The sequence below is a fragment of the Ammospiza caudacuta genome, chromosome 4 (assembly GCF_027887145.1).
Source record: "Ammospiza caudacuta isolate bAmmCau1 chromosome 4, bAmmCau1.pri, whole genome shotgun sequence".
Lineage (NCBI taxonomy): Eukaryota > Metazoa > Chordata > Aves > Passeriformes > Passerellidae > Ammospiza > Ammospiza caudacuta.
This window is the reverse complement of record NC_080596.1, coordinates 64,477,583-64,621,761: the sequence shown is the minus strand read 5'-3', so window position 1 is coordinate 64,621,761 and position 144,179 is coordinate 64,477,583. Positions and strand designations below refer to the sequence as shown.

Below are 144,179 nucleotides of genomic sequence, written 5' to 3'. Positions count from 1 at the left end.
TTTTGTGATAATAGAAAAAAAAAGGAGCAGGGCATGCATTTTTCAAAAATTGATGCTTGAATTATTAAATGCATCTCTATTCCCATGTGCAGTGACAGTCAAGTAGAAAATGGAAGCTGTCTATAATTTAATCATAGCACATATGTTGAAGTGAGGGGGAGAACGACCATCCTATAATGCATCGAACTCCGACTTTATTGATCGATCAGTCAGTTTAAGTAATAGTGTTAATGAACTTCATGCATATTCCAAAATACAGCTTTATGATAGGCTAACAGAGAAAACTCTAACCACTCCTTTTGTTTTACAATACCGTTGATTGTTTACATCAAACAAAATCAGTGTTCTCACTGTGATACGAACGGTTCTCAAAACTTCCATAACTGTTCCCAGGGTGCCATCTTTTCCCAGAGAGGATGTTACCTTTGTTATGGGAAGACTGCCTGAGAACTTTATTGTTTATGCAAGGATGCCTGAGAGAGACTAATTGTTTATAGAAGTCAGGCTGGAAACTGCTTTGAAACTGCTTCACAGCTACCTGTTACTTTTCTCTCAGCTGCATGGCTTCGTGGCCTTTTTCTTTAAGCCATGCTTGAACTAAACTCCCGACACACATACAATAATAATTAGTTGTCATTAGGACCCTGATTTTCACTGTGATGTACAAGCAGAGAAATGCCGAATTCACAGAAGTGAGGTGTTGTGTGACTTGCAGTGTAGGATTGAGTAATTTTTTGTGCAAAGCTGCATTTTTATTTATTTCTAGTGTTTATTTCTGGTCATGTTATGTCACTCTAAACTTTTAATTGCTCACAGCGAATACATGACACTAACTGGTATTATAATTTAAAGAATCCATAGCTTAAAAAATAATCAATTTTTAAAGCAAATCATAATAGTGGGCATATTCTAGGAAAGGGATCAGATACCCTGTTCTTATTTCTATGTGATTCCTGTTTAAATTGTGTGTTCGTGCTACTATTTTGCAATTAAATGCCTGAGTCCCAGCTCTCTAATGATAGAAATTTGTTGATTACTACAGATCTTTAAACAGCACTCAGGCACATACTGAAACAGATTGATAATGCCAACTGGATACAAAGTGGGAGTGTTAAATTCTGCTGCCAGTTTCAGATGCTTTGAAACACTTTGGGAGTAGAGTTCTGGTGGCCCCAGAATGAAGACTATGCTGAGCACTGTAACATAACAAAACGTCCCTGTCTCCACCAACCTACTCCAATGCAGAAAAAGAGTCATGTTGACCAGATCAATACTCAAGTGACACAGGGTAAAGGTCATAAACACAATGATATGAAGATATGAAAAATTCAAAGTCTAATTATCACATCTATGCTACTGTGGACTGACAGGAAAGATGTCCATAGCCTGTTGAAGGACAAGTGAAAGTCTGCTTGGGGCACTGTGTGGATGCAGTCTGAACAATGCCAGAAATAGCTTTAAACATATATAGCTTGTACTGAACATGTGGTGCTGCTAATGACTACATTTTGTGTACATGTTTTGCATGTCAATAAATTAATTAACCATTTTAAAGGCACATGGTGAAAATGATAGCCTACAGGGTTTTGTTTAAGGAACTGATTAGACATCTATCAAAGAGAGGTGTAAGCTTGATTTGACCTGCTGGACAGCAGAAACTGATGCTGGTGATGATTAAGCAGCAGAGCTCTCAGTGCTTTTCAGTGGCTATACAGCCTTAATTAAGAAATCCAGGGGGTGAACCAGGAGCTGCTTCAGTCAGTCTTTGTGGCTGGGCAAGGTGGAGCAAATCTGGTTCCTATGAAAGTTAGGATTCAAGGCAGACACTAGGATAGTGAGAGGTACCCTCTGGGAGAGCCCATGAGCCCTGTAGCACCTTGCAGGTCAGGGTACTCACCCATCCTTCATCAAACACATGGAATTTCTATAAGAAAAACTTTAATATTCTATATTGCATGTTGGGGCGGGGGGGGTTGGAGCCTTTATTTTTCACAGTTTTACAATGAATAGAGTGCTCAAACCTATACATTGCAAATAGCCACTAGCTCCCAAAGAAATTAAGAGGCACTACTTCTCAGGCTAGCAGAGTTTTCCCTCTCAGTTGAAGAATCCTATTCAGGACTATCTGAAAAACATGAAAAAACCCTGTCAGATTCAATAGTGCAACCCACCATTAACATACAAATCACAACACACTGCTTGCACAGGGACTTAATTGCTGACAATCTCACAGCCAATTTTGCCACAAGTTGCAAATTTTCATTACAAAAGGATTTTGTAAGGCCTTAGCTCTCAAACTGATGCTATGACATGAGACTTGCAGCTTTCAAGTAATCTAAATAAGGATTTCAGTGTCATAGCTGCAAGCATATTTCTGAATGCATGACTTGTCCACACCTTGTGTGTTTATAAACCAAAATGCAGACCAGTTATCTGCAGCTCTGCCTACCCTAGTGCCAGTGTCATACACCTGAACACCTTTCCCTGCCCCTTATTAGATAAAACTTCGGTCTGAATTCTTAATAGCGCCTTGATCCAGCCCTAAAATAATGAATTCCTTACTGTTCAGACTAAGCCCACCAAGTCCAGTGTCTAGAAGGAACCAGAACATTCCACTCAATTCTGCTACAAGACAGGATTTTGTCCCCAGTAAAGAAAAATTATTCCATACCTAGTCTTTTTTTATTAAATTGATTTTCCACAGTATTCACCTACTGAATTATACATTTAAGTCATGCTAGCCTACATTTTTTTTAAAGTTATAATTTTTTAAATTCACTTTCTTTCCTCTATTATACTTACAAGGGCCATTTAATGCTTTTGGTAATGTAGAACTTTTGAACTACCTTTAGTAACAGCATAGTTAAAACTTGTAGGCAAAACTTGAGCTCTGCACCACCCCAGGCTTTCTCTGCTTGTGAAGGAATATTACTAGGCAAAAGACAAACTTGCAAGCATTTCACTTCTGAAAAAAGCCAAAAATTTCAGGTTATGGCATCAAGAAAATGCCCCTTCTCTTTCATGTAAAAATTTTGTTTTACACCTGCCATAGAGTACTAAGTGTAGCCTGATTCTGTTTCACCATGATATATTGCCAGTTTCTGAGCACAGCAAAAGCAGTTCTATATTTAAAAGATTCTATGCAAATTCCATCTGCTAATGGCACTCATTTTTATGTTCAAAAGTGGTGTACTGCTTTATGTAGATGTTTAATTTCTATTTCTAGTTACTAAATGTATATTTAGCATTGGATGGCACTTGTCTAAATTTTAGATGGTATATTTAGTCTGTACACCTGTAAAGGTTCTTAAGAAGAATAATGTATGGCAAACTATTCACAGAAAATGTTACTTCATGGTAATCAGCACATTATGAAAACACATAAGTCATTGCCTAAATTCCTAGCCTGCCTCTATTTGGTCCTTAAAGGTAACATCTTCTCAAATAGAATTAGAATTATAGCTTTCTTTTTACCTATTTCAAGCAAATGGGGTGTTCTGAAAGCAGATTAAGGGAAACATGCTTTCCAAAGTTTGGGATAAGACTTTTGCTCATAACCTGTGTGCATGTAAACACTTTAAGCCAGGCACAAAAATAAATACATATGTACAGACCACTCTGCACATGAAAAGATAGTTTTCTCGATGGTCACTGAAAACTGAACACTGTGTGATAAATTCAGCAGAACAGCCCTCCAGAGAGCCCCAGAGTGGCAGCAACAGAAGACAACATCTGTGAATCCAACATGCTAAACTCCAACAGAGCACTAACACAATATTTAAGGGCATTTCTTCTCACTGTTCACTGTAGGAAAGGAATAATTCCTTTCATACCCTTAATCTGACACCTAAAGTGTTTCAAACTCATAAAAGGGTTGAGTCCCTAGTTCAGTAACACACATCATCTTGATTTAGCTGAGATGTTCCCTGTGTGGGGCATTTTCACTGAAACTCTCACCCTGCACAGATATTGCCAAATCACATCTTTTCAGCCTTGCAGACCTAGCTCAGTACCAGTTCTATGCTTCATTTCTAAAAAGTTTGGCCCAGGAGGAAAAGTCTGGCTGTTGTTTTTTTCATAGAAAAAGAGGATAGAAGAAAAGTTGTCACTGTTGTCACTACTACATTCCATAATAAACACCTCACTTCTTGGCTTCCAGTTGCCTGTAGTAAGACTTCACAGCACCTTGAATAGTCAATGACCTCTCAGAGAACTTTTGTTACTCTGTAAACATTGAAACAGAAAAGCTATTATAGTAATTCCAAGTTCATGCTTATGTTAAATATCCTCACACCCTTCTGAAGCACAATGTTTTCTCCAGAACTGTGTTCAGAGCAGGGAAGAGTACTTGGATATCCAGTATGAACATCTGATACCTTATAATCTATATTTTCTCTAAACTAAAAATCAACACCTTAAACATATGGCAATTCAAAGTCAAAATGTTGATAGATATTTGGAATACTGATAAATCCTTTTCCTCAGAGATGTGGAATGCACTAATGCAAAATAACAGCTTTGACACTTCATGGAACACACATCTTTTTCATCCTGACTAAAAGGCAATAGGTAGAGCAAACAGAACAAATACTAGAAGCTTAGAAAACTAAGAGAATATTCAGAAAAAAAAATCAAGTTCCAGAGCTGGTTGACTGTACTTTATTTTCAGGAACCCAGCTTGAAATCAACCAAGTCTTTTTTGATTTTTGGGAAGCCCCAGACTCCCTTTCCAAAGACAAGCCCTGCAGGACAGGGCAGATGGGGACTTCCTTGCCCATTCAAGTTCCTTTGAAAAGTATTGGCCAAAGTTGGTTTGAGTTTTCTCAGCTCTTCAGCTAAGCTGACAAGTTGTCAGTTGCTCTTCTGAAGGAATACATTGTAGGATGATTTGAGATTGACTTTTCCTGAAAGCCAAATCAGGGTCCAGCAATGAATTGTATAAAGCTGTTAATGTAGAGCTTCTATAACTAGTGTATAACTATTCACTTGTATAACATGTAGAACAGTTACATCATCCTATTTTGCATCCACCTTTTTGTATTCCATGCAATTAAAGAGAGTGGCATGAAAAGACCATCAAATAGGTACAGGACAAGTAATAATAAAAGGTTTTATGACCATGATTCTGGGAAGAGTGTGTTCCTCACAAAGAAGTTATGCAACTCATTCTTAGAAGTGACAATAAAATCTTTATTCCTCTCCTTTCTCACCCTTTCTCATCAACACACAGAGGCACAAATTTTTATGCTATCTGTTGGAAAAACACACTTTATTACATATTCAGATTTGGAGCCTGTTTGTCATTCACCTAGTTTATTCACAATTCTTTATCTGTGTGAGCCTTTTGACGACTTCATAAACGTATATAAATATATGCAAATTACTTCTTTATCCTACCCTTTTTTTTAGGTATCAGAAAAAACAGTTTTAAAATATTTTTAGGTCAGATCTGGAAAGATTCACTGCTAAGTCATGCTGTTCTAAACATACTGTCTTGTAAAAGAGCATAACTGGAAACTTGTGGATTATTATTTCAAACTACTAGGATTCCAGTCTCTCCCAAAATTTTTAAAGCATTTGCAATAAACCTCCCAGTTAGACAGTCATCAGTCATATAATCAAAACAAGCATTTTTAGAGATAATCTTTTTAATCTATTTTGAAGCCTTGCATTTCACAACAGAGAGCACAGGATGATCTAGTAAGGCAGAACATAAACAGCAAACGGTTCTGCAGAATTTGTGTGGATTCCTTGGGTCAGAGCAGACAAGCAGATTTCTGTCACATTCTATCTTCCTCTGGAATAATGAACCATGGTTTCTCTCTTTCACAAAGAACTTCAGCTTTACAGGCTAAGTGCTTTTTTCTTTCTCTCCCGACCAACCCTGCCCCAAGAGGAAATAAAAGTCACAAAATTTAAAGGGAGTTTCTTGATCAGAAAAATAACAAAACCAAAACTGACAGGATGCTTCCAAACATTTCCATGGAGCTTATTACAATAGCAGGTACATATTAACAAAATCCAAAAGAGGATTAGATATTGAGGGATAGTGCTTCTGACATATATCAATTAAAGATACTCCAAGGCATTTGACTAAAGATCCAGGCAAAAAACTAAACTTTTGAGTCAAACCACTTCCTCTGTATAAAAAGTTAGGATGGCATTTAATGTATGGAGGAAAAAAATTACTGCAGCTGCTTGTTAGAGTTTTTGGAACTGTGTTCTTCAGTCTATGCTACCTGTCACAGGCTATTAGCAAAGTCTGGCTTTGTTTGGGTTTGATCCAAAGTGGGTTTGATCCACCATGTTAATTCCAGTATATACATTCTGTTGTTCATTACATTGATAAAATACTATCATTTCACCAGTGAAAAATACAAAAGTGCTATCTAGTGCTACAAATTAACAAAACTGGAAAAAAGCTGAAACAGGATTTTTTTAGTTACACTGTTAGATTACGTGTGGTACTGCTGAATTCCTCTGAGGTAACTCATTGAGACAAAGACTTTGCCTCCTATAAAGTCTGAAAGGCATAGGTGCCGCCTTCGGTAAATATTAATAATGGCTGCAGAGTGAGTGTCACAAGCAAAGGGCACTCAGTCACACAGAGCCAGCCCAACAAAGCCCGCCCATCAACAGAGACTATTGCTTTTTCTCAAAGCTACATTTAAGATTGTAAATGTGAGGAATATTTCTGTACATTCCACAACAACTTAAAGACTGCAGTTACTCCTACATTGCTATTTTTGCATTTTGATTTAAATTTTTTTTTCAGCGTTTGGGAAAGATTTGGTATGCTTCAGAGCACTTGCAGTGAGTGCCCCAACCCAAAGTACATGACTATCTGCTCTAACCACACTAAAAATACTCTTTGAACATAAACTGTTTCAACAGGGAATCATTTAATCTCTTTCAAAAATCAAAAATAAGGAAATAAATACATAATGTAACTTTTCAATCACTGTAAAAGACAGCACCCAAAATTCTGCTAGCAATCTGACAGTCCAAGCAGGTGCCCAGCAGAGATCCTTTGTGCCTTGCTTCCCTGGATAATGAGTACACAGGCTCAGGAATAGAACACAAATCGGCCAGGAACCACGCAGGATCCTTTCCACTTTTTTGCTGCTCTGTCACTTTAAAATATCTCATAAGCATACACTGTCTCAAAAGGCAGCTTGAAAGAGACAGAAATTGCCGTGTGTGTGCACTCTCCTTTTGAATCCAGGGCAGATCAATGATTATTTATTCTGAGCAAAGCGAGTGATGTTTTTTTCAAATTCTAGCAGAGAAATCTCCCACTGCTGAACCTGGCAGGGCAGGTCACACAGAGCTGGGAGTGGGCACAGGACTGGAGCATGTTAGAAACTGGCTGCCTTGGTCACCAAGGGAGTACAATTACTTAATGACAGCAATTTACCCGTTTTACAGTTTGCAGTGCCAAGGAAATACCACTTGTGACAGTGGAAACAAATCAAGCCTGAACTGGTAATTCAGCGCAGCAAACATGAGCTACTTCTTCTAACACTGAAAATCATGGAATTTATTTCACTGCTTGAATAAAGTTGTAGATACCCAGTCCTAAATAGATTTGTTGGCAAGTCTGGGACACCAGTCCCTTCAAATAACCAGAAGTTATGGATTATTGTTATATTGCTTCTAGCAGTTATTAACTTGATGCTGAATTTTTTCTAATGATTATTCCCTGTGTGCTACTCATCTTCCAACTGTGAGAGATATTCATTTGTGCTGTTTTCCTAAGCAACAGCTAATTCCCTGCTGAAAGATCATGCATAAGCAAGGGGCTATCGAACATGGCTGAAGTCTTTCAGTGCAAAAGAGAGGACATTAAGAAAGAAAAGGGTAATTGAAACCACTCAAGGCTAGATTAATATCTTCACCTTTCCACATTAAATGAGTGCCTTTCAATTTTGTATAATCATCTGTTGTAATAGGAGTTCAGAAACAGGAAAAATATTACTCTTTTATATTTAAAATCACTTAAGGAGAAGAGACAGGAAGGGATTTGGTTTAACAGGTAACGAACTCACAACAATCAGCAGGAATAACGTCACTGGTGCACAGGAGGGGAAATCCCAGCTATATGTATTTTCCCCTGTTTATGTACAGCTTTGATGATTTCTCTTAGTAAAATGAAACAAATGAACATCAAAATGTGAAAGAATCAGCAATTAAACTAGGGGGTTGATTTTTGACTAAAAAATTAATTAGCCCAAAACCTAATATTGAAAGGTTTTTACAGTTGGATAACTTTCAGACCAAAAAACACTAGAAATCTATCACTGCTTTCTGACCTACTTTCCATGGCCATGGCTAATTCGATCTTCTTGCCTTTCATATCTCTGTCTCTGCCAACAGACAGATGAGCAGTGGAAGAACAGAAGAGGCAGCTTGGGTTAAGAGGACAGATCAAGACAAATCATTACAAGCAAGAGAGTGGAAGTTTTCAGAGAGCTACTCCCAAAATAAGCAGACAATTATTCTTATTAGGATGAAGTCAAAAGATGTTATTATCACAAATATAATATGTCTCAGAAATCACCAAAAAGAGTTCATGTAAATGATCTGTGCCAGGATAATGCCATGCCTGAAATGATTATACCACTTATATTTCAAATCTAAATGCTAAAAGAAGTTAAACAAGGAAATTGAATAATAGTAGATCTGTTAAAGACAAAAAAAGAAACATCAGAATTTAGAGGGCAAACTGAGTACTTCAGACATTTGCTACAAGAATTATTGTTATTTTTGTTTGAGAACTATGTATCTGCCTTAAAACATAAACAATTATAGGATGTGAAACCATCTTATAAACCCAGAAATCATACTTTTTGTTTCAATTCAACTACTTCACTTGGCCTGAACAACATAAAAGAATGCTTTTCAAGCTAATTGAATTTTGCTCTTTCTCCCTAAGAAACTTTTCATATGTCCCAATTTCTATTCTGAGTCCTCCCACATTAATTGTACTCTGATTTTCTGAGTAAATTAGGTTTAGGTAACAGTACTGTCAATTGACGTCTGTACTCCAGATCTTCTGATAGCTTTTCATCCCATGACTACATTAAAATACAAATTTAAAGATATTAGTTTCTACAAATGTGTCTGCTAATTGAGAGCTGTTTGAAGAAAGCAGACTAAATTGCATGTCCCCATTTAAAGCAAGACTGTGTAACTCCAGCAGTTTCCTGTTTTACAGGCAGTGTATACATGGACTAAGCCAGCCTCTGTGTGAGCTGCTACGTGCCCAGCCAAACATGGAAGTGATTTAGGAGTCAGAAGAAAAACAGGGGGGAGAGGACTGGAGTAATAGCACATCAGCATGTTCTGTGAGATGAGAAAGAGAGAATTAAGACACTGATAGGTTGAAAGCTTGTTTCCACTAGTACCATCCCTGTGGTTCCTTCTCCCCCTCAAATTTTTCAGTATAGCTCCCAAAATGAACTAGTAATTATTTGCTCACTCAAAATTAAATGTTAATAAACTGGTGGTAAAAGCTGCATGAAAGAGATTGGGTAGGTAAACTTCAGATTTTAGGAAGGTTCAAAGAGAGATACCTGACACCAGTAACAAGTCCTTGATTCTGAGGATCTGCATTGTCTGACCTTGGCTCAACTGTAAAACAGGCCACCATCCACACTGATCCATGTCTACAGTTCCTAAAGGCAACCATCATGCCTTTTTGTGCTTTCCACTAGGATTAAGTGCCTTTTTGAGATGAACAGTTCATTCATCATTGAAAACTGTATCTGGACTGAAAGAGACATTAAAGTGGCAGGAGTGTCGAGTCTCCCAAAGAACAAGCAGCTGTCTTCCCAGTCCCATGTTGTGTATACACTGCTGTAATCCTATTTTAAAGAATGCATTGATTTTTTTCAGCCTTAAAGAGCTAACTGGATTTTGTGGCTTCAGTTATGATCACAGAAACATACAGGGCAAGTTTCAATCAACAGTCCAAAACTTTACTCTCTTATGCTGTTTTCTAGGAGAGCTGTGTGCTCCTCACCACCATGAAATTACAGCATCTGTATTTTCATTTTTATAATTTCACTGAATTTAATTTTTACTTGTTTGTTCTTGCCTTCAAATTTCCCTTTCAGAAAGCCATTAATATTGGAAATTAAAAATCTTTCCAAAATGCCATTCTCTCATTTGTTATATTGCTTTTAAAATCCCCTAGGGGAAAAAAAAATTCCAAACAAGTGAACAAAATCACCTCAAAAAATGTGAATAAATCAGTAGAAGAAAAAATTACTAATTTCAATGAAATTATTTTTTTCCATTTGGAAAACACTATGATGATGATGAATTTTCTGCCAATTCCAGATGATGAAAAATAAGGTAAAAATACAGAGGTTGTGCAGCTCCACGGTTAAGGCTGTATGATCCACTACACCTTCAGCTAGACTAAATATGCTAGGCTTCACAATTTCACAATTTGAAAATAGTAATTCTTCAAAAAATGACAGAGCCAGACATATGATTTTTGTGTTTAATCAATAACTTTAAAAGACAGATGCTGTATTCTGCAGTGTTCTGGCCACACAGAGAACAGGAACAGAGAACAGGCAAGTGATTTCACTGCAACTTTCAGTTTCAGGGCTGCTAATGAAGAGTATTTCTTTCAAGAGCTGGAGCCATTCTTTGTGCATAACATTGCTGTAGATTTTCTCTGTAATAGACATTTTGTCAGAAAATATAGTACCTGGAAATACTTTTGGGTAACAGTAAAATAATTGCCAGGAAGTGAACACTTTACTATAAATGTTTTAATGCTTTTAAAAACTATTTCTTTATACCATAGAAGATTAATATACCTAAAGAGATAGTAATGTACCAATCATTTAGACAATGAAACTTCCCAAGGCACCTAGTAAATCTAATGTGATATTTGCTTTTTTTTTTTTAACCTGAACTATGAGGTAAATGTATGTGGGATGTTAATAAAATATTACATAGCCTAATGACTGTAATTTTATCTATGTTGAGTAACCAGCTCATACTGAAAGGGGGTTAGTTACTGTGAGCACAGTTGTTCATATGGATTTGCAGAATAGCAGCCTGCAACATGGTGCTTTTAGAAAAGCAGGTTCAAATAGAGAAGAATATGAAACACATATAAAAGAAAGTTCACCTTTGAAAAAGTAGTCTTTCATAGTATTTTTTAAACCAAAGAGGATTTTGTTTTTGCTGTTATTCAGAAACAATGATTATTTTATCGTTTTCTGCTTCCATCCTTTTTTTTAAACCTTTGAAGCCATACTTTTGTAAGAAATGGAAAAAATTTCTTCCCCCAGGATAAGAGAAAGAAATTTGTCATGTAAATCTACATGGTTCAAGCTCAAAAATTTATGATATTTATTTACTTATTTACTTGTAATATTTTGCCTTCTTATATGGACTAAAAATATTGTCAGAGGACCTTTTTAAACAACAGAATTTTTTCATATACTGTGATATTGCTTCAATGGTCTTCTGAAAAGTGTTTTAGAACTTCTTTTATAGTTTAAAATGACACATGCTTTTTATAAGAATGTAATGGAATAATTTGATACAAAATTCTATAGATCTCTACTGAAAGGAATTATGAACCTTCAAAGGTCAGCTATGTGACTGAAAAAAGTTCCCTAGAAATGAGTGTAATCTTTGTCTAGATTGTCTTTTTCAAGGAAATCACAGTTTGGTAATTTCTACTTATTAAATTGTTTTCTCTAACTCTCTTGTTTACAGGTACGCTGCAATGTTCATCCTGTCATAGCAAAGGAGAAAAAATAGACCTGTTTGAAAGGAGCTTCTGGCATCATTGCAAAGTGAACTGAAAGTGTGTCAAGCCATGGAAGAACATAGTTTCTTATTCCTCAAGTACCCAGACTTTAGATCCCCAGGATATCAGGGTCTCTCTCATGGCACTAAGCTGGACTTCTCTGAGAACAGGAATCACCCGTCAGATGAGTATGAGATGCACAGTTATTCAACAGCAACCAAATGAGGAAAGATTTCAATGTCTTCCCTTCAGTATGACTCAAAACTACACAGAAGAGTAGAGGAGCTTTTGCAGCTTTTTTCCCCAGAAGTAGTAACACAGGTTAACACTCAATTCCTAATCAGTTGACCCAAAATTCTTCCTTTTGAAGATCTACTAGCAATAAGTAGTGTTCAAAGGCTGTGTAATAAGCCAGATATCAGCTTCAACAACCTGACCAAAGAATAACATGAAAATAGAGCCAGAAACAAGATAACACATCTCAACACAAAATGCAAGCATTGTAAGGGCTGAGTAATTACTGACCACCACATGATGCCAGATACAGAAAAGAAACTCAGCAACAAATGGACCATCCAGAACCACAGATAAAACTCTGGACATGTAAAGAAAACCCAAAGAAGTGCAAAATACTGCTTAAGTTTTAAATTCAAGCAATGAGATCTTAAAAAAACCAAACCAAACCAAACAAACAAAAAACCACCAAAAAAAACCCACTAAAAAAACCCAAGAAAACCCCACTCTACTCAGAGTAACTCTTCCTCTTTTTCCTAGATGCCTTTGAGGCATTCAGTGCACTCAGCTCTGTTACAGAAATCTGAGGATTATTTCATGTCAAAAAATGTCTGGAAGGAACTGGAGAGTAGTAATTTTAAAAGAGTGCTAAATGCTGACTTTCCAGTGCTCAAGTCAATGCAGCAATAATTCATTCTGTCTGAACTGTTGCAATTATGAGTATAACACAATGCTTTATGTCATGATTCTCCAATTAGTTTATTTCAGTATAAATCCACACTACTGCTCAGGGGGTTGGGCTTGTCTTCCCCTTTCCTCTTTCCTCTCCCCTCTCTGGTGCTAGCACTAGCACTCAGGAAAACACATGGTGCAGCAAACAGATCTCACATCCATGAAAATTACAGTTAGGGGTTTTGGTTTTTTAGTTTTAGGGGGATTTTTTTAGGTTTTTTTAACCAGATCATTGCCATATATAATTCACCTTGGAATTTGATGTTCAGTTCTGCTCAAGGGAAGGGGCAAGAAAAAATAGCTACAACTCTGCTGACTGCTGTTGGATTCCCAGGTCATGGGAAAACCCTAAAAATGGGGCAAACAGACTGTTGCCTACTGTAGCCTTGCATAGGAGCAATGACAGTGATTCCTCAGTTATCTCTCACAATATCTTTTTCTGCCTGGCAATTCATGTATTTTTCTGTTATTTAAGCAATACAGCTGCTTATAATAATAGTTATTTGAGCATCATTAACTAATGAGCATAATTGCCTATTGTCATCTTTATTAAATCCCTCCTTTTCCTTTGTCTTTGAATAGTTATGCTTTTTTCAGTACTTCTTTCCTGTAAGTTGAATAGGATGAGTTTATTTCCATAGTGTCTGCTAGCATAGGATGCTGCTTTAATAATTATGGATTAAATCCCTGTACAAATTAAATCAAAGTCAAGTCTCTTATTGAATTGCCGCTTCAATTAACCCATTGCCTTCAAATGCAGGAACTCTGCTAGAAGACCTCCAAACCTCCATTTCTTTCTGTCTGGGAACCAGCATCCTTACTTGTGCTCTAACTTCCCCCAGTGCATACAGATTTTAGAGTTTCTCTGACCTGCTGTGAAGGGAGTTGTATTTTCCACCCACCCCACACACACAGATCTCCCCCAGCTGCCCTTAGACCAATTTAAAAGCACATGGAGAATTTGGCAGAGACTATTGCAGTGCAGTGAATGGAGCCACTGTAGTTCGTAAGGGCTTCATGAACAAGCCCATATTACAGTGTCATAACATAAATATAAAACTAATTAACTACATAATGAAGGGGAAACAAAAACAGTTTCTAATGCCTGGGGAGTTATAGAGCTTATAGCTGAAATACCAGCTTTAAATAAATATTTCCTTCTGGTTTTGTTAACACAGGTTGCTTTATTTTAATACACATTTATATTAAAATCAATTATAATGTATATTGGTTTTTGTGGCTATAATTTGTGTTTTCTGCCTTATGTGTCACTCACTCATTAGGTTCCTAAATAACAGAGAACACACTTAGTCAGTTGGCATTTTCCAGTGTTTTAATTGCCTGCTGTGATATAATTATTGTGACATTTTGGGATGTTTTTAACATCCTGAATTAAATATTCTGACATCCCACAGAGCACTTCATGAAAACAGTCAAACTGTATTCAAGTCATTAGGAGTCTACAGTTGTCCTTTAATATTAAAATTATTTTTGACACAAAAAATGCAGATAAAATTAAAATGCTTAACAGTTTATATCGTATGTCAGTTTTCATCTTTAAAACTTTAAAATGTTATTACCATATAATGAGCAACTGTGGAGCTCAAAATATCACCTTAATTTGTATTTTATTTTTCTTTTTTTAAAGTAGCTTTCAAAGAATATTACATAAGAAATCCTATCTACAAAGCTTAGGTTTTGGTGAATTTTCACAGCATAATATCACAAGTATTTTAAAGAATAAAATAAATCATTTCTTCTGATTCTTTTTTCATAATAGCTGTGAAATACTGTACATCTTTAAAAATTCTTTTACTTGCCACAAAATAGTTCATGACAGAACATAAAATGCTTTGACTTTCAGATTAGACTTCATTTCTGCAAACATTAATTATTTAATGGGTTAAACAATGAGAATGACATATGTACAATAAAATGTTGCGAATTAGTTTCTAACAATGCATGAGAATCCTTAAGATACATTAAAAAAACCAACAGCCATTACCCTGTCTTGGTTTTTTCAGTCTTGTTTTTGCAAACAGTTTAGAATGGTGTGTCCTGGTATGTGCCAGGACAGCATAGGAGAGGTTTTGAGCTCGACACAGCCCTTCAGTCCAGCCCCTCTGTCTCTACCAACGCTGCTACAAAAATGTGTAATCTCACCAGGGATAGAAAGGGAACTTGGGAGACTGAGGGAGGGGGTTACTGCACACTGGCTATCTCCAGATTGCACCTGGTCCCCAAACTCACATGCTGCCTTCTGCACAGCACTGTACTGAATTGTGCTACAGCCCCACTGGAAAACCAGGCATAACCTGCCCCTTAAACTGCAGAGATGAGAGAATGGTTCTAGAGACACAAATTGCACAAGTCAATGTTTTAATATACCTAAGGTTTCATTTATACTTACCTGTGATTCCCCAAAAACTCAAATGAAATCCTCAATTCATATTCTCACATTTTAAGGACAAAATAATTATTTCTTTTTATCTTAATGGCAAATTTAGCTAGTGTATGACATTAATCATTTAAATTTTGAAAGATTGCCTGCATTGTCCTGATACAGTTTTAAAAGAAATGCATATCTGTAACACTGAATTAATGTCCCACAAGTTTTGAATGTAAGTATGTATGTTTTAACTAAAAATATATTGGGCTACTGAGTAACCAAGGTCCATGCAAGATGCATGGAAAGACTTTATAGTTTGTGTGGAAATACAGTAATTGGTAGAGAACCAGAACAGAAACTATAAGTGAGGAAGCAACTGTAAACAGCACTGTACTACATTGGCATCAATTTGATAGCAACAATATAGGAAGTGAAATTCTTTCTCTTTCTTAGGCAGAATACAGAAAAAAAATCCTCTAAATCAAATCAATTATCTGCTATAAGTGATGAAGATGGCAATATTACAGAGCACAGTGTGTGCAAAATTAATGTTCATTGTAACTTTAGTGAGAACCTGCAGAGAGAGATAGTGGAGATACAACCAGGGGACAAATTTGCAGCAAGGATGTTACTTATATGTACACAATTGCCTGTTTCTTCTGAGTTATCACTTAGGTGAGTACTTATTTACTTCATATTTTTCTGAAGATTCATATTGACTTGAGTATCCCCTAGTGTACTTCCTACAATATAATTCACTGAAACAATCACAATTGGATGATCAAAATCTTCAATAACCTAACTGGCATTTATGCTGACTCACTGTCCACACATCAGGTTTCTACACAGGCTTGAGTCTTTTTCTGTTCATATCACATCTTCACTTTTTATATGTCTGTAAAACAATTTCAATGAGTTAATTACAATTCCAAATAGCAGATGTGGGGTTTAAAAGTCATAGGGTTTGCACCAACAGGGTATCTGAGCAAATATCCTGTTAACTTAAGTGAAATTTGCAAAGATATGGAACCAAGTAATTAGAGATTAATAATAATATGGTTAAAATTAGGCCCAAAAGGACTGTATTTGCATTTATAGCCAGGAGCAGATCACCACTAGTGTTATTTTAGTCTTATATTGAACCACTTTTCAATATGTTATAAGACCATGAAATTCAATGAGACCAAGTTCAAAGTCAGGGCAACCCCCAGAACAAGCACAGGCTGGCAGGAGAACAGATTGAGAACAGCCTGAGGAGGAAGACTTGGGGATGTTGGCTGATGAGAAGCTCAACATGACCCAGCAATGTCCACTCACAGCCCAGAAAGCCAACAGCATCCTGAGCTGCATCAAAAGCAGCATGGCCAGCAGAGCAAAAGTGCTGCTTAATTCCAGATACAAGACTTAGAAAAGATTTTCTAAAAGTTTAATGGGATTTTTTTATTGCAGGAATATCCAATAAATATGTCTGTGTTTATATGTTGAAAGATGCTAAAAGACCATCTCCTCACTTTGTTAGAAAATAAGCACCCATTTAACAAAAAACCTCATAGCTCTAGCCATTGAATTCATTACTTGCTCTGAGATAGTAGGGAGTTACTGTCATGTATTTACTCAACATAGTTCTTCAAAGGGTCAAAGATCAAAGTCCTGAGTAAAATAAAGCTCATTTTTCAACACCATCAGCAAGGTAATTGCTATTAATAAATTGGATCATTATCTTTACTGAAGGAATATTATATTACATGAGCATTTTAGTTCAAAGATTACTGTTCTCAAGCATGTTTCCCACTCACTGCTACCTACTATGTTACACTTCACATCATGGAACTGGTTTGGAGTCCAAAATCTGCATTCTTTTCTGATAAAAATAAGGTATAAAATATGTACCAGAAGCATGTGTAATAGTGTCCACTCCTGGCCAGACATCTAGGCCAGGGGACAGATTACTGCAAGTCCAAAGCAAACCTCAAAAAATATAAACAACACAAAAAATAAAATAATAAAATAAAAATATAAATGAACATAAGATATAATCACCAGTTCAAAACTCTACAGGTTCAATGAGGAAATTCTCTTGCTGAAATGAACATAGAGAGCACTTCTCTCGAGAACAATGTTATAGGAGTTTTGATGTTTAAAAATACAAACCATTTATACCCAAGATTTTTAAGAGCAATTATAAAAAATATGGCGAATGAAACAGATGGCAGGAAGTTTCTCTCTTTTTATGAGGTATATAATAATTTCGTGGAACACCAAGTGCTCCACTGCCAATGGTTCACCTTCTAACTCCATGGGTTTCCCAAAATACCTATGCTAAGCCAGCCTTGAGACTTAAGCTTCCAGGTTATCTCTGACAAATCCTTCTTGACAATGCATCTTCACCTCTTAAATAAACTCAACAAGGTGATCCAGACTCCACTCTTGGTTCCAACTGCAGGGATTTAAACCTCTCTCCCTCAAGAAATATCTGTAACCATGAACCTCTGGGTGATGAGAATGTGCCCTCTCTCCATACTACTGACATTGTGAAACCATGCAGAAAGGAATTCATCATAAATTGAATTGGAAAGGGAGAACTGAACTTTAACTTATTGATTGAAACATTTCTATTAAAGGCAGGAATACTCAATCAGTCTGCAGGTTGTTGTAGCTGCCATTACAGAAAGTGATTTAGGAAACACTACAACTGCATTCTCTGCAGGGCCTAATCCTCTAGTAAGTATTAGGTATGCTCTGAGACTACCTCCCAGATGAAGCTGCTTAGAGGATTTGGTAGAGAAATGGTTCCCAGATTGCTGCCAGACTAAGGCAGAAGATAGGAAAACTCCAAGCAGGACATGCACAAAACCAGGTATCTGGACACATATACACATTAAAAGGAAAAGAAGCAAAGGAAGTAGCAAACAGCTACTAATGAAGGTCTTTTGGGATCATACTTAATGCTTCATAAGCCCTTTATTTGAGCCACTGTACAATTCCTCTGATTTTGAGGTGTAGTAGTACTCTCCCTCCAAAAGAAATAGCAGTATATTGGGAAAATAGAGGAGACAAAGAGAAGGAAGCACATACTGCAAGCTGCATAAGCCATCAGGCTTTACCAAGGCAGTCTGAGCCCTGGCAGGCAGTCAGTGAACTCAGCCCAGTGCCAGGCAGCTGTGCTCACAGACCACGTCCAGCCCCTGAGCACGGGCTCAGACAGCGCTGCGCTCTCTGCGGTCAGCGGGCCTAGCACGAAACCAGGGCAGGAAAGAACTTTTGGTATGCACTTAAGGTTATAATTAGGAAAGTGGGTAAGTGGATGCTTGAAGTTAATCACCTGCTTAAGTGCTTTCCTGAATTAGAGCCATACATTGGTATAACTGATAACTATATCTTTACGTAGACTCCATTTTATAATTCTACACAGAAACAGGGAAAGAAACTACTCATGTTAAAGGAAGTGAAATGAAGCTGAGTAAATTCAATTCCTGCTTATTTTGTTAGCTTTTTTCAGTGCTGTCACACCAGTTGGAACTTAATTTAGAAATCTGTTTGATTTTTGTAACTTGAGATTGATATGTTTCTTAGCAATAACCTATTTATACAAAAACATTTCATTTCCCTTTTGCTTTTTGTTTTCCTTCATATTATAACAATTTGTACCATTTCTTACCTCTATTGCTAAACAGATACGGTTGTTAGGTTTGCAGTAATTCCAACCATAATTGTGCAGTGTATATGTTTCCTGTCCCTCACCCCAGTGAGAAGCTTTCTGAGTAAATATTTACAAGGACATAATTTCAGTGCAGTTTAATTAAAATGTTGATTTTCAAAGAACTGTAAATACATACAGTTGATATTATTAAAGCATATTTTAAAATCATAATAAATAAGAAAACATGAGCTAGAATTAGTATAATCCTAGTGCTCATTATAAACAACGGGATATTTATTTCTGAAACTGATCATTCAGCATGGATGCAATATTCTATGTTCACTGAATTCATGCAAAAACATTTCCACACCTTTGTGTCTACTAAACATTCTCCAAAATATCATAAGAAGTGGAAATAACATTGTTAATTGTTCTAAAAACCTCCCAGGTTTCCACAAATGTAGTTTGCCCTGCTCGCACCAGACCTGGGACAGATGTAGTTACAACAATTACAGCATCAGCAAGGGCACCTATTAATGCATAGTTTGATCTTTGCTCCCTAAAAATTGTTGTTCAGGTTGTTAAGTACTCACTGCTTTTCATTTCAGGGGAGAGAGCTATCCCTATGCAAAAGGATATTGCAAGTTTGCTATGACACTTTTCTGCAGAAAAAAAAGATACCACACATAACCTCAGTCTTGCACAGTTTAAACAAAGCTTTACTAAATACTTCTCTTGGAAAAAGTGACAAAAATGGTTAAAGGATGACAAAAAAAACCCAATTATTTTGCAGATATAGAGCTGAGTAATGAAATAAGAACACAAAGGGTTTTTTTTACCTGCAGTCAAGTAAGTTATGATGGAATTATTGGAAGACAGCAAGGACTTGTCCACATAAATATTTTGGCAGGACCAAGGCTTAAGTTATACAAAAAAACCCCACCCAAATTCAGTCATTAGCTCAGTTTCTCCTTTTCTTAAAGTCACCCCAAAATATGACAGATTTATAACCCCTAAAAAGAAGAACAAACTATATCTGCAACAAGTGTATATTCAGAAATATTGAGACATATTTAAAAAATAGTCTGAGAACTAATCTGTCCCCTACCTGCTAAGACCCTAGGGTCTAAAACCTTCGTTGAAGTTAATTTTTCTAACTCAGAAATTCCCCAAACTAAATACAGTCTGTACAAATGCCTCAACAAAGAAAAATTCTGTTTCCTCTATGACTTAAAATTTGAGTACTAATGTTACTGCAACTTAACCCTAAGTCTTTTACAAATTTGTTTCCTGTAGAAATTCACTGTACTCTCTTCCTCAGATGCTTTCTCACCCTCCTAAAAAGGCAGGAGTTGTCCACATCAAGTAGTAAAGAAATCACTTTATTACAATAACCCTATTATTTCACACCAACACTTTCTCCCAAGTGAATATGGTTAACTGCTCCCAGGGGAATTTCCCCCTTCTGCCTATGGACTTCACCTGAGCAGAGTGCAACACCCAGAGCTGTTCTCTCTGTAGCCAGCCATTGATTTATTAACAAAGAATACCATAGAGTAAGCTGTGTACAAAAAGTCCCATTGACTATCATAGCAGGCCTGGTTCCAGCTCTCAGCTCGGGTAATCAGGTTAGATAAAAATAGGCTTTGTGCTCTATTTTCTAATCTGAAATGCATCTCTTTTAGAAGAAAGGAAAGAAAAGGAAACAGATATTGATTGTAGCTATGTTGGTTTCATCTGGGGTAATTTTTTTCCAATGGCTGGTATGGGGCTAGGTTTTGGATTTGTTCTGAACATAGAGTTGATAATGTAGAGATGTTTTTGTCATTGGTTGCTGGCTGGGGAGAAATAACCACGAGCCCTAAATTAGGGAGTGATGAGCTTGTGTTTTGTATTTCTCAGCTCTTGTACTGGGTAATTTTTGAATATATTTTCTCTGATTTCTCTGATTCTTTTGAAGTTAGCATATTACGGGGAGGGGAGGGTATTCTGTTTTGGGTTTGCTTCATTGTTTTGTTGCTTGTTGGGTTGTTTTTTAATAATAAATCTTCTGATATTGCCTAAAAGCCCACAGTATGTGCTGGAGATAAGAGCATTAGGGGCAAGTGAGCAAATCTTCAAACAACCTTTCCTTAAACTCCAGGATCCCCACTCCTCCTCAGTGAAAGATACAAGAGGACCAGATCACTTATATTTTGAGGAAAGAAGGTTTATAATCATCATTTCTTAAGCAAGTTATACCAAAATTAAAAGAAAGCTCTCTCAAATGAAACTTCTTATGGTCCTTAGAGATTTGTACACCTTGTTCCAAAAGGATTCCCTTACAACCTCTTTCTCTGGCTACTTTTGCCTATTGCTTATACAAAGAAACTGTATTTCTTCTCAGTAGGCAGTAGGAAAAACTGTCATAATGACCCTTTTTTTTGCAAACTTTTGCTGCACTGGTAAGGCCCCACTCATCCATGTCTAATTTTTTTCATATTTATAAGAAGGAATGTGAAGGAAAAAAATATGCAAGAGTATGTTTCAACATTCCTTTCTTTTGACTTCAGCTTTCATCCTGAGCTTTGCTTGCATGGCAAGGAATTGCTACTGGATTTTGTATGTGTAATATAAAAGTGATATTTGTGTGTGTGTATACATTTTTGTTGTTTTGCTTCTGAAAGAGGAATACCTGCTTAGCTGCTGCAGGTGATCTGAATTCTGCACGGAATTGAACTGTTTCTTCACCTTTAAGGTGCTTTTGTTGTTTTCTATGTTACAAACTGGCATTTTAAGGAAGCATAGTGCTTCTGAAGGATTTAGTCCATGGCATGCTATTGCTTGGCTGATTACCTCTGTAACTAAGAGGAAATATCTTTCCAGGTGATCAAAAGGGTGACCATTTTCCCAGTTTCCCAACAATTTCCACCACTGTTTAAGTTTCTGTCTTTTGATAAACCTACTTCCTCATTTTCTCTGCTCTGGTCAGAGCACAGATGTGCTTTCCAGAGTAAATACTAGCTGTGGATGGTATAGCCAATTGCCATGTTGGATAGAACAGCTGAACATCATATACTGTATGCAGGGTCACTGTGAAGTGCAAAAGAGAAAAGCAAAATCAAATAGCTGAATAGGTGCATGGCCTGTTTGGTGACCAGCTGTATATCCATGCAAGGTCTTATCATGAGGGCCAATCTGAGTACAAGTTTCTGCTTCATTTGTTTCTCCAGCTTGCTTTTTTTCATGCCTTCCCCTTGGCTTTTGTCCTCTACTGTGTGTATATTTATCATCTCATCCTAGATATGGTTCTTGTATTACCTGTTACATAAGTAACAGCAGCATTTTATTAGCAAGCTACAAGGTTTCAGTTCTAGTGAAACAAATAAAATGTATCCCAAAAAATATATGCTGAAAAGAATGGTGATAGAAGTTGTATAAAAATATTGAACACTTAATGATGAACTCTCTTCCTATCGAGGTATCCTTGGACAACATTGATTTGTTACATGCTGTGTAAGACTGTTTATGACAACTTTGATCAGAAGTACTCAAATTTAAGAAACAATCAGGCCACAGATGGCAGTTAAGCTAGTCTTTGACTAAATTAATTGGTTTCATAATTGGGTACACATGGAGCTCTTTAAACATTAATCACAGTCCTCTTAGATATCTTTAACAAGACAAAGTATGGCTGTTCTAACCAAATGCTTTGTGAAGCTGAAAATAACCAGGAAGTGTTGGCCTAAGGAAAAAAAGCCTCAGAATTCTGTGATTGTATTTAGCTCTGCAGAGATAAGAAACAGCAAGATGAGAATTGGCGTGTTTGGTTAAATTTAAGAAACATTTTGTAACTGCACAGAGGTAGGAAACTTGTTACTGTTATCCTTTCACTGGGCACAGAATTCAAAATTACTTTGGATTTTAAAAGCTTATGCAATTTCTACAATTAGTTTTCTGTTAAATTTCTTCCACTTTCACAGACCTGTAGATACAATAGTGAAAGACTAGAGCCCACTTAAATTATCAGCAACAAATGCCATGGCTTAAGACATTCCAAGCATTCCCTTTGACTCTCCAGTCTGATGGAGTATCTCACTAGAATCTATAGTAAGGCAGCAACACCTGACTGATGAATGCTGAGAAAAAGCTGACTGTGAGAATGCATAAAAGCCTAAGAATATGAGAAATAATCTAAATAGGAAGGGCTTATTAAAGGGTATGAAAAGTACTCACTATGAAACCTTGTCAGCCAAATCTGATGAAGTGATGGTACAGCCTTGGCATGTAAAAATATTTGTGTAATATTTAAGTGGGCAATTTTAATTTTTAACAGTAAAGCTCTACAGTTAAGACAGAGTTTCTACCTTAAAGAACAAAACATTGTCAGGTCTAACACTAGCATTACAAATTCTATTGTTTCTTTAAGCCCAAGACTAGGATAAGAAGACAGGGGCCTCTTGGCTTTCCTTTGAAAGAAACTTAATACATTTCAGTGCAGAAAAGGTTGAAAATATACCTTGATTCAACCCTAAGCAGACAGGCAAGAAAAAAAAATGCAAAATGGAATGCAATAGACTAGAGAGAAGGGAGAAGGAAGAGATCTGAATTGCTGTGGCACTGGGCCCATAATTGAAGGAGAGGGATCCCAGCATTGTTTTGAAGCACTGCACACCAGCTTCTCACCAACTTGCTCTGCACTGTGGGGAGGAATTGCCAGGGAATATAGATATCTAGCTGGGAAAACATCCTTCATGGCAAATGGTGGGAAATTAAACACATTTTAAACCAGGGGAGGAAAAGGAAGAAACCCTCAAAATGTATGGGTTTTATGAGGAAGTTGCCTTGCCTAAGACAGAGAAGGAAAGGATTACTTCTCTTTGCATCTCAATCCATGAATACTTGAAATGAAAAGGTTTTTTCAAGGATGATCAAATTATGGGAAAGAACAACCGAAATATCACACTTTTTCTCATGATGATCTGCAGTAGATCACCTCTGCTGTCTACTTTTCTCAGCAGGAATCCAACAAGCTATTCAGCCTACCATGACTTCATTTTTTTATTAGCTGAGGGGATTACTTAATGTAGTCCTAAAAAGGAATACTTAATATGAATCTATACTTGTTCTGTTACTTTGTTTGAATTAGCCTAATATAAAAACAGTCTTTAAAATTAATGTGAAAATGGTAAATGGAAGAAAATAATAATGAAAAACTGATTGAGAAATAACATGAATGAAAAAAAAAAATTCCATGTTTGATTTTAAAATCTCAGTATGAAAAAAGGGAAAATAAGAGACCATCTTGATTATGTTGAATTAACTGCCTTTACAAAATAGAAATGTTATTTTCAGTACCTCTGCAGCACTACTGAGATTGACTATAACCACATAAAAAGATACTTATTGAGAACTAGAAGATAAAAATCCAAATATTTCAAGAATGCAGTTATGTGAAGAAATCTAAGGTCACAGCAAACTAAACCCCACAAGACTGATCTAGCTACTGAAAGAGTTGCATTACAGTAATAACTTTTTTTTTCACCTTATTTTGGATTTGAGAAGTCATGTTACTCCCCCTGTTTTGCTAAAAGGAGAGTGAATTCCATACACAGTATTCCTTCTTCTCTTTTTTTTCAATTCAATGAGTTTAGCCTGAAAATGAAGATAGAGAATTGGTAGGAAAAGAGGAAAAGGGGAGATCAGTGAGGGATTCAGAATATAGCTTAAACCACACACAATTCAGCGGAAAGAAAGGCCATACATAAAATTGATAGGAAGAAGCCTAAAGATGTAATAAAAATAATTGTTCTAAATCAATCCATTAATAGTTCTACTTCAAGAGGTGATAATTTTGCAAGTGATATTACAGGAAATAAACTGCCTTACCCAAGTGACTACCACTCGGGGTGGATGCTGGTTAGGTTGGTTATAAAATTGCAGCCTACTCTGGAAACTGAGCTGGAAAGATGTGCAAAGGACTGCAAAACATGAATTTCTGCATGTTATTTCTTGGCTGATTACCTCTGTAACTAAGAGGTGATCAAAAGGGTGACCATTTTCCCAGTTTCCCAACAATTTCCACCACTGTTTAAGTTTCTATCTTTTGATAAACCTACTTCCTCATTTTCTCTGCTCTGGTCAGAGCACAGATGTGCTTTCCAGAGTAAATACTAGCTGTGGATGGTATAGCCAATTGCCATGTTGGATAGAACAACATATTCTGTATGCAGGGTCACTGTGAAGTGCAAAAGAGAAAAGCAAAATCAAATAGCTGAATAGGTGCACGGCCAACATAAGATCCAAAACATGCATACACCTTCCTCATCACTGACTCACACTCCTGGGGAGATGGTAGAGACCTAGAGGTGACACCCTATGCTCTGCTTCCTGGGCAATGGCTCTCGTGGAGCAGGCAGCTTGAGAACTGGGTGTTGCTCATGCAATCCCTCATTTATATTGCAATCCTTCAGGGGGAAGGAACCACCTCCTGTGATGCTCCACATATGCTGTATCTTTTCACATGCTCTGTTGGTTCAACTTTCATACAGGGAAACCTACCCCGTGTGACATTCCATACAAAGAAGGTTTTGGGGAAAAATCTTTCTTAGCTTAAATAATAATTGAGCTGTAGTCTGCAACAGAAGTAGCAGTCCTTGTCTTACTTAGCTTTAGCAAGTTCTTAGCTACTGTAATTGTACAAGTCATTCATGAAGACATAAACAGTCCTTGGTCTTTTCAATTATAACACAAGTTTGGATTACCAGGGCATTCTCTGATGGCTGGCTCAGTATTTCATGTCCATCTCTAATATTAAGCTGCAATTAGTGATCTATTCTCTCTGGATTTAATAGCAGTATATTTTCAGCTGCAGAGTTGCTCTGGTGATGGCATACTTAAATTGCTTGGCCACAAGGGAAACTTTAGAGAGAGTGAGTGACATTACTGGGCTGTGAGGAACCTAGGATAATGTTTAAATGGAAGGAAAATCAGCCATATTTGATAGATAGTGCTATGGAGACATCACTTAGGAGTATATATCGGATTTTACCTTCCCTCCAAATTTCATTTTAATGGCCAAATAATGACACATTAAAACAGCAGCCCAATCTACAGTAATTTGTTATTTTATGGCATTTCAGGCTGACTGCTTTCACTAACACACCTTTTCTACCAGACTGGTACTGAAACAAGATATATCATCCTCAGAAGAACCCTCTGAGAATAATAAATGTTTTAAAATAGTACCAAACAAAAGTTTCTCTTCTATTTGTTTTGTGTAATATAACATCATGGAATCTTTCATATAGTTGCATATTAATATTTTATTTCACCTTACAAGCCTGCATTGTTTAAAGTCCCTTATTTTTGACCTTGCTGACCACTTTGAGGAACAGTTCCATAAAGTAACATGATTTTACTATGATCAAGTGTGCTCAGCTCACCATAAAAGTTGTGTGATTGTTTTTCTAGTTCTAAGAGTTTGTCTAAATACAATGCAGCCTCCATACATGCATTCTCTTGTGTAGCAGAACATGCATGTGATGGGACCATGGCCCCTGTAGCTCCAGATCCTTGGTCTCTAAACAATAACAATAAACCAAGACCTGAAAATAACCTATGAAAACTTCACTGTATATTCTAAAATGGTACATAATGGAGAGTTCTATTCATGTTTTAGTTACCCACATAAAACCAAGTGCATCTATTTTATAAACATTTACTGTAGAGTTTCATTATAATGTTTGCTTGCTACAAAAAAGGCAAGTTTGATATATGGAAGTGACATCTCTATTTAACTAAAATAGCTGATATAAGTAAACAGGACATGAAGAATATTGGTGTTCTTGAAAGCCTGCCTGCTTTTCACTGAGCTAATTAGATGATGTGATAAGAGCACATCCGCTCAGATACAAACTTTGTTTTTTGGTTGCCCTAAACCATACACCTAGTTAGATGCTCACAGACTTAAGAGGATTACTGCTGGACCACAAGAATCATATTCCCATTTTTTACCTTCCTATCCAAAGGACAAAGATTTTTTTAAAATGGTCATCTGCCTGAATATTCATGTTTCATGTACTTAGAATTAGGTCAATAACAGCAACAGAAATGCAGGCACTGGAATCAGCTGATGCCAATGAGAATCACAAACACAGACCCTGTAATGAGGAGACAGCAGTATTGTTAATTGTATATTCTACTGAAATACACAGTCTTTGAACACTAAATATATATCCTGAGATATACTGAATATGTGATGTGATTGGGGGGCTTTTCCTGTGCAGGGCCAGGAGCTGGACTCAATGAGCCACACGGATCCCTTCCCACTCACAACATTCTACATACCCTGAATTTTCAGGTGTAAACAGATAATTTCTTTCATCATATTTAAGATATTTGATATTAAATTATAGGCTATCCACCCATCACCATTTGTAAACTATTTTGAACTTTATATGAGCATAGAGATACAAAAGATTTAAACCTGAAATGCTTACAAATCATACTTCTTCCTGGTGATCCAAAAATCAATGAGGAGACCTGAAGTTGCCTGACTCTTCAGCTCTGTTAAAAAGCTCATTCTTCCACTTGTGTGTGAAATGGAAACTTTTCCAATTGTTCCTATTAGAGTTTGTTATTTCATTTTCCCTTCCTTTCCCTTCATTTTCATTTAGAAATGATGACAATGCAAAGAAATGTTCAGAGTTTAACTTTCAAGACTCACAGGGCCCCTAACCCAAATATCAGCAAGATCTGGATTATGAACATATTTTTGTGTATCTTCACACTGATTGAGGTTGTCATGAAAATTCCAAGTCTAAACTACTAGATTTTATTTGGGCTGTTCTGCTTGCCACCACAGACATGGAAGTGATAAATAATGGGCTGGCCCCTCTCTCACTGCATCCTTGCTGTACTGCTCTACAGCTGCTGGTAGAGCTGCCTCTGCTGAAGGAAAAACAATGATCATGTCAGTGTTTATGGTGAAATATCCTCTAGTGTCATTATTTCCACCCTTCTTTTTTCTGTTGTGGCATATCTTTCAAGTATCAATGATTATCTGCAATATTCATTCATAAAGCTATCACACAATTCATCATTTCACCCCTTGTTTTACCAAGACACTGACAATTCCAAGGTTTACTAATTGCATTCACGTGAGAGAGGAGCTCACCACTGATTGCATCTGCAGAAGGCTTGCTGCAAGGTTTTGACTGTCCAAGTTAGGTTCTTTTAATTACACTGCATCATTGTCCCCAGTTTCCATAAAGCAGCACTTATGTGACAAAGAGCCATGCAAAGTTGTCTGTAAGGAGTAAATTTCACCTTTGGGGACTAATTATAAAGAGTTTTTGGTGATGAACAATTTTGCAAATGTTTCAATAAGATAGGTAAATCTCCCCAATACATTAAAAAAAATTAATTCAAAATGTTAGATTTTAATGGGGTTGTGGTATCAAACTGTAAGCATCTTTGAGTGTTTTAATTTCTCTTTACCCCCAAATTAACATGAGATGAAACAGGAAGAACAGCAGTAGTAATTCTTGCATCTTCAAAAAAATTGTACTGGATTTTGTCTCCAGAGTAATTTCTAAGTAACTGGCACTCTGATCCCATAAAAATTAGCTAGGACAGGCAGCTAAAATTAACTAAATTGAAACTACCCCTCACTGCTTCAGCTTCTGCCCTCAATCAGCCTTGGAGTTTTAATCCAACCCTTGTTCAGAAAACTGGAAATATTTCTATAAAATCAAGTACAAATCCACATAAGAAGTAATCTCTTGGCTGGAAAGTAATTTTCATAGATAAGAAAAACCAGTACTCCTAATGTAAAAAAAACCATCCCTGAAGGTTTGATGAAGCAGGATCCTTGGCTTACCTGGTTCAGTTTTGTTTGGAACAATTAAACATCTCCAAGGGAGGGAGTGGTCCAAAGCTGGTCTCTGTAGCATATCTGATTTCTAGGCAGTATTTTCAGAAGGAGGAAGAGTTCAAAACCTAGAAAACTACAAAAATTCAGTGGGAAATGCTTTATTTGTCCTTTTCTTCTTCTCTCTGAAATCTGCCCACCAAGGTTTTCAGTTTTGTTACTTTTTCCTTTCATGCCTGGAGAAGTCTCTCAAGCAGGAGAAACCTTGAAACTGCAAGAAAAATAATGTTAATTTCACAAAATGAAAGGGGGGTGTAATTCCTTCCATATTCATTATTTAATCATAGAAACCTCAAAATAAAACTCTTCAGATGTGGGACATTTGTGTCCCTATGACACTGATTCACATCACATAAGCTCAGGGGTTCAGTTAAACACCATTCATTTAAAATTCTTCTGTGTTGAATTCCCTAAGCTCAATTACCTGCTTTACAGAAGTGACAAAGTTTATTTTTATGAAATTTCTTTACAAAAAAATTATGTGATCTGCAATCTGTTCCCAAAGTTTTGTTTGTCCCAGCAGAAGCAGAATAGAACTTCAGGGATCTCTACAAACAACCCCTGAATGTGTCCTTCACCCACAAAAAAAGAACATCTTTATGAAGCTCAGAAGAAAATATCCATCAGGTCTGCAGTAGAAGCCAATTCATCAAAGATTTGTTTTTAACCAGTCTTATGGCAAAAAAAAAAAAAATACAGGAAGGATACTATTAGTTTGAAACTTTTGCATTATCCAAATAAGGTTACATTTTACTTTGTGTGGGTTTTGTCTTCTCTGAGTTACCTTGGCTTTTGCCATTTCTTTGAGGTAGGACTGAAAAATTTTGCTGCTGTTTGGAAGGCCAGTATGAGAACCAAAGTACTTGCAATAGATCTGAGGTGAAGAAGGAGACTCCTAAGTTGCTGCTTATTTATTGCTGGTTGCCATGATGAAAAGTTAGAGGAAGCAACAGGCTGCCTGCACTTCCAGTCTTGCCATTCTCCTGATATGCTCCACTAAAATGTGGTGAGGGTGCTTCGCTCCTACATAGCGTTTCTTCTTACAGTCTACACAGATCTGTATAGGGATCAATGTGGGGAATAATTTCCTCTTATTGTTCAAAGTTGAAGCTCTTCTGCAGTTTCAACACAGTATTGCTGCTGTTAACTCCCCTCATACTCGAGAACAAAAAGAAAAATTGGTATAGATAGAGTGATTTGGTTATTTCCAGCCTTGCACCTTCAACCCATATAGGGGAGTAAGGGGAGAAGAAATGGTGCCTTGTCTTTTCTATGACCTTATTAAATCCTGTTTTCTATTACAACCTCCAAATAGGCACAGAAAATGTAATTTCTTGCTGAAGTGACACTGCTTACAAAACCTGGTATGAGAAGGAGAACATGGGGGAGGAGGAGGCTCTCAAAGAAGAACCAGGATCTGAGAAAACTGCAGATCTTGATTCTTCTGTCTAGGGAATTAAGGACTGCTAATTGCTGTCTTGCAAGACAAGGGTAGCGACTGTCACATTAGACGGGTGCGGAGGGATGTGTGTCTTGTGCTGGAGGCACAACACGGGGGTGACTGCACAGAGCAGCGCAACCGCCCATCCAAGGGGCTGTCAAGCGCTCCAAGTAATCCAATCTGACATTTGTGTGTTAACTTTCTTGCAGTTACCTTAATCTGACTTCAGTTTGTAGGTTGATAGTAAGCCTTCTCAGGCGTGCTCCCAGACACTGAACTGATTAGGTTCCTAGTTTTCACGGTAGTCTTTTCCAAATGGGTGGTGGGAGATAACGCCGTGCGACGCCAGGGAGCAAACCTCCCCGTCCGGCTCTACATGACACTAATAGCCCCATAAAAACTGGACTGAAAGCAAAGCCGTTGAAAACAGACTGCTGAACCGGGCAGCAGTTCAGAGAACTTTGAAAATCTCCCTACGGAGTGACTCTGGCGAGCTGGCTCGTAAGGCACAGCGCTGTGTGACAGCCGCGTCCGTGCGGTGCTGCCAGGGCCGGGGCGAGCTGGCGGCAGCCTCAGGGCAGGTGTGGGCGAGGGGCTGGAAGAGGCACCTGAGCCAGGAGCCCCGCTCCAAGCAGCGCCCAGGACAGACCGTGGGATGAAGGCGAGAACCGCGCCGGTTTTTGAGGTGTTCTGAGCTCGGCACTGTGAGGCGCGGGGCTGTGGGGCCGCTGGCAGGGCCGGCTGCGCTGCCCACCCGGGGAGAAACCTCGGGGGCGGTGCCGCTCCCCTCCCTCACGAACTACAGCTCCCGACGTGCCTTGCTGCCGCCTGCCCTGGCCGGGCCGGAGCAGGTGGCGCGCTGCCCTGCGGGAGCTGTAGGCCGGGGGAAATCGATGGGCAGCGGGACAGTGGCGGGCAGGGAAGGGTTTTCGGTTCTCGACCCGGTTCTCGGCCCGGCCCGCGGTCTGTGGGGGAGAACCGAGCCCCAGGCAGGGAGGGCGGCGGGGCGGGGGAACCGTGGGGAGCGGGGACGCGCGTCAGTCACCCCGCCAGGCGGCGCGCGCGCTCCCCGCGCCGGATGCTGAGGGGGAGAAGGGGGTGCGCGGGCGCGCGCTCGACGAGGCAAAGGGGGGTGGGGGGGAGGGAGAGGAGCCGGGGGAGCGCGCGCTCGTATGTAAATGAGCGGGCGTGAGGTCAGAGGCAGATGGAAAAGGGAACAGAAGGAATGGCCGCCGCGGCTCCCGCTCCTCCTGCCGCCGCCTCCCAGTGCCGGAGCCCCCGCTGCACGGCGGAGCGAAGGGGAGTCCGCCGAGAACTCGACTCCTGGCGGCACCGGCTCATGCACTGTGTGGGTAAGAGAGGGGGTGGCGGCGGCGGCGTGTCCCGGCTGCAGCGGGGGGCACCGAGGGGCGGGGGACGGGGCGGCGAGCGGGGTCTGTGAGGGGAGCGGGCAGCGGGGCGGGCGAGGCTCTCCGAGCCCAGATCTGTCGAGTGGGCGGAGGGGGGGGGAGGGGGGATGGAGGAGCAGCTCCAGCGGCTTTCCTGGAGGGTGGGAGCGGGGACGGGGTCTGTAAGGGAGAGCGAAGGTCCTAAGCCGCCTCCGGCCACCAGAGGGTGGGTGTTACGGCTTTGCCTGGGGCCGCTGGCTCCCTCCCGTCATCGCCGACCGAGAGCCTTTCTCGGCTCGGGTCCTTTTGTCTCGGCTCCTCGTCGTTCGCGCCTTGAGCGCCGGTGGCTGCCCCCCTCCTCTCCTCCTCCATCGCCAGTGCCTGGGGGGCGGAGGGGGGAAGGGAGCCCGCCTCTGTGTGTGTGTGTGTCTGTGTGTGCGTGCGCCTTTAAGAGGGAGCCGCTCCTGCACTGACGGTTGGGATTTGAAGTTTTCCCTCCCCCTGGAAGTTGTCATGGCGACGGCAGCTCTCCCCCCTCCCGCCCCCGGGGCTGCCCCGGTGGCTCTCGTGCCGGGAGGTTTCCCGGGTCACGTGACTCCCGCGCGCGTGTCCGGTTGGCGGGGGCGCGCGGGCACCGGCGGCGTTCCCGCCCGGAGGAGCCCCGGGACCGGCGCTGCTCCCGCTGCGCTCCGCCCGGGCAAGCGCAGCCTCCCCTCCCGGCCCCGTCCCTGTAAGCGCTGGCACTCGGCACGTGTGCCGCCTCGGGGCGGCGGGCGCCTCGCTTGGGGTTTTTTTTTTTGTTTATTTGTTTGTGGAAGTGGGGTGTGAACGCTGAGGCCGGGAACTGCCTGTTTGTATTGTTTCAACAGTCGCTTCCCTTCGTGGGGAAATAGAATCCTTGATCTTCAAGTAGAGCGTTAGAGTCGGTGCCGATCCTCCCCGATGGCTGAGCGGGGAAACACATTCAGTGTGGCTGGGAGGGTGAGCCGCGCTTCACTCAGGGTTTCTGCGGGCGCTTGAGACAGGAGCAGAGTAAGCAGTGAATACCTAACGAGCTGGCATACCTGTATTTACCGGCAGTTAGGACTAATCCACTGTCCGTGGGTTTTTTACGTTTTTCAGTAACCTGATAATTGCCTGTTACACGCAAGCTTCTTGATCTTGCTGTGTTGCCCCAAGAGCACTTATAAACACCTGTTATAACACCTGTATATATGTGAACATGTCTCTGTATGCTTGCAGTGGCTTTTTATTCCTCCAAGTATAGTATGGTGTTTTCTAAACACTACTACACTATAAAGCGCTTCTAATAGAAAGAATGCAGTTTAATTAGAATATAGAGGAGAGCCAGTTCATTTGCATAGATGCTGTGATAAATCCGAGGATGGATATCTCTCACAAGTGGCACTTTCTGTGGCTCTCTGTTATTTAATGGCATTTCACTTAGAAATTTAAACTGAAATCCAGAAGTCTGCTTGACAGTGGATGACTGCAGGAGTCTCCTGGTGGTAATTGTATACTGTCAGGCATGTTTGAGAAACAGTTGCGCTGCACAACCCACACTGAGAAGTGTAAAGAAAGACAAGAAGTTGAGTGAGTCCTCTACTGGGCAGATCTCCTGGGTTTAGGAAACTTCTTTCAGAGTTGCCTTTTGGGTTGGCCTTTCTCTGAGAATTGCAAAGTGCAGAGCTGTCATATAGTTACTTACATTTTACACTGAGTGCACTATGGTTGTGCTTCACATTCAGCTTTGTCTTATTTGGAATTTAAAAAGTTAAGTATATGATTTCTTTGTATGTTCATGATGAGAAATTCAGTTAAAAGAAAGGAGCCCCGAGATTAGTAGCAACTGCTAAGGAGAAAGGACATAGGTTATGGTTTAATAGTTAGTCAAGAGCTATCTCAGTTAAGAACTGTTACCTGGCAGGCCTATTGAGCAGCCCTTATCAGAGAGAGTGTAAACAAAGTGGCAAGAAAGTGAGTAGTCAGGATAATGGAGGTAGAGTATGCTTAACAGGTTTGGGCTGGGGGTTTTTGTGTGGGGTTTTTGTTCCCCTTTACTCCTTTGAAATTCTGTTGCATTAAATTCTGTAAAATAACCTCCTACAATAGCTAAAAATAACTTCTAAAGTCAAAATGGTCCATGGTTCTCACTTGCCAAAATATTCCTAAGGATTTAAAGAGTCTAACAAAGTTAGTGTTACCTGGAAGGTCTTGATGGCTGAAATGGCAGCATGGTGGAGGAGGGAGTTTGGATTTGGCACTCTTCTCAAGGATTGTATGTTTATAGTAAAATGAGAAAAACAATATGGTAAGGCAGTAGTCCCCCAGTTCTTGAACTTTTTGGATGAACAACTTTATTTTGATGTCTTGTGTCATTTACTGTATTGATACTCAATTTGATATTGGCATTTCTGTAGTATAATTAACTGAACAGCAACATCATTTAGCTGTCAAGGATTCCTCACTTACTTTCTCCATGGAAGTGAGCCAGAGATAACTCCAAGACAGTGGTTGAGGCTCACAGTGAGCACTGTTCTTGTGTACAACAGTGAGACTGAAATAATATTCAGTGGAGGGCTAGGGATAGTTAGGAACTCCTGCTTGCAGGGCTCAGTTGCTGAACTGTTCATTGATCAAAGCCTGGGAGATTGAGCAGATTTAGCTCTAAAGCCCATGCCTATGTGTAAAAGCTTGGGGTTTGCCAGCCTGATGTGTTAATTTGTGACGCCCAGAATGTGATTTAAAGCCTCACGTCAAAATGGTCAAATACTTAAAGAATTTGAAAAGCAAATCAGTGATAAAATTTCACTGACATTACTGAAAATTTGTTTGTTTGGTATCTAAACATACTTGAAGGTACAAAAGACTCCACATGGTAAATGACTGCAATATATTAAGGGAAATTTGAAATAGGTGTTCAGTACAAAATGTCTGTTCAGCTGGAAATCTTTGTGTGTTATGTTGAGCACTGACATTCCTAAGATGCTTAGACTTGTGCTTATTGGGTGTTCCTAACTCTTGCATGACTCGATCAGAGTTCAAATCTAGATGTTCTTAAAAAGCACCTGGAGATGTCAGTTCTGTTGTGTCCTTACAGCTGTATAGTGTGTGCTAACAAGTATTGCTTATTCTTGTCAGCAGTGCTCACTGGTGTGTTTTGGCTTAGGTACAGTCTTTGTGGCATAACTAACACAAAATACCCTCATTGTAAATGGTGTATTTATAGAAAAGTGCCAGAAAGCTCAGGGTTGAAATATCTGTAAAGAGTTGGCCAGAAACTGAGTTCAGTGGTGGTTTAAATTGCAAGGTATTTTATAGAGGTGAATATCACAAGGATTTAAAGGTGCTCTCTGGTGCTCCTTGATTAGAACTTTGTCATGTGAATTGATTAAGTCTATTCCATTGGATTGGGAGGCTTTGGCAGTATGGCCCGTAAGCCTAGCTTTGTGATTAGCCTTAAAAACCAGGATTTCTGCAGGTTTTTTCAAGCAGTAATTGATCCCACTGCCCCATTTCACTTAACTTCATAGGTAGAGTGCTGACAAGTACTTTGAGTTGCCATTACTGTCATGGTTAGGCACAGAGGAGAGACCAGGTGATGGCTGGGATGCAGGAAGGGTTCAGGCACAGGGTTGGGCTTTTTGCTGTGTTACCTCAGTAGCCTGTGGGTGAGGTTGGAGCAGTAATATGGGGCTTTTTAATGGAAAGTGCCAGTAATTCCAAACATGGATGTTGGAATCTTGCTAGGACCCTGCAGTGTGTTGTGAAAATACAAGAGGGTCTAAGTAAAACTTTTCATTTTCAGTGAAAGATTAAAATATTATTGCTACTTTTTCTAAAAAAAAAAACAATACATTGCTGTTTGGGGGAAGGGCAGAAGTTTTACTGTTCCTCTTCTGCAGCTCAAGGGCATGCATTTGACAGGAAATAGCCTTGGTATTGCTTTCTTATGAAAACTGAAATTTGATCAAAGTGAAAATCCATTTTTGTATGCCTGTGATATCTAGCATACAAATACTCTTTTACTCTTGTTAAATTTATCCAGCCTTTTTTCCTTCAAAACTAGGATACATTAATGCATCTAATTCTGTTTTTATAGATCTAGACTTTCAATTTTTATTTTGTTTTAGTATTTGAACTTCTGCTCCAGTTTACTATTTTTGAACAAGCTGTCTCAAAAGTGTACTTTCCAGGGAGAGGAATTCCCCCCAAACAAAAGATTTCTATCTGCTTCATTTGCTGGTGTCCCCACACTTGCACCACTCCTGCATTAAATACCTCATGTCTTTATTCCCACAATATGCAGCAGTGTTCTCTCTTTCCATGTGGGTGTAAGTACTTTGCAGCAGGATAGTGGCAGTTTTTATTTGTAATACTGCCATGGTTTTAGGTGATTTTCTGTGGTTGCCATTGTAGTAGTGGGAGAACCAGTTATTTTACTAGCATCTGTAATGTTCTTGTGTATCTGTTAATGATAGTTATGGTGGCTCAGTGCTCTGTCACCTGTCAGGCCACTAACAGATGGCATGCATGACTGCAGTATGATACCTGCTTTGAACTCTTTTGCTTCCTTGGCACTCCAGCACCTTTAAACAGCCCACAAGGCTGCTATGGCCACAGTGCCATCACCCAGTGTGATGGGCAGTATTACTGGGGTGAGGTGTTCCTGTGGATCTGTTGTGCTTTGAGCTGTGATGTGAAACCCTTGGTGTGATTCCAGCGTGAAGCAGATCAAGGAAGTAATCTCACTGTTACTGCAAATGTCAGAAGAAGAACAGGAATTAAATCTAGATCTCAATCACAGCACAGGTTCACAGGCAGTTTTGATGCTGTGAGGGAAGATGGGATCATCTAAGGGAACAGCTCAGACTAGCATTACAGAGTCAGGTGTGTAAGTGGGCACTAGCATTGAGCACTTATTGTGAACCACAGTTTAGGAATGTAATAAAGTGCCATTTTTGCATTGTCAGCAGTTCCCATGGAACTGTTACTAGGATGGAGTAATTGCAGTTCTGACTACATGTTCATGCCTCTTGGATGCTTGCATCAGCACTCATTGGACCCCTGTCTGATCTGTTTTAACTCAGTATCTGGTCAACTGGCTGTTGCAGAGTTGGGGGGGTTTACAAAAGAAAAAAAAAAAAAATTGATAGCTCCTGCTGCTAACACAAGGATAGGGATGAGCCTTTGCAACAGAAGCAGAATGGGTAATAACAAAAAGGAGCCACTGGATTGGTGTAGCTGACAGGAATGGAACACAGTCCTGAACTACCATCTCAATTTCCCCTGAACAAAACAGGTTAGCAAAAGAGGAAGAAATGGTCGGTGTGTGTATATAGGCCATTGGAAGTTGCTGCAGTGCATGTATTGAATTAACTGTCTTTAGACTGAAATAAGAGAAAACACATGGGGTTTGTTTTGTGTTGGACTACCTTTGTTTCAAATATGCAGTGTTAAATCAGCTTCTTTTCTGTATCTTGTCACAATCTGTTTCAACTCATCAGCTTTTCTCTTAGAAAGAAGTAACTGCCCATTGCTGTCAAATGTTTTTGAAGGGTTATCTTATGATTGACTCTTGAGAGAAATGTCTCTGTGGTGAAAACAGTACAAGACAAGTTAGATTAATGATACCCAGAGATGTAGTTGAAAAGACAGAGGGAAGGAGTTCTGTGTGTTCAGCTGTAGATGCAGTACTAGTTCACTGATCCCTTGAGAACCTGCAATTGGAAGGATCTGTGGAGCATAATTTTTATGAAAGATGAAACTGTTCCTGCTACATAGACTAATCCATGGATTGTGTGGCATGCATGCAGTGCTTGGTTTGAATTCTTTGCACATGGAACAGAAATGTGTTGCTGGGCATGCAGGCAGATACACATATCTGCAGTAGTGTGATAAAACCTGTGATTGTTTTTGGTGCTCCCTATGTCTAGATACTGGTATGTGGAAGCAGTTCAATTTTTAAGTGTTCCAGGAACTACTGTAATCTTTGTCAGTGTTTCTAGGCATAGCTTGAACTTTCTTATTGTATGTTCTTATATGGTAGCTGTTTACTTTTTATGTGCTGATAGAGAGCTGAGAAATTTAAACTCTGATTTTCTACTTTATAGGCACTGAGAATTTCCTAAGCTGGAGCTTGTGTAAACCAAAACCATGGAGTGCAAATAAAGTCACTGCAGCTCCCTCTCAGTTCTTCCCTTGGTTTGGCATTTAGTAACTGTGCACTCTAATGCTTGAGGTTGGTAACTTTCAGGGGATTTTTTTTGGTTGATGCATGACACAGTATTGTTGTTTTTCTTTCTGAACTCACTGTACCTACCTTCATGATTTATGTTGACTGGTGTGACCATTCATTAATTAAACAGTTCAACAAACTAGACTGTAAAACTAATCTAGCTTAACACTAACCTAGCAAACAGGAGGAGAAACGTGGCAGGAGGAAGAAGAGGGAGGAAAAGGTCAGATCTAGTTTAACTTGGATCAGTTTTCCAATCAGGTTTACAGTGTACCTGTTTTTTTCCCCGAGTTAAGTGTAAATAGCTTTAATGGGGAGAACAAGGCTTCTGATTTTTAGCTACTGTTTATTTTATCAACATTTTTGGGTGTTAGAAGAGAGTGTAAGTAGGCTGGAAAGTGTTCCTAACCAACAAGACTGTTGATGAGAGAGAATACAATACCACTAACAATAGGATCTTTCCAGTTGTTCTCCCTTTGTAGTAGAACTTGTCTGGTGTAACAGTGAACTGCCCTTCTGTTTTAAGTTAGCCTGGAAGCCTACTGTAAATGTTGTTGTTGTTGCTCTGGGTTGCTTTTCTGTTAGCTGGGTCTCCTGAACTGCCTTGCTGTGTGAGGGAAGTAATAATAGGCATGTGTTGTGCTGATCAGTTACCAGATCCGGGTGTGCTGCTGGGGAGCTCTGCTCCAGCTACCCTCAAACAGCTGGGGCTTGTGCTGCCTACAGCTAAAATGGGAAAAATTAGTGCCTCTTTTCCACCCTTGCCTGTTTTATTTTTCAGCTACATTATATGGGTGTTTTGAGTAGATGCTTACAATGGATCCCTTTTTCTTGACTATGACTCAAGTATCAGGGCTTCAAAGTAAGTTGTTGTTCTAACCTTTAAGTTCAGTGTGTTTATGTAGAGGTCAGGCAGAGCTTTATGGACTTTACTAACTTAAAATTCTTTGTCCCAGTTAGAACTACTGTCTTTTATGTTATTCTTGAACTTTGCTCTCTTCAATGTGCTTGGTGGGAACTTTGATAAGATAAGTTGGAACATTAATAGAGGTTGGAACAGAACTGAATTACTGTGGTTCACATGTATAGTATCAAACTTCTGAAAAGTAAGATTACATTCTACATGTGGCTATCATACATTAGGAAAAAAATCCACAGAGCACAAAACCAAACAAAATCAAAATCAAACACAACCTTGTTTGAGGATATAAAGTTACGTGATACATTTCTTCTTTTTCCACTGCTAATCTACCACTTAATCCTTCCACTTACTACAGGCATAAGGAAGCCAGGAAGAATTGAAGGAAGAGTAGGGAAGATGGATGGTAGTGGCTTATCTGTTTGAGCATGTGAGGGCACAGAAGGTGCATTGCAAAGAGCAGAGAACTCTGAATCTGCAGAAATGCACTGAGCTGTGGAGGCTGAATTCCTTTTTAGGGGCGTGGCCAGCAGCGTGTCACTCTGCAGATCAAAGAGCCCCGTGTCAGGCGTTTTTCTGGTTTCCTCTTCTGGCACAGTCCAGGTTCCTCTGTAGTATCTTGAGAAGCTGGATTAACCCCTTCTTAGATAAACATCCTATTGGCAAAATCCTTCTAGCATCTCAGTTACTGCTTTGTGTTTGGTTCTCAACATCCACCCAGGCTTGTATCTCCATAGCAGCAAGTGTTGTATTGCAGGAGTGTGAGTTGGGTAAATTTTTGGGTAAATGTCACTAGATGTAATTTTTTTTCCTGTTTTAATTGTTGGTTTGTTTTTTTTTTTTTGTTGGTAAATGAAAGCTCACTGAATTTTTGACCTCATTAAGTCTGTTCCTTGCTTTCACTTTTTCTATAACTTACTAGAGTTTTGATATGCAATTATGAGACATCCTAGCTTTTGTGGCACCTGGGGATTGATTACTCATGTTCAAAGTGCTGTTCAGGGGGAAAAATTACTGGTTTTCAGTGTGTTTTATTGTAAAATGTTGCTAATTTACTTTAAAAATGCTAAATTTTCAGATTTAAAGTATTTGTCTTCCTCCTTCCATGGTTCCCAGCTTCTTCAAATCATCTTAATTAAAGGCTAGTTAGTTGTACATGTGAGTAATAGTTCTCTGTCATAATTCCACTTCCATGGAATTTTATGGAATATTTAGCTTTATAAACTAGCTTTAGTGCATTTCTAGTCTGATGATCCAGTAATAGATCAGAGGGAAGTGTAATTGATCTAGGGTTGAATATGCTCCTCTTTTTCATAACTATTGTCAAAAAGCTTTGTGTATCTTATTTTAAAGTTTTATTTTCAATTTGAAAAGCACTACACCAGTTAGTAATGCCAGGTTAAAATGCTACTGCTGTAAAACTGCTGGACATCTTTAGATTGATAATGAATTAGTGTTGCTGCCATATATAATGTAGAGTGTAGAGGACTGCTTTAAAGGAGCCTCCTTATGATCACAGCTGGCAGTTTGGCTCACAGGACAGTGTGCCACAGCAAGGCCCAGCTAAATGGGAAGATCTGACTTCACTTAGGGTGGCTGTTAAGCCCCCTAATCTGAAAATGGGGGAGGATTAGCAAATGGCTACTGTTTTGTGACCTTAGTTCAGATCTAGGTCATTCTGGTGTTAGCCATTGATGGGGGGAAGAAAAATAAAATCTGAGTTTTACTGCTGCCTTAGACTGTTCTGTGTATGGGCTTGAGTGCTAGCTGTGACAAGCTGTTTCAAAAGTTTATTGTGCTATCAGCTAAATAATGCAGTGATTGTGGAGTTACCTGGGATTCTGGTACATGCTCCTTCAATTTTCTTATTCTTCCTGGACCATTTCTGTCCTTCTTCCATCCTTCAACTTTCATGAGTACTGTTTGACTAAAACAAACTTGAAAGTGGTACAGTACAATGGCTGTTGGGGAAATAAGGTTTATAAAGTCACTTCTGCCATTTTGAAAGGTGTCCCTACCCACAGCAGGGAGCTGGAACTAGAGGAGCTTTAAGGTCCCTTCCAAGCCTGTTCTATGATCCCTATTTACTTGGGAATTTTGCCCCCTGTTGTGTGTTCCTCTCTGTTGTGGCTTTTGAGCTCAGAGATCTTCCTGTGATATTTAGAGAGTTTCAAAGCTGTCCTGATTGAAGTCCTGCCACACCTCTTTCTGTTGATGCCTAAATCTTGTTCAGTTATAGCTGTCCTGTGATCTATCAGGAAGGGAGATCCTTTGGTCAGAGTAATTTCAACTGTGCAGCTCCTGTTGGGTTCTTTGCTTCATTGCAGGTATGTTCCTGCACATCATTTAATTAATTAGATGTGCAATGAAATGTCATTTGTTTGTCTTTGAGGCTTGCATCATACTCTCTGCTGATGCAATGAGTCAGAACTTCTGATGTACTTGCTTCTTTTAATTGTTGATTAAATGTATTTAGCAAGGTAAAACTTACTCTAAAGGAAATTGTCTTCTTGAGGCTAAACCATCTCCTTCAGCATTACTTGTTCTTGTCTTCCCCATTTTTTGTCAGTTCTGTGCCTATTTTACATGCACAATGCCTTGCAGGCATGACAAAGTTTTGTGTTGAGATGCCAGGGATGTTGAAATTGGTTAAACCATGGCAACACATCTGTCCTAACTCTAACTGATGTATGTGCCATAAGCACTTAGTACCAGTCTGCTCTAGTGGTGTCCAAAACCATGCACTCCTCTTCCATGTCACCCAGCCCTCCCAGCTCTCTAAGGACCTCAGGAATGGGAGGTGGCTCTTGGTTTTTGGCCTTTCTTGTTTTTCTTAGGTGCCTTACTGCAGTTTGCATTAATTCCTTACTGCTTTTTCAAAACCAGCAACAAACTTTCCCTTGAACTCATACTGGCCTCCCTTTTGAAATGCCAGATGTTATACCTTCTCAGAAAGAATTTCTTCAACAAGACCATCAGACTGGTTGAGATATATTGGAAAGTACCTTTATTTCTCATCTGCATCCTTTCTGAAGTCTACTGACTCCAGAACATGGGTTCTGCCCTAGTGAAATAGGATTTATTAAGGAAATGGTCCATTTGGAACTTGTGGTGTCAGTTCTTATCTTGAAACGTTGGAATTGCCCAGAGGGCTCTGAGCTTGGCACTGATGTGAAAAACTGCACTTCAGTACTGACCTTAGATCAGCTTTGTGCACAGCCCTCAGGAGCAATGGTAGGTGAGCCCTGTGTCCTTTGTACCTCACTTTGTCACTTGCACAGAACAGAGCTTTTTCTTAGAGCTAGAGCTTCTCCACAAAACATCAGGGTTTCACTGGAGAATTCATGTTAGAGATAAACTGCTTAGTAAGGCTTAAAATAGCAAAGGTTTTGAGCAAGTGTTCGTCTGTAGATCAGTCCTGTCTAAATGACTTTTGTCACCTCTGGCAAGAGCTCCTTGTCCCACAAACCTTCAAAGAGTGAACTGATAATTTAATGTATCATGGATTTCTTATTTAAGGGGTCAATGCTTTCTGCAGTTACACTGCAGGAGAAAAAGCTGTGAGAGAAACACACTGTAGTATGACCTGAGGAAACTTGCATGATGAATTTAGGTTGTTGAAGTCTGTGATATTCCTTGCTGCATGTGTCTCTTAATTGGTGACTAAGAATACTTGACCAGTGGTTCAGGAAGGAGTTTTGTTGGCCCAGACGTGGCTTTATAAGGCCTTTACAACAGGCTGTCACATACAGTAGTAGTTTGACAGCTGCTACTTGGTGTAACTTGAGGTAATTTCCCACTCCTTCATGTTGTCTGAGGAGATCCTGACATCTTTTCAGACTGAGGAATCGAGTCATTCACCTTGTCTGCCTCATTCAGCCACCAGCATCACAAACCACAAAGAGCCAAAACAGCCTCTTGTGCTGTTGTTTGTGAGAGCAGTTCCTTGGTAGTGATTTGGGTGGTGTGTTTGAAGAGCTGGTAGCTCTGCTTTGCTCTGTGTGGTGCTGCACTGCCTTTAACTGTCCTGGTTAAGTGGCATTCAGGGCAGTTGCAAACTGGATACTCGACAGCTTTATGCATTCAGCATCTCAAGTGGCAGTCAGGCATTTTCTCCTCTTTCATTCTCAACCTTTCTGATAAGTAATAAATGCTGTTTTGCACTTTGTGAGTGATATGAGTGATCTTGACCTATGAGACTGATTTAAGAAATTTGGTATCAGATAAGTAACTTTATAGTAAGTTTTCCTGAATGCTGGTACTGAGATTGATCTGTTTCCTGCACAAGTTTCCCTCTTGCTGGAAATGCAGACTCTGATCACACCTTTCATTTAAGAAATCCTATTAATTTATTCTTAACCTAGCAGTTCACTTGGCTTCCCTGAATGATTGCAGTTTTTCCAAATTGTTTCATTAGGAGGGAAAAGTGCTCTACTTACAGATCAGCTCACAGTACTGAAGTTTCTTGTTTTGTCTTGCTTGAGACTTGTGGGAAGCGATGGGTTATGGCTGTCTTGGTCAAAGAAACTCAGTAAACTGTGAGTGGAATAACGGACTCTGCTAAAGATTCTGCCTTTTCCATTTATCTTACAATTTATGGTTCTTATGGAGAACAAGAAGTAAACCCCAAACCAACTGATTTGAATCCTTTTTTTTTTTTTTCAGCTTGATCTTAGTGCAGAATTTGTGCTGAGTTGTTTTTTTAAGGAATAAAATAGGAACATCCACTTTTTTCCTTTTTTTTGCACAGTATACTGTGAAGAGGTATCTCTTTGTTTTTAAAGCAGACTAACAAATTTAGTAGTAAGAATTACTGTGTATGGAAATAATGAATATTTGCTTTTGCTAAGGAAAAGACAGTGCAGGAATAGAGAAGGAGCAGAGTGTTTCTAAGACAGGATAGCTGCTGTTTAAACCCACCTGCCTTGTGTAAGAGCTCGTCTGTTCCCAACCTGATTCAAGTATGCAGAATCTTGCCACTAGGTACTTGAAAATGTATCTAGTTTTCCTTTGTGGTGTTCTCCCTGCTCCCTAACTCAGGTTGGACAGTTGTTAATGTGAATTTTATAGAATCTAATCAGAAATTTAATACAAAACCATTTCAAAAACCTCCCAGTAAATTCTCATATCTAGTATGTGGTTGAATTTCAGTGCAGATGGGTTCAAGTCCCACACTTTGAAGCTTACCATTTTCTCCTTTATCTTGTGCCATTTAGTGATTGGGAGGAAGTTTATAATAAGTTTTTACAGATGCATCCTAACTACTTTAAGAAAAAAAAGCCAGACCAAAAAATAAGAACCAAAAAAACCAAACCCCAGTCACACCTGCTTAACCTTTGAATTGTGTTGAATACTAAAAGCAAATCCTAGAGACTTTTCCCTGTTCTCTTCTTACACGTGACACCTTTTATGTGATGAAAATGCCCAATGTGAAGCTAAAATTTGTGTTCGAAGTCTTTATTTCTGTATTTCTGCTTTTCTGATCTCCAGGGGGAAATGAAATTATTCAGCCTTCTTAATCAAAAGTTCAACAGCTGAAAACTTTTGTCTATTCATTTCAGCATGTTCTGCAAGTTCAGCAGCTGTTGGGTTGAATGATGCAGATTCCAGGCTGGCTGTCCATAGCTGTAAGCTGGGACACAGTGCCTACGTGCCTTGAGCAGTGACATCTTTTCTTCTATTCACTGAGCATGTTTAAGAACTGGTTTGAAATCACAGTTTAGCTAAGTTCTTTCAATCTCACAGGAGCATCAGAGGCACTTGCATTTTAAGGCTTGAGCACCAGAACATATTTTTTAGAGAAAGTAAGCATAGTTGAAAATTTTTATTTGAAGTGCAGTTTTTCAATAGCTAGAAGTTGGTTTCTTGTTAACATGTTGCTGGCTCTAAATTTTGTCTTAATTTGCAAAGCCAGATTCTGCCTGGATTTAAAAATGATGGCTATTGGAGGGGCTTGGGGGAATTGCTGGTTTATTTTTTTTAAACTAGGTATTTGTAAAAATAGGCTGTAAATTAAAGGTGAAACTACATGGTGTAAGTGTTATAAAACGCAGGAAAGTGAATTTAAGACAAATTTAAGAAATTAACCATTATTTAAAAGGTATGTTTTACTCATTTCATGCCAACATTGTGGTACTTCTAGGATTACTAGAATGTTTTTTAATGATCTGGTTTCAGCATTTGTGTTAATGATATGTTTGAAAATATATATTTTGGAGAATTCAACACTGAGATTTACAGAGTTGATAGTTCACTCACTGTGTTACAGCTTGGTAGCTTGATACAAGAGCTGTTCCTTGTGGAGCTTCAGCAGGTTAGAAAAGTGTCAATTGATTTCAGTGCAATCTAGTTGCAGGATTTCAGTCAATTTCAAACTTTCTAAATAATAGAAACTGGGAAATAGTTTCTCAATAACAAATAGTTTCTGAATAGGAGGAACATTAATTTGTTGGGAGAGATGAATGACTTTTCCAGTTGATAATTTCAAAGCTATTTGTGGGAAATAGTTTGTTTGAGTGACACAGAAATTATAATTGAAAAGAAACCTGAAAATTCCCTTGAAACTGAATCTCTTTTGAAATTCCTCTTCCTTGTAAGACTTAGTGTCAGGCAGCAGTTTCCTGGAATGCTCTGAAGGCTTGGAACTTCATTAGCTTGCAGTAGACACATGATGTAACACAGAATCCTAAGCTTCAGTTTCTCAAAAGCCTATCAGGCTAGGAATGGTCTGATTTTTTGGTTTTTTTTTTTTTTTTGGTTGGTTGGTTTTGGGGGGGGGGGGTTGGGGTTGGTCGGATTTTTTTTATTTTTTATTTTTTTTTGGCTCAGTGTACTGGGGTTTTCACAGAATCACAGAATTTTCAAGACTGGAAGAGACCTATAAGATCATCTAGTCCAGCCGATGTTCTAACTGTTCAATTGATCATGGCAGCAAGTGCCACATCCAGTCTTTTTTTAAATTCTTCAAGGGATGATGCCTCTACCACCTCACTGTGTATATGATTCCAGTTTCTGACCACTCTTTCTGTGAAGTATTTCCTTCTTACTTCTAACTTACATCTAGCTTGACGCAACTTGAGACTGTGTCCTCTTGTTCTATCCGTTGTCGCCCGGAGAAAGAGGCCGACCCCCAGCTCACTACAGCCACCCTTCAGGAAGTTGTAGATAACTTTTCCGATAACTTGTTTTTTTCGAATAGGTTTTCTTAGTGGAAAGCTGAATGTTCTTTGATTCTTACAATCCAGGAAGTGTGCAAGACCTGTTTATTTGTTAGTTGCCTCCTAGACTTTCTCCCAGATGCTGCTTGGATGTGTGGTACTGCATAGCAGTAAAACAACATTGTGACCTATTCATTGTTACAGACTCGCTGTGCACTTGACTTTTTTCTGTGGTGTAGTGAACATCTGACTAGGCCTTCAAGGAGAAGAAGAGAGTTTCTCCAACAATTCTAAACTTGTTAGGGAAAATAGTCAAACTTTTTAGTCCTCTTGTAAATCTTAAAATTATTATTAAGAAACAGACACATGCTTTAGGCACAGGATTTTCTGAAAGTGACAGTTGTTTCTATGTCTTACTCTTGGGCATTGTTCTCCTCACGTTGTAAAACACTTAAATTGATGCCAAACGAGGAAGTGGTATCTTTTACAGTCTCTTCCTCCCTCTGAATTTTCTTCATTAAGGATACAAGCTGTGAACTGATGAAATGATTGCCAGCACTGTTCTGGGTAGCAGTTGGTATCTAGGTAGCTCTGATGTAGGGTCTTGGAAAGAGAAAGGCAGGATAAGCTTCAGGCTGAACACCAATATTCACACCAATTCTATATTTAAATGTCCCAGTGCAGCAGCTGGAATTAGATTACTGTTCCAAGAGAGTTTTTAGAGAGAACAGAAATGAAGTTTTAGTAACTGTCATTTGGAGGCATTTTTCTCTCTCCCTATCCACAGAGCAGCATAGTCACTTCTGAAGTGTCTTCCTTATGCCTTTTAAATTATAAATAACACAATTCTCTCAGAATATCTGGCTGCTACATTAGAAATTAAATTTACTTTTAACCTTGGCAATGCCTGAAGGTATAGTACAAGGTGTCATGTTGGGCTCTCCTGTTTACAAGTCTGCAAGGACACATTGGCGTAGAAGATTACTTGGGAGAATGAAACTGCTTCTCTTTTTATTGAGCCTCATTTTTCTTGCTGTGATTTATAAATATCTGAACTCTAAGTTGATGCTAATTGCAGTCTTTATTTAACCTACAAAAACTTCCCCCTCCCACCCCAGTTGGCTGCCACCCTTTTCTTTAAAATTGTGAACAATTGGGGGGAGGCAGGACATTTCCTCTTTTTGTTCTGCTTCTGAGGTATGGCCAATGTCAGTCTCCTTCTTTGTATTCAACTTAATGTTTGTAACTGCTTCATGTTACAGCAAGTTCTTTTTGATGTATGTAATATTTTTCTGAAACTATATTTCATCACTGCCTCCATCCCCACAATAAAGCCCAGCACAGAGAGTTGAAAGCAAGGATTTTTATCCTAAGTGAAAAGTGAGCAGTTAGAACTGACGTGGTTCTGGGGGCTCATTTCAAGCTTTGGTCCCCCTGTCTTGCTGGCAGCAGCAGTGTCCTCAGCTGCATTAGTTCTTAGAGTCAGGATCTGCACAGAAGGAAAAGCATCATTTTAGCTATGGTTTGGAATTTGTATTGGAGTCTAAATAGAGGATTTCCTCCCTTTCATTTTGGAATCTCTGGTATGTTGGTTCCTGTTTGCTCAGGGAACTGAATCAATATGGTAAAGAAAATGAGTGTTTTAAGTTAAATGTTAGGACTTTCTATTATAAGAGAACTTTTTTAGTGCTGCAAGCAAGAAATGGATTCAAGCTAGACAGCACATTCAACAGAAGCCCCCACCCTGCTCCATTCCTATGCAGAATATGTCTTAATGTTTGAATAGAGGTATAATAATTTTTGCTTCTGTTGTCATGCTTTCTGTCTTGAATATTTTGTCTAGCAAGTTACTTTTTTTTTTGTTTTTTCTTGCCGTTTGTATAAATGGCAAAAAGGTGATTGAGTGTTTGATTACTGGTTTGTGTGTTTGTATTTTTGGAGGTTTTTTCCTCTTTTTTTATTTCAATGCTTCAGTTGTTTCATACAATAGTCAATCCTTTCCAGATTGTTGTAGTAGTAGATTTAAAAACTAATATATAAGTAAAACCAAACTAAAACAAGCCATAATCAACAATAAAAACCATGTGACTTTGAGATTTATGTCAATATATAAGCAAGACTAAGATTATTAATCCTTCTATGGTTAGGGGGGAACAGTGGGCAAAAAGGACAGCTGCTGCCCTGTGGAAGGAAGGGAGAGGCAAAAGAAGCAAACACAGATGTTAATGCTTAATTTCAATTTCTCTGTTAAACACTCTGCTCCTCTTCTATGAAATATTAAAATAACTCTCTTCTTTACAGAGTATTCTCCTTTAATAAGTTGTAAGGGAATTTCTGCTTATATCCTAATGGTGGGATAAAGATAACTAGATATAATTTAAAAATGGATGTAATTAATTTATGGGTTTTTTCAAAATTTTGAATTCAAGCTACAGAAAGCTCATAAAATATTTTCTGCATGATTCAGAGTGGTCTGATATATCAAAGAAACTTGGTGATGGCTGAGTAATAGACACATACTCTTGAAGGATTTGAGTTTCTGATGTAATTAATTTTATTTTCCTGTCAGTTGGAGACAAAAAAGGTGCAAGAGTTTGGAGCAGATAACCATTTTTCAGGTAAACCCATTCCCTTCTGTAGTGGCAAATAATGGTGGGCACCAGAGTGCAAGCTGCACCTGGAAAATACAATGTGTACTTCAGAAAGCTGTAAGTTAACATGATTAGAAGCTAAAAGATGACTCAACATGAGCTCCAAGCCCCTTTCCTGTGAAAGGGATAACTTGTAAGAAAGGCAGATGACTTTTTTAACTAAGCCAAAACAAAATACTGCTTCCTACTCTTGCACCTGAATTAATGATAAATAATATTTATCAGTAAATATTGAAGCACTATTGAGAGAGAATTTGGCAAGTGAAAGATTTTCTTTCAGGGAAGATGCAACTGGTGCTTTGTCTGCCTTGGTACATTTAAAAAGAAAAAAATTAAAGGCAGTTCTAATACTTGACAAAACCAATCAAGCTGAATTCTGTCTGTGGTATGATTGTTTTAATCCAAGGTAGCTGTATTTGTAAGACAAACCACAAAACTTCCCCCATGTATACTCCTGTACTGGGCCGAGCTAAATAGTGCAGTCATGAAAATGTACAGAATGGGGAGAAGAAGAAGTGAAATTTTTTATTTAGATGTAGTATTGTTTTGAATTGCATGCTGTTTTCAGGTGCATGAAACAGGGCAAAGTTACAAGGACAGTGGGAGGAAATAAATTTATTTTTCTCGTGGTAATGTCAGTCATGTCAGTGAGTTTTAGCTCAGAACTTTGTTTGTATGTTATACCTTGGCATGAAGCTGCTGCTACTGAAATTCAAGTGTGTGTGGGGTGGAGGGGGCAGGTAATAGAGGAGGTTGGCTTGTTGGTTGGGACACAAACCAGTGTGCAGGATCTGTCTTTCAGTCCTTACTTGTCCATAATTTCTTCCAATGTGACTTTAGATTCTGAGATTCCTCGTACAAATTATGTAATAGTCCTCATAGATCAAGAAATATCAGCTCAAAATATAGGTTGTATGACTTCAGAATGGGATTAGAACTCATGTGTCAGCTAGATAAGTGTTTAGAGGCAAATGCAGAAACTGAACTCATGAGTTCTTACCAGGTCCCTTTAACGACTGGGTAAAGTAACAGTAGCTGTTCCCACAATAAAAAATAAAAGAAGGTAGTTTAATCGTAATGCTGTGTGTGGCAATACAGTGCTCAATCTCATTAAATATAATCTTATTCTTTGGATTTTCCTAATTACATTTTAAAGATCATTTATTAAATTCTGCAACTTTTAAGAATTGAAATCAGCAGTTCTGAACCTACTTCCTCATTAGTTTTGATTTAAAAGCAAAATTAATGGGCTAAACTCCACACTGTTTAAAATGTGCAATTTTTTTTCTTCAACTTTTGTTTTCTCTGCTGAGAATATTAAATTCAGTAAATAAGGAGAATACATGAATCTTCCTCACTGATGTTTGTTACTTAACAGGGGTGAGGCCTAATTTTATGTGAGAAGTTAATTAACAAGTGTTTTGGACTTCAGTAAAACAACTTGAACTACCATAATTCAAATGTGATTCTTGGTGTAGTAAGCCACAAAATGAAGGGTGATGGAAGTAAACTTTTAGGCACACAGAATTTGGGAAGATTTCAACATACACTGCTGCTGACTTTCTTGGGTGGGTTAACAAAATTGTGTTTTACAGAGCCTCAAGGTTCTTTCTTTTACTACAGGGCCTCCAGAGGCCATAGTGCTTAAAGCTGAAAGTCTCATTTCATTGGAGTAAAAATACACATGCGTGCCCTGTCCTTCAAAGCAGTGTGCAGCAGGCTCACCCTGTGCCTAGCTGATGATATGCTGGAAAAGAAGGGAGGAAGCAGAACTTCATTTGCATGCACCCAAAATCTTCCAAATTCCTTAACACATAGAGCAACTTAGGACAATAGGATCTCATCTAAAGGGGACCTTTCACATCAGATGGAAAGTACAGCAGTAACTATGAATCAGATGAGCAATCTTGATAAGCATCTCCCTCCTTCATTTAAATATTTTCTGTCTCTGTAAGGAGCATTAATCTGCTGTTTCTTGTATGGCTTAGAAAAATATCAGACCAGAAGTGAATTTGTTTAGAAGTATTTGTGCTTTTATCTTTAAGCAGATGAACTGATAAAAAGCTTACACTTTCCTAAACTGGAAAAGCTGCGGCAGATCAGAGGAGGGGAGAGCAAGTATAAGCAAAAGGTTTTTTTAGGTGGCTGACTGTGAGGTCATTAGTGTCACTATTATAGTTTGTACAAGTTTTGGTTAGCACCTCTTGAGATTTAGTATTATTGTGTTCTAGTGCTGAGTAAAAGAACAAACAAAAATGTTTTGTTAAAATTTTAACTAAAAATTATTATATTTTAGTAAAGTGTCCCAAATATATGCTTAAAAAAAGCCTTGTAGCTAAAGCTCTAGAAATGGATTGCTTCTTAAACAGAAACATGGAAAGGGGAAGAGAAAAAAGAAACAAAAGAAGTAAAACTAGTAAAGAAACCAAAAGACAAAGGGGAAAGGAAATATATCTGCTTTTATGAAAGGGACTTTCATTTGAAAAGAACATACAAATTTAGGAGGTAATATGGCCTTATACAAGGTTAGGGGAATCAAGAAATTCATGTGATGTGGAGTGCACCAAACCTATCAATAACTTTTTAATACAACCTGCATATACATTTTAATATAACCTGCATATATTTCTGTTCCCTTTCCCAAGTGTAGAGTTAGTACTACTCCTATCTTCAGACCCACCAAGTGGTTCATTTCAAGGTGGTAGTCAAATGTCAGCTTCCATTTATTACATGATATTTTTCTTTTTTTGGCTATTTTTCTAACACATAGTCTGAGTCATTCAAATTTTTTGAAAACATACTTGCAGTCTCCATTCACTTTGAAGATGTGGGAGGGAAGGAGGAGATGGCTGTTGAATTCAACTCTGAGGCTAAAGTAACTAAAGTTTTTTCTTAGAAATTATGGAGATAAATAGCCTTTGAAATAACAATAGCCAATGTATAGCTAAACCTGTCCAAGCTCAATTTGTGTTGTATAACTGTTCAATTACTATATCTGCCTAGAATTAACCTAGACCAACTTTGCCTTAAAATTTCTGTAAATCTTCACCTGATGATTTTCTCTGGGCTTAGTGCAGCATAGACTATCCATTGCTCCCACAGCTGCAGGCTGTGGCAGTGCTGATTTGCATTACCAAATAGATCAGCACTCTGTTCCTTAAGGATCCTAGTGTCATAAGAGCTGAAGTCCTGCCTGCAGCCATGTAGTCACCTGTTGATCCCACAGGATGTTTGTTTGCCCTGTGAAAGCCTTCACCTTGGATCAACACCTGGGCTCTTATTTATTCCATTGACACCTGGTGTTGTTCAGCATTGCCCCTGTGCTCCTGTAGTTAGCTCTGGCTGCTGCAGGTCACTTCTGGCAGTATCGTGGTGGCCAGGTAGATGGGTAACAGATGATATTTTCCGCAGCCAGATAAGCCATAAGAGTTCTCTGTAACATTCTGGGTTTGGAGCGGAGGTAAGAGCTGAATTCTGTGGCAGCCAGTCTAGCTGCTGGGCAGGAGCCCCATGGGAGCTGCAGTTACTGTCCCCTCTGGCTTCCTTTTGGTGGCCTTTGCTGTGATCATATGGCAGACCTGACAGAACTTGTTCCTGGGCTCTTTGCCTTTTCGGTACCCAAATAGGGACCGATGGAAAAGAGCCCCCTTCCTGTTGCTGGAGGTCACAGCTTCAGCCTCCCTCCTCCTGTCCCATCCCAGCCCCGAGTGAGGAAAGCAGCATCCGTGGTGGGGGAAAGGTGGGAGGGAAAAAAACCTGTTCACAGCTTTATTCAGAAATACAAACTGTAAAAGCTTGTAACTGGGTTAAGAGACTCACTCTATCACAAATTTCTGCTTATGAAGACTGTTGGAGGAACCTATCTTGGATTTTAAAAGGTGTCAGACAGTAAAGAAAGGTGATTCTTTCTACATGAAAATACAATAAATTTATTAGAGAAAGAGGGAGTTTGATGGTTTGGGGTACTGCAAGTTGCTAGAGCCAAGTATTGCTTTTCAGTTTGGAGCTAGAAAGTGTCAGATCTCAAGTAACAATTTTGAAAGATCAGGTTTGGAATCAAATAGGCAATCAAACACCATGAGACAGCAAATTCTGTCAAACTTTTTTGAAGCAAAGTTTTTCCATTAGTGAATCATAAAAAGTATAAGCAAAGTGTATTTCTGACTGGTTTATGTAGGCTCTTCAGGTTCTGGAGAGTTCCAAAGCTACTACTACTGTTTGCTTAAGCATACGTACTCAAGAAGGAAAACAAAGATTATTGAACTGCTTGTGTCCAGATGGTTACATTTTAGGAAAAGGTTCATTCCGCAGTATTCATTCGTCAGCATTCATTTGTTGGCGTTTGCCAGCATTCATTTGTCAGTTCTGGAAACTAAGATACATCTTCTTGTTTAGGTTAAACTAAAATTGTATCAATTCTGCTGAAAGGTAATAGCGCTTTGTGGAGCATGGAAGCACCACAGGTGCTTTCTGGGAAAATTTTAGCCTAAGGTCTGGAAAAATATTCTCTTGATGGTCTTAGGTTGTACAAGTGTTCTTTTAAAAGATGGCATCCAGTGTCCAGAGGTGAGGAAGCAAGCGATGGGGCAGGGTAAGTCTGGTGGTTCCTTGGAGAAGTTCTGTAATACTTCAGGAAGAGAAGAGCCCTTTGGATGGGTAGGATGGAATTAAGTTTGGTGAATTAGCGAAGAAGCAGGCTGGTGTATCTTTTCCTCAGAGTAAGAAAAGAAAAAAAACCCAACAACTCCCACAGTGTGCTAATTGCTATCTTTAATACAAGCTGTATGGAAATCTGTTTGGGGTTTGCATTTTTCTGTGCCTAGCTGCTGTTTACAGAGCTGGGTTTCTGCACTCGTGGTTTTCCATAGGCAGGAGCAGGCAGTAGGGCAGGCAGGAAAGGACAAAAGTAAAGTCAGAAACAAGTGCCACCCTCCACAGGGTGGGAAGGGTGGTAGGGATCCAAAGACCAAGGAGGTTTTGGGTGCTGACTGGGATGGTAAATGAGCTTCCTGTTGTTTGACTGATAAGTCCTGAAAAATAGGAGTTGCTGTTTGCCCTTTTGAAATAGGCAGGGTTGTCTCCAAGTGCTGCTTCATTCATTTCTTTACCCAGGGACAGTAACTTGGCAGAACGGAACTAGCTGCTGACCTAAAATGGCTTACAGTGTGTAACATGAATGGCAATGCTCATGGTGTGGTTTGTATTTCCACTCTCTTGTGTTTGGAGGATTGCTATCTTAGCTTCAGCCTTCATCTCTCTTGCCTCTTTTGTCCGTAACCCTTTGAAGCCAGAAGAACAGGGAATTTGTGCAGTGCTGATAGGATGTGAATTTATATTACATTGAATCTAAGAGTTGCTGGATGATGCTTTAAAGTAAATTTTAGTGTGTGCCCGGGCTTTGGGCTTTTTGCTTTCTAGTTCTTGTAGGCTGTTTAAAAGATGTGTGTATATGTATATGTTAGAGGACAGTGGTTTTGTCATTTAATTTGTGTTGTCTTGTGGTATTATATGTAATACAAAGAAAAGTGGAAAATGAAATCCATATAGTTCAATATATAAATCCATTTATAGCTCAAATATCAGATTTGTAGAGGTTGTAATTGTTTCACAGTATAGTCCATATATTAAAATTACTTTGCAATGGAAATTTTAACAAAATCTGACTTGTCAAACCATACAGCTCCTATGTGTTAAGACAGCTTCCCTTGTCTGCTTCAAATATGGTACATATTTATTCTTCCTTATACTAGTGTACATACAATCTAAACCAAAAAGTAAATATAACTTTTGGGGAGGGAACAGGATGTTGTGTTGTCTTAAAAGACATCACATGACAAACAAATTTTGCGATTCTGAATGTTCTTTGTTGATAGAAGTTGTTTCCTGAAGATTTTGGTGTCTTTTATGTGTATGATGATGAAATAGTCGTGCAAAGTTCTGGTCTAGCAAAATAGCTACGGGCAGGCCTTTAATACTAAAGAATGAGAACCTTCAAATGCTGCTTTGAATTATCCTCTTATTTTCAAATAAGCTTATTATTTGGAAGGAGAAAGGGGAGCACTTGGGAACTGCTTCTGCATTGAACAAAACTTCTTTTATATTGATGCTCTAAATTGTCACCATATTTCATCAGTTGTCATGTGTTTTTTTGTGGGTTTGGGGTTTCAAACATTATTTATTTATCAATCATGTGATTTGCTCTGTGTCTCATCACCCTTACTGAAGTATTTAATTTTTACCAAATACCTAAACAGACTAGCTGGTAAATCTGTAAAATAATTGGATTTATCTAATCCTCCATTTTAAAACGTTTTTGTGCGGATACAGAGGACTAGAGAGCACTGTCCTGGTATCAGAAGCAAAAGAAGATTGCTTTTTTTCTATTTGTTGTAATATTAGCCTGCTCAGATTATGTAGTTTCAGGAGATCATGAGAAGTTTCTGATCTGTAAATTTTTCTTTTTTTTTTTCTTTTAATTTTTTCTTCTTTTAATTTTTTCCTCTCTCTGTCCATGACACTGATTCTCAGGCTAAGAGAGAAACTCCTTCACTTGCTTAGGGCTATGAGGCTAATCCTAGCACCTTTAGGATTCTGTGGTAGTTATTTTAAGTCTAATGAGGTTGTTGGGGCATGGCTTAATAGGCTGATTGTGGGCAGATGGCAGTTGCCTTATTTTTATCTTCTAATGCTATTGAGTAGTACTATAGTGGAAGGAGTAAATATTTGTTTGATAAATGTAACAATTTTTGGAACTGCTCTTATAATTTGAGGATACTTGTTGCCAGTTTTCTAGAATTTGCTTTCTTTTAAGAAACTTTTGATTTACCATTTTAAATGTTTCTTTTGTCTCCAGGTTTTGAAAGTATTTTAGAAGGGCTTTATGGACCAAGGCTACGAAGAGACCTCAGTTTATTTGAAGGTAAATGAGCCAGCATTTAGTGCAATGACTTTAACGTACTGTTTTTTCTTTTAGCTAAAAGTAGTTTCAAGTATATATCTTGAATTTGAAAAAGGAAATCTTCTAGTGCTTTTCTTTCCTATGTTCATTTATTAATTTTCTTGTCAATACTGTGCCTAAGCAAAGCACTAGGGAGAGTGATACATAGGTTTGTTCCCATACAGGGGAATTTGGATTAGCTAAGCTTTTCTGCAAAGCTCTCATGAAAAAGACTTACTCTTCTGGAATACTGCATCTCCTACTTTGTTTCTGAATATCCATTAGAAAGGGCAGACAAGCTGATCAGCTTCCCATTGACATTAATTGGTAAAAGGAAGGTAATGGATGCTAGTTGGGTCTTGTAGTTGTCAAGAAAGTTTATGCTTTTTATATAATCATGGTTTTTTACATCTTTATTATATGTACACCAAACTTTTAGTTTTTATAGTACGTTATGTGTGTATATATATATATGTAAAGTCACAGTACGTTCAGGCGTGTATGTATATAGACACCTTTCCCATCAGCCTTGTAAAGCCCAGCATTATTCCCAATGTTTGGTTTTGCTGGAATAGCTGTCAGTAACATATAAGTCCTTAGTTAAGTGTGGAATGATTCATCTTTCACAACATGGGGACTACAAATCAAAAATTTACTTTAAAGTATTGAAAGAATTGTTTTGCCAAGTTCATTTTATGACTTAAAGAAATGTTTCTTCTGCTATGAAACTGTAAAAATGTTCCATCTCATTTCTTCATAATTCATTTTCTGATAGTGTCATTTGTAAAGCATATCACTTACTTAGTGCTAGCACATGAGGCAGACTGGCATGTAGTGCTTAGAATACTTTTAGAACAATTGCTTTAACTTGGTTATGGTTTTGTGCCCTTCATAATGTGCAAGTTCCTTGGCCTGTATTATATGCATAACACAGTATTTTCAGGGGGAAGGGGAGGAACTTGGAATACTACTTTGATGCTTTCAGAATATTTTTTCCTTTCTCAAGCTAGACGTGCAGCTAATAAGACATAAAAACACTTAAGAAATATGTACAGTTGGATTAAAGCTTGTTTTCATGACTAGTATTTTCAACTGCTGTGATAAGCACATTTGCAAAGGAAACAGGATATTGTTATGTGTGCAGTATCTCTTTTGGTTTTTTTGAGTTTTAATTCCAATACGTTGTATGCATTGAGCTTTACACTGATTAGCTATGAGGTAGTGGCCAAAGTCTAAGCTAAGTTAAAGGGCATGATACCCTACGCCATAAAGTTTATATTGCTCCTTTAGAGTTCATGTGTGCAGGTATTTGAGCTTAGGGGTAAAGTTTTAACTTCTTTGCCTCATGCTGTTGAAGATTTCTTACCTACTTAAAATCTAATATTTCCATTGCTTGCATATCTTTGCTATTTGATGCCCTTTTGACTTTGTCTTGAAAATTAAATTTGTGTTTATCTAAAATGCAACATCTCAGAGCTAATTTTTTTTCAATTTCTGAAAATTTTTGTCAGTAATGTGCAAGAGTTCTTCAACAATTAATGCCTATTTCCATGTCTGAGGCATCTGTAAAATTGATTTTAGTTCTGGAGCCAACTGCTGCAGAACTGCTGGTAGGTTGGGATTCCCACCTTACCTTACTCTTATTTTTGGTTCATTTTTATAGATATAATATCTGTAAATTCAGTAATGCCATGTGAAATAGTTTATATTTGGTACAGTAGAGGTCAGTTCTATCATTAGTATAGTATGCAGGGCTATTTCTGATTTGAAGTCTGAATTTTGTTTTAAAGATTAATACAGAACTCTCAAGTAAAATTTGTACAAAATTTTCCAGTGTCCTAAGTGTCACATTTCATTTCACAGGTAATGAAACCAAGATACAAAGTAAATAATTTGCCTTACTTAAAAAATATGGCTGGTGGAATTAGAACTCAGGTTTTCACACTCTAAGCAATGTGACTGAATTACTGCATCTTTTAGGCTGTTTATTTTCCTCATCATAACCACTGAACTAATACTGTCAATATGCAATATTATGGCTCATTAGCAGCAAGAGTGTGTTTCCTCAAACATCCCTCAAGACATTATGTAGCTTTCTTGTGCAGAAATATGTGAGAATTGGCTGAAATGTTTTCTGCTTAGATACAATAGCATTTTATTCTCTTGTGTTGTTGGCTTTATCTATTGTGACATGAAAAAGATCAATAATGTGCATAAAATTTAACATGATTGATATATTTCCTCCTTAGTTCTTTCTTGAAATAGTATTTGATTTATAGATTAAAATATTGTATTGTATTAAGTTACTTGAGTGAATAATAAATTGCAATGGCAAATCTAAATGCTAAAAGGTACACTTCACTTTTACTAGACTACTACACTTTTCCAAGAAAATACCTTTTAAACATTTTTTTGTGTCTTGAAATTCTTTTATATGTAGGATTTACTCTGTAATTGCTAAAGTGGTTCTTGTCACTGTTATTCAGCACCAGTTTGTTTTCCTGACTGCTTGGGTTCTGCAGCTTCTGCTTGCAGAGGGGTCAAGTTCTGTTTCTTGGCATCTGACCTTGGTTCAAACTCTGAACTGAGACTATGTCATTGAATCTTTAGGGTTTTCTAATCCTTTCCTCACACCCATTTTCAGCTAAGTAAATTCACATATAAATTGTTGTTCTTTACATTCTACTTATGGATAATTAGCTAAACTGTTAAAAAGCTGCTCCTCTAATCAGGTGGTATGTGTGTACTTTCTTTTGGGGGGGATTTTGTGCTGGAGTTCTGTTCTCTTAACCAGTGAGGAAAAGCTTTGTCTTGTTGGAAAAAAGCAGCTCCCAATGCTCTTTCTCTGCCAGGAAAAAATCATCTTTATACAGGACAAAAGCTTTTATTTTTCCTTATGTTCTTTTGGACTATTTCTAGTAGTGAAAACTTTTATTTGAAACACAAATCTAATAGAATTGGAGGTTTTATGAAGTTAAAAATATGAAGGATTTGATAAATACTTCAACTGTTTTAATGTACTTATTAGGAAGCAGTAGTGCTGTATAAAAAGGAAGGCAGTGATATGTTCAAAATTGTCACAAATAGCTGGAAAATCTTTTCGGACATTATTATAATGAGAAAATACTGGTAAGTAAGAGATGAATTCTTAATTTTGATTTTGATGAATTTTTAAATTTTATTTTGTATTTAGATTTACTAGACAATTATTTCATATTTTAAGATACAAACATGGAATCTGTTTAGTACTACAGATGTCTGAATTAATTTACTTAATTTTGCATTACTTCTTGGGAAAAGTGGTTTTGGGAAACACAAATGCGAGCCTATTAAGAAATGAAAAAAATTATTTTTTGTCAAAGTTCACCAATTTATTCTTAATAAATGGAAATAAGTTTAACACCTTTGTGCTAAACAGGTTTGGTTTCAAGTAGTGATCTGTACTGTGATTAGTATTAAAATGCTGTTTTCACAGTTTTAGCAACTTTTCTCATGAGCTAGCAAGCATTACAGGTTGTCTGCAAATCTTTCATCATGTGACCCCAAGCATGATAAAATGGGGAGGGAAGATGATCCTCATCCTAAATTCAGTGCAGCTGGAGGAAACTTTGTTCAGCTTAAAGTGCTGTCTGTGCCTCTGATTTTTCTGCAAGTATGGCTGCCTATCTGTAGTTAAAAACTTAATACTGATATCAGGATGTTTCCTGTGGGGGTGACCTGAGACTGTCTAACATTTGATATATCTTGTATATACCTGATATCACTTTTGCTTAGCTCACTGGCAGACTTAATAAGTCTTGTACATGATTTATATTGCTTTAAATAAAGGGTTTAGTGTTATGTAGAGCTGAAGTGTCTCAAGGTTTGATTTTTTTTTTGGCAACACACAAGGATTGCTCTCTAGTTTGACTTTTACCAGTGGAAATTCAGGATTCCAAGGCAGAAGAACTTCTCTGAAAGTATAAAGCCTGTCCTAAAGTTAGGTGTAGAATCTCAAGGTTCATAAATAGAGTTTTCATGGTTGCAAGAAAAACAATGAACTTGTTGTGAGGGAATAGTGTTGTTTTTATGCTGTGGACATCCTAAAGGAATAGCTCTAATGGGCTGGGACAGGTAGATTAATTCAGCAAAAATGACTCATTATCTCTTGGTACTGTCCAGCCAAGAAAAATACCATGTCTGTTTTTAAACATCAGCTGTCCAATCTGTAAAAATTGCTCTTTTGCATCCCTGAAAGCATATAATACAATAATACAGAATTCTGTTCTAAATCAATATTTGAGAGCTGAGCAAACTAGATTTAAGTAATAATAAGGAGTTACTTACGTTATGTTTGTGCTCAACTGAAGAACCTTTATTTTTCAGAGTAATTTTATTCTTATTTTGCCTTTTTAATAATATCTTTGAGAAGAAGTAAGAGGTCAGCAGTTGTGGGAAGAGGGTGGAGGACAGTGGGCAGTGGGAAACAACCCTGCAGACAGCAAGGTCAGAGAAGGAAGAGGGGAGAGGTGCTCCAGTTACTGGAGCAGAGATTCCCCTGCAGCCCTTGGAGAAGAGCATGGTGAAGCCTGTAGAACCTGCAGCCCACAGAGGACCGTGTGGGAACAGATATCCACAGTGCAGCCCTTGGAGGACCCACTGGAGCAGGTGGAGATGCCCTGAAGGAAGCTCCAGCCTGTGGAGATGCCATGCTGGAGCAGGCCTCTGGCAGGAACTGCAGCTCTAGAGAGGAGCCCATGCAGGAGCAGCTTTTCTGGCAGGAGCTGTGGGTCTGTGGAACGGTCTGTTCCTGAAGGACTGTGCCCTGTGGAAAAGACATGTATTAGAGCAGTGCATGAAGAGCTGCAGTTGTGGGAAGAACACTGGAGCAGTTTGTGAAGGCCTGTAGCCCATGGGAGAGACCCCAAGCTGGAAGCAGGGAAAAAAGAGAGGGAAGTGGCAGAGAGGAACTGTTATGAACTGAGAGTAGCCTGTTTCCCTTCCTCCATGCACTCTTGGGGTGGGGGAGGAGGTAGAAGAGTCAGGAATGAAGGAGTGAAGCTGAAGCCTGGGAAGAAGGGGTGGTAAGGTGGTTTAGTGTTTTCCCTTTCTTATTATGCAAATCTGTTTTTATTGGCTATAAATGAAATTGATTCTCCCCAAGTTGAGTCTGACTTCCCTGTCACAGTAATTGGTAAGTGATCTCCCTGTCTTCATCTTGACCCTCAAGTTTCTCCCCCTGATTTTCTCCCCTACCCTCTTATTTCCTCACCCCTGCCCTATTGAAGAGGGGCAGTGGATTGAGAGCATCAGTGGATTGGGAGATTGGCAGCCAGCCAAGATCAGGCTACTATCATGTGCTATTGAAAGCAGATAATCTCAAGAACCTCCCTAAACAGAACTGACTGTAATTTAGTGGTATGGAGAAAAGGAGGAAACATACCTGGTAACTAATAATGGGAGTGAAAAAGTTCTTTAGGTTGTAAGCACAGGAACAGGATGGAGAAGACCTTGGTGTTGTAGTTAGTCATATTTAGATTCACTTGCCAAAGCACTGCAGCTACAATAAAGGCTGCTGCATAGCTAGGATACTGTAGGAAAAGTACTGCCTGCAGTGTAAGGAAGTCTGGTGTATAGGTAAAAGACATCATCTTGAGATCTTGCTCCCTGTGTTCAGGAAACAGGTGTTCAGCTGAGACTTGTGCAGAAGAGATGGAGTTGAATCTCGTGAGGAAGAGCAGGTGGACTAAATTAGTCACAAAATGAAGTGTTAAGGGGATAATGAAGGTCTCTGTAAATGCATCAAGGTGCTAAATACCTAGTTATTGTTCATGGGTACAAGAATAAAATTGCCACAGAAGCAAACTGGAATAAGTTGCCATATGCAATTTTTAAACAAGAAATTAGAAGCTTTATTTTAACTACTAGCACAGTTGATTTGGGAAAAGTTTTAAAGTAACTGGTGTTTGTGAAGAGAAGGGTATTCACTGAAAACTCTTAATTTTTGAAATGGAGCTTAATTTAAAGAAGGTAGATATGTGTCTCCATTCAGTAGAAGATGGGACTTGATATAGGCAATGTTAAGTTTAAGTCCTGCATTCCCTCTAGACCAGAGAACCTTTTCTGATAAAGCATATAAAGGTACATTTCTAGATGAATCAAGTGCTACAAGCCAGTATAAGGCTTGGATTTACATGTAGTGATTATATGAAATCAATTAAAATACTGTAAGAATAATGCATGTAGCTCACATGGTAAGGAGTCTGTATCCTAATTCTTAGCTTAGTTTACCACAAGTTTGCAGACTTGAGTTAAAAAGAATGATGCCTGCAATTCAGAGCTTTCTTTGCAGTATTCAGATGCCTCTAGTAATTATGACAGATATTTAACTGAATGACACGAGTTTACCTTTTCTTCTAAGGAAAGCACTCTCTGCTATTATTAAATTGAGCTGTAAAAGCCAGACAAGAATTTGAAAATATCTGAAGTATTGAATATTACTGAATGCACTGTACCAATAAATATATATCATATTAGTAATGGAATTTATTTAAGAGAATTTTAGGAAATGTGTGTTGTTCTCAAAATCCATTTTTGCTTGTTTAAAACATCTAGCTTTCTTTTCTTCCTTTAAGACTGTGAGCCAGAAGAGCTAACTGACTGGTCTATGGATGAGAAATGTTCCTTTTGTAATTTACACAAAGAAACAGCCAGTGTAAGTATGAGCATTATATTAAATATTACTCCCCAACACTAATTTTCAGTTCAGAGAATTGAATTTTGCAAATAAGTTAATTCCACATTTTGACTCAAGGTAGTTTGATTTTAGTGGTTCTATTCCATTCAAAGCTCAGTAATTTAATTGTATATTTTACTGCCAGCTGACTAACTTCTGAAAGATGTAATGATCTTGCTATGTTTTCCAGGATCGTGCATCAGTTTTCGGCTCTTCACAGTCAACGCCTACAGAGGAACTGTCATCTCAGGGCCAGTCCAACACTGATAAGATTGAATGCCAAGCAGAAAACTATCTAAATGCACTCTTTCGAAAGAAAGGTAATAAAAGCATGTCTTTTGTATTATGAAAAATCTGGAAGAATCAAATTATACAGGGTTAATTTTGTTTCCTCAGTAATTTTTTTTTAATCTACTGAAACAGATGTTTCTGCTGTTTCTCTTTTTTATTCCTTTGGTTTTTCTTAATCTTTTTCTCACTTGAATCATCAAATGAAGTGCTACCCTTCCTACTTGCCATTCCTCTGCGTCCTCTTGCAGTATGTGTCATTCTTTTGAATCCTTGTTCATAAGTTGCATTGGATTTTTCTTTTTACCATGAGCTGCTACTTTGTTTTCATGCCAACCTCAGGTGTCATTCTCTGGAATCCGAAGCATTTAAACATTTTCTGTTCCTAAATTCTCACTTCTGGTTTTCAATGGGAAACACATTTTAGGCAACAGAATGTGCTTTGCAGATTGCAAAATAGAATTTGGGATCTTCTTGCATGCAAACTTCAAATACATCCAAATTGGAGGTTAAAACTTCTTCTCAAAATGCAGTATTTAGTAGGTCATTAATTCTTTGACTGTTCTTATTCTTTCCTCTATCATCAAGTTAGAGCAGTATATATGAGTGAATGCTAAATCAGCTTATTTCATGAATGTTACTTGGTTTACTCGCTGTCCACAAAAGCAGAAATAGTAATTTTCTTCCTTAAGTTCTTGTGAATGAAGAAATGTGAATCAAGTTACTGTGAATGCGGTAACTACATTTTTAATAGATTTTTCTTGAGTTTAGTATGTGTGTCAGAATAGCTGAGTATGGCTAGGGTGACAGCTCTCTTGCTTTTGACAGAGTTAGAGTCAGACACTGTCTCCATAAGTGGGAGAAAAAAGCAAAGTTAGTTTTCTCCCTTTTAAATTGCTGTAGCAGGAGAGATTATTATGCCCTTGAACCTGGGGTATGTAAAATCTTCTGTACAGACTTGTCTACTCAGTCTATGTTTTACTTTTTCCCATTTTAAAGAACTGAAATGGAGTGCAACAGCATTTTGAGTGCATCCTTTGGACTCTTGGCTTTCTTTCAAGCTAGCTATTTTCCATTTGAAATAAAATGTCCAATGAAGTTGGCACCTCATTACTTCTTAAAGTCTTATTATATTTTCCTCACAGGCCCAATTGTGTGGCATCTACCTAGGCAGATATTTTAATTCCTTCAAATTTCTACTTTGTCAGATCTCTTCTTGGTCTTGACGTGTACAATGTTATTTAGTGTTTGCCTGCTTTATGCTCCTGCTGCAGATGATCTCTTTTGATACTCCTTGAGAGGAACTTCTATCATGGGAGAAGTGAAACTTGGCATGACCTCACCTTAGTGGTGTGAACGACTTCTAAGTGAAGCTTCTCACAAAGAACATTTGGCTTTCAGCATTTTCTTTCGGTTTGATCTGCCAGATCAGTAATGCTAGGTTAAAGAGGTTTTGTCTATTGAAAAATGAAACTTCCAGTTGTTTTTGTGATTCTCTGAAGTACTTCTGTATTCTTGGGTAAGAATTTACTAAGAATATTGCTTCAGTTCAGGTTTTAGCAGTCTTTAAAGTTGTTCAAATTACAGGAAGTGAAAAGGAAAAAAATAGTAAAGGGCACGTGAAACCAATTTATGAGGTATTCAAGTAACTGGTTTGGATTTTAGGACGAAGATGAAGAGTTTTACTAAGAAAGTCCCAAGTCTGCTTTCTGAATTTTTATAGGTTTTTGAGTTCAAGTATCAACTTATGAAGAAAGGAATAAAAAAAATTTCCAGTAATTGTTTAGCTAAGGAATGGTTAGCTAAGGAATAGATCTTATACCTGGTCCCAAACCAGATGTTCTTTTGTTGTTAGAAAATTGTGGAGTTCTTGGCTGGCTGTATTTAAAATGGAGTAACACTTGTTAGGATTGCAAACTCCTCAAGATGATCTACTCTCTTGGTATTGTAGCTAATTTAGGCCTCTAAAGACCATTGAGCAGATTAGAGTTCATTTCTTGGTCCCATTAATCTTTTATTTTGAAGAAATTTATATATGGCTTTTTTAATTTGCAGACTAGTTTGAGGGGATTTGATTGTGGGTTTGGGTTTGGTTTGTTTTTGTGTTTGTTTTTTTTGTTGTTGTTGTTTTTTTTTGTTTGTTATTTTGTTTGGTTTTTTTTGTATCAGGAAGCTTGTTCAGAAGATCGCAAAACGTGCCTATTTGTAGAATCTAGGACAAAAGATGATAAACTCCTGCCAAAATGGGCAAACTCTTGAAATGCTGTAAACAGCTAAGGTCTTCCCATTAGGAACCCAACTTCACTAGGTATTAGTGAGAGACCAGTTTTGTAGTCAGTTGTCTGTAGGAAAGTCCTGTGCTCAGCAGACACGTCAGCAAATCCAAAGTTCTTGTCATCAAACACTGATTGTTGCCATTAAACAATATGTGTGAAACCCAAATGCTTTCTTCCCAAGTATGGCATCTCTCTACCCTTTTGGTGGTGTAAGCAGAGTAAACTTAGATTGGTGCTTTTCCACTTCCACAATGCTGAAGTTCAGCTGTTCTGTTTTGTTAAGGGAAAAACACAGTATGCTTTAAAAATACATATAGGTCCTTTTTTGATATGAGTATTATAGAGTGTGACATATGATCATTGTTATATCATAGAATCACAGTTGTTTAAAAGCTTGATCAGACATTTTGTTCATGGACTTAATTTTCTGTATTTCTTGTAATACCATTGTGTGTTCTTGGAAGCTTATTTTTCCATGCAATATTAATGTGACCTCTTTAAACAAAACCAAAGAAAAAGAGTTGTGAATCAGGTTCTATCTTCAGGAGAGATGATCCACCAAGAGACAACTGAGACATGAGAAGCTCATGTAGAAGTTAAGGAATTTAGGCACAGAATTATAGAGGGAATGTTTGAGATTACTTGAATCTTTTCAGATTCTCTGGGCTGCTGTGTCAAGTATCTTCAATGCCATGTTTCCCATCCCAAAGTAATTTTCCTGTAAGCTTTTTAAATCTCTTTACTATTTCTAGATATCCTTGTTATGTTCTAAAATATTTCCTTTCACAAATATGGCTTTGTTATACCATACCATATACCTGAATTTAACTTTGAGTTCTTCTGTTCTTTTAGTAGTTTCCTTTGGGTTGTGCAACTGTCACAAGCTGCTTATGCATCTTGTACAATGTATATTTAATTTAGCAAACCTATGACGTGCACACATTATCTCAGACTAAATGTAACCATGCACACATTATCTCAGACTAAAAAAAAGTGTTACGTTCTGAGGTGTAGTTTTGAGTTGCCCACTCTACTTCATCCAAAACTAGCTGCAGTTTCTTTTGATTATCAATCTTAAGAAATCTAATTTGTCCTTTCAAAATCTGGATGATTTTCTGTAATCACTGACACAGTTTGTACAATAAACTTCTTTGACAGACAGCTTTGCTGCCCCTCTTAAATTTCATCAGGAAAGAATGTTTAGTGGGGTTTGCGCTCCTTTCTTAAGGAGATACTTTTTGTGTTGACCACCTACCTGGCATTGTTACTTTCTTCACTGATTCTACTTTTCTTGATAATTTCTATTACATTTACTAGGATTCATAGAAATATGACTGGATATACAATAGTGAACATTGCAGCCTGAGTAGAGGAAGAAAAAAGGTGAAATGTTTATGAGAACAGAAGAGTTAACTTACTCCTTCTGTTTGTTGGTTGGTCAAGTTAGCTGAACTAATCATGATACATGCCTCAGAATAAATAATTGTATTCCTGTTGTAACCTGAGCAATTTTGCAAGTAGAACTAAGAACTTCACTGGGACAGTTGGGTGGCTGTTGAGGTGGGGTTGTTAAAATAAAATGTGGACTTTTTGTGAAAAGGGTGAATTTATGGAGTGAATTCATGAAGCACACTGAGAAGCAATCGTGTGTTCTTAGTCCTTCTCCTCACACAACTGAATTGCAGGTACAAGGGGGATTGTGATTCCCTGATGCTTTTCACTGCCTTTTGGCATTGTGTCAGAAGACAAATTCCGTTAAAAGGTTGAGCTTGTAGTGAAAATATACTGGTTTTTGATTAATGGAATACTGTTGTTCAACACTATTTTGGGAGCTTTTAACTCATTGTTCATTGTCCTGACGGACAAATCTGTCACCATAGGCATTGCAGTCTAGTGATCCCACATAATGTTAATGTGCAGAATAGTTAACAGTATAGGTTTGAATAGTTACAAGCTCGTGCAGCACGTAAACTGAGGAATTATTAATCCTAAATATGATCTTTGAATTAAAATAAATCATTGCAATTAGTCATAATTATATTACATGATTACTCTTTTCTCTTGTATTCAGACTGTTACCTTCACAATCAAAAGCAGAAAATATCAGATTCCATCACACAAATTCAGTCCTCTTTTATCCTAATAACATCAGGTCTGCAGACCTTTAGAGACTGTTCTACTGGATTCAAATTATAGGTTATACATGGACTAAATACAGCTGCCTTGTATTTTATAACAACTGTCAAAACCAGAGTTTTAAACAGATGTAGGCATGCAAATTTAAAACTTTGCAAATTTTTCCTATAGTCACAACTCGTAATAAGACATCTTCGAAAAAAAACCTATTCAGGTCATACCAAGTATATCTGGTGCCATCTGCTGATAACAATTAAGAAATATTTGGTAGTGATAGTAAGTTCAGAGTTCTAACACCTTTCTTGCCCAAAATATGTTTCATTGGATTTTAAAATTTTATATGACTAATTACTAATTTCTCATGCGTAATGGAAAATTACTACTATGAATCACAGGATGGGTGAAGTATTTTCCCATGTTGTGGGGAACAGACTGGCCAATGAGATGCTGGAGAGCAGCACTGCAGAAAGGGACTTGGGGGTCCTGGTTGGTGGAAAGTTGAACATGAGCCAGCAGTGCCCTGGCAGCCAGGAGGACCAGCCCTGTCCTGGGGCATCAGGCACAGCATGGCCAGCTGGGCAAGGGAGGGGATTGTCCTGCTCTGCTCTGGGCTGGGACAGCCTCACCTCCAGTGCTGGGGCAGTTTGGGGTGCCACAGTATAAGAAAGACATCAAGCATTAGAGAGTGTCCAAAGGAGGGCAACAAAGATGGTGAGGGGTTTTAAGGGGAAGCCATACAGGGAGTGGCTGAAAGTCACTTGCCTTTTTCAGCCTGGAGGAGACTGAGGGGAGACCTCATTGCACTTACAACTTTCTCTTGAGAGGAAGTGGAGGGGGCAAGCACTGATCTCTTCTCCCTGGTGACCAGTGACAAGACCTGAGGTCAACCTCAGTCCCAAAGCTGTGCCAGAGAAAGTTCAGCTTGGACATTAGGAAAACATTCTTCACCAGAGGGTGGTTGGGCACTGGAACAGGCTCCCCAAGGAAGTGGTCACAGCACCAAGCCTGACAGAGTTCAAGAAGCATTTGGACAATAATCTCAGGCACATGGTATGACTCTTGGAGATGTCCTGTGTGGGGCCAGGAGCTGGACTTTGATGATCCTTGTGGGTCCCTTTCATCTCAGGATATTCTAATTTTAAGACAGGGTCAAAGTCTTTACAGTGGTGCATAGCAGGATAATGACAGACTGTAAACAAGTTGAAATGAAAAGTTTTTTTTAATGTAAGGAAAAATGAGGACAGGCAAGCAGTAGAACATGTCACCCAGAGGTTGTAGAGTCTTCCATCCATGGAAGTATTCCTTACCTAACTAGGTAAAATCCAGAGGAATTCACTTTGACCTCAAAGATGACTACTTTGAATAAGCAGTTTTACTAGAGACTTCCCAAGGTACTTCCACCATGATTTACAGGTTAATGATTTGCAATACAGAGCAGTCAATGTGATAGCAGCACTATTTGTATTTTTGGCAGATTCGTCTACCTGAGTCTTTTCAAACCCTTTTGATTGAATATGCATTTAGCAGCAAGAGGAGTTCAAATGCAACCCCAACCCAGGAGCACACCTTTCAGAGTATATGCTCTTAGATAGACACACATCACCCCCTCATCATGTTACTTTTTTAGAGTAAAATAACTTAAAATCTGTGAACTACCAATAGCTGCAGCAGTTGAATATATAAGAAATTCTGCTGCATTTATTCTTCATAGGGAGTTTTTGGAAATCATTGCAAAAAAATTAGTATAATTCTAAAGAAATTATTATAAGAACAAAAAAACAAATCCTTTATTATTCTGACTAGGTGAAAGATGACTTTGCTCCTAAGGGAAAAGCTGACTTCTCCTGCAAGTGTCTGAAAGCAATACATGCTTGACTGTTACCAGTGCAAAGAGTCTAAAGTGGAATAGAAAGGCAGTAAAAACTTGACTGAATTAGTTTTGTCTTGCAGTTTTGTAATAATTAATGCAGAGGATGATGATTAATAAGGAGAAATCTGTTCCAGGCTGTTGTGTTTTCCTGCTGATGGAAGGTCCCTTGTACTTGCTGGTCTTTTGCTCCTAAAAGGCACAGATCACACCAGGATGTAAAATCTCCCATTTGCATTGATGATCACCTGTTACCCAGAAGTTATCCAAGAAGTTTTTCTTGTGTGCATGCAACAAACTAATTGCTCCGTATAAGTAGGGTCATTCCAGACCCTGCTCAGTCTTGATAATATTTTGTAGAATTCATTTTCTATGAGTTTCTGATTATAGGCAGTCAAATTTTTGCATTTTCAAGCTTAAGCTGTTGATCAGTAGATTCCATTGTCTGGAACTACCATTTCCCTGTCATGCAAACAATTTTGTTCCTAGATAATTCAATTATTTAATTTCATCTCTTAACTTTCTGTATTCTTTTCTTGTATTTTGCATGTGCATCAGTACTGTACATCTATTGTCTTACTGTTCCAGTATCTGTTGTTGAATTTTTTTTCTTTACTTCTAAGTGTGTCTCTAGGATGGTAAACTCCAGTTGAACATTTATTGAGTTCATTATTTAGGAATCAGGAATAGGTATGCTCTGTTTATATTGCTTTGCCTGGAGGTTACATGGTGGGGAAAGATCTTTGTAGGTATCCTCCATCATTTAGAATTTTACCTCATATCTCTCTTCAAGAAACACCTGTCAATTTTAGGTATTTTGGTAGAGATCTGGTTGAAAGATTGTTGGAAGCTAGAGCTTTAACCATAAGCAGATTTGGTTTGTCATGCCTCGGGTAAGTTCTCTTGAAGCCAAGATGTTTTTAAAATGCTGGAGCTTCACTGTACCTCATCAAGCACTGTGGAGAGGCTGGCCAAAAGGTCTTGACAGGAAGCAGCTGAGCAGTGAGTCAGCTGCCCTCTCGTGTGCTATAGACAGAGATCTCATAGGTGCAGGTTTGTAATTCCTTGCAGTGCTCTGTTGGTGAAAATGATTTCTCAAAATGGAATATGTTTTAAATAAACCTGAAACAAGCAAGCAAAAAAATCTTCTGTGCATTCATCCTAAACCTGAGCAGCATTCCTTGATCAGTGCTGGCAGTCACTCTCTTGATAGTTGATGGATAAAGCTTCATTGGCATAAAGCACTTGAGCAAGTATGCTGTGTGATCCTCCAAACTTCCTGTTAGGACATGTACCCCATGTACCCTTTGCATGCAAACATCTACCCAACCCAGCCCTTCCAGTTTCTTCACTTCCATGAAAAAACCCTTCAGTTTATCATCTGTTTTATTTGTTTCAGATTAACTTTATTATCCCAGTAACTACGGAGCCATGTCCTTTGGTATTTCCTCCAGGCAATCAGGCTCACCTAAAAGCTAATTCATGTTCATTGCTTTCACACTTGCTTTAAATCCCTCTCCTTTCTTGATTGAAAACTGTTTCACTCACTACCTATGAACTATGGGCAGTGGTTAGTATATTGAAAAGGATATTTGTGTGGAGATGTGTAGAGTTGAAGGGAGGAGTGAGGTAATGAAGTAAGTACTACTGCTGCCAGTTTAAGGGAAAACACAGATCTCCGAGTATGGCCAGTTGTACTTGTCCTGTGAAATGGTGTGTTGCAGTCATCAGTGCAGTAGCACAGCTTACTTTAACTTTCTTAATTACATTATTTATGCTAAGTTATATTTTTTCTGTTGCTTCTGTTAGGATTCTTTTTGGTGATTCATAGTTATGGTTTCAGCTGTGCTTTTTAGTAAGAGGTTTAACTTTTTTCTAGCTGATAGGTAGCATTAAAATAAAGTAATATATATCACATTTGATCTTTTTTTCTTTGTTTTGTTTCTAAAATGAGATACTTTTTTCCATTGAAATGTTACATACACAAGCAGAAGTAGAATATAGTTAGTTTAGAATGGGAAATAAAGCTTTTCTTCCAAGTGTTTTATTTCTCGCACTTTGAAAATGTCCTGAAAATCCTGTAAGATTTTACAATAAAAGCTTTAAACTTTGTTTGTATTCAATTGCTTGTATTACTACAAATTGTATGGGACATTTCAAGTAGCATCATATCAGTTCTGACATTTCAATCCTGAACCTACAATAAGGATTATAATCTCAAGAGTGGAACACAATCTTTTTGCTTTTTTTTTTTTTTAAGACCAGTTCCTCAAAAGTCTAACTGTTCTATGTAATGAAGAGAACTAGTCTAAAATTATTTTTGTTGTTGTTCTTTGAAAGTAACTTCTTTCTGTATTAATCCATATTTTATTTTACTTCCATGGTTTGTTTTCAAAATGCTTTATTTTCAAAACTGAAAATGAGCAGTCTGTAAATGAAAATTCAGCTCATTTGCCATTAGTACAGATTCTGAGTCCCCTAAGTAATGCAACCCCACATACTCTTACTTGCATACTATGATAGAGGAGTAAGGTAAGAATTAATGATCTATGCTAAATGTTCTTTCAAGTGAGTTTCAGTTAGGAATGCTCATTAAAAAAAAACTGATAGAGATCTGAATTAATATGTTTGTTACACATGTACTTGTTTAACATTTGTGTGCTTATATGAAGTATTTATTATAAGAAAAGTAGATAATTTTGGTTCTTAATATATCTGATGCCTCTGTTTTTTATTTCTAGATCTTCCTCAGAACTGTGATCCTAACATTCCCCTAGTTGCTCAGGAATTAATGAAAAAAATGATCCGTCAGTTTGCGATTGAGTACATTTCAAAAAGTAGCAAAATTCAAGAGAACAGAAATGGTTCATCATTTGAACCAAGTCTGATGTGTAAAAGTATCCAAATGAACCAAACGGAAAACTCCCTTCAGGAAGAACAGGATAGCCCTCTAGACCTCACTGTGAATCGAACTCAAGAACAGAATACTCAGCAAGGTAAATTTCTATATCTGATAATCTGTGTTTTGCTGTCATTTATTTATTTTATGGTGTCTTATTCCCTTGAAAAGTAAATGTCCATGTCAAATGAAAATATTTTTCATATTGTGTGTTAGCGGATAAGCATTCTGATTTCTTAGTGCCCGTGTTAAACAAGTGGCATTGGAATTTTTCAGTTTTGGAATACTGAATTTAAGTCCTCTCACCTGTGCTGTCACAGGTGACAGTGGTTCAAAATTTTGTTGAAGAAATGGCTGTCTGAGAAAAGAGAAAAAGATGCAGGGATTACATGGAGCAAATGTCACTCAGTCTCTCTCAGCTCTTGAGCACTTTGATTCTTTAAATACGATCTGGTTAGAATGATGGGAAGAGAAGATTGATCTGGGAGAAAATTTCCTTACTTCATACCTTAATCATTACAGATCAGTGCGGCTTTCTTAACTGAAGTAAAGCTAGAAAAATAGTCTGTCTCACTATCACTTACAAAAAGGAAATAATTTCTTTGCCTCAAGGAATATTGCTATCCAAAACTGGTAACAGTATAATCACAAGAATGATTTGGACTTTCAACTAGATTTGGATTAGCAGCAGTTTTTAGGAAGGGTTGTGACTGTCATGCGCAACTGAAAGCAGTGGCAAAAGCAGCTTTTGTCTTTTACAGATATCAGGGTATGTGTTTATCCTGTAGTATTGCAGACCAAAGGGAAAAGTTGACCTGTATGCACCATACTAAAAAGTATGGTACCATACTAAAAAAGTTGAAAGAAGCCAGAACTAAGTTTGTTTGGGTTTTTTGTTTGTTTGTTTATTTTAATGTGCATTAGTACATTTGGTATCTATGTACCTAATGATTCAGTCTTTAATTGGAGATCCTTGGGGGCAGGGAGCTCTGATAGATTCCTCATGACAAATATGCCTATTCTAGGTTAAATTTTAAGCATCTTTTCTCTTTGACAGAAAAGATTTAAGAAATACTCGAATTCTTGCTTTTATTCTGTATGGTCAGTGGAAACCAGTTCATGCCAGGTTTTAGTAAATCCTTAGTGGTTTAAATCCTGAGAAAATACCTATTGTGGTTGGATATAATTTTTCTACAGATGAATTACAGATTTTAAAGGTTTATAATTGGCCAGGTTGAAGCACATTTCTTTTGCAAGAGCAATAAAAAATACTTTCCTGATATCAGGACTATAGCATGTTGCTTACTTCAGCAGCTGATTATTTATAACTAGTCTTAAATGTTCATGAAGGAACAAAGTCCCCAAAGGCAGGTTCTGGTCATTGCTGAGCCCAAATAAATCTTCGAGGAATGAAAGGGAAGGCAGGAGGTGGGCAGGACAGGGACAGGAGGAAAATTGTGCTGCCACCCTTATCTTGAAATACACTGGTCCTTTCTCTAAGAAAAATCGAAAATACAGAGAAATGGAGTTATTTAAATAATCTTTTTATGTCATTGGATTTTTTCTTGTAGTAAGGCTAAATAGCAAGTTTAGAATTGTGCACCTTGGGTGAAACACCTAAATCTAAAATAGTTGCTCAGCACACACAGAGTACAAGTTACACATTGAACTATGTAAGACACTGCAGAGTCTCAGGACTTTGACTGCTGTGTTTGCAAGAGTGCTCTTTAGATGATCTTGCTGTTCAGAGATGAAATTCAGAGATGCTGAATTGAGAAATAATAGTGGAATAAGACTGTAGTTGGAGAAAGGTGGCTTAAACATCTTACCTACCAGGGAATTTGTATTGTGCTTTCTGTTTTCCATGAATATGTTAATTTTGAGCTATTTTAACTTTTTATTGTAGTGATGGCAACACAAGCAAATAAGTTCAAGATTTAAAATGTCAGCCTGCTCTTTTTATTTGCATTGTGTTCTAAATGCAAAGATTAATGAAAGAGTTATTTCAATCAGCTTTTGTCAAGGACTGTATATTATTGCACTCATCTCTCAGTTCTATGCTTTTCCTGAAGACAGCTTGGTTATAATAAAGTGTATGTGCTTATGGTAGGGAATTATGAAGGTTTTTTAATTGGATTATTTTTTGAAATGTAAATTCTCTAACATAGTGTACTTCTTTGGTATGGAGACTTCTAAAAGCTGTACCATAGTTCCATTCTTAATAATATTTTTAAATGTCATGCAACTCTCTTTGGTTTTTGCTATTTGTAATTCCTGTTAAAATTTCCAAATGAAGTGGCAGTAGCAGGAGGAAGTTCAGATTGCTTTGATGGATCCTCAGAGTTGAAATCTTTAATTCAAACCCTGTTAAGCAGATAATGATTCAAGTATAAATTGTTTGTGTTCACTTTCTGCATCGTTTGTATTTACAATAGTAATCTTTGAAATGAATGATCTAACTAGTTAAATAGACAATCTTACTCCTTTACTATGAGAGTGATTCTTGGGCTTGAGAGGCAGGAGTAAGCTTCATTTTCCACATTAGTAGAAGCAGTGAGCAGATCCAAGCTAAGTACTAGCTCAGAACTGAAAGCAGATTCTGCCACTGAAGTTCTGCATTGAAGAAAGCTTCCTACTTTGCTCTGGAGGCCATCTCTGAAGCCAAAAAATCCTTAGGTCTGGCACTTCCACACCTGATAGCCCTGATATTTTGGGCTTACATGGCAGGAGTTTTGTAGCTGGGGAGGGCTGTAGGGTGGCACCTGTGAGAAGCTTGTGTGGATTCCCTGTGCGAGGCTCAGGCAGCTCTGCCACAGACCCACGCCAGGCTGAAGGGGGGCACAGGAGCTGGGCTTATTGTGCTGCTGGTTAAGAAAGTGCAAAAATGCTGGACAGGCAGAGGGAGGGGTCAGAAACAGCACTGGGAGCAATGAGGTGAGGGAAAGGGGAAGGGAGGTGCTCCAGGCACCAGAGTAGATATTTCCATGGAGCACATGGAAAGGACCATGGTGGAACATGTGTTCCATTGCAGCCTCTGGAGTAAATACTTATTCATGTTGTAGCTTGTGGAACACTCTACATTGAAGCATCTGGGTGTTTCCTGAAGGGTCTATGGCCTGTGGAGAAGGAGCTGTAAAGAAGAATTGTACTGACTTTAGCCCTCATTTTCAATCTTGCCTATGCCATCTGGGGATGGGGGAAAATAGAGTGATTGGGAATAAAGTTGAGAGCCTGGGAAGAGGTAGGAGTGGGGAAGTGCTTTAATTTTTATCTTTTTCTCATTATCCAAATCTATTTTAAATTGCAATAAATTAATTTTCCTCAAGTCTGTTTTGCCTGTAATGGTAATTGACAAGTGTTTTCCCTGTTTTTATCTTGATGATCTTCATCTTATTTCTTCCTGCCCCCCACTGAGGATGGGGAGTGGTAGAGGGGCCGAGTTGGGGTTTAACTACTGGCCAAGGTGAACCCATTGCACCTCTGGAACTGCAGCATTTGGTCCTGAGTATGAGTTTAGCACTGGCATCCAGGTATGTCCAGTTGACCCCTAACTGGTAATGGAGTCCCAGAGCATCCTCTACTTTGCTCTGCAGATGGAAGTGTGGTAATTTAGCAGGGTGCTTTCATTCCTGTGTATCTTGCTGGTAATGAGCAATCATTTCACTGTCAGTCAATTAACAGCAGCTGTCTCCAAAAATCCAAAAATCTTGCTCCCTTTTCTAATCCATGTAACTTACTGTCCAGGCCTTGATAATGAGTACTCTGTAAAGTGAAACAAAATCTATTTTCCATGCACTGCATCTAGCAAAAGTGAGGTGTTGCTGTGTGCTTCTGCAATATTGCTTTTCCTCTAAACTAAGCTAATGAAGAAGCAGCATCCTTGCAGAATGAAATGGTGAGTAAGAAACAGTGTTGGAATATCCTGCAGCAACTTATTTCCTTGTGCAGTCACGGGGCTGAGCTCTTTCAGGAATATTCCTAGCAACAGCAAAGTTTGATGCAGAGGCTTCTTTCACTTGCTTGATAGTTCTCAAGCTTCTAAGCAAAGTGACTTTAAGAGTCAGAAGTAGAAGCAGTACTAATATATAATCTGAAGGTTTAGCTGCACAAGCTTTTTCTTGTTTCTGGATTTTCTGGAACCGAGATATCCAGAACCACACACTGATAATGTGTAAACGTAGCCAAAACATGCAAGAAAACTTTCATAATTCCCTTGTTTCATTGAGCCATCATAGACTGGAAGACATCAAAAGATAGCTGGCAGTGTATTGAAAGAATTCCAAACTTTACTGAAAATTCACTTCTTTTTCTTAATATCCTGGTTTAACTATATGTATTGGTGAAAATACTATGCATTTTGAAGATACACATGGTATGTTCCCAAGAAAAATTGTATGAGCTGTAAATATATTCAAGAAACAGTTTTAATACTTTTGCATGAGAAAGTCCCCCTGAAAAGCTACATTTTTGAGGGGGAGTAGGTGTTTTTCTTTGCTGGCTGCTATGGTGACAGCCAAGCTCCTTGTCAGATGCTTGCTTGCTTACTTCTCTCACGATAGCACAGGGGAGAAAATGGGAAGTGCAGAAGGGAGAGCTTATGAGTTAAGGATATGGTTACTGCTTGCTGCCAGTTGCCATCATGTGCTAAACAGAGTTTGGGGAAAATAATTTGAATATTTCTTAAAATGTATTTTTTTCATTACTAATTCAGGCAGTAGAAACAAAAAAGAGTCATTAAAACACTGCCTTTCCTCCCTCTTTTGCCAGGCTCAGCTTTGCTCCAGGTCCACTTGTGACCACGACCACCACCACCATCCCTGTAGTTCAAGGGGATTGGGTGTGGGCTGTCCACAGTCTGTACCTGCTGCTGGACTTACCTCTGATATTTTCTTATTCTTTTTATTCCCATTTTTTGTGTCCATCTGGCACTTTTCCCCCTTTCTTAAATATAGTTCTCCAGAGTTTCTGCCCAAGTGGCGGCTGGACTCAGCTATGTCCTGCAGCAGATCTGGGAGCCAGCTATTGGTGTCCAGCACAGGGCAGCCCCTGGCTTGTCCTCACAGATACTGCCAGGACTGGGCCCTGATCGCCCTAGGTATGGCCATATACTTTTCATCTGGCATTCTTTTATGTTACTAAATAGCACTTCAAGTCAAAAAGGGCTACTCAAAGTGGTAGTTAAGAATTAATAAAAGGCTTTGGTGTTCCTATTGACAGTTTCCTGAAAACTCTGTGTTCAGAAGCACAGAAAATAGCCATCAAAAGGCAAGGCACCATCAGGAAAAGTGCTGAAAACAAGAATGTTGTCTTGTTGCTACAAAACCTATTGTCCTGTGGATGGATAAGGTAAAGGGAGAATTGTTATTTACTAAATCTCACTGTATTAAAACTAGGTAAAACTCTCTGAAAATTCTTAGAGGAAGAGACAGGTAATGGGCAGGTTTTGCTCAACTGTTCTTAAACATGGGAACTGCTGTGACAGGAGGTCATGGGTCACTGGGTTCACAAAGGGCCTTAGATTTCACAGCTAACAGAAACAAGGCCAGAAACTAAAGCTAGAGTAGGCAGGGATAAATCCCTGAGATCCCTAAGCCAACAACAGCAGCTGCTAGGGGAGCAAAGAGCCGCAGGTAGTAGCCAGGCTGATGTGCTCTTCCAGAGTAGGAGTGGAGTGCTCCCCTGCCTTGGAGGCTGAGGACTGAGTAGTGTGGGTTATCTGATCTACTAAGACAGTTCATAATAGCTACTGAGAGATTTCCTGAAACCCAGAAAAAAAATCAGTTGAGAAATCAAATACCAGTTGTGGGAACTCAAGGCTGACCTGGTTTCTGCTGCTTCCCCTTCCCCTCCCTCCTTCCCTGAAATCACTAGTCTGGAGGAGTTTCAAGGGATTGTGGTCCTGATTATTTTGGAAATGAACTTTGATCACACTTAGTTTCATCTTGGTATTGGTGCACCTGATGATCTTATCCTGAGAATCAAAGGCCGGAGGTTGAGCCATTCCTTTGAAGATAAGAATAATTCAATTTGCATAGAAATAGCTGCATTAGAAGACCATGAGTAGCAAACCTGAAAAACATCTAATGTATTTTTCTATATTATCCAATGTTTTACACTTTTTTTAATGAAGAATCATTTCTTAGTAGTCATGGCTTCACCTAAAGAGTGGAAGTAATTTCATAGCTTTTATTAAAACCACCTTACAGAGTGGTTTTTCTGTTCCTGATACAATTCAGTTCCTGTCCAGAATTCTTGCTGTAATACCTGTTTTGATGGATTTGTAAGAAACAATAGAAAGTTCTGGCTCAGTTTAGAGAAGACTATCCCTATCTTGCAAGTAACAACCTTCCAAGATTCATAGTCCACCTGTAGGATGCCTCTTTGCAAACTTTTTGTACCTGATGTTCCAAAGTGAACATCTCAGCTGTGTATATGCATTCATTTTATTACGTGGGATTTCACTATGTCTTAGAGCTTTACAGCAAATGCTCTCATTTTCTTACCAGTTTGAGGTGGGTTTTTGTGAGGGTTGTTTATTGTTGGATTTGGTGGGGTTTTTTTAGCGTTTTTTTTTTGTTTGTTTGTTTGTTTTGTTTTTTTGATTGGTTGGTTTGCTTTTTTTAAAAGTTCAACTGAAATTACTAAAAAAAAAAAATCTGTGGTCCAGTGACTCTATCCTCTATCTGGTATTTTGCATGTATATCAAATTTCTTCTATGATTCTCTTTACTGGGTATCATCTTCCCATAAAGCATTGTTTTCAGGGAGGTGTTACGTACTAAATGAATTTGAATTTGCTGTGTTGGAAGAACCAAATGTCTTGAACCTCAAATTCCATCAGTTCTGCGCATCCTTTAGAGGCTGAAAATATATTTAATTTTTTTATTCAGGAGGCTGAATTTTCACTACTGTGTTCTTTTAGTAATTTTTCAACTGATTGCTAGCCTGGTGTTGTCAAAGCCAGTTCTGAAAGATTGAGAACAAAAATTGTTTTCATTATGAAATCTTACAAGAGCCTTTGGATTTTGTCGATTTGTTGGGGCTCTTTCTTTTACTAAAAATCTTGCTAGCTGCTAACTTTGCCTAGGTTTTTGGTTTTTGGTGGTTTTTTGGGGTTTTTTTTTGGTAGATTGGTGAAGAGACAATTAGCTTTCTGTTGCTTGATATGTTGTCAACTTTGTAGTAGTTTTTTTCCCAGTGATGTCTTCTAAACTTTTCTGTGATGCCTATGAGTGCCAGCTGAAGATGGAGAAAGGGAGAGCGCACAAGCACTTAAGAGAGGGAGATTTACTTTGTGCGACTGACAGAGCACAGCAGGTGAAATCTGTTCCACAGGACTCAGGGACTTTGGGTTCAGCTTGGATATTCCTGGGTAGGCCAAAATGTCCATGTAGAATTTGTCTGTAGTGTTCTTAATTGGCTTTTTCTTCTGCAATATCAGTGCATCAGGAAGGCTGATTAGCATTAGTCCTTTCTCTGACTTTAAGATTTTGAAAGGAATGTATTCAGGTGAAAAGAAGCACCCTTGACAAGGGGCATACTTATATATATTTGTCCCCTATTGCTGAGTTATGATGTTACCTTTTCTCTCTTTGACCTCCTTCAAATAGTACAAAAGAGCTGTGGAAGAACAGTCAAAAAGCAGTCCAAAAACAAAAATCTGGATTTGATTATTATACAGAAATCTATTTCTTTGCTTTATTGGTATAAAGGAGAGCTACCCAAACCATTTTCTTGACTTCTTGTTTCACTGTTGGCATTTGGATGCTTCAACCATTGTATGCTTCTGAGACTGTGGGAAAGTATGTGAAATTGATTGATATTTTAGAAATAATAGATGCTTAAATAATAGAAATAGGTACTGAAATAATAGGTACTGAAACATGGAAATGACACTGCAAATGCAATAAGGGGTAGTATAAAGCTGATTATAGAGTTGAATGTTGAGCTACATGTTGAAACTCAAAATTGAATTCGCAGAGCTCAGGCACACAAAACAGCCCAAGTTTGAAACAGAGAACCAAGGAAGAAAGGTATGAAATTAAATATATATTTAGGGGATTTAACTATAATTTAAATGTCATTGATTTTTTTTAATTAAAAGGAGTATTTTAACTGTTAATGTTTTTAAGTACTGATTTTTTTAAAAGTATGTTTTTCTATTTCAATACTTCATAGATTTAACAGCCAAGTATAAATCTTGAATTTTAACATTTACTAGTGACTTGACAGAGCAGACTCCCACCCCACTTTAGGTTTTTCTTTTTTCTAATTTCTAATATTATTGCATATATGTGGAGGCAGCAGGAGTATGTATAGTTAAAGTGTTAGAACTCTGTATTGGGCTCAAGCTCTTTTCCCAGTCATGGGGAAGTTACTGGGAAGTTATCCAGTTACTGGTACCTGCTCATCCAGTAACCTGGTCTGGTGTCATTGCTGACCCTGCTCGGAGCAGGTGGTTGGTCTGGGGGCCTCCTGAGATCCTTATTAGCTTGAATTATCCTGTAAGCATAGAATTTATGTCAAGTTGAACTTCAGCATCAGAATTGTGTGTTTGTTTGCAGTAAGTAAATATAAATAATAATTGTAATATCAAGTGCATTCTTTTGGTTGCCTTGAAGTAAAATGTGCAATATAGACACGTGCTTGTTAGGAAAGCAGTCATGTTTGGTTAATACAGGTTCTTTTAAATTTTATTATTTCTGAATGGGTTTACTTTTTATTTTTTCTCAAATTTCTAAAGTTTGGTGACAAATCAAATACACAAAATCATTTAGTGATGGCTGATACTGTTAATGGAATAAGGTGTCAGAAATTTTACAGGCTAAAGTAGCTGCTTGAAAATTGTGCCATAGGTGAAACTACATTTTCTGACAAAATCTGAGTCTTCCTTAAAGCCACTGTTATCATCACTACTCGTTCTTTGCAGGGGATGGAGTGCTAGATCTCTCTACAAAGAAAAGCGCAAGGTTGGAAGAACCAAAATATGATCCCTTGTGTTCTGAAAACTCAGTGTCTGGGTAAGCAATGTTTAGGACTCTCTTTGGCTTATCAAAAAGACAATCCAGGTTTCTCTTCTTTGGCCAGGTTTTATGTTCATAACATACCTGTATATACTGGCACACACATGTGGTTCCTATTTTGCTTTCAAAAGAATTTTTGTCACTCATAAGTGTGTGTCTATGTATATATCATATGTTTCATTTGTCTTTTTTCCTTTTTTTTTCTGTTTAAAGAAAAGTTATCAGAACAATCACCAAACTTTAGTTCATGTTACTAAAAATTACATGAAAATTGATTACATAACACAGTAGAAGTAAGAGACTAGTAGAAGAAAATGCAAATAATTCTTTTAGAATTTATGTAGGGAATTTCAATTCTTGACAAAAATGACCATGTTAATAATTAGATGCAAAATCTTCTTCAACTAACATGAACAAGTTAAATGACTATTACCTATAATATTCATTAATAGAGAGAGAGAGCAAGCGTGTGAGAGAGAGCTCTTAATCGTCATACTTATATTTGCATCATGGTTCTGACTATGGTGTGTGGTGGCAAATGGTTAAATTTCTTTATTCAGCAAGGAAAAGATTATTGCATCTGCTGAAAGCTACCACAAAAGTAGTGAATTGCTTTGTTTTGTTGGATTTTATGATCTTGGCATCCTCCCATCCACTAGCCATAGCAGGACCCTTTTTGTCACCTGTACGTCTTACAAATAACTTATTACAAATAGGACTACAGTAGCAGCATTTGTTGAATGATGTAAAAGTGCATTTTATTAATTTGCTGATACGAAAAAGTTTGAAAATTGATGGCTTTGTAATAGTGAGCTGTAAATAGTGAGTAGAAGTTTTTAAAATTTTGCCTTATTTTGCGAAAAATGGACTTGATTGTTAACTACAGCACTTTATCTTCTTGTTGTAGAAAGCCTAGTTTTGTGTAAGTCTGGGATGTTTGTGTGTAGTTATGTACTTATTGCTCAAATTTTCTATAAGGGGGTTGACTCTTTTATTACTTGTTTAGCGGTAACGTCACGTTTCTACTAACAAAAACTCCTTCAGGATTTGGGTATTTAACAGAACGTTAATTGTATAATTAAAATTATAACAGTGTTGCTCTGCAAGCATGTGAACAAGGGGATATAGCAAGACCATGAGACTATTACCAAATACTGAGCTAGGATATAAAGTTCTTGGAAGGGCTGCTGTAGAAGCCACGGTATCATTTTTGACACACTGTCCTACCAGAACTGTAACATTTTGCTAGGATAATCATTTAACTACCACATCTCAAAGGCTAAAAAGTATCAGAAGCAGTGATGTTACCGAAGCAAGGAGTATAATAAAGGAGTGGACCCTTCCCTTCCATAGCTGTGTGAGAGTCTCTCATACATCAGTTTACCATCGTTTCATTCCATCCATCCAGGAGACTACACAGAAACAGAGAGGACTATGTGGAAAGAAGTGCTGAGTTTGCAGATGGTTTGCTCTCAAAAGCTTTGAAAGACATTCAGTCTGGAGCACTGGACATAAATAAAGCAGGCATACTTTATGGCATACCTCAAAAAACTTTACTTCTCCACTTAGAAGCCTTACCAGCAGGAAAGCCTGCACCTTTTAAAAATAAAACTCGAGATTTCAATGATAGTTATTCATTTAAAGACAGTAAAGAAACTTGTGCAGTCCTACAAAAAGTAGCCTTGTGGGCAAGAGCTCAAGCAGAGCGCACAGAAAAAAGTAAACTCAGTCTACTTGAAACCTCAGAATTAAAATTCCCAACAGCTTCCAGTTACCTCCACCAGTTAACTCTACAGAGAATGGTCACTCAGTTTAAAGAAAAAAGTGAAAATCTACAATATGAAACTTCAAGTCCCACTGTACAATTAAAAATTCCTCAGCTAAGAATAAGTTCTGTGTCCAAACCACAGTCTGATACTGCTGGTCTTCTGGATGTTATGTACCACGTTTCTAAAACCTCCTCAGTCTTAGAAGGATCAGCTCTTCAAAAATTGAAAAATATCCTCCCTAAACAGAACAAAATTGAATGTTCTGGACCTGTAACTCACTCAAGTGTTGACTCCTACTTTCTGCATGGGGACCTCTCTCCTTTGTGTCTTAATGCTAAGAATGGGACAGTAGATGGAACCTCAGAAAATACAGAAGATAGTTTGGATCGTAAAGATAATAAGCAACCAAGGAAAAAACGTGGCCGCTATCGGCAATATGACCATGAAATAATGGAAGAAGCAATTGCAATGGTAATGAGTGGGAAAATGAGTGTTTCCAAAGCACAAGGAATTTATGGGGTACCTCACAGCACTTTAGAATATAAAGTAAAAGAAAGATCTGGAACTTTGAAGACTCCACCGAAGAAGAAACTCCGTTTACCAGATACTGGCTTATTTAATATGACAGATTCAGGGACTGGCAGCTGCAAAAATAGTAGCAAGCCTGTGTAGAATAATTGTTAGCGAATTGTTTTGTGTGTGTGTATGTATGTCTGTATACACACACTATGTGAGAAATACATATGCTCACTCTGACAGAAGACATGAAATTATACAGTTCAAAAACCACATACATGCCTTTTGAAAAATAGTTATATTCAGGGTTTTCACTGTGGACAGAATTATAGAGTTGCTCACTTAATTCTGATAGTGTGTATTTAATATAATCCATGTATAAATAGGTGAAAAGATTCAGGTTTTATTTAGTAGTCACTAGCATAAAGATGTTTTGGGAAAACAAGTATTTGTCATGTGAAGCATAATTTTTAATTGGTGGAGAACCACTTTACCCATTCAATTATCCATCTTATTATGGAAATACACAACCAAGGGTTAGCAGACTTTTATAGTTCACAGAATACTTGCAATAAATTGTAAGTAACTCAGATTATACACAGCAAGGGATTTAAAAAAAAAAGATAGTTCCTCACAAGGAAGTGAATTTGTGAAGTATTAGTAGGATATAGTACATTCTGTGAAAGAAAAAAAGTTCGTTATTTAAATATCCAATACAAGTAAGAAAAACATTTCATTACAAAAATGTGTGTTTAGCAGGCATAAACTGCATTTTTTATCATTTTAAGAAAATTTTGTTGTTGGTTTAGAAAGAAATTGGTGTTTACAAAGTGTACAGTTATGAAATCTGAGAAACTACTGTAGTTATAGAATTATTAAATATGAAATAAGATGGAATACTAAGAGCATAAAATAATTTAAACTTTAACATAATTTACCTTTTTAGTTTGACAATTAAGGTAACTTGTAAGGTTTAAAAAGAAAGTTGGAATGCAACTTAGAGCATGTTCATACTGTGCACAGAATGAGCTTGAGAATGGTTTGGATTTGTTTGTTTTTTTGTTTAAACGTGCTGGTTAGTTGATGTTATGACTACTTAAAATTTATTTAAGGATTGTGTCACACTCCTATTGAAAAACCTCACTGTAACTGTAATGTATTTGCTGCTGTGACATTTCAAAACATTTTCAGTTTATCAAAATGAATACCAAGTTACATTATCATCTTGCTAATAACCAAATTTGCAGTTCAGGGTCTTGATAGAAATACAAATATAAAACAGTGAAGCTGTTTTGAACTTTCAATAATATAAATTCTTTATAAATTTGGTAGTTATAAGTTAGTTCATTTTAAATACGTAACTTTTAATAGAATTTAAGGGAGACCAATTACCTTCATATTGCAGTTTTTACATGACTTTCAAAGTATTCACATTGGACTTTTTATCACACTTAATTTTTTTATGTAATATGAAAATTATATGAATGGGGGCTTGCTTCATATATTCATTACTGAACATCAATGCCCTTTTCCTCTCAGCATGTAATTTTTTCTCTATGTATCTAATTTGGCATAAAAAAAGACTCCAACTTTTATGCACATGGTGTACATGCACATGCTTTTTCCCCCACTTAAATTTCCATATGTATGGGTTAATTGTAGAAATTAAATAGGACTTTAGATACATATAGGCCCCATCAGGTAATTTCATTTCTATATAGACTTGCCATTAAATTCAGTGGAGAACATACTGCAATACTGGTGGCAAAATCCAACCCGCATCTATTAACACTACTAAAAAATGGCAACATCCACTTTAGAACAGAATAATCCTCTGAAACTGCACAACCACTATCTCAGTTCCTTGGTCTCTCAGATCTATACTGAATCTTCTTCAGTCATTAAGGTTTACTTGCATATTACAGAATGAATCTCTCAGGCACATGATGATTCTTGGGGTGTCCTGTGCAGGGTCAGGAGTTGGACTCAGTGATCCTGGTGGGTCCCTTCCAACTCAGCTTAATCTGTGATTCTATGATTTTTAGCAGAACTGTACCTGGTAAGGAGTTCGCAGAACAGCAGATGTCAGGGTCATCTTTCATTTTAAAAGAATTAAGCCATATTTTGTGAGGGCCAGAAGGATTGATTTGTGAATAAATCCCCAGTGAAAAATGCAGCTAAAAAAACTGCATTAAAAGTTTCAACATCTGTCTTTATACAGTTTTACTTGCAAAAATCTGGGGCTTCAATACATTGCCTAATATTTGTACCATACTGATGTTTTCTACTCCTCAGACATTGTTAGAAATTTGAGTCAGAACTTTATATTGAAGGCAAGTGACAGTACTCTTTTTATATCATTTAAAAGATGACCTGACCAAAAATTTAACAGGATTCATAAAATCAGGGATCATTTTACTATTGACTTAACAGTACTCAGTAGTTTTGTATGTAATATTATAATTAATTTTCAATGTTTTAGTACTTGTATTTATTTTTTGGTCAGAAATAGTAATTAAAATATTTTTTGATAGTTTATAGATGCTACTCAACCTGTAAGTGTTTAAAGAACAGAATTATTTGTTTCTAATTATTAGGCTAACATTTTAATTACACAACTAAGGAAAGGCAGGGAAATGTGTAAATTCTCCTCCCCCAACCCCTATGTATTTCATTAATGTCATTTAAATTATACATTTTGAACTGTTTTATAAATTCAGTTACCAGTCACTACTTAGTAATTGACAATTTCTGAAAATTCCTGTTTCAGCAGAATTTTAAATGAAGGCGAAAGCAAGCCCTACATGCTTTCTACTTATTTGAATGTTTCTCAAGTATTTTATATTAAAAAACAGTGCCTCTGTTTTTAGAACTACTGCTCAGTAAAGTTGTTTAAACCATTTCTGGTAGCTAATGACAATTTTATATTAAATTGTATATTAACTTTAGTGAGACTGATTTTTTTAGTTGTTTACAGTACAAATACTTGTATTTGTTTTTTAATTGCAGTATTTCCATTGTCGCAGTAATTTAGTAAAACTCTGTGGCTGCCTTGATTTTTGACAGATTTTTGTTAACAACTGATTTTTAGGCAATTAGTTATATTTATGCATAAATCAATTGCACTATAATTCATGAATTATTTATTACAATATTTTCTAATGAATTCCATGTATTTGTCTTGTGTTGTAAATGTACTGTAATTCTGTTTCTTCTTTGTGTTGTTATATTCCTAAATCTGATTGTATGAATTTAATTGTTTAGTTAACGTGTTTCTACGTTGTAATTTGTAGTAAAGCACTTCAATGCTTTTGCACATAAATTTACAACACTGATGTGTGATTGATTTGCTCATTCAGTAAAAAAAAAGAAAGAAACAAAAACCTGTACACTGACTTATTTGACTTATTCTTGAGGCACAAGTTGATTAGCAGTGGCATAAGACCAAGAACTGTACAAATTAAGCTCATAATGACTAATTTGCTATGAGAATTTTATCAGAAAGTAGCTTTAAGGAAGGATGTTTTCTTTTCTCTGAATTGATTAATTACTAATGAGAACAAAATCAGAAAATTATTGTTCTAACACGCCCCTTAGTTAGCAGCTAAAAATTACAAATAGTATATGGTTTTTTTGAGATACTTATTTACTTAATAAAGTCAGAAAACAAACATTTCTGTAAGACAGATTTGTATTTCTATAGTAGTTCCATTCTGTTTGTATGAGTACTTGAAACTATGTTCTGTTCCAGTTTTGTTGCTGTTGCTGGTCTGTACAGATCTTGCTAGAGTGCTCTATCTTCTCTCTGGCTGAGACAACAAGGGAAGGTTCTCTTTTGGGAGTCCTCTCATAGAGCTTTTCCCTGATAGTTTTTAGATGTGGAGGAGGCCAAGTTTTACTTCTTTATATGTAACTTAATACACTGAAAGTCTGGGAATTAACCTTATCACATTGTTGCCTTTGTGCTGTTTTTGGACTCCAGTCAATCCCCACTCCATGTTATTAAGTGCCCCTATCTGCCAGAAGGGAAGCATCATTCCATGCTTAACCTTGGTCCTGAGCGATACAGAAGGTGCCAGGGTAGCAGCATATTGATCCTCTCACCTCTCAACCCCTCAGTTTCCTGCCCGCTCTCTCCTGCCATCTTTCTGTGTATGGTTTGGAGGAAGTGTGCAGTTTGTCAAAGTGATAGGTCTTCCTTCTAGGAAATGATTGCTTAAGCCTTTTATCCTGAGGATAGGCTGAACTACAGTGTGACAACACAAATTTAAAGAGATATAGGAAGGTATTACAGGAAACCGAAGTATAATTATAATAGTTGTATGGAAAAGCTACTCAAAATTAGTATGTTTAAATATATTGATATCTCTACAGGGAGACACTTCAAGGAAAATACGTTGCTTTAATGCTTGAATTTGTTTGTGTAGTAAGCTCTGCTCCCAAGTGGTGGCTGAGTGAGGGCTCCATGTGTCTGTAGGAACTCAGAAGATTGATCACAATAGAATAGATGAAAGTTGTCTGTTGTTTGTCAGCTTTAGAAACTAACTCATGTTAGGGGAAAGCAGATTATAGATGTCACACAAGGGTAGGTAATCAGGAAATAAATTGTTTTAGAAGAATGCCTGTGATAATCAGAATATTGCTTTATACAAAAATTGATCTCCACATAGCAAATTCAAAAGTTCTGAGGCCTGTGGATGATTTGGTCACTCCTTCTGAGAAGGTTGTAAGGCTCCAGAAGTTTCTTCCACCAGTGAACAGACTTTAAATAGCAGTTATGGATACAGGTCCTCTATAGTTCAAGCTCTCCAGTGAAGCTATAGACACACCTTGCAAGTCTGGACAGATAGAAAGGTGCTAGTTTAAAAAATCAGTCTAAAAAGAGATTCTGCTATAGCTATCTTTTTAGCAAATTAGTGCTTAACAAATTTACTCTGGTTTACAAACAGAATATGGAAGATGGAGGCCTAGTGGCATGTTGAATTTTTTTTTTTTTAGTCTGGCCTTTCAAAACATTAATTAAAATCATGGTGGTGGGGAGGGCAATTACCTTTTATCCTTAATTGTACTATTAGAATGAGCTTTCTTCTCACAAGTGCAGTGATTTTGATACCTTGTGACTCCTGAATTTGTTGGAGTAACAGACTTTTCTCAGTGTAGTGGCATTTCAAAAAGAGTCAAATCCTGACACTGACATTCCCTTGAATAATGTGGGTTTTATTTTAGATTGCAAGTGCAAAGAGGTTTTGGTTTTTTTCTTTTTAAGACTTAATCATTTCAGATTAAATATTATCTCAACTTCAACTAATACCATCACAATTATCTTACACCTTTATGAGTTAGTATCATCTAGATGCCTGATTTTGAATGTATACCATTTCTTATGGAATATTACAGGAGAAGGAAAAAACATGAAGAATTATTATGCACAGTTGGCTGGTTTTAAGCTCTAAGCTTTAAAGTATGTCTAGGACAATAAAAATACAAGTTTGCATCCAGTAAGAAACTCAAAGCTAGAAGTTATTATTGATGCTTATAATTTTGGGTATGACTCAATTAATGAATAGGTAACTATTTAAATATAGCACACTAAATTTTAAATATGTTTGTTCATTGATCAGTACAGTTGTAAAAAAATCAGCATGAAAATTTTTTGAAGTACAGGCTTAAATACAAAAAAATTACAGGGGATAATAACAGGGAAAAAAGTTAGTGTCATGTTCAGAGTTTGGTGATATGTTTAAACTATACATACTTTTCTAAAACAGAATTCTTCCAACATTTTCTGCTCATGCAATTGGTTTCAGTAAAACATTTGAATTAGGTGTTAACTATCTCTTGATAGTTGCTATCCAGCATAAGGATTTTGTATTTAATTGAAGAAATACCTGTATTAATTTCTACCATGGAAAATTTTCAGCTTTTCAGTATAAATGATTGATTAGGTAAGTAGTGACATTAGTTTTAATAATTTATAAGAAATTGATTAAATAGTTAAAGTAGTATTTCTAAGTTGTTTTTTTTTTTTTAGTTAATACATTTGAGAACAACTGCTCAGCAATCCTTCAATATAGGCCTACCCTGTTTTAAGGATATTTAAAGAATATTAGCTTTTATCTTGGAAATTAGTTATTTCAGTGGTGATTATCTCTTTTTCTGTTTAAGGAATCTGTGTGTATGCACACACGTGTGTGTTTAATATATTGCAATGAAGAGCTTGTGATGCACCATTGCAATTTTTTTTAAAACTGAAAGGGAATATTTTACCTGCAAAGAGCACTAGGCTATTTTTTCTATTTTCTGTTAGCTTGTTAAGTGTTCTTTAAATATAGAAATAAAAATGTCTTTAGAAATACCTTAAAGTGTATCCTGAAGAGCACTCAGTACACTTGAGTATTTAAATATCAAAGAGTGGGATTCAGGAGAGATGGATCCATTCTTTCCTCTGCCACAACCTTGAACCTCACTCATTTACCTTCTCTGTGCCCCAGTTAGTGAAATGAGAGTAATATCAAGCTTGCCAGGTTCTTGGTGAGATTTTCTTTCATTAATAGTTAAAATAGTTGGAAATACCAGAAAGTTAACGTTGTTGTAATTGTAATTAGGTTCAAGAAGCTGTATTGCAAATTATTCTTTTTGCCTTTATTTTTTCTCATGATTATTTTTCTTAATGGTAGTTTAGTGCTGTCACTGATAAGATGCACATCATTGCTAGTGACTTGCAAGTATGATTGAATACTGCAAATAGACCAGAACTGTTTTGTAAATGTCAGGTTTATAGGGTTGAGTTTAACCATTATAACAAACATTAGATGTGGTGTTTTACTGTAATTTATATTTTGTTTTGATTTGTTTTCATTTTCAGTTCAAGCTCAACAGCTGATGCAAATTCAGAGGAAACAGCTAATTTGGAAAAAGGAAAATCAGCATTAAACAAAGTTTTGGAGTCTTTTTGTTCATATCACTGGCAACAGACTTTGGCTATGTTAAAATTCCTATTACAGGATGAAAATGTTCCTATAGCTTGCAGTTGCAAGCAAACACATTTGGTCCACTCTGAAACTCCCAGTTCCCTTACTGAAGAGGATGTTCACGTTCCATTTTGCAGTTGCAATGGACACATGCTGACAAAAAGGTGCTGTTTACAAAATCAAAGGCCAAACACTTGTTTACCACCTCTGTCTGTTTGTATTAAAGATTTCCATTCTTTGTCATGCCAAGCTGTAGCAATTGGATGTATTAAGACAATGGTGAACAAAGCATGTAGTTCTCCTAAGTATTGTGCTGACCAGTTGCAAAATTATAACAGGCATTCTGTGAAAGCAGCAGCATGTACATATTCAGCTAAGGACTGTGACCTCTTAAGCAGCATTAAAAATTCAAACAGATCCCGCAGTCCATCGCCACCTCCACTATCACCTGTACACAGTAAAGAATTTGAATTGTCGGAAGGAATGGTTATGGACTTTCCAACTTTAGACAACAACAAGCTTGAAATATCCATCAACCAGCCTCCATCCCTCTTGCCAGCTGAAGGAAGCAAGGGAGAGTTTGAGTATGAAGGTAAAATGTGCAAAGGAAAAGAGATTGATTATTCAGATGGAGCGCTGGGATCAGCAGACCAAGAAAGCAATGATGGTTGTATGAACTCTGAGAAAGGTGAACATTCTGCCATTTTTCAAGATTTAATGGACCGCATTAATGAGAAGTTGAAATCAATAGACACTACAGATCTAGCCACAAATCTTGTAAAACTTTCTAGCAGTGACAGGGCACCAGAAAATGATGTCAAGTTAGGAGACTTCATAACTTCTCTTTTGCATAATGCTAAGGCAAGCGATTACAGCTTTATGGAATTACTTCGCCAACATGATAAACAAGTGGAAAATAAAATTATTCAGACAAGATTTCGCAAGCGTCAGGAAACTTTATTTGCAACGTATAATTCTCCTGACTCACCAGTCATTCGACGACAGACCTTGCAAATCAAGAGGGAGCTTGCAAGCCTTGATGAAACTCTTGTACGAAAAAAGTCAATTTCTGAGAGAAATGCAAAAAAATCTACAAAAAAAATTGATAAAATGCATCCAAATAAAAGACATACTTTTACTGTCATAGAAGATGAGACTTTGCAACACCTTGGAAGTAACCCATGTGTGAACTGCCAAACCAAACCAATGTGCTTTCCAGCACACCAAACAGAGTCTTTCAATCTACCTCTTACTAATTTTCAGACCAGCTCCAGCTTTTTAGTTCTTTCAGAAAACAGTGCTATTGCAGCCAGCCAGGCAAAACTCCCAAATGCACAAGGAGATTGTGCAACCTTAAAAGAGACTGGTGCGATTCCTCTGAAGGATGAGAATAATGAAATCTTGGGTAGAACTAAACGTAACATTGTGCCTCCTGGGTGGTACTCTGTGTATGTAACAAACAATATCATGTTTAGAAAGTCATCCAGTACAAAAAAGTCGTTGAAAAGTTTGGAAAAAATGAGAATAAATAAAAATCTTCATGCTGAAAGATGCAGTGACATAAATATAAGCAAAATTGTGAGAGACACAAATCTGCAAGTTGTTGTGGAGCGTTTAGAAGATACAATAAGCTTATCCAGAAAGACTAGCAACTCATTGTTGGATAGTTACAAAATAAGCCAAAAATTAAAAGATAATGCTTATGAACAGGTTAAAAACCCAGCTACTAGAAGGGGCTTACCTTTCACTCTGAGCGAAATGGGATGCACAGGACAAACCTTCCTTCCACATTCACAGGTGCCAAGCAGCAGTAAAATCAAAGCAATTTGTGTTGCATCCAACACACGAGAAACTGTTCTAGATCAAGAAATTAATGACAGCCTTTTGAAATCTCTGACCTTTAATTCAAGCAGTTCAACTTCCAGTAATGGGGACTTGCATGTCACTTCTGAAGCTGGGGAGATCCCATCTCCCTTAAACTACTCTAGTCCTATTAAGCTTATGTTTGTCTCAGAAGTTAACAGTCATGAAGGAGTCAAATACACATTAACATCTGCAGCTGCATCTTCTAAGGGAAGCACAGATCTTTGTTTGTTTCAGGGGCACACAAACGCTTTGTTAGATAAAAAGGCCACAGGTGACCTTTCCCATGCAGTCTGTGTCAAGGGTTGTGATTGCAGTGAAAATGATACTAAGGAGAGGTCAAGCTGCATTTTTGCAGAAGCTGCTACAAGCTCTTGTCCAGTTGGTCAAATCAACATAAATGACTCAAAAAAAAATGATGAAGTTGTGGAGAAATCAAGCAGTAGCAGTGAATTAGTTTTCAAAAGAAAACCTGGTAGACCAAAGAAAATAGGTCCTCAGGTAGTTAAGCAGGTTAAGAGACCCATTGGACGGCCTCCTAAACCAAAAGTAGACACGAGTGGAAGCACAAAACCAGAACTTAGACCTGAACTTAGCTGTGGTGGTAAAAGCATCAAGTCTGATGCAGCAGCAATGGAAGAAGTTAACAGCAACAAAAATATTACTGTAACAGTTGTTTTTGGAAGGTCAAGAAGAACTAAGAGACACGTTTCTGAAGGTAATCTAAATCTCATCAGCATTCTGCCCACACAACATATTGATTCTAATTTTGCCAATGATCCCAGCAAAGCAAGGCACAATGCAGAAACTGGAAATGCTTTGACTGAAACAGTAAAAGCCTTCCAGAATCCTTCTGCTGAAAAGGAGGTCTCTGGTTATGACTATGTCAGGCCTATCAAGGGCAATCTGGCATCAGCACATCCTTGCAGCAATGTTATACGGCAGATTAAGAAACCATTAACCACTGTTCGAAAACCTGGCAGGCCAGCAAAAGTAAAAATTTCCGGCATATCAGTGACTGTCAGCAGACTTTCACCTCAGGAAAGAAAAGTGAGCATCAGCAATGGTTTGCCTCCTTTACAACAGCAGAATGTGTTAGAAAAAAACATACCACAGGAAAGAAAAAATCAACTGTGCAATAATATGGGTCAAGTAAAGAACATGCAGAAAGATTCTAGAGAGGATGGGTCACACAGTGTTACTACAACAGTGTCAAGAAAACGTGAAATTCCATCGAGACACTCTGCTAGAGACAGAAAACCTTCACTGCATTTTTTGCATTCATTAGCATCTTCTAGTCCATTTACTTGTAGAAGTGCCTTACTACATAAATCTTACAAACTCCATTTGAAAAAAGCTAAAGAGCGAAAGGAAAAACTTACACAATCCAATCAGTGCACAGCATCCAGAGATACCTCAGAACAGAGAAATCCAGGAAATGCTAAAAAGGATCTTAAGGATGGTGGATTTGGGCCCATTAATGAGGTATCATCAGATCCCATTTTTTCGTCAAATCCCTCTCTCAGGTGGTGGCCTACTTCCACTTCAAGTGACACCTTGTTGGAAGAACTAAACAATAGATTTGAACAGATGACTAATACCTGGTTGAGAGTGGGGGGAAGTGAGTTTGACAAATGTGTGTGTGAGAAAAGGGATCCCATTGAACAAGACTATAATACTGAAATGTCAGACCCTTTAGACTCCTGCCTTGTAGGACTTGAAACATCACCTATAAAAATGCTGTTCCAGAAAAAGTGTAATATGAATGAACTCTGCACCTGGTTTATGCAAACTACAGAAACACAGTCTCTCTCTCTTGTGAGAAAGGCAAATGCTCGCAATCCCTTAGAGGTAGTTAGTACTAAAGAGATAAAGATGGAAACGAAACAATCTGATCCTAGCACTTGCCCTTTCAGAAAGCACTTTAAAAAGTTTGCACTATCCTCTCCTTCAAAACCAGCAGGGAAATTGCAAATGTTACATAACATGGTGAGGTCTCCAGTCTTAAGCATGAAAAGTAATTTCACTTTAGCCAGATTAAAAAGAAATGAATTTAAGAAGTTGCAGCGTGATAGGTGGGGACAAACAAAAAAGCTCTATAATCAGGCTCCTGGAGGCTGGAAATCAAAAAAGAAAAATCTGCAGTTATTTTGCCAAAGCCAATTGTTTAAGAGTACAAGTGGGGAAACCAATGATGAAACACCCAAGCTGCAGGGGAAAAATACAGTAGAAATCCAGCCCACTCAGACTTTGGTAGAGTCTCAGAATAGCCTCTTGCCAACTGAAAATGAAACCAGAGATGCATTTGTTGAACAGATGATGGGATCGTCTGACTTTAACCCACATCCTGGTTTAGCAAATATACTTAAGTCACATTCAGAGGCAAATGGAACAATTCATTGCCAGCAAAATGTTAGAAAAGAACAAAGCCAAGATAAACTGTTTCAAAATACTTGGAAAGCCAAAACCTTTAAAGACTGTAGGATATTTCTGAGAAAAATCAACCATATTGAGCAGCACAATTCATTTAATTTAAATAATGTCATTTATTCTCCTGAAGCTGTCGACAGTAAAAGCACTCAGGCCTTTATGGAAGAAAAAAGACATCCTCTTTTAAGGTCCCATTCTACTAAACGAAATACATTAAAGAAACAAGAAAATGAAGTGGAAACATCTAAAGGATCTAATTCTTCTAAAGTGATTGAAAAGCTGGATGGCCAGTTTCACAGCAGAAAATTAAGTAGTGGTGTAAACCAGGACGATAATCCTGCTGGTAGTTCTGAAGGTCTTACTAGAATAAACAAAAGGAAAAGTCCACAATGGGAGACCACTGATACAAATTTAAGAAAAAGGCATAAGAGACAATCATGCAGTAGTGGACAAATGGCACCTTATTACCCAAAGTACCAAGTAGGTAAGTTCTTGTTCCCCACTTCATCTTAAAATTGAAATCCTAAAGAATTGGAGAAGTCAAACAACTAGGCACTTTTTTGTTTATTGCATGTTACTCATTTTAATTTCAGACAAGTCATGAAATCAAACATTGCATAACATCAGAATAATTCAGAAAGTGCAATTTTAAAATGTTTATAATGTTTTGCACCATTCTTTCAGCTCTGATAAGCTAACCAATATAGTTTAGACAGACAAGAAGTTCTGGCATTCTGTAGTCAGTCACAACTGGCTATTGACTTCAAAAGGAACAGAATTTCATTACATTGTGTAGTTTCTCATAGTGTGAGGAGGAATAAGCTATAAAATAAAGCATAAATTCAATGCATTAGCATATAGCTGGTTTTAAAAAATTCTCATTGGATGATTACTGTTACAAGTCAGTCATATTTTTGTAATTTTACAGTAAAAGATAGTATTTTGTACTTCTGAAAATTATTTAGTCAGAGACCCATTTTAGTATCCTTCCCATGCCAAGTGAAATCTGCCGACTCTAAGGGGTTTGCACATTGAATCCTTATACAACAATTTAAAATGCAAAATTATTTTTCACAAGAACAATATACAGTTACTCTGCTTAATACTTTGGCTTGGAATCTTTTAGGCTAGTGTGAAATTAAATCATTTTTTAAAGATAGGTATTTATAAATACATTGTAATACAACTGTGATCTCAAAAAGGCCATTATATTACTTAGAAAGAGGGCACATCTGTTTTGTAATTATTTCTTCTGTTGGGTGAAGAGATATCCTTAAACAGAAGTCTTAACTCATTTCAACAAAATTGCTAAGGTGTGAAATCCTCTCACAGCTCCTGCAATGTGATTTAAGTTGCTACCTTTGTAGAAACAATATTGTATTAGCTAATCTGATATTGGCCAAATATCATAACCCTATTCAAAATATCAGGTAAAAACTTTAGGTCCTCTTTTGTATTCTATGTTTTAGAAAAGGATCTCTGATAATAAAGGGAAAGGTTAATTTAAGTTGTAATATAAACAATATAATGGCTCTTGTATGCTTTATTTCTTTTGTACTTCATGTGATATATAGAATTCTTCCTATTAAGCTCATTCAGTATAACCCTGCTTTTTCCAATATACAGCATTTTTTTATCTATGGATTGCTCTTTTGTATTTTGATTCATTGATCTGCAGCCAAGCTCAACATAAATAACTTGTTTTTAAGAAGTTCAAACTTTGACACAAAATTGCTGTTAAAAAAAGAAAAAAGACAAACTAGGAAAGGATAGAATATACCCATTTCTATATTGCAAATGAAGAAAGAGCTCTCTCATACTTGTAACTTGTTGAGAAAATGTTACAGTCCAATTATATTTATCTGTAAATGTTTTGTTTCTATGGTAATGCAAGACCTATTACTGTGATCCGGTCTCATGTTAGTTTTAATTGGGACTCAATTTTATCTACCTGATAACTTTCATCCTTTAGTTTTGGATTTTCAGGAAATCTGATAACTATTTTGATATTTTACATTACTTCATTTACAGTTTTTGTTGTTTTCCCTTTTACTCATGGTTTCTCATATCAGTCATTGTCTTCAGAAAAACTATGATAGGAAATTAATTGAAAAAGGAAATGTTAAAAGACAAAGAATGATGATTCTGGAATTGTCTCCACACTTGTAACCCCAGATCTTTCTTAGGGGTACTATTGCACTGTCAGAGGATTGTCTGATATTGGAAGGATGTCTTGTTTTGCTGTGTTGACTCAACATTGTGTACTTTCTGCACCAGCCAAGGAAATCATACAAATATTTTTAGTCTAACATAGCTACTCCCTAAAAAGAAGCAACATGATTTCTAGCTGGGCATGCATGTGACTTCAAACATAATTCCTGCATCTGGGAGTTAAATGCACATGAAAACATCATGTTTCGTTCATGTGTTCTTTGGATTGTATTTTTGTTTATGTGGTATCATAAACTATATCATTGTTCTGTTGTCATGCTTGAAATGTTGCTATAGACACATTTATGGTCAGTATTTGAAGTTTTTCTTAAACATGGGGTCTTACCAAATGTTCTTAAAGAGAGAGATGTGGTGCTGTTTTATTGTGAACCATTGTGGCAGGTGGGCAGAATGTTGTTACCAAACTTTTTATGTACTCTTGGTTTTTTTATTAGCATGTGCAAGCAGGAATAAACAATTGAATTCTTACAGCTCAAGGTAGTGTCCAACAACCAGAGCTAGCCATGCACTCATTGCAGCAACAGAAAAGAGTTAATTGCTTTTTCTCATTGCCTGTTGTATTCAAGATAAGGTGGCTGGTAGACACATGGGTCCATTTGATGTTTGTTTATACTTCTGAACTGTTGCTTCCACAATGCATTTGATGTGTTGAGGGGCAGTTCCCTTTTACTCTAAATCCATCTTCTGGCAATTTTAATTTCTTTAGCAACACTGAAATGCTATTATTCTCCATTGTGCAAAGAAAATTACATAAGCTTGTTTTTAGGAAAGCACTTGTTTTCTTTTCACAAGAGTACTTCACTTGTAACATTGAAGGTCACATTAACATGCTTTGGACTTGGGCAAAAGGTGTCAAGAAAGCCAAGCTAAAATACAAAAAAACTATTAATCCAACAATAAAACTGGGATGTGTAAAATACTCCATTTTACAATCTTACAATGTACTAAATGTTTTAAAAATCTGCTTCAAAGGGTGTGGACTTCATACAGATGGAAAAGAGACTGTGAATCTTCTATGGTAGCAGGGAGAGCTGACATCACAGACCTGTGCTCTTGGCCTTCATATCAGGGTGGCAGTTTGCATTTTCAAAATAGATTGCTGTCACTTAAAGTTAGGATATTTTCATCTAACATGAACTTTTAATAAAATTTTCACCTTTATATTTTCACTTTTCTTCAAGTGGTGTGGAGTTTTAGAACAGATCTATTGGATTTTTCAGGAGAGAATATGACTTTTCAATTTTAATTTTGTATTAAGTTTGGATATGGTTTTTATATTTTACCTTAATTAAATCAAGTTTGTGCAGTTCTTGAAAAGAGAATTTGCTAATTTTTTGTGGTAATTTCAAAGTTGGCTGCAAGAGTGAAGAATCATAACTATGAAAACTTCGGTGTTGTGTCTAATTGGTCCCTTCATTCTGCACATAGAATAACATCTGTGTTAATATCACAGACAAGCATTTTCTTAAACTTAACTTCCATTACTATAAGTTTGCAAAAAAATGGAAGGGAAATTTTTGTGAATTCTTTTTTACACATCTGTGTTAGAATGGATTTAATATTCCAGTGTTGTTGCTTATTTGTGTCATGGTAGTGATATCCAGTAATAATAAAGCTACAAATGGGGATCACTTCCCTTCTACTGTGAATGACCTGGTGGCAGACAAGATTGGTTTTAGCAGGCTGGTCAGCTTTCATCAAGGACCACATTCTATACCCCTAATCAGTGACAAATTTAAAATATTGGGTTAAGAAAAGTGCAGAGGAGACATTGAGTAACAGTCATTAAATCTGTTGATTTTAAGAAGGCTCTTTTCACAAAATCTTTTCATCAGAGGGTTACTTGCTCTAAAATAAATTTTACCTGTGATGCAGAGTAAGCAGATAGAAATTTTCATGCCTGTAGCTGTTCAGACAAGAAGTTACCTTTTCACAGGCAGACATAAACCAAAGTAAGAGCACTAATAGAAATATAAGAAGAATGTGAATTGCATGTCTGTTCACAGTAAGTGGGCCAGTTTTAATGCAGAAGTGTAAAAGCAGAAAGGTAACTTGATATGTAGATGACTGTACATGTGTAGTAAATCCTTACTCATTTAATGAACTTAATGGTCTCTGCCTCATTCCCCATGATGGAACAGCAGCAGCTCCCATGCCACATTCTAATGCTCCATTTTGTTTCACACTCTGGGATTCTACTTGCCAAATTACATATTCTTCTTTCCTTTTCTTTTTCTCACATCAGGTGATCTAATGTGGGGTGTGTAGGTTTTGGGTGCTGTTCAGTTTTATTTTTGATTTGCATATTGTCTTAGAGTATGCTTTTACTCATCTTCTTTTGAGGGTTCTGAGCTAAGGATTTTTATTCTTGCTTCTTTGAATAATGGACTTTTTTAAAGAACTTGGCTCTGGGGTCTTCAAATTTCTTTACCTGCTACGATATGTAGTTTTCTGTAGCTTAGTGTTCTGTAGTTTAGATCATTAGGCCTTTGTGTAGAATTTATATACCCAGTTTTATACCTAAGCTGGGGTGATTTTTTCATCATTTTATTCAGTATGGCTTTGCTGTCTGTTTTTAATTTTACCTCTTCAAAAACTGAGAAACTCATAGTCATATTTTCCTATTTGTCCTTGGTCCTGAGGAAATGGCTAGATTTTTCAGCTTTCTTTAGGGAACTGGTAATACTAAATAAATATAGACAATCTTCTGTCTTCCTTTGAAAGCCTTTTACTAGAAGAGAAAATAGCATTTTTCCAAGGCCTGCACAGTGCTTTTGAAAATCTGACAAGTACATATCCTTTTTAAAATCCTCTCTTCTGTTGAGAGTTCATGGCCTTAAAGCAGAGCTTCTGTTGCTGTTAGATAGAAAAGGAGGGAAGTCAATTAACAGAGCCTGTGAAGAGGTAACCTGTAAATTAAGTATTCATGTAGTCTGACCATGACCAGAGCACATTAATTTTGCTGAGACAATTCCATATTTTGGTGTTGAAAATAGTTCAAGAGAGATGCTGTAGAAATTCATAGAAACCTCTGTACTGTGCCTCTTGGCATTTCTCTATTGTTGATATGCTAAAGCTAGTGCTGCTTTTCTATTTTCACCACATCTTTGGAAAGTGTCTTACATGGAATCTTCAGTTAATTACATTCAAAAAGTGCAGATTCTGGTTCCATAGTCAAGGGAGGAAATTTTAAATGGTGTGACATGACTGGGTTGTTGTTTGCATGTATTCTTGGGTAGATTTTCCCTTTCTAATTCATCTTTCACTCCTAAAAGGATAGTTTTAGTCAGACCCTTGATGGTTTGAAATAATTTTCAGACTTGTAAGCCAAATATGATGCCACTTTTATTCACTGTTCATTCTTTTGCTTGCAGTGTCATTGAATTTTGCTAAAATAGCTGTGCCTTAAAGATATTGTTTAAACAACCTTTGAGACTAATAGAAATGTTTTTGTTATTTGGTAACTGGATATTAATTTAATAGAAATAGTAATTTTGCCATATTTTAAGGACAGTATTTCCTTAGCAAAAGGCTTTGTTTCTCCAATATTTCCTGTGGTCAGCATGGAAAAGAAAGGTTCTGTAAAATGTCCTTGAATCTTGGGTGTCACTGAGAATGCTGTGTGTTTCTGAAAGCTGTTGGCAACCTTCAGGTTCTAATTAAGACAGATATTTTTACAATGATCAGCAACTAATTGGATGGATGTATCTGAAAGGAAATTGCTGTCTACAAGAAGTCTAATATTTTAAGATCAGCATTTTGCCAATATTGCTGTGCACACCCCACTACAGCATCTCAGCTTGGTGGGTTTGCCCTTGGTGGCACTTGGGGCAGAGTCCTGCTTCCTGTACTCAGTGTCATCTCAAATGTGATGGTGCTTCTGGGTGTGTCATCTCAATAAAAAAAAAGTTTATGGAGTCCTCATTAGCCATGTTTACTTCATAGTTATTTAAGGATTTTTATTATTAGGTATTTTGAAAAAAATCAGAGGAAAACATTTGGAAATCAGAATTATGGGTTTTACCAAATACAATTATATAGAAATGTGTGATATATAGACCTGTGCCTGAATATATTTATATAGGGATATGTCCTACCTGTGAACCTTTCTAAGGTATGACTTTAAGAGAAAATCACTTCTTTGAAAAACTGCAAGTAGAACCTTTAGATGCCAATTGGGAAGTTATTTAGAATTTTTTCCTCTGTTGCTCACAAGGGTTTTTTTCAGTAGAGCTTTATAAAAAGCTAGAAAAGTAAATCTTATTTCACCGCTAGTCAAATAGAAGATTGAAATTATTGTCACTGAGTAATAATTAATACATATTCCACAGTCCTAACCAGGTGAGGACTCAATGTTTTGATTGGTTGCATTGTAACTTTATAAAATAATGCTGTTCTTGAGACACATCTTCCTCCATTGTCTCCTTTCAATGCATGAGATACCATCTTGAAAACCGTATCTCCTTCATCTGTTATTTCTTTTTTACCACTGTTGCATTGCCAGCTTTCAGCAGACTGACTTGTTTTCTCATCTAAATGCTCACTTTATATTTCATTCTCGGTGTGTGATTCTTCATGAACTTTTTTATATTAATTACTCACTTAATAAATCAGATTGTCTATGTTTTCCCTGCAATTTTGTACTTTTTTGTAGAAAGATGTACATACTTTTTCAAGGAGTGTGATGAGCTCAATTGAGATGTCAAATCATTGCACATCAGCTCTGGTCCTGTAGAGAAAATTGCACCTTTGCCATTGGCCGTCTCTTCCTGTGTTGGCTGAACTGCTCCTTTCTGTGTCTCACGACACTTGTTTGTGGTGTTGCAGTACAGCATTGACCTGTGCTTCCTCTGTGCTCAGGGATGGCTGCCTGTGCCTTTGTCCCAGCAGTGCCTGTCCTGTCCTGCTGAGCTGCTGTTCATTGCACACCTTTGCTGTGCTCCTCTTGTTCATTCAGAGCCGTGTCTGAGCCACGGTTCAGAGCAGCCAGGCCATTGCACTCTGGGTATTCCACATTTCTCTGCGTGCTGCTTTCATGCTTTGCTCTCCTTTAGCACCAAACTGATCCTCAGATCATGCATCAGCTTTCATTTTATGCCAAGCTGTGTGTTTGTGAGTGCCAAAGGATTTTCTCCAGAAGATGAGTGCAGCCCAGTTTTATTCCTGTTTTGATTTTTTACTGCATGTTTCTCATTGTGTACTTTGGCTGGTCCATTCTGTCTGGTCCATACACTTGCCAAGAGATTTTTAATACCATGAGCAAAATATCAGTTTTTGTCATAGATTTCTTCAAACCCAGGTACAGAAATTCTTTTGTAAAAAGCCATACCAGATTTTTAATCCGGTTTTTCATATTGAAGACCAGGTAATTTAATTTTTTCCTACAGTGTAGAGATATGTCTTTTCCAAGATCAAGATATTTAAATAATTTCATCTTCCTATCTCCATGCTTTTGAGCCAATAGCTCTGGATGCTTTATAACTCTAGACAAATTCATTTCTGCTGCCCTATTCATGGCAAGTTGCACATTCTGTCCTTGTGGGACAGGTCAGACAATTTTTGTTTCTTTGCATTTTTTCAAAACTAAAAGGGGACCATTTTTTAATGCTGATTCTTCTCATGTTCTAGACATCAGTAAAGGCTGTTTAGATTATTCTTCCATTTCTTTGGAGCACAGATAATGTTATCTCTTGCTGTGTCAAGAGGTTGTAAACCTTTAGTGAGAAACTTCATGATTTATGGAGGCAATGTGCCCTTTTCTGTATTCTATTCTTTGATTTCAGTCTGTCCAGGTTTTACTGTTTGATTTGTCTTTTCAACAGCAGAAACTCACCTGACTTATATCTGCTTTCAGCTGTATTGGTTCCTTACCACAAATTAAATTTAGGCAGGAGTTTGACACTTTCTTTCAGTGGCTGTGCACTCCCCTGCTCTCCATCCCCCACTCACTGCCCTTGCTCCTTTCTGTCACTTCTGGGCATCCATAGGAGGAATCTGCTTCTCTCTTTCATCATGGTTTATCTGTAAGTGGGGCAGGTATCTTAACTTGATTGCAGCTCTTCCTTCAGTTAAATCAACTTTAGACCTACTTTTCTTACTTCATGTATACCAGTAGAAATGGCCTTAAAATTAACTTAGGACTTAAAAAACTTTTAAAAGCATAAGTCTGAATTTCTGCTTGGTTTGGGATGTTTTATATCAACTGTCAAGCCATAAGTGAGTAATGTGATACAATCAGGTTTTTCCAAGCAGGTCTTACTCTTTGTTTTCATTTTGTAGCTCAGGGTAGAATATTTCTAAGTTATAATTCTGCTAGGAATTAGAATAATGAGGCTTTCACATTTCATATTAAACTGCATGCATACATGAAAATTAAGATATTCAGGGAAGTCAGTCTTTTCAGATAGATCTTGTCACAGGTTCCTGTTACCTAAGGTGTGAATTTCGCATATACTCAGAGATTATACCTGATATTTTACTGACCCAGGCCTGCCCTCAAAGCTGTCTTATTTCAAACTATTGAAATCTTGCTCCAAACAATGGATTATTTCCCTGTACATGAAATGGAAACCTACCAGAAAAAATCTTGTCTAAAAGCTGTAAGAATGACTTAAAATATTTTTCTTGAAAAATAAATTTTTATTCTCAGTTGAATTGTGCTCTTTTGCCTATGTGTAAATTCTTTCATTTTGAATGCAGGGTAAATTTTAGGGGGAAAAAAACTACTTAAAGTTAGGCTTAGTGTTTTTACTGGGGCAATTAGCATAATTTTCAAAACATTCAATAATAATAATTTATTTTTAAAATGTAAGAAATATATTTACACCGCAAGTAAATATTTAAGAGCTATACTTGAGGTATCAGTTCTTTAAATTTGGTTGTTGTTGCTACCTGTCTTTCTAGTTTAAAGTTCTTGTGATGTGTGCTTGAATAAATCCTCTTGTGTATCGTATTTGTTGCTGACATTTCCTATTTATCAGTTTACTACTTACAGCTGGTTTTAAATTACATTTAAGTAGTAGAAATCTCAGAAAAGGAAATTACTTATTTGCAAATTGCTGTTTGACCTTCCTGAATTCAGAAGTCTGGTGGGTTTTAAACCACCCAGGGACTGTCTCATCATGTTTCTGAGATGATCTCTCTCCATAACATAATTGCATTTATAATGTAAAAAACCTGTTATGGATTAAAGGTTTGAGCTCAAGTGGCAGGACTTCCACAGCTGCATTCATCCCAGCACTGAGATGGGGACATTGTGCTTCCTCAGAACAGCCCGAACCAGCAGCACACACTGTTCTGAGCCCCCAGCCTCCTTCCAAACCTTCTTCATTAGGATCAGATAGAAAAAAATAACAAAAGCTTTTCTTCTGTTATAGTATATTTGTAAGTCAAATACAACAGTGCTCATCTTCACAACAGGTGTTGAGGGGTTTTATTTATTTACATGCTGCTAGCTTCTAGTCATAACTAGAAATTAGTTTTCTTTCAGGGGATTGGTGATCAGGAGGAGGCTTGTTTTGGGGTGGTGCCTAGAAGCTAAGAGTTCATTATGTTCATCATCACATTAATGATGCTGCCTTTCAACTGTTAGAATCTTAGCTGCTTTTTGGTACCAAGATCTTTTAAGACAGTATGCTATGAACAGTTTGAGATCATAGGATTATTTTTTTTCTCTTTAACTGGTTATGTACTATCATCACTAGTAAATTACACCCCAAAATTTAATGAGTTCTTCATGACAGCTTACATTAATATTCTACTTCCTTGTTCTTGTCTTCTGTGGACTGCTAGAGTCTGTAACACCACAAAACATGGTGGTTCCTGTCAAAAAGATCACTGTTCTACAAAACCTTCTCAGTCAGGCTGCTTTAAATAATTGGGAAAGGAATGTTGTTGCTATTTAGACAACATATATTCAAGTCTGCCTTGTATTTTGGGGAGCCATTAGAATGGAGCTCTGTACTTCCATGGCTGTGCAAGCCTGATTAATTTATTTTTAAAAAGAGCTGTAGTTCCTGAATTCTTGAATGAAATTGCAATTTAAACCTTTTATGTTGCCTATGATCTGATGTGTGTAGTTTTCTGAGGCTGACTGGTTTTGGGGAGCAAGTTGTGTTATTTCTCTACCTGCACTCTCAAACTGTTGCCATCCATTTCACTTGCCAAATGTTTACCTGAAAATGTAACCACCTGCTGTTCAGTGCTACTGTTGTGCTTGGTCTTTGAAGATGAAGTACCAATGACCGGTGCTGCTGTGTAATTTTGCTCTGTGCAAGTTAAAGCTTGAACAGTGTGTTGGTATCTCAATATAGAAATTCAGAAAAAAGCTACCAGTTAGTGATGCTCTTTCACTGACAGGCCAAGAGTGCTCACAAAATCCTACTTGCCTCTTCTTGCTGTCTTTCACATATATTTTGTATGTATTTCACTCATATTTCCTTTTTTTTTGTTTGTTTTTTTCCTTCTCAAACCAAGACTCAACTCTGAGTTAGTCTGAAGAGCAAAATAAATTTTCCACTATAATTTCAGTCTGGGATTCTGGCTGGTTCTGACTTCTCACTCTGTTTTTTTGTCTCCTTTCAGTTCACCTCCTGTCTTGGTGTTCTGTGCTGTTTTGTTTGTCTTAGCACTCAGCCCTTATATCTGACTTTCAAGACTCCCTGAATATTGCTTATCTCCCCATCTTGCTTTGATTGATTTCCAGCGCATTTTTTTCTCTGATTCCCAAATGAGATTCCATCCTCTCATCTGAAATATGTTATTTCATACTGCAATGAGAGTCCTGTTGGTAAATGAGACATTAAAATTTTCTTCGTAGATTTCTTTGCTGCTGGGTTTTGGCATTGTGGAAAAAATGAGTTTAAATTTTAGACACAATCAGTCAGACTGTGCATGCTTGGTTTGCTGTCTTTTCAATATATATTACATTACCAAATCAGTCTCTGCTGGAAGTCATATTGAGGTTGCTGCATTCATTGTAGATTTTAATCTAGTGTATTCCACCAGTTCCTTTTTTGAGAAATTGTTTGAGCAGGGTTTGTACAGAGAACATTTTTTTTTAATTCTGCTGAAGTTTTACTGTTTCAACTCAGTGTTTTTGAAACCTTTCTGTAAAAGCCCCGAGTCAGTGCTGTGTGTCACAGATGCTCTTATGCTTTCCAAGCTGCCAGTCTGCAATCTCTGCTGGCAGTGTTTAACAAGTGCACTTTGCAGAATTTCTGTCAGACAGGAGGGTAAGAGCCAGTTTGACCTTGCTCCTAAATAGTGGGGAAGGAGATGTTTTTATCTGTAGGTGTTGCAAAAGACTTAGAGAAACACAGCCCTGCAGTGATGCTTTCATAGCTGTTTTACAGCACACAAGCACACAGCATTGATGGCAGTCTCTGGGAAATGCTGAGGACTGACCTAACAGATAAGAGATATTTTTACCCATTCCTATTTTTTCTTTTTTCTACTTTTTTTCAACCTGTTGTGACAGATTAACTCAGCAAATATATGGAGTTGAGCTAGCCAGATATTTTTTATCATTTTCATACAACAACAACAGGTGTCAAATATCCTGTTTTTCTAGAAGAATGTGGCTCCAAACTGCAGAGAAAATAAGCACTTGAAAGAATATTATTTTCCTTTTGTACTTGGCAGCCTCAAATTTTCTGGTGTTGCTCTCCCATCCTGCCATTAAAAAGCAGTATTTATAACAGTATAATGATGATTTGGGTAAAACTAAAGAAAGAAATTTGAATTAAAAAAAAAGTAAAAAAAAAGTTGTATTGAGGCAGTTTTAACAGGAAGTGTGGAAAAGAACAAGCTTTTCTTTAGCACTTAGGAGCATGGGGAGGCCTCTCACTGCTTACTTTAGTAGAGGGTTGAATTCAAACGTTTCTATTTATTCCTTTTTATTTAATGATAGGAGGAGATTTTTGTGGGGAGGGATGATCCCTTTAGGAATCCTTATAGCAGGTCTGGAAACTTAACCATACACAGGGTTCTCTGCTTAGCCAAGGAGACCAGAGACCACCTGAGAGTCCATCGGTGTTACTGTGATGTGGCTGCTGAGTTAGAGTCACACAGGGGTAATTTGTTAGAACAGCACAGGCAATCCACCCCTTCTGCAGCACTGTTCAAAGATGGTAAATTCAGTAATGGTGGTGGGGGAGCTGGGAGTTCCAGCACACGCAGAACCACCCTGAAGCCCTCGCTGACTGTTCCAGCCCCGCTGGTTTGGCGTGCAGCAGCTTCCAAAGGCAGCCTGGAGCAGGGGAGGCCGTTCCCAGGAGCCAGCAGCGTGTCCTGCTCCTGTCCCCGTGCACAGTGTGCTGTGCCATGGCCTCAGTGCCACCCCTGGGCTTCACGTGGCTCTGGGGAAGGTCCGGCCTCTGAGACTGAGCAGGCCCCTTGCACTGAACCGTGGCAGAGCACCTGCTAAGAGGCTGCTGAATTTGCCTCCTCAAGGCATTTTTTCAGATTGCTCTTGTTTCAGATCAAAAAGTATAGTCACATTTCCATGTGCCTTTTTTTTCTGTTTACTTTCTAAGAAGAGACAAGAATTATATGGATCAGTTATTATACATGGTGAAATATAAAATCTTTTCAATTAAGCAGTAAATATGTTACCAGCGCTTCAAGACTATTTAGAGAAAAGGGCTAGGAAAGGGTAGCTTAATTTAAGATGAAGAAAAAATGGTGAGTTTTCAAGATATCTCACTAATTTGTTGTAAAAATTGTGAAAAAAATAAAGATGGTTTTCACCTTTTTCACTGGGATTTCAGCACTGTTGTCCTGTCTTCAAATTCCCCAGTGAAAAGAGAGCTATTGGATATGCCATGGCTGGAGTTTATGATGTTCCATGTCACAGAAACTCCTGTAGCTGACTTCCACAAATCACATGCATGGAAACTGATTAACTGAGTCCCAGGTGAATAAAAACAAAACTGATGATGATTGCAGGCATGGTAAACACAGGGCATCAGAACTGGGAATTCTGACCTTTTTAGAGACCATTGTGTAAGGTCAGTATATGCCTGGTGTTTAGGGAATTAAATGCCATCTTCTTACTGGTGTGTGTTGGTAGTGCAGAGCTCCAGGGGCTGTAAAGTGGGGATACTCTTCCAGGCTCTCCTGAAATAGGCTCCATGGCTTCTGGAGCTTGACTTTGTCCCTTTAATTACATTCTCTGATTTAAAAATATTTAAATACACAGGTTTTTTACCTTGTTACATCAACAGCTGGAAAAGAAATCACTACAAGTAAAGGAATGAAAAGCAAGATGAAAGACTAGGTTCTTCTTGGTTAACAAATATATTAAAGCAGATCTCTAACCATATTATTTTCCACTTACTTTTTATATAAAATTTTCTAAAGTACTTTCACTTTTTGTGTTGATGTTACCCATACTGAGGAACTGGAGAAAAAATTAACACTTTCTATTCCTGTTTTTATGCATTTATTTAAAAAGCAAAGTATTGAGTTTCCTAGAGTTCTCTGAGAGGTAAATAGATCACCACATGAAAATTATCAACACATACTCCAGTTCTAGCTTTGCAACTTCAGTCCTGCCCATTGCACTTTGTACAGAAACCTGTACAAACCTAAAATATGAAGAGTAGGACAGTTCCTGACAGAGCAGAGTCCTTGGAAAGGGCTGTTGGATGCTATACTAGCACTCAGCATTTTCATTTATAGTCCAAGCAAATGAGAAGGAATGATGGCCACAGTTGCACCAAATCTAGGATACACTGTTAGCACCAGCAGTGTAGTTTGGAAAATGGCCCTTGGCAGCTTGGTGCAATTCCCAGTTGATCTACAGAAGGAAGGTGCCAGGTCATACAATGAACAGAAAACCTTTGGCTTTTTCTGTCTGGCCCTTGCCCAGCATTCAACACAGTTTATCTGTCTACACTGCTGTAATGACAGTAGAAATGCTGGGATTTAAAGTATTTTGCAGGTGTATACCTGCACCACCAAAAAAAAAAAACAAAAAAAAAACAACAAAACCCAAACCACCCCAACTCTTAAAAAAAAAAAAAAAAAAAACAGACCAAAACATTCCTGCCCTATCCTTCATTTAGCTGTTGGGAAGTTAGAAGTTCTGTTTTGCTACATGGCCCTGCCTGAAAAGCACAAAGTCAGTAGGGGTGAGGAAAGCTGCTAACTGAATCCTTAACACCATCTTCCATCTGCACTTAATCCCATGTCATAAGAAAAGCCTTTCACTTCCTGAGGGCAAAGATCCAAGTCTGAAGAGGTTGTAAACTCAAGAAAGTAACCTTGCTGACTGAAGTCCTGTCCATCATCTACACCTGCACTCCTTTTCCTGCAGGAAGGAAAAGATCAGAGCAACCAGAGGAAAAGGGCACAAGGCAAAACAAGACAAAAGACAGAGGCTGAATAATGACACAAGGACATGCAGAGCATGGGGGCAGTGCACTAGTTGGAGAGTTGGGAACAAGTGTTAGGAAATGTGAAATTTCTGTTTCGCTGCCATGTCAGCAAGGCACACAGCCTTGAGGGGTGCAGATATTAAAATATGAAATAATTAAAACCGTGTCTGATATCTGTGACAAACAACAGTGAATTGTCATTCTAGCTGTTGCCTAAGGTCTTTCCCTTTTGCTGTGACATAGGAAATGTTTTAATCAAAGTCAGTCATTGGTATTTCAGTAGCACAAGCCAGTGTTTTAGGCTGTAGTCCTACACTGACTGACTGGCCTCAGCCACTCTGTGCATGTAAGCACTACACTGCAGCACATTCCATCCTTCAGAATGAGTTCTGTAATGAACCCCTTTGCCTGCAATGCAAGTAAAAGCTGTTTCTGCTGCTTAAATACCCCTTGGATGGAAACTGTGTTCAGATAGGTTTTAGCATGGTGATTACCTCCTACCCTTAATTACAATACTTAGAACATTATTTTTAGTACCTCAGAAATATTTTCAACTTTGTCATTCTAGAAGTTGTCAAAAACTTTGAAAAGGATGGTGAGAAACACTGTATCACACACAGAGTGACAAATCACTGCAGGAGGTAGGCAGTAAAATAAAGGGGATGAAGAGGTTTGACATGAGGATTGAAATTGTTTCTGAGTATGTTTTATATCTTAAATCACTTCTGAGTGCTTTATATATTAAGGAAGTCATTTTTGATGATGAGGATGGTGAAACACTGAAACAGGTTGTCCAGATAGATGCTTTATGTCTATCCCTGGAAACATTCAGGATCAGGCTGGATGGGGCTCTGAGCAACCTGATCTAGTTGAAGATGTCCCTGTCATTGCAGGGGGATTGGAGCAGATGACCTTGAAAGGTGTCTTCCAACCCAAACTGTCTGATAATTCAATCCACACTTCTGTCCTAGTCTGCTTAGTGACCCCCACAAAGGACTGGGTTTCTTTCTCTTCCTGTGTTACTTCTTCCCCTAAATTTAAAACAAAATACCATCTATATGAGTCCTTCCATGGCTGCACTAAATTTACAGTCAGCAATAAAAACAAGCCCCAAATTCTTGCCCAGTTCCTGCTCTGTGCCTTTACAGCAGTCAGCTGGAGATGATTGGAGCAAGAGCAGCTGTTCCTGCACCTCCTGCAAAGGAGCAGCACGAGCAGGAGACTGCCCTGGCACTGACACTGCCAATGGAAGGGCTCAGGCATCCCCACACAGCCCAGCCCAATCTGCTGCACAGCACAGCACAGCACAGCACAGCACAGCAGGGTTCTAATCTCGATGTTTCTGGAACATCGTGCACTAAAACAACAACAAAAATCCAGCAGAACACAGCATCTGCCAGCACCTCATCTTGCCTCTTATCAGCTTGTTTGCAGGGCAAGAGGAAAGTGTACTAAACTTTTTCTCATTTTTTTCCCTCTCCTACCACCCCTTCTTTTCTCACAGCACGCTACAAGTGAAAGTCTCGGAGCCGCAGAATTCAATAGACATGAACACAGAAAATGAACATTTGAAGTCCATAAAGATGTGCCTTAATCAGCCCACTGAGTGGAATCTGAGTTTTTCAGCAGCATCTCTCGCCAGCTGTAAAGTTTTTAACCAAAATCTCAAAACTGATGAGAACAAATAGATTGCAGCTGTTCTTGCACTATTATTTTGTACATTGTTCCTGATTTTTTTTTTCTGCTAAATAATAAGCATTTATTACATTGATCTTGAAATGATCTTGTGTGATTTGGCTTTATATACTATTAGCATTATTCAGTTTGATGTACTTTTCTTTTCTAAATATGAAGTTTCACATCTGACCATCATGAAATTCTTGCAGTTCAAATTTATATCAGAATCGGATGTTCCCCTTTAATAGTATTGTGATTTTTCTATGTTCTTTAAATTTAACTCTGGTTTCCCAATTTTATTTTTCTGCACGAAAGTTAATATATTATGTAATTTGTGGCATAGGTCACCATGTAAAGGTTTATGGTAATAATTCAAACAAATCTGTAACAGGTGGAGACCGACTACCTCGAAGCAAAGCAGTACAAAGCTAAATGACCTGAGGAGATCTCCTTCACCAATGGATGAAATGTATGGAAGCACCAGTTTGTTTCTGCAGTATGTTTTCATCTTCACTGACCTTGAGAACTTCTGTGTCACAGTGTTTAATGACCCTAATGTCTAAAAGAAAGACCAAGCCTGCTGGAGAATCTCGTGAAAGATTGTCATTCAACAAATCTGTAACTGCACTTTTTGAGGTTTCTGCTAAATGGTCTTTCTTCCCCATTTGTTTTAATGAATTTATGCCTGCCACCAATTAAAATGGATGTAAATGCTCTTCCTATTTCATTTTTTCCGTGTACTTTGGAAATTCAATGTAAAATCGAAATTTTATCTCTACTCAAAGAAGTAGTAAATGGTTGTAGCTGACTACATTGTAGACATTCCATGCTTAAATGATCTTAGCAAGGTTCATGTACTTTGTTCATCAAAACTTTATTATTGATACAGCTATAAAAAAAGTGTTAGAATAAAACCATATAATATACTTCTCTTTTCTGGAGTCATACATTCAGTAGCTAGAGTAGAGGTTTCTTAATTCATGATGAGTTGTCTGTCCTTTACTTGACAAAAACTAATTTCCCAGAAGGAAATTTCCTTGGAAGACACTGTATTTTATAAAACAAAGGTTTTAAGGATTCACCTTACAAAAATGAAGCTGCATATTTCCTCTTTACAGAGGTTTGTTGGTTTGCAGGTGCAATCCAGTCACTGAAATAAAGAGATTGTTATGAATTCTGGTGGCACAAGATCCCAAGAGAGTATTGAGTCACTGAAGCATTGGACGTGATTAAAAGAATGTGATTTAAACAATAAACATTCATCATGTTTTGAGCTGTTTAGCAGGTCTTTATATATCTCAACTGTTACATGCACGTGGACCCAGCGGGGTAAGAAAGCCAAAAGAAGAATTGCACTTTGCAGGGGAGAGGAACTGAAGCTGCCTTCAGTGGAGCCCCCAAGCCCAAGGGTCGGGCAGGAGGCAGGCAGGACACAGGAGCTGTGTTTGTGTGCCCGGGCGAGGAGACGCCACACGGAGGTTCTGATTCCAAACACCCAGTAAACACCAGCACCCCGCTGCTTTGGACAGCTCTCCCTCAGCTCCCAGCAGAAGCCTGGTTTTTGTTAACAAATTATTATTATTATTAATTATTATTCCTTTGAGTTTTCAGGTGTAACCCAAGCTCACCAGCCCCTGCTGTCCTTCAGCCTGGAGAGCAACCAACCAAAGGCCTGTTCTCAAGAGAAGCTGCTTTAGTGCATAGGCTGAAGAGACGGAATACACAGGCAAACAAACATCACAACATTGGATTAAAGAAACAAAAACTAGTGTGGGAATAAACATGGGATCTAAGTTTGATGAGTGAGCACTGCTATTTTACTGTTATTTAATAGGCAGTCAAGTAGATCTAGATCTAGTTTGTGTTTGACACTTGTGTTTAGCCAGCAAAAAGAGGAAGGACACACTAATTGGTCCATAGCAGCAGACTGCTTTTAAATAAATTAAAATATTTTAGGAATAAAATTCAAGGAATAAAATTTTATTCCTTAATTAAGAAGCTGGGAAGTTAGGTACTTTTAAGACATAGAATTAAAGTAAAACACAGCATTATTTTAGCTAGAAGGAGTAATGCATACCAAGAAAAGATGTTTTTCATTGCAAGGATGACAATTCCAAGCTTGGCTCCTTGTCACCTTTGGATGAATTCTTGCCACCATGTGCCTTTCTCAGGAAGTCAGCTGTATCCATTGAAACCTTGATCATCAGTGATGGTGAACTTTGAGAGACAGCACACACCTTATTGTCCCACCCTGCAATGATGCAGCCACCCCTCCTAAAAGGTAATTTTCAAGAACACATCAAATTTTATATTACACAGAAAACCTTTCCCTTTACAGGGAATTGGGCAGGCAATGTACCCAGAGGGGCTGGAAATGCAGTGCCAGTTACTGCTCAGGTTTCTGGCCTGAAAGGATCACAGGGTAAGTCTGGCATAAAGGACATCAGGAAGGTCCATAATTGTACACCCTGCTCAAAGGCAGCCAGCTGTGAGGAGTTCACACCTCGTCCTGTCTTAATAACTCCCAGGACAGAACCTGCACAGGCAACCTGTTCCAGCAGTTTTTAACTTGTTTCACTGCCTTTTTCACCTTCTGGTCTGAGTTTCAATCTATACCCAGGTTTTTTTTATCCTCTCATCATATGCAACAAAAAGCCCAATTTTATCTTTTTACTGGACTCCTTGCAGGTAACTGGGGATGCTCCCAACATTCAAAGGCTCAACAAGCCCAGCTTGCTTGGCCTCTCCCACTGGGAATTCCAGCCCCACACCAGCCCCAGGGGCCTCTAGTTAGACAAAGTATTTTCTATTAACACACCCCAGTGAAGCCACATCCACAGCAGAGGCATCCACAGACTGGGAGGTGACTTGAGGGACACCTCATCTTTTCAGTCCAGCATTCCCAAGAGATGCCAGAGACAGAACCTGTATATGTGGCAAGGCACAACAGAACAGCAAGAAGGCAAAACTAAAGTCTTATTCAGGAAGGCATGCCCAGAAGCTTTTATGGATTTTTATTGCTCCTGCTTTACCTCAAAATTCATTTTAAGAAAAAATAAGGGTGGACTAGTACCAGTTGCTCAGTGTAGTAGTGCTTAAAAAACAAACCCCTCAAGAGAGGAAGGATGAGACAGAACCTCAATTTAAAAAAAACCCAACAACTAAAGCCCCAAGAAAGCTCTTATAACTTAGAAAAACAACTGTACACTTTGCCCATTTCAACTGTGTTCAGGCAGCATTCAAGGGGACAGAGCATCTCTGATCTGAAGTGGCTGCATGTACACAAACTCATACTACAACACAATTTGGGGATTTAAAGAGCTACCAAAGGAGGGAGATCAAGACGTCAATATTGTGTTTAAAATGACAAAATCAATTCCTCATAGTTACAGAAGCTTCTAAACAGAGCAAATACCAGCAGAAAAGTGTGCTGCGGCTGTTTGCAGTTTGACAAGTCTCCAATCCCTCTATTTCCTATATGCAAGCTTGGAAACAGCAGAATAGTTTGGGCATTACACTTTGGGAATACTAAATGTCACTTGTGTCCCTAAGTCGTTCCTAAGAATGACCAAAGATCATTTATAGCATATTTAGCAGTTTCAAATGCAAGTTCCCTAAAGTCTGCATTGGGCATCAATAGCTGAGACATGCATGTGGAGGAATGGAGTGAGCTTGCTGCCACTGCTCTCAAGTGGCCCCACTGTGACACGGACGTGGCTGCTGTGGCGTTTCCAACACCAGTGACCCTGCTCAGCCACAGTGACTGCGGAGTGATCACGGCTTCGTCTGCTGTCCTCTGCAGTCCTGGCCATTCCCCCCTTCTGAACTTCAGAGCTACAAAGAAATAAGAACTGGATACTGCTGAAAAAAGACACAACACTGACCTTAGAAGATTTCATTTTTCCCCCTTCCCTATTGAAATACTCCTTTCCTTACCAGATCTTATTTTGTACCACAAATATTTTTATGCTTTTCTAAAAGCACATCCCTGATTCTATATAACAAAGTCAGCATCAGTAGATTTCAGTATGGTTTGTAAAATCAGTTACTCAGTTCTACCACTTTGACATTGTTTAATTAAGTGGACGCACACCTGCAGAAAGCAGAATTCCCAGTTAAGATCACCTATTCTTTTACATTAACATGAATGGTAAGTAAGTATCTATCTGCTGACCAGGCTTTACTGTTATGAAACCTTATGAAAATGAAGAAAGCGGATGCTGTAAAAGTAGGTACATTCAAAATTGCTGCCATCACAAGCAACCACTCTGCTACTGTTAAATATCAAAACAGCTTTAACTATGGAATATTTAGCACCAACAGCAATTTCTATTTTCAGGTAAGATGCATTCTTCTCTATAAAGTAAAAAAAAAAATCCAAGTTTTGTTCAGGTAATATTTTAATCCATTTTTATTACATGAATGAGGGACTTTATATCAGGAATTACAAGAAGTACAAGCATCTGTTTTAAAAAAATTAATATATAAATGTAGAATTATAAATGATTCATATAAAAGGAGTAAATATGACTAGCAAGAAAAAAGTCTTATTTTCAAGTCTGATGTTAACTACCAGTGTTGACAAAGGCACTTTCTTCTCCTGTCTTCACTCATCTGTTTCCTCATTCAACAGTCTGGAAAGGTTCATTCGGGTTTTCTCCAGTGCCAAAGTTTTTGCTCGTCTTTGAGGCCTTGAACTTGACACCGGGACTGGTTCTGGAATTTGTTCACTGAAACACAGATTGTTTAAGAGTTAGGTAAAAAAGACTAAAACTGAAGAGCTTTTGTAGGAACAAAGTTGAAACATGGTCATAAAGAGCAAAAATACTTCTTACCAATTAAAGACTTTTTATTTTTTGAGAATATATTGCTATTTTCAAGTGATATAGCAGTATCAGTAAAGATAACCACATGATAAGGAGTTGCAAAATCAGCAAAATTAGATGGAATCAAATTCCCCCAAAATTAGATGGAATCAAAGCAAACACATGAAATAGGCAAATGGGAGAGACTGACCCTGGTCACAATATAGTCCACAGTAAATGGATTACTTGCTTAAGAAAGATTAGAACACAGCTGAAAAGTACAAAGATAATGTTGTTGTAATGATTATATCCTGCAAAATCATAAGGGAACAGATCCCTTGTCTATATTCACTTTTCAGTCATTTCTAGATGCTTGTCAACTACGTGTTGGACAACAAGCAATGAAACTGTGAGGGGAAAAATGATTTAAATTTAAAACATTTATACTTCCACAGAACAAATTTAAAAAGGCAGAAAAAATTTAACTGGAAGAAGAGCAATAATGTAAACCAAAAATCTGAATTTTTTCAGCTAGAATATCTATTAACACACAAAAGGTACATTCAAAAAATATCACAAGCTCCTTTGGCAGAACCTGCCACTGTTTCAAAAGTACCAGTTCAAAGAAATTTTTTTCCTTAAAATATTATCAGTGTTTTTGGAGCAGAGAATATCAAATCACATATGTTTGGGAAAGAAAAACATTTGAATTAAATTTCCTTGCTAGAACAGACATCATAGTTTTGATGGTGGGGAGACAAGGATTTACCTTTCAAGACCACGTTTTACACTTGCACCAGTTTTTCTTCTGCTCACAGACCTCACTTCTGACGCTTTCCGCTGTCCTAAGTATAAGCAAAAGTCTTTTTTCATATCTTGATATCATTTATTTTCTTAAACTAGTTCTGTATCTACTTTTCTTCAGTGTTTGAAATTGCATCTAAACATAGAAACATGCAGTCTGCAACCAAAACCCCACAATTTTCTCCTTACAGAAACAGCTGTATGTTACTGTCAGTGGCTGTGGCTGGGTTGTCTGCAAGCCTGTAGTCAGTCTTTTTTTCTTTTCTGAAATCTCTGTTATTGGGAGAGGCTAACAGCACAAAAATTTCCAAAGAACAAACAACTTTAATATTTTAACAAATACAACTATAAATCTACAACAGAGTATGAATGGCTTTCCCATCTATGCATTCACAAAAAGTTAGTATGAAATTATTTTATTAAAAACAACTAATATTGTAGCCACTGTACCTCTGCCAGTTTTGCTTCTTGTGGATCTTAATTTTGCAGTTTCTTTAACTTCATTAACTGGAGTATGAAGAGCATCTTCATTATTTTCTGTTAAACAGAATAACAAACGCAGAACTCATAAATTAAAACTTGATTATCTTAAATACCAGGATTTTAAATTTTGGCTGCTACATTAAAAAGCCACACAATTGAACCTCACTTTTTCTTTAAACCAGAAACTAGCTAATAAAGCTAACAGGAAATTTAAAATGTCACTCAGCTGTAACTCCACCCCAACAAAGGTCAATAATACATAAACTATTCTTGATGACTGTTTAGCTCCTTCCACTGTGTTGGAAGCTGAGCAAGCAGGACAGAGGATCAGCTTGTGTGAACAGGGACCTCTTTGTGGAGCTCAAGAGGAAAAAGGAACTGCAGGATCTCTGCAAGTTCAGCAGGTCAGGCTTTGCAGGAAGATGACAGAGCTGTGTTCATACACGTGGGGAGAAGGCACCAAAGGCCAAAGTTCAATTACAGCTGAACGTGGTCAGTGTTTTGTGAGATAATAAAGAAGGACTTTTGACAGTACAGTAAAAACAGGAGAAAATCCAAACAAAACACTGGATGAACACTTGCTGAAGATGGTTAGTCACCTAACTAGCAGAGCTAGAGAAAACAGCAGAGCCATTCAGTGCTTGATTTGCTGGATTCTTTAATATTACTGATGGAGCTCAGGCTGCCCAGTCCCCTGAATCAGAGGATCATGAGCATGGGAACAGTGATTTTCCATTTGAGGACACTGATAAGGGAGCAGCTCCAAGAGCTGAATGTCTGTAAGCTGAGCATGAGCCAGCAGTGGCATCGTGGGTGGCACCAGAGACTTTGTCCAGGGCAGTGACCATTCCCTGCACTCAGCACTGATGAGGCCTCAAACCCCATGCTCAGTTCTGGGCCTCTCACTGCAAGACAGACATGGAGCTGCTGGAGTGAGTCTGGAGAAGGGCAGTGGAGCTGGGGAAGGGGCTGGAGCACAAGTGATATGGGGAGTAGCTGGAATTGCCTCCCAAGTCCCATTACTTCTTATTTCCATAATATCTAAAGAATTCATTGAATTGTACACGTGCTACACCCCTCCTGAATTACCTTCTTCATTGTGAACAGTATTTTCACACAATGTGATGTCTCTTTCCTGTGTCCTTTCAGACAGACCTGTTTCCTCAGTTCTTCCAGAGTGGTTTTTGCCCACATTGGGACCCTTGGTTAGTTTCATATGGAGCTTCTCAATAGCTCTTTGACAAGGTTTATCTTCCACTTTCTGGAGGGCAGACATTCCATGTTAAACACTACTTGAACTTACAACTATTTCTTTTATCTATAAAATTTGCTTACTAATAGGATTAGGTGAAATTACTGCACAAAGGATACATTGTGTGATATGAAAGTGACCAGTCAAGCTAAAAGAAGAAAAACTTTCTCCATCAATACTAAGCACTAAAATACCATATTTTTTTCATAATTTGTCTTAAAGAAAACCTGAAAAAAATTAAAGCAACTGGACACAGAGTACAGCTATCACTGGATGATATGCCCATCGTGGATTCAGCATTCTTACCAACATTTCTATATACCATTGTGTTCCTGTGCCACACTTCCAAATTTCAATTTTTTAAATAATAATAAAAGCACCAAAGTAAAACTGTTGTAATCCTTTCCTACTTCATCTTAAATCAAGCATCATTTTCATGTTGGCTGATGATCTTCCCATTATACCATAAGTTTAGGTGTAAAATTTCAGCCATTAATAATTAACTAAAGATAAATTGCAAAACTGCAAGACTCAATACTGAAATTTATTTTAACTTAAAAGTAATAACTACACCACAGTTAACAAAAGAACTTACTGTACTGCAATGTATCAAGTCAGGAACACTGTTTCAAGCTGTTTGTACTGTCTATGGTTTATGCAGTGATATCAGCTCAGATTATTATAAATTATTCAAAAATTAATTTTCAAAACGGTTTAGAAGATAAATTCCAGTCATACGGTCAAAGTAAACAAAAGGCCCATTTTTAGGGGTATCAGAATATTAGCCTACTAATGATTAAAAAAGTAAGAACCATGCTTTTTATGTACTACCTCCTGAATCTCATCGAGCAGCACCGGCAGATTCTCTGTAGAAGAACTACTGAGTTCTAGAAAATTTAAAGCTCTTGCATAAATACGGACATCTGGTGCAGTTGGGTCTGCCAGGATTTCATTGCAAATTTTCATGGCTAAACTATCATGCACTGTTAACTCCTGCAAAGGAAAGAAATTAGGTATCAGAAATTTTGCTGGGAGCTATTTACTAGAGACAACAGTGAGAACAATCTCATTTAAACAGTTGGCTAATTTTACACAGCAAACATCTTCCTAAAATGCACTATTTTCAGTACATTCACCACCTAATTCTTATAAATATCTTCCACAACATAAACAATTAGCCATGTGCAAGTTCCTACTAACATTTTTTTAATTGTAAGAGGGACAGGAAATTTGGGACAGGGGGGAAGAAAAGGGAAGGAAAAGGAGGAAAAAAGTGTCAAGCTAAAAGACTTCATTACCTGAGCAGGCACTCATTTAATCCAACTGCTGGCACTGGGAATCCCACAGAGGCCCTGACAGGTAGCAGTAAACTAAGGGGGAGTAGTTCTTAATCTGACACAAGTGCTACTTTCTGACAGTTTAATGCATTGTACCTGAGAGTCCTGGGACTTCTTGGACTGACATCTCAGTCCACTTGGTCTGGTCAGATCCACTAACAGTTCAGAAACATTACTGACATCTATTTCAGCCAAAGGTGATGTTGCAGGAGCATTTAACAGAGTTTGCAGAGTTGGAAGATAAGCTTCTTCAAAGCACTCCTGGTTGGACCTGTTTCAATGAAGTCAAATATTAGTAGCATAATAAGACAAAATTAAGTTTTTTCTTCCATGATGAAAGTTCACTGACCTGGTACATCAATCAAAGTGGGAGCAGCCAATCTTGGAAGCAACAGCCAGCAAGATCAAGATATCAAAACTGCTTCATAGTACCATTTGAAATTTTAACACTTCCTTCCTCTGAAGAATTTGAATATTCATCCTGACTACTGAAACTGATATATACAGACATGTTCTGTCTTGAAGGACAAGAGAAAAAATTTCCATAAATACATTTCTCTAATTCATTTTCATAGATTAACCTTGGTTTTTGCTCATTCCTCCTTTCTGCTAGCATATTTCTTTGGGGGTACTTCTCATTGTGTAAGAAAGCAAGGAAACTTAGCAAAAAAAGTATGCAGTGGTTAACAGGATTTTTGGAAGAAATACTTGTGATTTTTTTCTCAGAAGAGTTCATAACTCCTGCCAAGCAAACCTAAAAACCATGTTTCACTTGGTCGTGCAGCAAGTTGTCTAGAAGTGTGGTTCCACAAGACTTGTCAAAACAATTTAACAAGTAAGATGTCAAAAAGTACAAGGTACAGTTGAAGTGAAGCCTTTACTCTTGCTGATATTTCTATTAACTTCCTATTTGAACCCAAATAACTACAGGAGAAAACCAAGAAAGCAAGTAATTTTTTAAAAAGCAGATTATTTGCTGCTGGATTATGGAGCAAAACCAGCTGACAAAAAATCCTTTTGAGCACTACAATTGGCTACAAAAGAACCAAAGCAAGAACTCCCCCTTTCAGCAGCTTTAAGGCTTTATATTGGCTCAAGCATTACTGAAGTATCATTCAGATTATTCCCTGCAAATGGAAAAAACCCCAACATCTCCAATAACACACAGGCACAAGGCAGAAGCTTCTCCTCTTATGCTGCCTGCAAGTTTAATACACTATAAAGACATTCCATGAGTAAGAATTGTCCCTATTCTAGCATCTCACATCACACTTCCAACACAACAGATAATTTAAACAGTCAGGATCAAAATTTCTTCCTCAGAGTTCAAATATTTCATTTCAAAAAGTAAGCCTCTTGATTAAATCTGTGACCAGGTGGAAAGATTAACAGAACAGCACCCAGAAAAAAAAAATGGTACTTTAAAATTCTGTGAGAGATCAGTACCAAATTTAGGTATGAGCCTCCACCAAATCTCATTTATTACCCAAATTCTCCTTTACTGAATGGCAACTTTGCAGACAAGTTCTGAATTACACTTGGTATTTAATAATTCACTTCTAATAATACAGTATCTGTCACTGAAGAAAGTAAATAACTCAACTTAAAATGGACCATTTGTGATCCAGGACGCAGACAGTGTTTTGAGACAGAAAAGAAATAAGATTTCCTAACTAAACAGAGATTCTAATCAATGAGCCAGACTAAGACATAGGAATTTTTTCCACAGATTTTTCTGATTTTTGCTTAACACATACACCATGTTATTTTTTCAAGAACACAATCATCTATGAGATGCCACAAGAAATTGCTTCATTTACAAATGACGTGGAAATACATGGGACTAGAACTCTCATAAAAAGAGAATGAAATTCACAAATAAAAGATTATCAATGTTAAAAGCTTAAATTGATTACTCATTATCAGAGATAGTGGAAAGATATTAAATCAATTTTTCTGTTACTTTCATAAGAATTTTGAGTAGGGAAACCCCCATTCTATGAGAAATTGGGAATTTTCTTCATTTTTTTTCTGACAACAGCAAATACCACATTGCTTAGGGTTTTTTTGCCTCTTCAAGAAAACTCCCCTTTGTATTACTCCTCTTAATGTGGCAACGTATAGACCACAAAAATTTAATTTAATTTGTTTTGAAAAATAGGTAAGATAAGTTAATTTAGGTGTCATAATACACCTAAATTAAAACCTAACTATAAAAAAGCAGATAAATACTTTGTTTGTTCTAACTTAATAAAACCACTAGCAGCTACTAAAAAGTAAGCTTTCAGTAGCAGGTAAAAGGAGATGAGAATTGCTATTTAAGCTCTTATTCCCTTACATAAGCTCTCTACCTCCTTTGTCCACCACCAAAATAAACAGGAGATTTGAATATGCTGTGAATATAAATTGGAGTATTCCTTGGTTCAAAAACAAACCAAAACCAAACCCCAAACCACAACCCAGCAGCCTGCTGCTTTGGTAACTGCTTTTCTTTTGAAGCATTCCTGCTAGCTACTTTTTAGTGACACTTCAAAGCCTACCTGTAGTGCTCAACACCATAAATAAGTAAAGCACATATTTTTAAATTAATTTTATTCAATCTCTTTGAGAAGAGTTTCAATTGTAGGCTTAGGAAAGAAAAACAAAAGGGGAAGCCCCATGGAAAGCCATTAATGGAAAGTCTTCAGAATGGTCACAGGTTGAGATTATGTACTTTCAAAGCAATAGGCATAGGAGAGTGAATTAGATGTCTAAATCTAATTTGCATTTGTGCCATTTCTACTAGTGCAAGACCAAAAGAGGTTCCTAAAGCTGCTAGATGAATGTATATTGTCATCAAACAAATACACAGAGCATTACCTATTTGCATAAGCAAACAAAGGGAAGAACACTCCCAGGCAGTGTCGGAGCCGAGTGTCCTCCTCAGTGACGGGATTGTACCACAGCAGAACGAGACGCGAGAGGAGCTTGGCACTGCTCAGCCGCCCAGAGAACATCAGCTTGGCAATGCCCTCTGCAGCCTCCGTCCTCAGCTCTGAGAACTGAACAAAGAGCTCATCACAGACACCATACACCAACCAGCACGGTTTTCACTAGAACTTCACTGCAAAAGCCTGTACCCTGTCTTACCAATCACTTCTCTACATTCACATATTTCCACCTGCAAACAGAATGCAAAGCTGCTCAAGGGTAATCTTAGCCTGAACCAGTGACAAACTTGTAGCCATTTTCTAGGACAGGTATTTTAATAATAGACCATTAATTTCAATTTGCATCACATAACATTCCCAGGCAGCCTAATGGGATGATAAGCCATCTGCAAAAATAATTTTAAAACAAAGCTAAGGCAAATTTTATAATATTCCTTACCGTGCTGTCTAAGAAGCCAGAGAGAAGCTTCAGAAGGCTGTGAACTGTGGCAGTCTCTTCTTCCTCTATTGTTTCACTTTCATCCTCACCATTTTCAGTTCTAATGTGTGCACTTTCACTTTGAAAGTCATTGCCTCTTCTGGTTTTAAAAGGCTCAATTCCAAACAGTATTAGTAGATCAAAGATTGCCTTTAAAGCACTGAGCTTTATCTTTATGTTATCTATTTGCAACACCTAGGTTTAATAAGGAAAATAAACATATCATCTTCCAGTAGACCACCAATTGAAATGAGGCATAGTAAGATCTTTCCTTTAATAAGATTGGTTATTTTGGGAAACTTTTTATAATATTTGAACCAATTTTCCAACTTTAGGAAGGTGTGATACAAATTTAAACCCAAATTTATAATACAATCTGAGAAATAATTTATTAAGTCACCTATGCAATTTGCACTACATACAATCAAATTAATTTCACTCATGGAGTGAACATCCATGTATGAGATGTAATTTTATTGTTCAACCCATAGACAGACACTGGACAAACAAAGTCTATTTGCCTGTGGTTGCTGCAGAGTGTTAGGCATTACAGAAATATAGCTAAACAAAAGAACAGCTTAATTAAAATCATGGTATGTAAAAAGACAACAGGGACCAAGAGAGTGATAAAAGTCAAAGTTACAGAGGTTACTATATGTATTATAGTCCAAGTTACATGCAAGTCAAACCATGCCTCTTGGGTTAGCCCAGAGATTCTACATCTGTTTAGTCCAACACCCTGCTTCTGATTGCAGCCCACACAGAGATTGAGGGATTTACAATCTGCAGAAAGATTGCTTAACTCAAAAATTTAAGTTACTTAAGTAACTGAAATCCTCTCCAAACAAACTTTTTTTTTAATGTGACATACTCAAAGCCAAATTAAAAACAATAGTAAATGTTACTTTTTTAGGAACCCAAAGTTCTCCCACTATGACTACAACTCTACTATCTTGTCTGAGCCAAGCACATCAGTTCAACTCCTGTTGTCCTTTCTCCAATGTCTGCCTGAACACACTCTTAGAAAAGCACAGTTGCCACCCACACTTCCCTCAAATCCAGGGTCAAAAACCAGGGTTAACAAGTGTCATATTGGATATAATTAGCTTGGTATCACAACAACCACAAGGTTGGGAACTGTGGATATTACAGCATCCAACACGCTCCATATTCAAAGATGTTTGGCCATGCTATTGTTTTGTTGGTTTGAATATTGCTTTATCCTCTAGTTAACAACTCTTCCTCAATCCTTAATATAAACATATTAATTACTCAGGATTTAAATCAGACACCCAGTATCACAGGAAGTATGCAACAGAAGTGTGAAAACCAGACTCATTTTTAGTTTGGTTTCCCAAGGAAAGCTTAGAGAATCCTACAGCTTCTCTTTGCTGTATTGAGTAACAAATTCAGGACGGATTTCACCCAGATTTGAAAGAGAAAGTGAGACCTTAAGGATAAGGAATTCTTAGAAAATTTTAGGACAACAGGTGACTTCACAAAGGTAAAACATGCTACTACCAAGATAAACTGAATTTTATCAGACGTCAGAAATATCTACGGGAAACCATACTCTCCAGATCTTCAGAAAATGAGGAATTACGGGTTCTCAGAGAACATTACTATGTATGACAGCTTGTTAAAGATACAAGACTAGATTTATTTACTAAGTCACAAAGACTATAATTTCACTTCTTATCAGATATTTTACCTGTAACAGCAATGGAAGCTGTTGTTGGGCAAATTCTTTGTTCTGAAGAGTACAGCAGCCCAAACACAGAACTGCCATATTTCTCACAGCTGGGTGGACATTAATTACACCGGGAAGTATCTGAAAAGAATAACATTAAACTTTATAGACAAAATACATAAACTGAAAATAAAACTCTGATTACTAAAATATATTATCCTGAAATTAGAAATAATTTATTTTGATACAGTATTAGAAAATGGCAACTATCAAATACTCTGTTTATCTAGATATAAACAGAAGCAGATTGAATATGTTGTTTGAAATCAGCAAGAAAATAATGGCAAAAGTCACATGAGTGTTTTGCTTTGTATTTGTTTTTAAAAAACACTTGTTTTCAAACAAAATTGAGTTGATCACTCTGGGAAACAAAAAAACCAACACACAACAACAAGCGTAAACATCTCTTCATAAAAGACATGAATATTCTTTCAGAGAAACAATGCACAGTTCCAAGTTATGAAATACAGATGCCACTTCAATGTACTTGAAATAGTTTTGAGGACACAATTGTAAAAATCCACACAAAAAACCAGACTAGATACAGTATGAACAATGCAATGGCATCATTTAATATTTTTGCATTTACTAAGGAGTTCAAGTTATTTTGCATTCCTACATACCAGAGATTGAATGATTTCATTAATGGTTGGACTGATGCCTTTAGAAAGAGACATGATCTTCAGAACCTCGTAGCACATCATCAGACACTTCAACAGGGTTTCAGGATCATTCTTCAAGTTGGTCAGGGAAAAGAGAAAAACACTATGAATACAAATGGTGGCTATGATAAGAATGGGGCCACTCATCAATTTGACCCTACCCAAACAAACTTTTCCTGTCCACTACACATGTGTTGTGCAAGAGTATTAGTCATCATCTGTCTGTAAGCTATGATCAAAATTAATTCCTTTTTATATTTTCAGTTAGTTAAGAGTAAAAAGAGTAAGACCAAGACTGAAATTCGTTTTTTCTGGAACATACCATCAGCTTCTATACAATTTATCTTTTGTCAGAACATACTATTGGCTTCTATAATTGCAGAAGAAGAATACTAATACCATCAATGTTTGATTTCAATTTTTAAAATGTATTTTAGACAAGGCCAAGCTACACTTTCTTTTAAAATTAAGAATAAATTTTAAAACATAACCAGCACTTAGGAATACAGGAAGGGAAGAGACCTTCTCCACACGCATTTCTTTAATTTCAGGTTGCTCTGCTGCTTTTATAAGATCATTTTTTGTCTGTTCCAACTCAGTTATTTTCTCTTTTAATATTGATGCTCTGTTAAAATCCTGAAGAGTAATGCATTCTTCCAAAGCTTGTTTTGCTTCGAAAAGCTTCACTTTTATTTCAGCCAGCTGAAATACAAAGTAAAAAGAAAATGAACATAGTAACCTCTGTAGTATTAGCCAGTGACACCCTATTGACACTAGCCAATGTTAACCTACTATGTAAAACTCTGGATGATTAAGTTTAAAAAAATATTTTTATTATTAACTAAAATCTCACCTTAAGCTCCCGCTTTCTTATTTCAGCAGCATCAATAGGCTGGTCAATTGCAACAATTGGCTCACGAACTTCTGATATAATTTCTGCAATCTATTGTCACAAACAGTATATTAGTGCCATTAATTGCAGTTCAGATATATACTAAGCATTTCACTTTTCCAAATTTAAAATGTTATCTTTTTGAAAAAGTATTCCACATCCATGCAGTTTCTCTTATCAGCTGGTTCCCTGTAAATAATCCTCAATTTGAAAACACAATGTTTCCATGAGCACATTTCAATCCCATTTTTTCCCATCCAGCTGGGTAAGCAAGGAACAAAAAGACCTTAAGCACCTATCTGAGTTAACAGGAAAGAAGAGAAATATGAAACCCAGAAATCTACATCATCCTCACTTTGAATGTTTTTGTCAAAACATTTTGCATCTAATACAATAAAATATTCTGGAACAGGCCACTGAAGTGTAACACGTTCCTAGTGTGAGGACTGCATTTACAACACCAGTCACATCTTTAAACATAAAGCTCTCTAGAAAACCACAAAATGCAGCTATGCCTAAAACCGAAATGACAAACAACAACAACAAAAAAAAACCCACAAAAAACAAAACAAAAAAAAAACACCCCAACAAGCCAAAAAAACCGAAGAGAGAAGGAGACAATATAGACAATATTTAAATACTGATATTTCTTTTACAATGTTTGATTTATGGGGAAGATAGAGACTAGAAAACAAGCTCTTACAGTTACTTACAATTTGAATCCTTCTGTCCTCATCCTTAACAATACTGAGCAATCTTTCAACAAGCAGAGGGATAAGTGCTGCTGAAGTTGAAGGTAAAATGAGAATCTTTTGTAAAATAACTAGCAGATGCTTTCTGGATTAGAGAAAAAAAAAACAGTGATTTCTTATTCAAGCAAATGGAAGACATAAGAGTTACTATCCTACCAACTTGGAGATATTGTGATGAAGATTTCATAATACAGTATGAAACTTTTCTCCATAGCTACATTAACTGCCAAATTGATCTTCTTACTTAGCAATGTTTGTCTTTTACTGATTTTACCTGTTTTCTTTTGATTAGAAAATGCTGAATTTTTTAATCATATGTCTCTACCGTCCAAAGAAAAGTCATACCAGCAGAAACAGTATCAATACTGCAGAATGCTTTCATGGAAAATATCTGACTGAAAACTTAAAAAAAAAAAAAAAGAAAGAAAAATACAACTTAAACTACCCTGCCAGTCTGGCACACACTGACACATTCCAGTGAGAGTTTGAAATTACTGCTGTGTTTATAGTATCATAACTGTAAGTTTTCACAAAATACCTGAGATGGTATGAATTTTCAAATTCATTTGCTCTTCTTAATTCACACCAAAAGACTGTTAAAATTATAAGAATGACTCAGTTAACACAATTTAGCCTGGCATCTAAGACATTTGTAGCCTTTTAGGCCTTAGCAGATTATAGCTTAAAAACATAAGAAACAAACATGTTACTTGCTACAAGTCATCTGTTGTGAAGCAATACGTTTTTCTCCCTTTATTTTTTACATACTATACTCCAAATAAGCAGTTTTGTAATTTCATAATCTCAATGATATATTACAAAAACAACTGAATTTCTTTCCCCTAACAATGCTGAATCAGAATTAGAACTTACATTTCCATAAAAGTAAGCAGACAATATGTGGCACAATGTTGGGACCAATTCCACTAAGGAGACTGCTTTCTATTCCAGCTAGCATTAGAAATGTATTTTGTCTGCTTGATCAGGTTCTTTTCCAAGCAGAGCTTCTATACCTGTCCTCAGGCATGAGTGTCTTAAGCTCAGTAACACAAATTTGATATTTAAGTTTACCTTCCTCCCTCTTCCATGGTATCCATGCAGCCTATGATTAGAATCAGTTGCTGGCCTATGAATTCTTTTGTCATCAGGTTTTCAAAACAATTAAAGTCTTCTTTTTGTTCTTCACTGAGAATTGGCATATTTTGAAGATAACTGAATCCAAACAGAAGAGATATAATTACATTCAGGTTCACTGTTGGACAGTAATAAATAAGTAAATAAATAAATACACTCCAAACAAATCCAAATATCCACTCCTGCTCCACCCCAATAAAAATCCCACCACTTCTGTGTCCTGTAAAAACAAGTGGTTACGTTAGTACAAACCTTAAAAATTAATGATTGTGTTCTTTTCATGGATTATTTTTCATGAAGTTATTTATACCAAATAATGTACAGTTTCAAAATAATGCACTTTAAATAAAGAAATCCCTTTTGTGAATGCAATGCAATAGGAAACATGTGATTTCAGTTCTGTAAAAATGCATAAAGGTAACATCTTAGGAACAAATGTATAGATACACCATTTTTCTTACTATTTTCTGCATATTTAGGTACAATGCATCTTTTACAATTTCAGAATTGTTATATTGCCTACAAGACAAAATACAAGAAAATCATGGAAGTGTACAGTGATGTCTTAATCTGATTAAATATATCATCACAGCATAATAATCTGTTATCAGATACATTCAGCCATATAGCATGGAAAGTGCAATCAGTTTGTTCCATTTCTTTTTTTCTAGACTCAATTGGTTTTTTATCAAATTTTTTTCTATCAGTGGGAGTTTGCATGTTCAGAAAATCTGAAGTGAAACATCAAGTACAAAATTCAATATCATAAAATACAATTCAAATACTGACATAAGCTGTGAAAAATACACTTTTTTCTACCTCAGCTTTGTAGATACTTTTCAGTAAGAGCTTGTTATTTTTAGCAAATTTTTACAATTTCTTCAAATTTAGGACAAAAAACTTCACATGTAACTACTATTTAAGAAGATCTGAAATGAAAATTGTTTCTGATCACTGAATAATAACCTGCAGCAGGTAACAGTGCATATGGAAATGCAGCTCACAATCTGCTTTTTCCTGAAGTGCCGGTGACCGGCATGTTGCTGCTCCTCCTGACCAACACCCTCACAGGGCACTGCACAACTGTGCACTGTGCACCAGAAACTGAGAACTGAAAATCATGCCTGAAACAGCTCAGCAGTGAGGGTTTAACAGTTGATACCATAAACAATTACTAGTAAACCTGATTAATTTTAGCCTCGCCCTGAAGAGTAGTGTAACTGAAGGCACTTTGAATAAGACTAGATGAAAACAGAACAAATGTTCTCTGAAAGAACAGATTTTTTGGAAAATAAATGTTTCATGGACTGTAAAATGAATAATGAATGAATAAATTTATATCCACCAGACTGGATATACATTTCCAAACTAAGGAAGCACAGATGCTTCTTTTATTAAATGTTTATGAAACATGTTAACACATTCCACACTGAAAAGTAGCAATGGCTTCTGTAATCACTACCAGTATGCTACACCCAGTACAGTGAGAAAAGAATATGCATATTTTTAATTGGAAATATCCATCAATACAATGCATTTTTCAGCAGATCTGATTTATTATCATTTCAGGAAGGTACACTGTTTTACAGGAACAGCACCTCAGTTAAGATTTCCCAGCATTATCCATGCTCAGAAGCAAACTCTGTTCAAAATTTACGTTAAGACTAAAGAATCCCATGAAGAAAAAAAAAAAAAGCCAAGAAAGCCCACAAACAAACAAAACAAAAAAACCAACCAAAACTATTACACTAACACACCATCAATAAAAAACCAATTGCCATTCTTTGCTTGAGTAAAAACATTGCATGAACAAAACATTCATTTCCATCCTCCTGTGCCCTCCAGTTAAATAACTGTTCTGTAACTGCTCATTTGGCAGCTCTGTCACTGCCTTCAAACAAGTTTTTAGGAAGCACGCCTGCCTAAGCAGGCAAAAGAGAGGGAAGTTTCAATTCAAAAATGCTTCTCTTAGGGACAGCAGCAAAATTTTACTTTATTTTCACAAATGACAACACTGGAAGAAGTGTCAGTTTCTGCAAGCTTGAAAAAATCTCTCAAAAATCTTTTCAAAAAAGCAAAGAAATGCTAAAATCCCTGTTCAAGCACAGCTTTGGGTTTGAAGGATACCTGAACATTTGAATAAAATAAATATTCTCTAATTTAAAAATAAAAATCTACTTTAGTGGTAAGAGATTCATTTTTAATTGCAATGTACCTCAATAAATAATCTGCATATATAGCTGGTTCTGGCAGCACGTCTTCCAATAAAACTTCACCTTCTTCACCTTTTGATTTTAGATATTCACAAAGACATCTCCAATATAACACATTCTCAGCTGTTAAATCCTCCACTGGAATCAGCTTTCTAAACAAAAATTTAAAAAAAGCAATATGAAGAGATGAATAAAAGAGTCTAAAACAATAAATACACACAAGTATTAGAAAATAAGAAATAAATATTATTTCCTAAAATGCAAATAAAACTCCATCAAAGGTATTCCCCACAGAAATAGTTAGAGATTGAGAAAAATAACTCCCTGTCTTGAGGACACAGAGCTCCCCAAGCCCTTCACTACACTGCCCTTCTCAGTGTTGTAACTCAAGGCTGCTCACAGCAGCCTGCAGAAACTTTGTGCCCAACCCTTCAGACCTCCTAGAGCAACCAGGCAGGTACTTTATGAAACATTGTTATCCCTGCACAAGTCTGGAAAACTGAACACCACTAATCCACAGAAATGCAAAACAGCATTAAAATATTTTTTCAGCTTCTCTGAATTGTTTCTTTCATTCTTAATAGAAGATCTGGAGAAAACAGTGGAGTAGCAATCACAGTATGCCAAATACAAAATCTAATACAACGTTTTCTCAGCAACTCTGTAAGCTCCTCATCCACCTGCCTTCATACACAGATCGTCCATCATGAGACCCCCACTCCTTTTTAGATCCATAGTATTTTTCATGCCAAGCATGGAAATTAATCTTTGTTTTTGAAGCAGAACATTAAGTTCTGCATTAATTCTACCTCAAAACAGAAAAGACTCTGCAGTGGTACTTTTTACTCCCTTGAATCCCATTTTACTTATAAACTATCAACAATTTTGGTTTTGCTTTAGATTGCTCACATACAAAACAAACAAAAAACCCAGCCAAAAACACCCAAGGCAACATGTAAATGAAAACTGACCTTTTGACAGATTCTCATTAATCTGACAGGTCTTTATTTAAAAGCAAATTTAACAAACAGAAATCACAGACTTAAACAATCTAACCATTTATCATTCTGATACTCCATCATTCAAGCTGTACTCAGAAACTTCATACAAAAACAATCCTAGTGTTTTCCATAAATTAAATTAATGTAAGCCTCAGTATAAACTGACTAATTTGACTTACTTTTCAAAATGTCATTAGTCTAAGAGATCTGGTACTTAAAAAATTCTCAGCCCAGTTTTTCAGAATGGAAGCTTCATTTTGCTCAGGACCAAAGTCAGATCAATCAGAACAAAAAGATTTTGAAGTGTGGTAGGAGTCTAATCTCAGATGATGAAATTAAGTGACAAATTGTCACTGATTAAAAAGCAATAGCAAAATCTTAGTCTGTTATTATGGGAGAAAATGCACAGTATCACCTGAAGTGCCTTGCATTCTGGTTAGTAGCAGGAGAGATGTTTTGAAATCAGTAGATGCTACATGCACTGCACTCCAAAGCTATAGATGTGGGCCTGTCTGGCTTTAAAGAGCATCAATAATAGTGAAATAACTTTCTTACAGAGGAAACGTGCCAGTATCTTCAGAGGTTAAAAGTAATTTAGTTTTATATTCTCATAGAAAACGCTCATCTTTTGGAAATGAAGAATGCTCTGCATACCTGCTATCAAGGTTTTTACAGCTCTGAACGATGTCATGAAGTGGAGATAATGAAAACATAGCATTTAGTACTGGGATGGCCACTTCTGGGCAGTTTTCTACATCCAGTCTATGAAGCAATTCTAAAACATCTCCTTCAGTGAACTGTAACCAGGCTTGAAGTAGCTTCTTCTTCATTACCTCCTTAACAGCATCTAATAATACAAGAATTCAAACAGTTTAAAACAAAGTTTAAAAAATATCAAATTTTAAACATACTTTCATAAAACATTTTTCTATAGAAGTCTTTTTGCAAAAGAAGCTATTATACAGTTAAACTTAAGATTACCTTAAATAAAGAAAAACTCTGTTGAGCAAGAACTACCTGGGGTACACCCTTTTTTTGAGGCAATGTAATTTTCCCCTCACAAGGAATTAAAAAAAAAACCTCTATCCAATAAACTTTTACATTTAAAGACAGCATCTCAACCCAGAAACCTACAAACCACAAACTCCTGTAGAAGAAATATCCAAAATCAGAATCACAGAATGGGTAAGACTGGGAGGGACCACAGTGGGTCATCTGGTCCAACTTCCCTGCACAAGCAGGGCCATCCCAGAGCACATGGCACAGGGCTGCATCCAGACACTTCATGAACATCTCCAGTGTGGGAGACTCCACAACCTCTCTGGGCAACCTGTTCCAGTGCAAGGTCCCCTGCACAGTGCAGAAATTCCTCCTTGTGTTCAGGCAGAACAGTGCGTGCATCACTCTCTGCTCGTTGTGTCTTTTCCTATTGCTTGGCAGCACTGAGCAGAGCCTGGCTCCATCCTCCTGCCACCCTCCCTTCACACACTGACAGACATGGATGAGCTCCCCTCCCAGTTTTCTGGAGGCTGAACAGGCCCAGCTCCCTCAGCCCGTCCTTGTAACAGAGATGCTCCAGTCCCAAACATTCTGGGTAAGCATTGTTACATACTTGCTCTGTTTCAGGAGTCACCACTTTTGGAGGCAGGATACTACATGAGAATTGCCATACAGAATTCTCATGCTATTTCAATTATGTGAATGGATTATGAAGTTTACATATGATACATTAACTCCCTACTCACCACTGCCACGAGAAACAATTCCTGGATCAAGAGAGTGCTATTTAATCAATGAAAAAAAATTTATGGGAACATCCAGGATGTATACATCTTTAATGCATTCACCTAGAATTAAACAGGGAAGTTGAAAGGCTAAGTGTCTGGTGGAGATAAAAACATAACTAAGGAGCAAAACAATTTTGCTCTTAGGCTCTTTCAGAAAACAATATCCAGTATAAGAGAAACAAAATCCACACACACTGACAACATCCATCTCTCCTCTTATATGTAACTCATGATAATAAATGCTGCAGTTAAATATAGTTTACAGTTCAAAAAGGACTGTAAAAAGGCCTTGAAAAAGCTAAATTACGATCCTAAGGATAAGAAACCTCTCCAAGAAGGTGAAAAGCATAAACTAGTAGAATAAAGTACAAGGAGAGCTGAACTCACCCTGAAAAGCATAACTAAGCAGAATGTGCATTATGTACTCTACATCTTATCTAATTATAAGTCCTTGTTCTAAAGCCAATATGGAAAAACATCCAAAATTTCAGTGTTGGTACCTTGAATGAGCAGGTTCCTCACTTGTTACCTCAGGAGTTACCCAGATAAGCAAATTCAATAGATACATATATCCTTCACAATAAAGATATATGTATCCTTCAGAGTTACAGGATTTGCAATACAGAATTGGCCAGGAACATGTGACATCAGTCAAACTACGCACCCTGGCAGATGTTACATACCCTGTGATTCTAGATGTCAAGAAAAAGTCCTCAACAGTTGGGATGTAAAACCATCCTAAGGTGGAGACAGACACTAAGAAAGTATCTGTCCTGAATCATAAAAGAAGACACTTCTTTATGTTGAATTCATCACTGTCACCAAAAAATAGGTCACATAGAAAGGCTGTACTTTTCCTTTAAAGGAATACAACAAATATTTGTTCCTGACAAGTGAAGGATCACATGAAAAGTTAGGGAAAGTAATTTCCTCCCCAGTTTGGAGAGATTACTAAAAGAAATGCATTCATCCTAAGTATCTCTGACAACCAAGGATTACTGGGGGAGTGGGGGCAGCCAGCAGACAAGCAGCAACTAGTTAGATAAAACAGAAAACTAGTGCATCAATAAGAAACAGTAATTCAGAACATGGGTTTTTCAGTGCTGGACTTCAGAAACAGAACATGGCAAACTTCTGTAAGCTACTAGAGACCAATTCAGCATGGGTGGGGCAAAGTGACTAAAACCTCCTCTACAGAAGGAGGTGGTCTTTTTAAGTGTAGTTCTATACAGCATAAAAAAGGAGTCAGCTGATTGTCTCTTCCTTTCCTGTCAAGAACAGAATATGATCCCCAAAAATAGCCAAAAATAACAGCAGATCAATAAAAACACATTCATGCAAAACACACCTTAAAGAGCTCTAGTACCCAGTACTTCAATCTTGTTTTGTGAGTGAATATCCACATAGATCATAATTCTCACAATTCCCAAGCAGCACATCATTCAGCAAGGGAAATTCTCAGAGTAAAATTCAACTTAGTGCAGGCTTTTCAATCAAAGCAGGGGGACTACACATCAGCACTCAGTAAAATGGGTTAGCTTCTATTGTGAAATTCATGCCTACAATTGCTGCAGTTGGGGGAAACAAAAAAACCAAAAGGGAGTTCTACATAGGCAGGCCAAAATTGTCTTGCTCAGATGCAGGTGATGTTTTCATCTTATGGCAACACCATGACACAATTATGGGCACATTCTGAATGGCTCTGTCTGTAGAGTGATACAGTACAAAAGACATTAAAAAGAATAAAGCTGCCCCATGGTGAAATGCATAGGGTCAAAGATTCATTAAAAAAAACCCTCAAGCTAGTTAAACAAAAAATTAACCAGCTGAGAAGATATCTCTCTGACAGCACATAGGAAATATTTTCAAACTGATATTAATGTTCATATTTAAATTATTTAATGCATTTATTAGTTACAAAAATATCTGTAATGTAACATTTCTGAATACAGCAAAATAATTGATTTTTTCTAATTCTGTGTTTTTTTTTTTTTTAATTTTAATAGCATTTGGTCCCATTTTAAAACTCACTGGCTTTCAGGTTTTTTGAAAGTGCAATTCCTTTCTGGTTTGTTTACTATAAAGGGCCTGGAAAAACAAAGCAGCAAACAGATTTCATGTGTCTAAACACTTCCTGGTACCTCATTAATCCCTTTGGGCTCCTTATTATTGCCATCACAGCTTCTGCACACAGCACCCCAACATTTTACAATCAGAAAGTATTCTCTCTTAAACATTAGTATTAAGATGTTAAGAAACTTATGATCTCTTACCAGATCTGTCATTAAGTCCTTGTTGCAACAATTTAACTCTCTGTGCTATTGTCAGAGCTCTCATGTGAACTTTTTCAGCCAAAACCTTGAAAAATATTAAGACATTAAAATACATTTCCACATTTGGTAACAAATGATCCCATTACCTACCTATGGTTTTACACTTAAGAGTTTTAACCATCCACATAAATCCTAAATCAATAGAAACCTCTAATACCTATACCAACAGTACTGTACCAACAATTAACTATCAGATCCTTGTGCATGGAAGAAAATGTAAAGTAAAATAAACAAGAAAATTAACACATAGCTTAGAAGCTCATCAGCTCTGTTTGAATGCAACATCTGGACATGAAAATTATCCTCTCTCTTTAATGTGAGCAAGGTGATGAATACCTACAATAAATTACAGAACTAAGTACTTTTCTTAAAAAGCCACTAACACAGAGATTCAGTTGAAAAAACCAATCTAACCTAAGATTTAAAAAGCAGAAGACAGTTCTGTGTGAAAAAATTGAACACTTTGTTTCAAGATCTCCCATAAGATGCCTGCATAAGAAACAGACAGGTTAGCATATTTCTTACCTCTGCATGCAAACATGAATAACGGTTGATACTTCCCAAAATTGCAATGCCACAACCATGCCATTTTTCACTACTGCCGTGGTCCTAACATCCACTACATAATACCAGAGAAGCAAATTTGCTTCAATGACAAAATGCATAGAGGAAAAACAACTGATTGCATACATAATTGATACTGTTACTACCTGATCTTCAACAGACAAATTCTACCACACAAGTAAATTCCATCAAGAAAGTTCTACAGTCAAGTTCAGCAGTTTTAACTAGAAAACTTGCATTAAATCACCCCCCTCAAAATTTTGGTCAATGAAGTATTTAACTGATCTTAGTGGTAAGTGAAATATAATAAAAGATGTCAAGCCTTTTTCCTAAGTCAGCCTTTGAAATGAATGGTAAGTGACCCCAGTTACCTCATATGCCAGCTTTCTGACAGCCTCCTTTACATCCATGGTGCGGCCTACAATTATCGGCAGAGTCCTCTCCGAGGGAGCGATACACGACAGCACAGCACGTCTCACATCCGAGTTGGAATCATTTTCCAGCAATGTGCTATAAACTAAAAATAAAACAGTCATCATTATGCTTTCATATGAGTTTGAAACATAGAAAACCAGAAAATATTAAAAAAAAAACTAACAAACCAGCAGCTGTTACCAAAACCCCTCCCCTGCAAGATTTTAAGATAACTACATGCTGAGCTATGATGTCAAAAGAAACAATATTTGCAATCATAAGTAAGATCTTCAGGTAATAACTCCAAAAATATCTGCTCTAGATCCCACCCATAAATAACCACTTTGTCATTTACTAGCAGAAAAATAAAACATTTCCAAACATTGGCTCTGTAAGACCTCTATTCACTAGTTGTACCTTTTCATTATCTTTTGAAGTAGATCCTCAATTTTTCCTATGAATGGAAAACTGCAATCTCCATTAAGCCTACCAAAACTCTTACAGTAAATCCCTCACATTGCTCAAGCTCTTTTATTATGTTCTTGAACCTTATTCAAAATTCAAGGCAACTATAAACTTAGTTTAATCACAGTATACACAAATTCCTCTTGCTCTGTGAGACAATGACTTACTATGAAATTTATGTACTTCTAAATAAGTAACCTATAAACATCACATAGAAAATGAAATTTAAAAGAAGCTCCCTTAACAGAAACCCCTAATTCAGTAATTCTTCATAAAAGGCAATATGTAAAGATTAATCAAGGCACAATTTACGTACACTCTGTCTACCTTGAGGCAAAGGAAATGGAAACTTAGGCAAGAATGATACAATACACAAAGAAACCCTCAAACATCATCAAGACCCCTGCCTTGCAGAGATGCTGATCTCTTCTAGAAAAGTGATCATAATTTGAGACAACAATAGTTTTTCTCTATCATTTCTACTAAGAGTTTTGTGCTAATTCAATTAACAGTACCAAAGGCTCCTTAGAGGGCAAGAGCTGAACAAACATGTATTGTACCTCCACTCTAGTATCCAACACATTTTCACAAGCCTGCTTCTACATTCAGCCCAGAGCAGCCTGAGCCCAGTATGACTGTCCAGCAGATCTCTCCTAACAGTTGTCCCTTCCCCTTGAACACACATCTTGCATCCTCCAACTCCTCTAGCAAAGTTTCACAGTTTATGTATTATTACAAGATTACCCTCAAACATCCACTTCGTCAATGATAAAAAAAAAAAAAAACAGCTTTGAAATACTTTAAAGCAATGTAAATTAGACAAAAGAGAAAGACCAATACTACTTACTATTAACAACAGGGCAGGCTTCATCCTTAGGATCTTGAAGTCTTGACAGGGCCAAGACAGCTTGAATTCTAACACTTGGAAATTTATCTTTAAGTCTAATCAGCATAGCTCCATTAATTTTATCAAATAAGTCATCATCAATCTCAGCATTCTCTGGCATATTTCCCAAAATCTTATTAACAAGCTGACAGGTTCGAAACCTCACTGCATGGCTGTTGGCATTGTGAGACTTGGGGAAAGAAAAAAAAGGTATTTTTATAATCACATTTTTCTCATTTCCATCATAAGGCTATTAATATGCACATCTAACTGCCTAATATTCTACACAATAAATTAAATATGCACTTCTATGTTTCAAAAGCTTTTCCAATTTAATTTGACTTTTCATCTCAAAAAGTCACAGAACTGAAAAGCAATTACAGCCCATTGCTTGGACCAGTGACAGGAAAATCAGCAGTGCCTTCCCAAAGGAAGCAGCACGCTGACCACTGCATGCAGCCTGCAGTGCATTAGCCAGCTTACTGCTCTGCCTCCACAAAACATTAGAAGGAAAAAAACACATTAGCAATTATGGTTATTTATCCTGATCCATAATCTTACCATGGAAAATCAATAGTTTAGGAAAATGTAATTCTATCTGTGTTCATGCTGTTGGAACTGTTTCTGTTTCTATGTAACACTTGCAGTAAGCAGAAAGAAATACACATGCCAACCACAGTTGTATAGAAGATCTTCTAATATTTTTGTTATCAAAGGAAGGGTATAAATTAATTTCCACAGCACTCCCACACTTTCATGCTTATACATATACCTGATAGCCATATAGGAGAACTTTCATTTTTCTCAAAGGCTCAAATTTTGAAATCCAGTTGTTGGATTATTGTGTGTGATGTGGTGGATCTTTTTGTGTTGGGGGAATGGGGATGGTGTAACGTGTCAAGCACTACCTTTGTTTTGCTTTCACTTTTTAAGTTCTAATTTTTAAGTTTTGTCAGGTAGCAGCAAGTTTTTCCCACTGCAAAAAGTTTCCATTTTCTATGTTAGAAACGTTAGACATTTAAGAATAAATGTTAACTGTACCTCAAGCAGAAATTTAAACACATAATTCAGAAGTAAATTATCTTCTTCTTCCTCCTCACTACCATCTTCTTTCTCCGTCTCATAGAATGAAGTAACAAATGTAGCTGCAAAATTGATCACTCGCTCCACTGCTGGTTCCCGCCTGTAGATTATCATAGCATACTTGAGGAAGTGAATGAATTTTTCATTAAAGCTTCCTTTATCATCCAACTGGGAAAAAAAAAAAATATCAAACCATAACAAAAGATAACTATCCGGTTCATCTTTCAAAGCTGTACCACAGAAAAATAAAGTAAGTGGGCTTACAATTGACAGCTTCCAATTGAATTTAAATTTTTAAAGGGCTACAGCCAGCGGTCGGGGCACACCCGCTATCGTGCCCCTCTCAGTGAGTATTTTGCTATAAATTAATTACACAGCAGGTACATTGCAATGGGGGGTTCCACCCGGCCGACAGATTCCAGGACATCGATCACACCGCGTGCATTATATCCTGTGTCACAGCCACACCTCGGGCATCCCAACACCCTCACACCTTCCCGCGGCATCACCAGCACCCGCGGGCAGCTCTCACCGCCGCGCTCGCAGGAGACAACTGGGCAGAATAGTTCAGCAGCCTGGCTTTGCGGCATTTGGGTGGCGGTTTTGAGAGAGGGTTGGGGGGTTCTTTTTGTTTGTTTGCTTGTTTTTAAGTCGCGGGCTGTCCTTAGGCACACTGGTGCTCGGTTTAGGGGAACACTGCGGGGGCGGCCCCTGCCCCCGGGGGACCAGAGGAGCAGCCGCTGGGGCCCTCAGCTCCCGCCGCGCCGGGCCGCCCGAGGGCAGCCGTACCTGAGCATAAGTGCTCTTCAGAGCCACCACGAGCTTCGCGTGGTTCTGGTGAGGCTTCTGGGCCAGCTGAAAGGCCTCCTGGACCTGCAGCAGCTTCTTTCTGGCTCCCATGGCGGAGGAGCGGCTGCGGCACCGACCCCTCACAGCCCCGCGCGCGCGCCAGCAACGGCCGCGGCGTCCGCGCGCGCAGCTTCAAACCGGGCGCGGGAGCCGCTCCCGATCTCGCGAGAAGGCCGGGCGGGCGCGCGCCTGTGCCCGCGCGCTGCAGGCGGGGCGGGGGCCGGGCCGGGGCGGGCGATGGCGGGCGGCTAATGGCGGCCGTTGGCCGGGAGCGCTCGCGGAGCGTCGCCATTTCTACACAATCATAGAACGGAACGGGTGGGGGTAGAGCTTTGAGGCATTTCAGTCCAAGCTGTGGGCGAACACTGCCGTGTCAACTGGACCATGGCACTGAGTGCCACGTCCAGTCATTTCTTGAAGACTTCTAGGGATGGCGACTTTGCCATCTCCCTGGACGGCCCACTCACCTTTCTGTGAAGACTCGCCCTGTCTAATCGCCTTTTCTGTGAAGAAATTCGTCCTAACGCCAGCCTTAAGGTGGCGCACTATGTTCCCCTGGTCCTGTGTCGGGTTGCCTGTGAGCAAATGCCGACCCCATCTGGCTATAGCCTCCTTTCAGGTAGTTGAGTGATAAGGTCCCCCTGAACCTCCTCCAGGCCTTACATCCCCAAATCCCGCAGCTGCTCCTCATGGGGTGTGTGCTCCGAGCCCTTCAGGGCGGGCTGGGAGGGAGAGGGATGGGCTGGGGCCGTGCGGGGCTGCGGTGGCCCTGTGGCTGTTCCAAAGCCCATTCCCGGTACCAGCCCGCCTGCGGCTGAGGGCCTCCAGAATTACATTCGCTAAAAGATTTAAACCCGCCCGGAGCCGTTCTCCAGAGTCCTCTCCGGACGTGAGCACCAGGGAAAGTAAATACAGACGGGTTCCGTAAACTGAAGCATGTGCGGCGGCGACCTGAGAGGGCTCAGCCGCTGTGTAAGCAATGGAAGCTCATTGACATACGGAGGCAATACCCATTTGTGCTCCTTCCACGCTGATTCCCTTTCTAGTGGAAATTCCCCCCAAGTTTGCAAGCGTTTGTTGTGAACCTAATGCTTTCCCAGAAATCCTTTAACTTGAGAAGAGTAATAAGCCTCATTATCTCAGTATCTCATTAAAAGCAGGAAAAATAACTCAGCTCAAAGCCCAGAGCTGCGTTACTGTTACGGAACGTGCGGTGAGCATTTAATGACACAATTAACGAACCAAGCCGAGGGTCATTAGCTGAGGGGAAGCATTCTGAGCATCTGTCAATTACAGAGTTACACACAACATGCAAAGAAGTGAACACGAGCCGTGGACAGCAGGAACTTACAGTGTTTGATGTCCATATATGTTTGGGCTTAAAAAAAAAAAAGTGCCTAATGGACCTCAAGGGATGACAGCTATTTAGTAAGGACAGGTGACAAACCATCAAATGACTATAGGTCAAACAGGCAGGACCTGGCTTGAAGAAGGGTCATTTTTGTGTAAGGAAAAAAAAGAAATAAAGAAAAAAGAAAAAAGAGAAAAAAGAAAAACACTAGGGGTCAGTCTTGTTCTAGATCTGAATCTTCCTAGTGTTTTACTTAAGAGGCAGATTTTAATCAACCAAATAATTGGAATTATTTTCTCCTTACAATGGCGTCATGGGATATATATGAGCTGTATGTCAAGAATGGAGGGCAGCAGCTGGAGACAAAGTATCTTCTTTTATAGACTTAAATAAATTCTAAAATAATTTAAATATGTGGCAGAGGGTTTTTTCCCCCTGACATATTATTCTACCATACATGTTTAAAAAAGATACCTCCATTTTAAAGGTGAGTTTTATATTTTTATTAACTTCTAAAATATACAGATCAGGCCTAATCACCTTCTGCTCCTAGAGAGTAGGAAATTGATTCTATATGTACAAATACAATAGTAACATAGAATCTTACATGTTAACATTTTTTCTAAAAGTTTTCATTTTATGTTGGAGAAATAATCACTCTACAAAACCACTATAATCAACTGCAAATCATCAATGACTTGAACTTTTTTTACGATTAAATTTTGTGGGGAAATACAATGTGTAACAATCTTTCTGTTTAATGTATTTTTACTAGATAATTACCTTCATATAGCTTTTTTTCTGCAATGGAACTCCTCTCTGTGCACAAGATGCAAAGAGAAAGATGAGCAGACAAACCTTTGTGATTCTTGTGGCATTAAAAACACAGGACAGTTATTTTAAGTGAAATGATAATGCAAACTGAATTATTTTTTATTCACATGTTTACCATCCCAGTTGTGCCTACCTGCATCTCAGGTCTACAGAAGACCTTCCCTGGAGAATATCTCATAGTCCCTTACCATGGATTTCATCTAGGATGTGAGATTTATTTTGTACAGGCTGCTTTAAATATTTCTGCTAGTCTTTGCATTTACAGGTAGAAATAGAAAATTCTTAGTACAACAGATATTTCATATGTAGGTAAATAGCATGCTGAAGCAGGATCACAAATGCTGGTCACGTTTCTGTGGTACAGATACCTTGTTCAACAGATAGAAATGTTGCCACCATAATTTTTACTAAAGCTTACTTTAATGCAGCCTTGACTGCACTGATCAGCTTTAATGAGTCCCAACCTGCCTCACGTGAGGCCTGGAGCCACAGCCTTTGCCTGTGGGCCCAGGAATCCATTCCAGCTCTGCCCTGCACCTTCAGTTCCTTGCTGAGCTGACTGTGGGGCTCACGGGGGACCAGCTGCTCCCTGAGGGGTGGGTATAATGACTGACCAGGAGGACAAGGATGTAATGAAGCCCCAAAGGTCATAGCCAGTGGGATTCCACAGTTCTATCCTGAAAAGAATGATGAAATTCTGAACCTTGAATGGTGCTCTGAGCCCTAGAGGGTAATGCACTCTATTAATTCCAGCTTTTTTCCTTATCCTTTGAAATAGTGACCTTATCTGCCATGATCTAATTCTCATAACTCACTGTTCTAGATCCTTTCTCTTCCTTTGTTGGTCCTGTTATGTGAGCAAATACAGTGCCACAGGGTAAGCCAAACTTGCTGCATGCCAATTACTTTGTGGTAATATTAAATGTAGGTCATTGGATAAAAAATGGAAGTAGCAAAAAATGGAAGTTGATGCTATCATGCTAGGTATCCAAGGGCTTTTATATCTGATGTGCCTAGTTGGTTCCAGTGTCCATATTTAAAACATAAACATAATAATGTTTCATCCATAATTAAGTCATCATTATGCAACAGAGTCTGAGCTTATGTCCATCACATTGCTCCAAAACTTGTATATATGTAAGTCAGCTATAAAATTGTATATACATTTTTGAATGGGTAATGTTTTCAGTCAAAGAGGAAATCAGTAGTTCTTCTGCTCTGTTTGGAATCCTGTTTTATGAGGTGGGAGAAATGAAAAATATAAAGTAGTTATATATAATATTTTTATATGTAATTATGTATAATATGGGTAATTACCCAAGATGTATCAGTGGCAACACTTTATATTTGTTATTTTTCTTGTACTTAATCCCAAAACAAGTTTTATTGGAAATGGATTAGTGAATTAGGTGAACAGCATAACTTTTATGAGTCTTCTGACTGTTATTTTGATCCTTATTTCCCTTTTTTCCTCTTGTCAAAAAAAGAGAAAATAATTCCTGGATTCTCTGTTCTGGGATCACAAAGCTACTGTAGGACCAAAGTGAATGTAAGTGGAGATCAAAAATGAGGATAGGGATTTAGGAATTGAATTAGAATCTCGGGGCTGTATCTTCCTTTACTTACACACTAAGTTGAGAGATTTTATGTCAGTTTTAGTACTACAGCTTTTTCATTTGAAACATGGAATCACAGGAAGGTTTGGGTTGGCAGGGACCTTGAAGATCATCTAATTCCTTCTGCCACCCCAGTGCTGCTGTGGGCAGGGATGCCACCACTGTCTCAGGGTGCCCAGGATCCCCTGCTGCCAGCCTTGACATAACATGACACTTAATGACTAAAGCTTGTTCTACCATGTTCACAGGCAAACTTTGTTGGACTGCAAAACAGCAGTAGAATGTAATCCAGGGAATCAGTGTAACTTTGCTGTTGTATATTTTAAAAAAAATATACCAGTGCTCTCACTGAGCACTGATGTTCAGACAACGAGTGAAAGAATGGGCTGTATTGATTGTGTTTTAGGAAAGCTGTCTGCAATGTGTTAAACAAAGGTGCAAACTTATGTATTAAACATTTGCAACAGAAATATGGGTTTTTAACGTCTTGGAATTTCAGGGTATGTCTCTTTTAATAGTAACTAGTAGCTAGTCAGGAGATTGCAGAAGTTATGTGGTCTGAGTTCAATAAGCAGGAGGTAAAAATGGAAGGCTTATAGTCTTTTGCTCATGTATGTTTTTGGTTTTTTTATGGAAAGGAAATTAGTTCATATATCTGAACAGCAAAGCTACAAACCTGTGTGCAGTTAATCAAAGACGTATAAAAACTGTAGTGACATGACCACCTTCTCTCACAATTTCTTTTTACCAAAATTAATGGAGCAATAATAATTCAAGCAGAAGCATTTTCTGTTAGATTTTTTGATTTTTATTTTAAAATTATTTTGTCATCTACTGCCCCAAGTTCAGACACATTCTGTAATTTACTTGTGTTCCACGTGATTCTCACAAAATCTATATTTGTGTTGTACACATTTAGATTAGGCTTTGTGACATCCTTGTTTTGTCATCTTATGGCATTCATCTCATAGATGATTCCTAGATTAGTTACAAGGAAAAAAAAGCTAAATGCTCATTGGAACATTTTGGCATTATCTGCTGA

At 37.7% G+C, this 144,179-nt stretch overlaps 2 protein-coding genes across 9 annotated transcripts; one reads left to right on the top strand and one right to left on the bottom strand.

Moving 5' to 3' along the window:
• Positions 1-31,273: 31,273 nt before the first annotated feature.
• On the top strand, positions 31,274-111,681 carry LCORL (ligand dependent nuclear receptor corepressor like). 8 transcript variants are annotated; one of them, XM_058803306.1, is made up of 8 exons: positions 31,274-31,483; positions 55,338-55,403; positions 62,036-62,115; positions 62,327-62,456; positions 71,445-71,699; positions 80,531-80,621; positions 110,290-110,429; positions 110,854-111,681. In XM_058803306.1, exons 1-8 carry the CDS (start codon positions 31,336-31,338, stop codon positions 110,892-110,894), a joined length of 951 nt encoding a protein of 316 aa, XP_058659289.1. In that variant the 5' UTR covers positions 31,274-31,335; the 3' UTR covers positions 110,895-111,681. The 8 variants fall into 8 exon arrangements, with proteins under 8 accessions (XP_058659289.1, XP_058659284.1, XP_058659283.1 ...); XM_058803301.1 differs by lacking the exon at positions 110,290-110,429 and adding an exon at positions 89,775-94,653; XM_058803300.1 differs by lacking the exon at positions 110,290-110,429 and adding an exon at positions 89,775-94,657.
• A 3,179-nt stretch (positions 111,682-114,860) lies between these two features.
• NCAPG (non-SMC condensin I complex subunit G) lies at positions 114,861-139,475 on the bottom strand. The gene is made up of 21 exons (XM_058803779.1): positions 139,277-139,475; positions 138,446-138,655; positions 137,366-137,594; positions 136,011-136,156; positions 135,016-135,100; positions 131,610-131,802; positions 129,957-130,106; positions 127,679-127,819; positions 126,569-126,692; positions 125,817-125,906; positions 125,486-125,665; positions 124,925-125,035; positions 124,263-124,382; positions 122,513-122,746; positions 122,003-122,184; positions 119,240-119,414; positions 118,638-118,799; positions 117,644-117,815; positions 116,522-116,608; positions 116,037-116,112; positions 114,861-115,192 (listed from the first exon to the last, which is right to left on the bottom strand). The coding sequence occupies exons 1-21, from the start codon at positions 139,385-139,387 to the stop codon at positions 115,069-115,071; spliced, it is 3,102 nt and encodes a 1,033-aa protein (XP_058659762.1). The 5' UTR covers positions 139,388-139,475; the 3' UTR covers positions 114,861-115,068.
• Between the last annotated feature and the right edge of the window lie 4,704 nt (positions 139,476-144,179).

What these genes read in the sequence shown, in the direction of transcription:
- LCORL (XM_058803301.1), top strand. Translation starts at nt 31,336, where the DNA reads ATGGAAAAGGGAACAGAAGGAATGGCCGCCGCGGCTCCCGCTCCTCCT. An exon ending in TACACAAAGAAACAGCCAGT is followed by an intron (nt 62,116 to 62,326) that starts GTAAGTATGAGC and finishes TATGTTTTCCAG; the next exon opens with GATCGTGCATCAGTTTTCGG. An exon ending in TCTGAAAACTCAGTGTCTGG is followed by an intron (nt 80,622 to 89,774) that starts GTAAGCAATGTT and finishes TTTCATTTTCAG; the next exon opens with TTCAAGCTCAACAGCTGATG.
- NCAPG (XM_058803779.1), bottom strand. Translation starts at nt 139,387, where the DNA reads ATGGGAGCCAGAAAGAAGCTGCTGCAGGTCCAGGAGGCCTTTCAGCTG. An exon ending in AGGACTTAATGACAGATCTG is followed by an intron (nt 131,803 to 135,015) that starts GTAAGAGATCAT and finishes TTGTATTATTAG; the next exon opens with ATGCTGTTAAGGAGGTAATG. An exon ending in TACTGTTCACAATGAAGAAG is followed by an intron (nt 116,609 to 117,643) that starts GTAATTCAGGAG and finishes TCTGTTTAACAG; the next exon opens with AAAATAATGAAGATGCTCTT.